This window comes from Nyctibius grandis, chromosome Z (genome assembly GCF_013368605.1).
Source record: "Nyctibius grandis isolate bNycGra1 chromosome Z, bNycGra1.pri, whole genome shotgun sequence".
Classification (NCBI taxonomy): Eukaryota; Metazoa; Chordata; class Aves; order Nyctibiiformes; family Nyctibiidae; genus Nyctibius; species Nyctibius grandis.
Genome location: NC_090695.1, coordinates 95,774,351 through 95,891,069, shown reverse-complemented (window position 1 = coordinate 95,891,069; position 116,719 = coordinate 95,774,351). Strand labels below are relative to the sequence as shown.

The 116,719-nt window shown below is 48.4% G+C and overlaps 3 protein-coding genes across 4 annotated transcripts; 1 reads left to right on the top strand and 2 right to left on the bottom strand.

The window, feature by feature from the left end:
• The first annotated feature begins 2,654 nt into the window (after window positions 1–2,654).
• On the top strand, window positions 2,655–28,441 carry RADIL (Rap associating with DIL domain). Its single transcript, XM_068422070.1, is given in 17 exon segments — window positions 2,655–2,683; window positions 6,626–6,730; window positions 9,808–10,366; window positions 15,652–15,734; window positions 15,736–15,957; window positions 16,968–17,633; window positions 17,797–17,834; window positions 18,931–19,091; window positions 19,696–19,808; window positions 20,692–20,929; window positions 21,493–21,665; window positions 21,956–22,106; window positions 22,453–22,643; window positions 23,489–23,882; window positions 24,161–24,300; window positions 25,091–25,230; window positions 25,864–28,441. Coding segments are annotated over 16 exon segments (3,411 nt in total). The 5' UTR covers window positions 2,655–2,683; window positions 6,626–6,694; the 3' UTR covers window positions 25,970–28,441.
• A 413-nt stretch (window positions 28,442–28,854) lies between these two features.
• On the bottom strand, window positions 28,855–38,578 carry AP5Z1 (adaptor related protein complex 5 subunit zeta 1). The gene is made up of 17 exons (XM_068422071.1): window positions 38,499–38,578; window positions 38,132–38,269; window positions 37,564–37,750; window positions 36,140–36,284; window positions 35,162–35,274; window positions 34,486–34,654; window positions 33,927–34,067; window positions 33,529–33,566; window positions 33,287–33,449; window positions 32,840–33,018; window positions 32,220–32,362; window positions 31,252–31,401; window positions 30,905–31,016; window positions 30,399–30,496; window positions 30,009–30,141; window positions 29,615–29,829; window positions 28,855–29,288 (listed from the first exon to the last, which is right to left on the bottom strand). The coding sequence occupies exons 1-17, from the start codon at window positions 38,537–38,539 to the stop codon at window positions 29,018–29,020; spliced, it is 2,436 nt and encodes an 811-aa protein (XP_068278172.1). The 5' UTR covers window positions 38,540–38,578; the 3' UTR covers window positions 28,855–29,017.
• Window positions 38,579–40,207: 1,629 nt separating this feature from the next.
• On the bottom strand, window positions 40,208–97,698 carry FOXK1 (forkhead box K1). 2 transcript variants are annotated; one of them, XM_068422634.1, is made up of 9 exons: window positions 97,313–97,698; window positions 71,004–71,201; window positions 60,382–60,538; window positions 58,948–59,094; window positions 57,008–57,201; window positions 55,700–55,866; window positions 54,552–54,833; window positions 52,094–52,321; window positions 40,208–49,796 (listed from the first exon to the last, which is right to left on the bottom strand). In XM_068422634.1, exons 1-9 carry the CDS (start codon window positions 97,696–97,698, stop codon window positions 49,576–49,578), a joined length of 1,980 nt encoding a protein of 659 aa, XP_068278735.1. In that variant the 3' UTR covers window positions 40,208–49,575. The 2 variants fall into 2 exon arrangements, with proteins under 2 accessions (XP_068278735.1, XP_068278736.1); XM_068422635.1 differs by having other exon boundaries at window positions 52,094–52,318.
• Window positions 97,699–116,719: the final 19,021 nt, after the last annotated feature.

Below are 116,719 nucleotides of genomic sequence, written 5' to 3'. Positions count from 1 at the left end.
TTTGGGGTGAGGAGTGGTCTTAGGGACAGGGGGTGAATGACCCGGTGTGAGCCTGGTCTCTGCTGCTGCCTCTCCCAGGCCCCCCGTTCCCAGCCCTTGCTCCATCACCTACTGCAGGCAGAGGGGAGAAGGACGAGCTGTGAGTAACCAGCAGTTGGTGGAGCAGGTTTGGGGTTGGAATAGCAGGATATGGGATCACAGAGTGGGAGCTGCCATTTTTTCTGTCTGACAAGTCATTACCTTTCTCCGTGCCTCAGTTTCCCCAGCTGTAAAATGGGGGTGAAGACACCGACCTACCTCACAGGGCTCACGTGAGGACCCCGTGAAGGACTTGTTTGTAAAGCACTGGTCATCCTCCACATGCTTCAATTTTCACCGTGGCTGGGGACTGGATTCCCAGAGCCACCGCGGGGCACAGTGACAAATGTGACTCAGCGTGCCTGAGTCTCCTCCCTCTTCGTCGCTAAATCCCACAGGGGAACCATGCTGGGGACAGACCATGCGCACAGCAGTCCCAGCTGCCGGGCAAACATCCCCTGGGCTGAGGATGCCCAGGGGCCACTGTTGCGTTTTGTCCATGGGCTTCATCCCAAGGGATTTATCTCGGAAGCTGTTTTGCCATTGGGGGCTTTTGGCCCTAAATCCATCCCAGGGGCTCTTGAAGCACAGGGAGGTGCCAGAAGGACCCTTCTGAGGCCACTTTGTCTCAGCCTCCTGCTGAAAACCCAGGGCAGGGCAGACGCCCGGGCAGGAAGCGGTGGCTGGGCTCCACTGGGGACGTTGCCACCCTGCCTTGACCCCAGATTTGCCAAGTGGGCTTCTCCGTATTTGAGACGTGCCCCTCTCCTCTTGCTTAAGTCCTTCCCTTGCAAAGCAGGGTGGGGGGCACGGAGCAGGTTATCGGATTGTCCTATTTTATACTAATTTTAAATGACTCGTAACATTTAGGATGGCTGTGGAGGAGGGTTTGAGGGATCTTTTTAGCATCTCGTGTTTTTCACTGTCCATTCTTGTTCAATCAGTATTTTATATTTAACACAGTGTTGGGTCAAATTAAAAACAAATGTAAGGAAGATAACGCAAGCAAATATTGTTTCCTGTGGAGTAGGATTGAAATAAAAACTCAAGATACCTCAACTCTTGCCTCCTTGTTAAATCAAAATGACTTTCCCTGCAGCATCTAGAAATAAACCCGTTTTCTATGTGACTTGCCTCCCATGGCATTGCTCCCCAGGAGGAAGGAGCCACTCAACCAGCTGCAGCGGGGCCCCGCTCATGGCGACGGAGCGCTGAGCACCGACTCACCTCGGTGCATGGATGGCATCGCCATTTGCTGGCTCAGCTTGCCGGGGGGGCCAGAGCTGCGTTGCCCTTCACACCAGCTGCACGGGGGCATTCAGGTCAAGGACGGGTTGAGCTCCAAGCTGCAGAGTTTCCTTAAAAAAAACAAACAAACAAACAATTGGTGAGTTTCCAGCCAGCGTCCCCGAGCTCAGCAGCGCTGGCCAAAGGGCTTGCCAGCATCTCACCAAGGTGGTCCCAGCGTAAAGCCCTGCATGCCCGGCTCTGGCCCTGCCCTTTCCCCTCCTGCAGTGGCTGAGTCTGCGTTTGACGTGTGTCGAGCCCCGGAGATGCTGCTGCAGGGTTTGAAGGATGCCAGGCCTAGGGAGGAGGAAGACCTGTGGCAGCCTGGGCAGAGGGTAAGCACTGCTTGCTGTGGGCCCCAGAGGGGGAACCCACCATCACCTGTCAGCTCCCACCAGCCTGTCCCACGGGCACTGGCTCCTCTTGGAGAGGGAGAACTTGCTGCCATGCAGGGAGCTGCCGGCCGGCACTGCCTGCCCCGGGCTCTGCACAGCCACTGGCTGCCCTCTCGCTCGCACCTCTCCGTCGTAGTTACGCCAGGGCTGGGTCCCCCACGGGGTGCGACGCTCAGCAGCCTTCCCACAGAACCGGGGAGGGTGCCCCGCTGCCAGGGGCAGCTGAACTCATCCCAAAACCTGACCCACAACTTCCACCTCGCCCATAATTTCTTTGCTGCTGGCGATCGGGCTGGACTGGGAGGCCTGTGGCTTCGCTTTGCTTTCGCGCTGCCGTTCCCAGGGGCTGGCTGGGTGGCAGCCCCCCGTCCCCACCCCAAGTGTACCCACGCGGCGTCGGACGGAGACACACGCGTTTACCCGAAAGGAGAACTTTTACCAGCGGGAGGCAGAGCCTCAGCGCCCACCTGGAGCAGTTGTGATCCGACTCTTCCCGATTTCAGCCGCCAGCCCGAGCGCAGCCACAGGAGCCTTGTTTGGAGCTTGTTTGATAAAACCTGTTCCGCCAACGCCAGCGCAGCCCTGCCCGACCCGCTCCCGGGGATCGTCACCCGGGCACCGCGCCCAGGCACCGGCGGGACACCCAGACACCCCCACGCCGTGGCCGCGTGTACCGCCCGGCCGGGCAGCTGCAGCCCTTCCGCGCCCGCGGAGCGTCGCGGGGTGCTCGGCGCTGCGAGCGGTGGCGGCGGGCGGCCGCGGGGGGGCGCCGCAGAGCCGCTCCGCTCCGCTCCGCCCCGGCGGCCGGACGCGCCGAGCAGCCCCGGCGGCTCCGGGCGCTGCAGCCGCCGGGGGCCCCGCACGGTGAGTACCGGGACGGGGGGCGCGCACGGCGGGGGCGGCGCGGACGGACCCGGCCCGAGGTACCCCCGCACTTTGTTTTTTTTTTTAGGGAGGGGGTGGTGGGACAGATCCCCCCTGGAGCATCCCCGGGACACCCCCGCCACCCTGACCGCCCCCCGCACCCGGCAGCCTCTCCCCGGGATGGGGCCAGCAGGTCCGTCCCCGCCCCGCCTGCTCGGACGGGAACGTTTGTTTCTCGTCCCCTTGGAGGCAGGAGGAGAGCGGCGGCGAGGGCTGAGGCTTGTCCGGTTGCCGTTGGATACCCAACCTGCCCGGGTGCAACCGATCGGCACCGGGCGGCAGGGAGGGCTGGGGAGACGCAGCACCTTGGGATCCTTGTCCCATTGCCGGACACCTGGGGAACCTTCTCCCCCTCGCACGCCCCTTGGGATCCTTCTCCCCCTTGCACATCCCCTGGGATCCTTCTCCCCCTTGCACATCCCCTGGGATCCCACTGCTGTTCCACACACGCCGTTTCACCTGCATTCAGCTGCTTGTGACCGTCGTGGCATCCCAGGCCTTGGCGGGGAGGTGCTGGGATGGTCTGTATCCACAGGAGGCTGGAGCAGTTTCATGCTGAGTTGTAACTTTTGCAGAGAAAACTCAGGGGAGTTTGCTACTTGCTTGAGAAGTGCTTATTTTCAGCGCTCTCCAGGATCAGTTAATTATCGCTGGAAAAAAAAATTATTGCTAAGATGTTATAATTAGGCAGCCTACCGGGACTGTGCTGCTCAGAAGGCAGCAGAAAGCAAACGCTCTTTGTGAAATGTTTCTTGCGTGTGTGTGTGAATAGGGCTGCCTGGGCAGAGGGCTGGCATTTGTACTTGCACGTTACTGGAGAGCTGATGCACGTTGGCGGCTCAAAAGACCCTGCAAAATAATGAAAAAAAAAATGGAAGAAAAGAAAACTTGCTAAAAGGACTCCTGTTGTCCTTGCAGAATTGGGTCCCAAATCATTAGAATCTGTTTGTGGAGCTGTAGCTGCCTTTAAAAAAAAAAAAACTGTGCAGGACTGGAACTGCCTTTATATTGCCTGAATGGTCCATGGGCCGTGGGGTCTGGGGCACTACTGCAGTGCCTGCTGCTAATAATAACATGGGTAAGGAGTTTACCCACTCTCATCCGACTAAAGACAGCACCGAGGCTGGCATCAACATTATCAGCCTCTGATCCAGCCCTAGATTAGACGGATAAAGCTCACGTAAGAAAAGGCCGGGCTCTGAAGCAGAGACTTGACTCAGAACAGAGGGGTTTGGGCTCTGCCCTGGCAGCTGCGGCCGTAGGGACGGGATCTGCAGAGGGGCAGGGTTTGGAGCCGAGGAGCGCACGTCAAAGCCGCCGTGTCCAGGGTGTTCTCATTTCCTTTGCTCTCTGAGTTATAATTTGTTCCACATTGCAGTGCCGGGGCGGCCTCTCCCTCCACTTGCAGCATCCAGGCTGCACTCGGTGCCATTAGACCAACGCTGTAACTTGAGTGGTTTCCATCCAAAAAAAAAAAAAAAGAAAAGAAAAAGGGAAATTTTTCAAATAGAGATCTGGGAAAATTGCTTTTCTGGTTGCCATCCTGGGCTGGTTATAGCTGAAATCTCACCGCCCATCCGTGCAGAGCTGCGTCTGCGCCAGGACAAGCCCCAGGGAAATTCCAGAAGATTAAAAACTGGTTTAATAGTGTTGCTGCTCTTCCCAAAAGGGAGTAAGATGACCTGGTAGCTACAGGTTGATTGGCTTGATAGCATCCCCCCAGGGAGAAGAGGGAGAAACCTGGCTCAGGCTTTAATTGATTAAAGGCTTCAGCACTAGGAATAAATTCCTGCCGTCCGACGTGGCTATATGGAAAATAACTCCTGGCAAGTAGAAATGATTTCAGTCTCCGACACGAGAGGTGACTCGCTGGCTCTAAGACATTTCTGCGAAGCATTTGAGTTATGTGAGGTGATATTCTCGTAAAAATCCGCGCTCTCCAGTATTAAAAAAGTCAGTCCAGTCCTGTATTTAGGGCTGACATTATACGGTGTCAAGCAAGCTGGTATTAAATAAACCTGATCCATTTCAGAGGCAGTTATCAGAGGAGATGATCGCTGCTGGGCACTGCTAGCTGGGAGCGTGCCCTCGGTGTTACAGTGCTTTTATCGCGAATCTGGAAGGAGATAGAAATGATTTCTGGAAAAACCTGAGTCTGACCCAGAGCAGCAGTGTTAAGAGTTTGTACAAATCCGGATGGTAAACTGGGTAAGCGAGAGGCATCCTAACCAGAGCGAAGTGGAAAATGGAAACCTTTTTGCACCCAAAAATAATAACTGGAGTTGTACGTGTTTTCCCGTCCCTAATCTGGGTGATAAATTGAGCACGCACCGTTTTCGGCAGGAGATGCTCGCAGATGCTGGGAGAGGCAGCGCGGGGGCTCGCCGGCTCCCTCCTCCAGCAGGAGCTGCCCGGGGGGTGGCTGTGTGTCCGTCCCGATTTCTGTGCTAGAGAACTGAACATTTTCAGGGTGACAGGAAATTTTGCCCTGGAAAAAAAAAATAGCAGTTATTTGCATTTTTGGTCAGGGAGCTAGCAGAACCGACTTTGGGCTTATGACAGCCAAAGCCCGTCTCTCCATCTCAGCAGAGGAGATGTGGGGACCGAGGGGAAGGGACCGAGGGGCTGCAGAAAATGTCTTACAGCAAGAGATGAGATGGCCATCTAGTTAGTCTGCTCATAAATCAAATCAAAGAGGAAGGAGGGGGGCTTGATTAAAGCATCTAAATACTCTTGCAGAGGAGCAAATACATGGTAGCCAAAAGCTCATTAATTGAGCAGAGAAAAGCATGACAAGAATCAGTGCCTGACAGCTGAAGGCAGACACACTGGAAATAAGGCATAAATATTTAACCGGCGGGAGCGATTAATCATCAGAAGAGCTGGCGAGCAGCAGAGGTGGGTTCAGCATCTCTCTGCCTTCCACATCACGACCCGTCACCTTGTGGAAAGTTTCTCCCTTAGCCCCAGCGCTGGGCCAGCAAGAGGGGCTGGATTGAACCTGCACCGAGGCCCTGATGAGGTGATTTAACTAGATGGCACATTTGTCTTTAATCATGGCAGAGCCATGGAAAAGAGTATTTCTTGTGCCCTGCCGGCTCCTTCTGAGAAACACCCGTGAAATTACCACAGGCACTTTGCAGGTGCTGCTTTTCTCTTTCTTTTTCGGTTACCAGGGGTTGTGCTCTCACAGATCTGTGGTGGGAAGGCGAGGGGACAGTGCTTGGTGGTTGTCCTCGATGTCCAGCAAAGTAGACTGAAATTCAGGAAAAACAAATCTTGGTGAGCATCCCAGTGCTGTGGCCGCTGAGGGAAGGAGCTGGTCCAGGACTCATTATCCACTCATGGGCGAGAGGGTCCCCAGCCTGGCATCCCCAGGGACATGTGTGCTTGGGAGAAGGAGATAAGGGTCATGGGGTTGTTGCAGGTCCCATCTCCCACCGTTCACCTTTCCTTTCCAAGCATTTCTTTTCCTATAGCTGTTCTCTCCGTGTCTCTTTGCGATGGGGTGGATGCTGTTGGTGGACATCAGTGTGGCTGGGTTTGCTCTGTCTCCCCTTCCAAGGCTGCCGTGTTCCTGCTGCGATGGAGCCTGAGCTTGGGGCCGGGCTGGTCTTCCCCATCTACGGGCTGTGGCTGAATGAACACGTTCAAACACGCCATCACCGGCCACGTGTCCCCTGTGGGTGATGTGTCCCCTCCATCCCAGGGGTCAGCAGTCCTCACCTGCAGCAAGCGCTTGGACTATTTGATTTGAGGCAGGGGGAATATAGTGAGATGCTGAGCTACAGGGGATCCGTACGTGGCTCGGCAGCCTGCATGCAAACGCGATGCACATCGGGAGCGGAGTCACAGTGTCTCTGAGCCCTCCAAAGCCACCGTGCCGTGAGCAGCCAATGTCTGTGAGCAGCCCAGGACCACTCCTCCTCTTCCTCTTGCAGAGGCAAGACAGACACCTGCCTGGGACGATGCACAACGGGGAGGAAGGCCCCTTTTGAAGAAGGGGATGAATGGAAGGAGAAGAGGCACGTGAGAAGGATGGTGAGGTAAGGGGAGGCTTTTCCTGTACGCTGGGTGGGGGCAGTGGGAAGGAGCTTCTCACCCGCGGTGGGAGCACGAACCTCAGGGCCTGCAGGAAAGTCCCCAGTGGTTGCAGAGTTGGTTGTGGTGATGGAAGAACATGTGGTGTCCATGTGAATAGCAAAAGCATTTGTCATAGCTCTGCAGAGTAAATACAGACCGTGCTGGCGGGGGTGAATCGCTGGTTTTGGTGTGGCCAGGCGTGGTGTGTGAAGAGGTGGAGGGTCCCCGGTACAGATCCCTCTGGGAGGCAGTCACGGGCTTTTGGCTAATTCCTGTAGAGTTGCTAGCAGAGAAGATGTCACTGAATGCTGACGAAAAGGACTCTGGAAAGTCTGGGTCATGTCTCCATGGCTGCAGGTGTGTGTCCTCCAATGGCACAGCCAGGGAACCGGAGTGCCTGTGGCAAGGAGGGGGCTCACCCAGGCTGGGGAGGTCCAGGGAAGATGTGCCCAAACAGTTGACGCCCTTGTTGGCTTGTCCCTGGATAGCTGGGTCCAGCTGGAGCGTATCCGCTCTCTCAGAGAGACCAGACGGCATCATCCCTGCTTGAGTATATGGATGTGGGCTCTTCCCATCACCTTGTTATCATCTTATTGCTTCCATTCGAGTCCTCGAGGGGATTAAGACTGTGTGTTATGCTGTCTTTGGGATAACGCTGTGATTTCTCAGGTGGCCCGGGCTGGTGTGCGGTGAAATCGCACCAGTGTGGCTCCAGGTGTTGAACAACAAGGTGACCAGGCTGGAAGCTTCTCTCAATCCAGGCTTTGTATTTTTCCCCTCCTGCGAAACCCCTTTGCCCCTGCAGTCTGTAGAAGCTGCATTTGATGGAAAGAGCAGGAAAACAGCAGAGCTATAAATAACGTATTCAAAACCAGGCAGGGACCTGCGAGAAGCAAGGATGGTGTCTCCATCTGTGATGTGGGCTTGGAGGAATGATTTTACCAGCAGCAGATGTTAAAAGGTTTCCCTTTTTGCTGGAGGTAGTTCAGGGTGGAGGAGATTAAATCCAGGAACTGAAAACAGTGATTTGATGACAAAGTTTTGTCTTTTGCATCCTTGATGGCAAGGTCTCCTGGAGACACTGGGGTGGTTTTTCTTCTGGCCAACGTTAATGAGGGCTGGCGGGGCTGTGCTCACAGCCTGGGGAAGCTGTTCTTGAACCCGCCTGTCTGCCAGTGCCCTGACCTGCTCCCCAGGTCGGGTCTGCTCCTGGGAGATGTTACACAGCAGACACCAAGGGATGTCCCCAGCAGCAGCTCCGGGCTCAGCTGGAGGAGGAGCAGCAGCATGGGGGGGAGCTGTAGCTTTAACCCCATCCCTGCCTCAGTTTCCCCAGTTGCCAGGTGGGAGCAGGAACAGCCTTCCCCAAACCCAGCGAGCTGTGGTGAAGCTGCTGGGGCCAATGTGTGGCTTGGCTGGCAAAGGTACAAAACAGAAGGTGCTAAGCCCTGCTTTTCCAGGCTGATGGCTAAGCCCAGCTTCAGTGAGCCAGGCAGCAGCAATGTGCCAGGGCCGGGGCGGCTGCCCTCCCTGCCCTGCAGCACCCAGACAGCCGCCGTGTCCTCGCTTTTGGAGCCAGTGAGTTGGCGAGAAGGACAAACCCCAGCATTTTCACAGTCCTGGTGGGACTGGGGGGAAAAGGGGAGACTTGGGGTGCAGCAGGATCACACAGCTCCCAGGCACATCCTGCAGCCTCAGCGCTGGCTGGTGCCTTGGTTTCCCCATCTGCAGCATTCAGTGGGACGGGGAGACGTACACCCTGCAGAGATCCTCTGTACACAGCAGGAAGCTTTTTCTGGGTTAGAAGGTGACCTCTTCCATTAGCAGCAGGGACGCTTTTTCTTCCCGAATTAGGTGGTGGTTTGGAGGCTTTCCAGGGCCGACATCATTCTGCCTGATAGCGCTGGGTTTGCTGCGAGGCCGGTGGCGAGATCCTGCCCGAGCGAGATGGGGCTGCTGATGCAAAAGCTGCTGGCACCCCGCGCTCCCCTGGCCACGCGCAGCGGGATCGTGCCGAGCGCTGCACCAAAGCGCTCCGAGAGCTGCGGGTGGGACGTTCTGGGGGTCCCCTGTGTACGCACCGAGTCCCTGCCCACGCCTGTTCCCTGCACGCTATGAACCTGGAGGTGAGGGAAATCCTCATCCTGTCCGAATTAGAAACGCTCCGATCCCCTTCGCAGACCTTCCCCGCCAGCGGTTCAGGGTGCAGCTGGTGCCGTTACCAGCACAGTGCCAGCGCCGGCTGTTTGTGCATCCAGGATGTGATTTCAAAGCCAGCCCCAGATGTCGGCAGTGACATTGGGCAAGACCCGCTGTCGTGGTTTCCAGCCCGCTCCTGGGGACTGAGGCGCGCCGGGAGCTGTCGCCCGGCCGTGGCCAGGTCTCCTCCGGTCGCTGCCTGCCCCGAGCAGCCCTGCCCTGGCTAACGACAAGGGCAGCGTTGTCAGCGATGCCACCGTGTGCTTTAGCATCCTTTGCAAACTAGCAACAGCCAAGAGATTTGCTGGAGTCAGGACGTTTTTAGAAGGGCTAATTAAAGACCATTTTCACCCTGTGCCTCTCAGTGAGCAAAAGCGTTTAGCAGTGACCTCAGAGTAGTTGAATTTGCACTTGAGCTTTCTGTTTCACCGCTAAAAAAATGGGATTGCTCCATAAACTCATTAGTGAAAGTAACTCCTGCTGCCTTGGCTCCTGACCAGGATGGGCCCCACCAAGTCCCGCTGAGCTCTGCTGCGTTTTGCTCAGGCAAGAGGGACCTCTTAACACACATGATGGAGAAATTTGGGATCACTCCAGGCTCTGTTTTCAGGAGCAAATCCATCCTGGGGTAGCCATGCTGATGCCAAGGAGCCCGGCTGGGCTTGGCCACTGGTGTTTTGGGTTGCACAAGGGAAATGGCCCTCCTTTGCTGCTGTCCCTTTGCACCTTGGAGGTGACAGTGGCTCCTCTGTGGCCACCAGCTGGTTCCTTCTTGCTCTTCCCTGCTGCACATCTGGCCTCCAAACTGCTGATCTTTCCCTTTTTCCTCTTCCCTGCCCAGCTGCGCCCCATGACCACCTCACGCACGATGTTTTATGGGTCCTCCTCCACCATGGCTCCACCATCCAAGAACCGGCTGAAGCGCCAGAGCCGGATTTTCTCACAAGTCTTGTACCGGACACTGAGCTACAAGGACCGGAGCTCCACTTCTGCTTCCCCGGCAGCCGGTGAAGATGACCCGGCTGAGCTCTCCACCCAGCTCTCAGCTCCTGGTGTCCTGAAGATCTTCGGGGGCAACATCTGCGCAGGCACCAACTACAAGAGCGTGCTGGCGACGGGCAGCTCGGGCGCACGGGAGCTGGTGAAGGAAGCCCTGGAGCGCTACGGGCTGAGCCAGCTCAGCGCCGGGCAGTACGCCCTGTGCGATGTCATCGGGAGGTTCGAGGGCCCCGAGAAGCAGTGGCAGACGGAGGGGCTGAGGGTCCTGGGTGACCACGAGAAGCCGCTGCTCATCCAGGACCTCTGGAAGCCCAGGGAGGGCTTCTCACGGCGGCTGGAGCTGCGCAAGAGAGTGGAGGTGGAGGAGCTGGCGGCCAAGGACGTGGACACCACCACTGCAGGTCAGAGCTGGGTGTAGGGCAGGGAGAGGGTCCGGGGAGCTGCGACCCCCCCCAAGCTGCCTGCAGGAGATGCACCCCACAGCAGCAGGTTTTGCACGTGCTTTGGGCACGGGGGGGTGGTGCAAGTGGGAGGGGAGCCACGTTTGAGCTGCAGGGCTCCTGGGTAGAGCTGGTGCTCAGTGCTCTCCTGCATGAGTTTGGTACCTGCAACCTCAAATATTTACCCCAGCCAGTCTAGGGGCTCATCCCAAATCCCCACTTGTGGCTGGGCAGCAGCAGGCAGGACCATCAGTGTTGCCCACTCTTCCCATCACCGTGAACCAGCACCATGGCCTCAGCGCAGCTTCGTGCACTCCCCTGCACGCCCATCTCCCCATGGGCATCCCCCAGGCCAGACGCCCCAGGCAAATCTGCAGGAACAATTAAGTAAAATGAAAAGCTAATGAAGATAGAGCAAGGCAGGGCAGGAAAGCCACCCCGGAGATGCCTGATCAAGCCCAGGGCTGGCAGGAGGAGATAAGCGCATCTTTAGGAACCAGCAGGTTAATAAGTGACCCCAACGCAGAGTAATGAAGTTTTCCTCCTCCCACCCTCAGATAAAAGCCCCAGGAGGATAAGGGCAGAAAGGTTTAAAATCATATTTTTAATTGCGTGATGCCCTTGGCGGGTCTGACCTGCTGACAGCGGGGTCTGGATCAGGCTCCGAGGCGTAGGCAGGGGGTTTTGCTGGGATGGGCACCGAGCGGTTCCTCACACCTGGAGGAAAGGGTTGTGATTGTCAGAAATAACAATGATGCAGGATTACTCGAGAGCCAAGGTTCCCCCACCTGCAGTGGGACAAATGGCCTGTCCTGTCCCACGCCAGCGGGGACGGGGCTCCTTTCCCACCCGCTTTAACGAGGGCTGGAAGGAGCCCAGGGACACAGCATGAAGGAAACCAGCTGTGGGCATTTTGGGGGGGGAGCAGATGCTGCTGGGGTCCCACCAGCTGCAATTCACGATTTTGCCTGGATGCCCCAAAATCTGAGCATGGAGTTTGCAGCTTTGGGGGTTGCTTGTGTTGTGGGCAGGTCCCCATCAGCGCGGGGAGCCAAGGACGGGCTCACCTCCTGCCTTGAATTGGGAAGGATGGAGCAGCTGTGGAAAACGGCCCCCAGCCCTTGTATTAACGCTGTGCAGGGTGGTCCATTGGCCCCAGATGGTGAGACAGGGCTCGCTCCGTCCCTCGCTGTGTCCAGTCCTGGTGTCTGCTCAGGGAGGGGATGCTCCAGGATCGGTCCCAGCTCGATGCAAATGGAGACAATGGGGCTCAGGCCAGGGAGGGAGTTGCAGAGATGGATGATCTGCTCTTCTCTTCCACCATTTCTCCAGCAGGGATCAGAGAGCTGTTAAGCACTTTGGTGACTAAAAACAGCATCTTTTGAAGAGAGGAAAGGGCAAGAGCCAAGCGCGACGGTTATAGCACACGGCAGGGAGAGCCACGTGGCAGCTCCCTGCCTGAGCCCAAGGTCACATCAGCTCTCGGCCTCAAATACTCCCCCTCAGATGCAGGACACAGCATTCCCACCCGTGACCTGGATCCTGGGTGGGCTGGCAGGCGTGGGGAGGGTAAGGCTCCCACCCAGGCTGGGGGAGCAGCAGGCTCCGGGCTGCCCAGCACGGGAGCAGGCAGCACCGAGCTGGCCTGGGCTCAGCACCCTTCAGTGATTTCTGATGGAGAAGCAGCTCCTGACGGGATCACGTGCCCTGGATCTGGAAATAAGCCCGTTATGCTTTCAGTGTAGATATAACTTCATTTGTTTCAGCACTTCTGGGTGGGGTGGTGGAAATTCTCCTTTTTTTAACCTTCGGGCATTTTCCATGGCTGACCAAGCTCTTCCGAGACACAAAACCTACACCCACGTTTGTTTAGGCTGTCTGCTCTGCAGACTGCACAGCCCTTCTTTGCCTTACCTGTTAAAATTTCACTCCTGCAGCCCTTTCTTTTGGTGGCACGAGGGGCTCTGTCACCAGTCTTACCCCGTGGCACTGCCTGAAGGGATGCTGTGGGGCTGGGACCACACTTTCCCACCCCATCCGCAAGCTGCTGGGGATGGATGGGAGTGATGCAGCATGTCTGGGGGAGGCATCTGCTTCCCCCCAATCCAGCACCCCCAAAAGACATAAAACTCTTGGTGTGATGGGGACTGACTGCAAGTGCCCTCCACTGGGGTCACCCTTGTCACCAGCCTCAAGCTGGCAGAGGTCCCCTTGCTGAGCACCAGCTGCCTGCCCAGGGTCACTGGTGTGGAAAATGCAGCATCTGGGCAAAAATAAAGGGACTTGAGGCTTGCAGCTCCCTAGAAAAAAAAACATAGGGATGGTACAAAGCAGGATACCCAGGGAAATACCTGCAGGGCCCTTCCCCACGCAGGGCATCGCTGGAGCAGCAGGGCTGGGACTGCTGGTGTTACACAGGCTGGTGCATCGCTGCCTGGCGAAAAGCTCCACACCCATCTGTGACCTGTTAGCAAATGGCTTAGGAATTTTATCTGCTCTGTTACCCATTATCCTAATTAGTTTATCAGCTGCTTGCCACTGGAGAGGAAGGCGCTTGCTCCTCACGCCACTAATTAGCAGCACAGGTGGAGCATCTCTGTAGTAAACGAGGCTGATGCCCTCCTTCGCTGCTGCCCCCTGCCCTGCTCCTTTTGGGGAGCAACGAGGCAGCTGTTAGGGACCATCTGGGGAAAACACCCACAAACTGGAGGGCACTGGGGGGGAGATGCAGCACTTGGCATCTTTATGGCATTCATCTCCCAAACCAGCCCCGCTTTGCACCGTGTCCAAAGTTTGCCGAGGTTTTCCTGGGAGGCAGAATTGTGTGCACACCTTGAGAGACTGAGTTCTATTAAACTGTTCTATTAAAAGATGCTCTGGCCGGTACCTTTGAGGATCTGGCTTTGATACACCTTAGCGCGACTGCATCCAGGGAGGACTCCCTGCAGGGTCTGCGCAGCAGTTACATTAGGAAGGACTCGCCTGACATTAGCCCCTCACGGGTAAATTCAAAGCATTTCTTCTTTCCCGGGGCCTGCGGAGTTATTTATCCGCTGATTTATTTCTCAACCAGGAGAAGGGAACCTCTTTCCTAGGCTGAAAAAGAGGCAGAGCCAAGATCCCAGGCACCACAGCCGGCAGGTTCCCCCGGGACGGAGAATGGGTTCAGAGGAAGCAGCTCAGTGGGGGCTGGCGGGGGGGTACGTGGTGCCCCTGCCCAGGGTGCCCAGCTCTCCCTAAGGGCTGGGGTGCCATCCTGCCCCGTTCCCATCCCCATCGCCATGTGGCTTCAGCAGCTGCCAGCTCTGCCCCGGGCACGCTACGTCCGGGATGTTCACGCAGCGTTTTGGGTGGGATAACATGCACATGCTTGGGAGGAGAAAACAGCACCAGAGGACTGGAAAAAAAGAACCAGTTTTATGGAGGGACTTTGTTATGCTCAGGAAAAGAGCTGTGTTTATCTTTCCAGCGCAGCTCCGGGGTTAGCGGGGAGCCCGTGATGGCGACTCTATCGGCAGTAAAAAAGCAGCTTTTTCCTACGCAAAATAAATACAGAAGCTTCCTCTCCCCTAGATAAGGGACCGGTGATGGCGTTCTCTCCGGGTGGTGGGACCCCAGTCCCGGCAGCCCCCGCTCTCTCCCGGTGCAATGAGCTCCAGCAATAGCAGCTCCCCAGGATCCAGCCCCTCTCCTCCTCCACTCCCGCAGGCCGGGCTGGGACCTGCATCGCCCCAGCCGCCTTTCATCCCTTTGGCCCGTTTCCATGCCATGGGTTGGGGACGGGGCTCCTGGGGGGAGCCAAGGCCTCCTGCAAACACATTTGGGGTGGCCATCCCCAGTGGCACGCCTTGGGCTGTGCTCCCGCCTGGGCAGGCTTGTTGCACCCCCCCAGATTTCACATCTGCGGGATGCAGGCGTCCCATGCTGTGCCGCTGGCCGTGATGGGGACGCGAGCGGGGCCGATTGCCTTTTAAAGAAGGATGCGGGGCACTGGACCGCTTGGGGTGGCTTGGCCATGCCTTGCCCTAATCCCAAGGCATGTAAACAGCAGGGGCTATTTTCTCCTTCTCCCCCCGCCCTCCCCATCCCCATCTCTTTCATTTTCCCAGCAAAGGAGTGCTCGATTTAAAACAAACAAACAAATGTATTTCAGAACCGGCAGCCCATTCCTCACCAAATAAGGCAGATGACATTTATTTTTTTTTTTGGGTCTGAGCTTGTGAGTGTCCCTTTAAGCAGCCCTGGGCACTAGGCTCTCTGCTCTGCCGTCCCCAAATCCCGCCGGCTGTCCCCAAATCTCGCCAGCTGAAACCTGCTTGCTGGTCGGCCGAGCCGTGGACGGGGCTCTGACTCCGTGCTGCACTGATGCCACTGCAGTGCTGCTCCCACAAGCAAATCCTTTAGGGTTTTTTTTTTCCCCCCTCTCTCTTCGTCCTCCCTGAAAGCCAGTGACCTGCTCCCAGGAGGCTGCCCACCTAAGGTACGAGCATCGCCCATCGGACCCACAACCTCTTATTTCTCCTGCAGACTCGAGCCACGCTTGCAGCACAGAGGGGCCTGTGGGGGACCCCCGGGGCTGGGGATACCACGCGAGGGGCTGCTTTTGCAGCTTGGCCAGGCCTGTTCCTTCGCTCCAGCTCCCATTTGTCTTGCGGGCAGCTCTGCCTAAATTGATGCTTGGGGAGAAGTTAATTAGAGCTTGCTCCTGCGGCAGGCGGGCTCCACTGCAGCGCAGCTCCCATGCCTGGCTGATGCTTGCGGGGGGACGGGGGGACTCCCCGCAGCTCCCACTTGCTGCTGGCCACTGAATGCTGAAGGCCCGAAAGCAGCATCCAGGCTCTTTTTTTTTTTGTTCCAAGATTGAGCTAAATTTCTTTTTAGCACAGATTTCCTCCCCCCCCCAGCCCTGGCAGCGCGGCCGGGCTGCAGGGGGGTTGCTGCGGACGCTGAGCCCAGCCCAGCTGCCCCCCGGTCGGTGGGGTTTGGGGGCTGGGGAGGGTTGGGGCACCACGATGGCACTGGAGCACAAAACTCCTCGCGTTGGTGTCCTGGCGTCACCCTTCGGGGAGGGCAGGGGACCAGGGGACATCAGCCCAGGGAGGCTGCGTGGTCCGGGGGGGGGCTTTCAGCTGCCCCATCCCCGCTCCGGTGCTGCAGCATCCCCCAGGCGGGGGGTGCCGCGGCTGCGGGGTCCCGGGGAGCCGGCGGGGGCTGACCGCTGCTCTCCCCCCGCTCCATCCCCGCAGGCATCAACGCCCAAGCGCGGAAGCTGCAGCGGCACCGGGCGCGGGGGGCTCGGCGGGCGCCGGCGGGGGCTGAGCGGCGCGGCCCCCCCCCCGGCCCTGCGGCGCAGCCTCAGCGAGACCAGCCTGGGCAGCGCGGCTCGGCGGGCCGGGAACGGGAACGGGGCCGGGAACGGGGAGCGGCTCCAGCGGCACCGCTGCCCCCCGCCCGGGAGCCCGGCGGCGGCGCGGAGCGGCGGCAGCAGCATGCGGTACTCCCTGTACCAGTCCCCGCACCTCCTGCTCCTGCAGGGCTACAGCCAGCAGCATGTAAGCACCGCGCCGCCCCCCCGCTCACCCCCGGCACCCCCCGGCACCCCCCCGCTTTCCTCCCACTCCCCCAAAACCCGGGGGAGGGGGGGCTGCTTGCATGGCCGGAGCTGCTGGGGTTGGGGGGGGGTGGCGCGGAAGAGCATCCTTTAGAAAACGGGACTTCGCAGCCTTGTCCCCAAGCCCTGTCCCCAAGCAGAGGGGCCGCAGAGCTCGGACCCCCGACCCCCGGGCAAACCCCCGACCCCCCGGAGCAGCATCCCTGCCCTGGCACAAGGGAGCCCCGGGTCTGCGGGCGATGGCTGAGCTGCCCCGGCCCTGTCTGGCTGCTTCATTAGCACGAAACATAATGAGAGGTACCAAAGAGACAGTGCGTGTGGGAGCCCCTGCTCCCCAGTGCTGGAGGCACTTGGAGAACTGGAAAGGACTGGGATGGCTCTTGTAGTTAATGGCTACTTTGTCCCCGTTGAGTATCTGGCTGTTCCCAAGCTTTCTGGCAGGGTGACACTGGCACTGCAGCCCTCACCCGTCTGCAGCCATCCCGTTAGTACAGCTGGGGAAACTGAGGCACGGGGTGGTTCCGTGAGCCGCCTCTGGGTGTGCGGGCAGGCTGGGGGAGAAGGCAGGACAAGGGGCGGCTGCTCTGACCAGTGTCCCACTGTCCTCACCCCGGCAGGTGAATGGAGGCATCACTGCAGTCTGGGGGGAAAAGGTGGGAAGGAAAAGCAACTGTGGGAAAGGAGGGGTCAGAGGTGGAGGGAGGGCTCCTTCTGCCCAGAGCAGCCCCATTTACTGCATGCCCAAAGTTATTGTGCCCATTTATTCATGTGCCCAAAGCAGGGATCACTGCTGTCCTGCTCGGCAGCGAGGAAAATAGAGAAACGTGGCTCTGCCGTAGGCGGGTGGGTGGCTGGGGGACAGCAGGAGGCTGCAGCACCCACTGGACTGCAGGGAGGAGGGTGCCTTCTCCTCCCTCTCCCCGGTTCATACCGTGTCTCCCTGCTTGGCAGGACAGCTTGGTTTACCTGCTGAACCGCGAGCAGCACACGGTGGGCCAGAGGACGCAGGCGAGCAAGCCCAGCATCAGCCTGTCGGCCCCCGACATCCTGCCCCTGCACTGCACCATCAGGAAGCTCCGACCTTCCCGGCATCGCTGGGAGGAGAAGCTGGTGCTGGAGCCCATCGCCGGTGCCGGCATCTCCGTCAACTTCGCCGAGGTGGCCCGGACGGTCGTGCTGCGGCACGGGGACCTCCTCTCCCTTGGTCTCTACTACCTGCTCCTCTACAAGGACCCCATGAAGGCGCAGCCGCTGCCGATGCAGACCCTGTTGAGGCTGCGAGCCCTGCACCCGGCTGTCCCCGAGGGTCCCCCCGTCTGCAGGGCGTGCGGCAGCCTGCTCAAGGAGCGGGATCCTGCCACCAAAAAGCGGGGCCCCTCGCCCGCCAGTGGCCCCGGGGCACCCCGCAGAAAGCTGCTGCTGGAGTTCGAGCCGGCTGCTGAGGACGTGCTCCTGCGGCGCATCATGACCCTGATCGAGCCCGGGGGGGACGACCACAAGCTGACACCCGCCTTCCTGCTCTGCCTCTGCATCCAGCACTCGGCCACCAGCTTCGAGCCGGGTGACTTCGGGCAGCTGCTGCTCAAAGCGGCCAAAATGATCCAGAGAACAGTGTGGGTCAGTCGGTGGTGGGATGGGGGTGGTGGTGGGGTAGGGGTGTTGCTGGACCCCCCCTGGGTGCTTCCCCAGCCCCCAGCAGCAGCGGGTGCTGGTCGGGTGATGCTCGTGCCACCCTGTCCCACTGGTTTTCATTTTGCTTTCCCCTTCTCTCCCTGCCCAGGAGCGGACGCGGGAGCTGGCTGAGAAGCAGTCCCAGCAGTAAGTGCGACCTGCTGCCCCTCCTTGTTTTGCCCTGAAAGGGGGAGAATTCAACTCGGTTCTTCCTCCATGGGGGAGGAGTCCATGGCTGGCTAAAGCCACCCTCCCAGCCTGCTGACACGGATGCAAGCTGAGTTTTCCTGCTCAATCCCACACATTCGGCTCTCTGGTCATTTCACCACAGCGCTTGCAAGGCCCCTACTTAGGAATGTGTGGGGCTGGAAAAGCAGGTGACCTCGGGGGGGGGAATAGGACCTGCAGCAGCTCTGAGGTCTTCTCCAATCCAAGACCTGGCCAAGGCTTTGCATATGTGCCTTCAGCATCCCTGAGGGATGTAGCGGGGATGGCCCTGCCGTGGGGTCTGACCCTGTTTATGCTGAAGACCCCCCTGCAGAGCAGGGATGGGGCTGGCGTTGCATGTATGCATCCAGGGATGGTGGCACATGGTGTCCCAGGGTGGGGAGCACCACTCTGGGGCCGTCACAGCGGTGCGGGGGGCTGGCTCCCGGCGCGGTGCGGGGCTGGCTTCCCAGCTGTTTCCAAAATCCAGGCTCCAAAGCAGCATCTGGAGAAACTGTTGGTGCTTGCTGTGAGCTCTCCTTTAGGGCAAGCTCTGTGGATGCTTCCCAGGCCTTTCCTATAGCAGGAAAAAGCAGTTCAGCAGTTGAGAAGCTTCCCAGATGCTTTTTATTTATTTTGTTTTATTTTTGAACAGCCCAGTGCGGGCGGGCTGGGCTTAACCATCCAGAGCTGGCAGGAGCAGCACATACTTCTCTGGGAGAGCTGCTCTTCAGCCACGAGTACTTACTGCAGTTCAGCTGTATTAGGGGGTGTCTGCCCCCCCAAAAGTGGCACCCCACAAAGGCCAGGTGGCCCTTGGCCAGCCCAGTCCCCGCAGGGTCCCCTTTGCCATCCCACAGAGGAGGAACCACCAGATTTTTTGCTTGTAAATGGTCTTTCTAAAGGGGTGCTGGGCTTGGGGGTGAGGGGATGCAAAAGCTGTCCTGGCATTGCCCCAGGCTGGCTGTTTGCTCCCCAAAAGCTTGAGTGGGGATGCCAAGGAGCAGGAGCTGTAACACCTGCTGTGTTTCCCCAGCCAGGACCCCGCCACCCTGTCCTGCTTCACCATCACGGACCTTCTCCCGGACCTGCAGCACATCCTCTTCTGGATGGCCAACGCCATCGAGGTCCTCTACTTCATCCAGCAGAAATCACCCACCTACATCCAGAGCATGGAGGAGGAGCTGGATGTCAGAGGTAGGGCTGGACACGGTGCCCTGGGACATCTCCGCGGTGCAGGCTGGGGTGATCTGTGCAGGAGGAGCAGCCTCACGTTATGCCGTGGAGCTGCTCGGCTTTGGGGCCAGGTTGTGTTGCGTTCGCAGCCAAGCCCCCCCCCTTTGCAGCACGGCAGCTTCCAGGGAGCCTCGGGGGTGGCTTTCTGCCCCGGGGATGCTGCAGGAGCACCTGGGTTTGCAGGCAGCCCTGCAGGACGGCTTGCTGGTGAGCCTGTGTTAATGCCAGCCAAAAAAAAAAAGATAGAAAAAAAAGGAAAAAGGGATTAAATCAGCTTCAGAAACCTCCTGGTCTATGCAGCTAGTTAAAATGCTTGCAGAGCAGACGGGCTGTTGGCAGGAGGGGTGCAGCCCTGGGCTGCCCGCGGGGCAGAGGCCGCTGCGGGACGTGGCAGGCGGGTGCTCCCTGCAGTGAGAGGAGCCTCTTTGCCCCTGTCAGGGGATGCCATGGTGGTGGTGCCAGCACAGGAGCCCCGATAACCCCCACCCAGGGATTTGGGGAGCAGGGGATGTGGCCCGCCCTGCTGCTGCGGGTTTGCTCCCCCATCCTCCTCTCCCCTCTCCAGGCTCCAAGGAGTCTCTGTTCTCCTCAACCATCACAGCCAGCGAGGAGGCGATGACGGTGCTGGAGGAGGTGATCATGTACACCTTCCAGCAGTGCGTCTACTACGTCTCCAAGGTACGTGCTCCCCGGGAGGGCGGCAGCGTCCCGCAGGGCCAGCGCGAGCATCTCGGGCTGCGCAGGAGGGGTGTTTTTTTTTTTTTTAAGCTCTTACTTTGGCAGTCACGTCACGCCGAGGTGTTTTCCTTTGGGCTGAAGTGCCCCGAGTTTTGGTCACAGCCCAGATGAAGTATTGAATGACTGTGGCGTGTTTCCCTGCCCGCAGCGCAGCGGCTCAGGGGAGGCGTTTGGGGAGAGCTGCTTGGCTCTGGCTAGCGCGGCATAATGGTGTGATTGAGGGTGTGATGGAAAGGGGCCCCCGGACCGTCACCGTTGGCCCTCGAGAGCCGGGCGGCATCGGGAGCGGGGAACAGAGCGGGCAGTGTGAGGCAGGAGAAAGGCTGCTGTGTGCGGGACAGCCCTGCCCGGCCGCCGGCGTCTGCGGAGCAGCACCCTCTGCCCCGGCACCCCCAGCCCCAGCACCCCCCGCCCCGGCACCCCCCGCCCCAGCAGAGGAGGGTGCTAGGTGCTGCTCTCCCATCTAAGCAATAGGGAGAGGTCATCCCCCTCGGTCCCGGTTTTTCGTTCACTCTCGTGCCCGGCTGCGGCCGCTGCCCTGGTTCAGACCAGTTTGCAGATTCCTTTAGCTGAGCTGTCCCCCGCTGTCACCTCCAACTGTTAAAAGTGAAAGATACGTTAAAGATACGTTCATTTTTTATTTTTTTTTTTAAACACTTGCACACCGCTGGAGCGCATCGAGGCAGGGGATACCAGGCTCAGCCCCGGCTGGAGCAGCGCCAGCGGGGTTTGCTCAGGGGGTCGGAAGGGTTTGGCTCATGCAAAAAAAAAGCGTAAAGAGAACCCAAACCAGTGTGCTGTGAACTGGCCGCTGTCTCTGCAGTGTCTGTACGTGTCGCTCCCTGCCCTGCTGGAGTGCAACCCCTTCCAGAGCGAGTGCCGGGAGGGCTGGCGGGCGTCCCCGCCGCTGCCCGAGGAGCTCCGCAGGGTCGTGCTCATCTACCAGGCGGCCCTGGACCTGCTGCGCCGCTACGAAGTGCACCCGGAGATCACCTCCCAGATGTTCGCCTACCTCTTCTTCTTCTCCAACACGCTGCTCTTCAACCAGCTCCTGGACAAGGGTCAGTCCTCCTTGAACACCCAGCCCAGACTGGGTCACCCGTAGGGGATCGGCCCTTTGGGAGACCCTCCAGTCCGTCCCAGTTCCACCTCGGGGGGTACAGGGGGGAGGCGGCTTCCAGCAGCTTGAGGGGGCTGGAGATGGGCAGGTCTCAGCACTGTTATGGGGAGGCCAAGCAGAGACCCAGCTGCTGTCTCCAGGGTCCCCATTCCCAGGAGGCGTTTAGCCCCACAAGAGCCCCATCCTCACCCCCCGCAAGACCGGTGCCCTTTTGAGCCTGAGCAGAGGAGACTGGGAGCAGTTTGGAGGGGCAGCTCATTAATAAACTACTGCAGCCTGCCTTGTAACTGAGGTGCTCATTAGCCCTCGTTAACATTAGCCCCATTGCCTCCTGTTAGTGCCAGGCAAGGTCCAGCCACCACCAGGAGTTACAGCTATAGGGTGCTGGGGACATTAACCTGCACTTATTTTGCTGTCCTGGGGCAGCTCTACCCCTGGGGCAGGGGCTGGGGGGGCCTGGGGGCTGTTCCCCGACGTGTGCTGATGAATGCTCGGCCTCCACAGGCTCCTCTCTCGGCTGCTTCCACTGGTCGCAGGGGGTGAAGCTGCGGGCCAGCGTGCGCCTGCTCCTGGACTGGCTGCGCGGCGCCGGCTTCGAGCAGCTCGCCCAGCAGTTCTTCGCCAAACTCGCCAGCGTGGCCAACCTGCTGGCCATGCCCGGCTCCCAGCTGGTCCAGGTGAGGGGTGCCTGGCCGGGGGCTTGCGGCGTCGTGTTGGGCATGGGCAGGACAGACCTCGCTCAGCGTGTGGGGAGTCCCTGCAGGGACGTGTCCCTTCTTCTGCAACCTGTCACCAGCTGCCCCTTCCCGGGGTGGTGGGTCCGTGTGCGGGCGGTACCGAGGAGGGGATGCTCAGGCTCCCTCCATCATGCCTGGCCTCTCCCTCCCACCTCCCCCGCGAGCCCCTGCTCCTCGCAGAACATGGCTCCTCACCTCTGCCCTTCGCCCCGCGCTGTCTCCTCGCCCAGATGACCTGGCCGTCCCTGCGAGCCGAGTTCCCGGCGCTGAGCCCCGCGCAGCTCCACCGGGTGCTGAGCCAGTGCCAGGTGGTGATGGATGTGGGCTGCATCGCAGCGTGGCAGCCCAGCGAGGAGGAGAGCCCGGCCGCCTGCCAGCCCGGTGAGCCCCTGCCTTCGCGCTCAGCGCTGCTCCGGTCACCCCCAGGCTCCCTCCGAGGTTTCTATGTACAAACCAAACAGGCAATTCCCTTCCCTGCCCTGGGGCTCCTGTAGTCACTGCAGCGATCAGGAATAACCACGGCCCCGCGATTCGGATATTGCAAAGGATGCAAAGTGCACTCAGGAGGGCTGGGGGCTCATTCTGTGGTCCCAAGTGAGGGATGCTGCTGCCTCGCAGCTCACCACGTCCCCAATCCCGGCTGGGTGACCGCACGTGGCCGAGAGCCGGGAGGCAGGAGCGGGATGCAGCCCGGGCCAGCGCTAGCCTCCCTCCCTCTGCCTTTCAGAGGAGATGCTGGAGTCCTTCGACAACCACCCGCCCATCATCCTGCCCAGCGGGGGCTTCAAAGTGGACCTGGAGGTGGAGACGTTGGATGACAACATCTACCGGCACCTCCTTTACATCCGCCACTTCCTCTGGAGCCTGCAGAGCAAGAGCACCCACAGCAGCAGGGGGCCAGGCTCAGCATCCCCGGAGGTACTCACAGAGGGGCTGTTCCTCTCCTGGGTGGGCAGGAGGGTCTTGGGTCCTTCTGGAGACCCCTCCGAGCCCAGCGCCAAGGGCTCGCTGCCCTGGCCTGCAGCCCGGTGCTGCGGCTGTGCCCTCGCTGGAGCTGCAGGAGGGATTAGTGTCGCTAATCCCCCAGGCTGGGGGGTGCGGGAAGGTGAGCTGGAAGGACAGGCTGGTCCCAGCAATCTCGTTAGTGGGGAGGAGGGAGGAAGCGGGGACGTCCGCAGGCAGTGCTCCCCTTCTCCCCGCATGCTCCCCCGTCCTCCCTGTCCCCACGTAGCCAGGCAGGCTGGCACAGAAGCACTAATTAGCTAATGCCTATAAAGCCCAAGGAGGGCGAGACGTGCTGCGGGTGCAAAGCTTGGCTGCCGTTCGTCTCCAGCTCCCTGGGGAGGACGTCCCTCCAGCAGGTCCCCTTCTCCTCTCCCACCCTGGCCCCATCGACTGCAGCACCCACAGGCACTGCTCCCTCCCTCCTCCTGTCACCCTGGGGCCACCTCACCCAGCTCTGGGGCCACAGGAGGAGCCGTGCTCCCCCCATGTCCCCCTCCAACAAGATCCCCCATCAGGGACATGACCAGGAGTCCCCTCCTGGCTGGCTGTGAGCATTCCCAGCACAGCCCTGGCCATGACACTGGGTGGGGGAGCCGTGCTGGGAAGCCAGGACAAGCCCTGGCGGCGTCTGAATCTCCAAGGCTTTGGCTGGAGCCGGCAGCTGTCCCGCCTGCAAAGCAGACAGGGTGCTGGGGCGCAGGTAGGGTGTGAAAAGCACAGTCAGGGGGGTCCCACAGAGCATTTTTCTTCTTCTTAAGAAAGAGGCATGCATGACGCCAGATGTCCTGGAGGTGAGCGAGAGCCTGGCTGCTGCCCTGGGGAGCACTTTCACCCAGGAGGACTATGGCTCCCTGGGAGGCTGCGCCGAGCCGGAGGGGACCCCCCCGCTCTGCCTGGCCACCAACGGCTGCCCCTGCGAGCACCCCGCCGGCGAGACGCAGCTCCAGGAGAAGCTCCAGCAGCTGCAGCTGGGCGGGGGTCCAGCACCCAGGGCTGGCACAGCACCCACAGACCCCTCCTGCCTGCTGACACCACCCACCACCCCCCTGAACTTCGACTCCGGGAGCCCAGAGTCCCCACAAGGCACCAGCAAGGGGCTGCAGGAGCCCCGGAGGAACGGGATGAACGGCACCAAAGGCAGCACCCCCGAAGGTACGGAAAGCTTTGGGGGTGCAGGGTTGGGGCACAAGGGTGTTTGCTGCCATTCTCCAGCGCAGCCTTCCCGGGTTCCTGCGGGGACTTGTCAGTGCTTGGAGAAGGCAGGTGAGAGGGAATGAAGCATCTCATCCAGCTCCTGCCCTGGCAGAGAACCAGCCCCGGGGCTACCCGAGGTTGGCTTCGGTGGGATTTTGGGGTGCAGCTTCCTGTGGGGGGTTGTAAGGCTGGGTTTGGGTGATGCCAGAGCGGTAAGCCAGTCTCTCCACTGCCAGGATGCTCACCGACCCCCTACGACTACCCCACGCCGGAGTCCTCCAGCCGCAGCTCTGCCACTGATGACTTCTGCTATGTCTTCGTGGTGGAGCTGGAGAGAGGACCCATAGGGCTGGGGATGGGGCTGATCGACGGCTTGGTGAGTTCACACCGACTGCGGGACAGGGCTGATGCCCCTCCAAATAGCTGGAGTGGGACATGTGGGACATGTTTTATACCCCAAGAAAAGCCAACAAAGAAACTAGTGGCCTTGCATGGGAGCTGGGCTGCTTTTACTGGGGAAAAAGAGGCAGAGTGATCTCTTGGGAGGAGCAGATCTCTGCTCCTGGGTTGCTGTGCTGTGAAGTCCATCACAGCTGTCCCACAGCTGGAGGCAGCAAACAGGCTCAGTGCTGTTGTGGAAGGAAAAATGACTCAGGCAAGGCCTCTCCCCCACCCCTCGGTGGGTGGCAGGGGAAGCGGAGGGAGCAGGGAGGCTCGCAGGGTGCCAGAGCAGCTCCGCCTGCAATCTGGCTTAGTGGATCATCTCACTAAGTGGCCTTTCACATTAGTCAGTAGGAAACAGGGCATCACCGCGCCCTTGGGACAGCTGTGAGCAAAGAGCTCCAAGACTGCCACAGGTTAACGATGCTTTACTCTTAATTAAATTCAAGAAGAAATGATTGCCCCCACCCCTCCTTTCTGTGTATAAATTGATATATAAAAGTGAAGGTTTGCCTTTCCTTCCTGGTGCTGTCAGCAACACTGTCCCCAGCACCCAGCCACCACGTTCCCCAGTGCCTCCAGGGTCCTGCCTGGCATCGGGCACCCCCTCAGCTGTGAGCTGCGGGGGAGAGTCCCCTGCCTGGGGAGCTCAGCCCTTTGGGACCGCAAACCTTCTGTGTCCCCTCCGCCCTGACTGGTCACTCACCGCCTTTCCCTGATGACAGCACACTCCTCTCTGCTCCCCGGGGATCTACATCCGCACGCTGATCGAGGACAGCCCCGCGGCCGCCGACGGCAGGCTCTCCATCGGGGACCGCATCCTGGCTGTCAACGGCACCAGTCTCATCGGGGCAGACTACCAAAGGTGAGTCGCACCTCGCCGGGGGCCTGGTCCGGTATCAGCACTGGGGGAGTTACTGCCCCCGTCCAGATTTTCAGCTGTTTTGCAGCAAAGAGCTGCACAGGGTCTGCGAGTGCCTGGTGCTACGGTCCTGGCCGACAACGCAGAGGGCAAGCTGCAGAGAGAGGAGCGACCTGCCCAGGACGCTGGAAAGGGGGAAGGCAGCTGAGTGGAGGGGTTTGGAAGAGGCATCAGGGAGCAAAAGCTGGAGAGCGTATCCAGGAAACAAAGGAGAGCTTCAGAGGTGGATCGCAGCCGTGCAGAGCTGCTCCAGCCCATCCCACCCCAGGCTTCCTCTCAAAGGCAGCGGGATGGGGCAGCTCACACCCTGCCTGTCCGAAGCACAGCCCAGGTGCCCACGGGGCAGAGCAGCTCGGGGCTGGTTTGCCCTTGTCCTGGCAGCACTTGCGTGGAGGCCAGGCTCTCCGTAAGGCTACAGGCAGAAGAGAGACAGACCCTGCTTGTAACACTGAGCAGGCGCAGAGCAGAGGGTGCAGGTGGTTTGCAAGTGTGGGGGGTGTTTTGCAAATTCCCGTGACCTGGCAGGCTCCTGGGGGAGCCAGAACTCACCTCTCTCCCTGTCGCCGCTCTCTGCAGCGCGGTGGACCTCATCCGCTCCGGAGGGAAGAAGCTGCGGTTTCTGGTTGCCAAGTCGGACGTGGAAATAGCCAAAAAAATCAGTTCCAGCCTCTCTTCCTCCTAGTCCTTGTGGTACGAGGGTCCTTCTGCAGCAGCTTGTGGGTGCAGCTCGGGGTAAGGCTGCCCTCGGGGAGCCTGGAGTGCAAGAGGGAGGACCAGGACTCCACAACGGCCCTCGATTTGCTTTTTGACGCCTTGCCCCTGCGCCACAGTGGATGAAAGGACGTGCAAGGGTGGTGCACGCTTCTCCTGCTGCCCTGGCTGGGAGCATCATTCCTGAGCCATTGCCCAGCCTCACCTTATACCCTGTGCCGTCCTTCTCAGGAGCTTTCCTGTTTCTTGGTCCCCTCTGGCAGGGGGCAGGAAGGGGATGCTCCCCCCATGGGGACTGTAGGCAGGCTCCTGCGCTCCTCTAGGCTGGCAGCCCGGCGTGATCTTTCATGCTGGCAGGCAGAAGGCTTGAAACACCTTTGGGACTTAAAGATTGGCATGTGGGGCAGGCCTGGGCTTTGCTGTGGCAGTGGCCACCTGAGGTGCTGGCACGTCAGGCTGGAAAAGGGTTCCCCAGCCCTGAGGGTGGTGAAGGCAGCACAAGCACCCAGGAGCACGATTCCAAGCAGGATGCATTGCTAGGAGTTAAATTCCCCGGTGCCATACCCTAAGTGAGGTGCCTTTTCTGCTGCTGGGCTACAATCACGCTGCCCCCAGCCCTGCTTCGGGATGGGAAGCAGCTACAGCAAAGGGCTGACATGACCAGCAGCTCCCTGCGAGTCCTGAGGGGAGCCCCTTGAAGAAAAGGACTCTCCCACCCTTGCTCATGCAGCAGATTTATTGCCCGGCTCTGGCACCACAGCCCTGGCAGAAGACCCGCAGGGCTGCCCCAGCGACACGGGGCATTCACAACAGAGAATTTCCCCACGCAGGAGCTGTTGCCCTCTCCCAGGGGCTACAGCCGGGTTAGAGCTTCTGTGCCTGCCCCTGCTCCCTGCGAGCTGGGAGTGGCGGGTTTGTGCCACCTGGGACCTGAGCGAGCCGTGCAGTGTGCGGTGTGGCTGACACTAGCCCAGGCAGACAAACGACATCTTGGCACCATGTCCTGGTCCTCTCCCTCCAGCTTTGCATGGTCATTTTAAGGCTGCCCTGTTTCCTGCTCAGAATCACAGAACCAATCAGGTTGGAAGAGACCTCTGGGATCATCGAGTCCAACTATTGCCCTGGCAGATGCTCAGCTCAGAGCATCTCAGAAGAGTGTGCTTCTGACATGCTGATGGGTGATGACGGGCAGCAAGGGCTCCTTTTGGAAGGTCACACTTCAGTGTCCCCCAAACAGCTCTGCTATCTGCTGCCAACAGCCAGGGTGTCAGCAGAGCTGAGATGGCAGCTGGCTGGCCCCCTGCACACCCAGCCTCCTGCCACGTCCTCTCTGTGCTTTTAGCAACGTTAATGGGATAAATCTGACCTGATTTCCACTTATAGACAGATACCGAGACCTACTTTAGCCAAACCCTATTGACACAGCCTGCTACAAAGCCCTACATCACGCCCTGCTCTCAAACCAGCATGGTCTGGGCTCTGGCAGCACCTCAGATATTCACAGGGCATCTCAAAACAACAGTGCTCTGAGGACTGTGATGCTAAGAAAGGGATGCTTGACAGGGTTGGCCTTAATTAAACCTCAGCTACTTCACTGCTGTAGTTTTGGTTTCTATGCTTAGTCTTGCACTTCGCAGGAGAGAGATGTCAAAATAATCCACACAGGGGAAACACTCCACTACTGATTTCAACGCAGCCTGGCCTGCCTTTCCTAGGGCAAGATGGACAAAGCACCTTCACTGAGACACTAGTGCCTTGCTTCTCTGCTAGGCCACGCTCACGCCAACTGGCCTGGGGTGCTGCCTCACCAGGGACTGGGAACGATGCATCCCTCCTGCCACCGGCTCAGCTGTACCAGGCAGGCGAGCAAAGGCTTCGGGCCCCACAGGGCTCCTGGTGATTCACTTGACTTTGAGTGAAGTCGCTATGTTGGCCCGTCATCCTCCACGGAGCTCAGCAGGTTTGTAGGGCAGGAAATGGGCTGCCTAGAGCCCCTGGGCAAACTGCATGCACTCCTTATTCCCCTCTGCCTGCGAGCCAGGGCTCGGGGGAGGCTTGGTTTGCACTAGGCAGTATTGGGGCTGCAGCCTGGCAATTTCCAGCGGTATCAACGCAACCCTCTGCTCCCCGCTGAGCCTGACTCTCCAGACACCCCGGAGGTGGGAACCAGCCCCAGAGCTGTCTGTTGCTCACGGCGCAGTCAGGTATTGAAACAGACTGTAAATAAACCCTGCTATTTACTAGTGTGCATGAGGGCTTGCTCCTCCTGGGAGGAGCAGTGGGATGTATTTACTTCCCCTGTTAATACTGTACAGCTCGAATGTGTATAAACCTCTCATGCAGGTACAGAGAACACAGCATGGTGCCTGTTTGACACGGGGCTGATGTATGTTAAGAAATGCTCTTGGTGTCAACAATAAACTGGATCAATAAACCTCTCTAAGCTCCCATCTGGTAGCTGTCTCTTGGATCTTGACATGTTCACTCTGATGGTAAGACAGAGGAGCAGGGAGGGCTCGCAGCAGACTTAATGGAGTCACTTCTGCTTTCTAAACTCGCACCGGCCTTTGCTTGGCTGATCTGCTGCAGGCAGAGAGGCAGTAAAAGCAGCATATGCGTAGCCAGGGTGTAGTGAGGGCAACAGGGAGGGAGAAACAAGTCAGAGGAGGGGAGGGAAGAAGAAGTACATTTCCAAAGGGGCATGGTGTGCTGGTAGGGTATTAATGCATGCGCTCACCCTCCTGTCACATTCACACACATCCACTGGGATTTTCAATCCATCCTGGCCAGGGAGAGATAAGACAAGCTTAGGAGGTAGAAAAGCAACAGGCGCTAGGAGACAGAAACACAAACAGCCTCAGAGCAGAAAAGCAGCCTCAGCTCTACTTATTCCTGTTTTCCGTTTCATTCACAATCATTTGTTCCTCATTTTCAGTCCAGAGCAGGGCCTCAGCCTTGAGCGTCAGCAGTGTCCCATGAGTTACAACACAGGTTGGAGACTCTCAGAAACCTCATGCCCTCACCCTGGCATGAAACCAGGAGCCGGCTCTAGGAGACGGGTGACAATCCTCAGGGCAAAAGGGAGGGTGTCATTCACCTCCCTCTGAAACCGCGTACTGGCCACATCTACAGGCGGCGTGAACACAAACTGAGCCACGCTCGGCATCTTCAGCAGGTTCATGAGCTCAGTTGCCCGGATAAGGATCTCCTCAAGGTCCTCCTCGCAGTAAACAGAGGTGACAGCAGGGTTCTGCACAAATGTCCTCATCTTGGACAGGAACATGGACACTCTGCAGGAGAGAAGGGCACGGACATCAGCTGGCAGGACCTTTGCACCCAGCAAGGTCAATACTTCAGCCTGTGTACTCCAAAAGACTCTGTTGCAGGTGAACACCAGATGCTAGCCACCCCCTCCTCCTGATGCACAGTGTTAGTCAGCAGACGAATCCCACTTCCCCAAACCATGCTCCTCCACAGCTTGCTTCCTCTGTCCTGTTTCAGTTTTGGATTCCAGCAGTTGCCAAGCTTGATTATTTAACACTAGCCAATATCTGTGTTTGGACCCACCAGATCTGCATGTTTCAGCCCTTTGTGCTTCCCTGCCATCCCTCCTCACCTGGGGATCAAGTCCTGGCTGCGAGCTGCCAGCTTGGTCAAGGTGGCCATCAGGACACTGATGGCGCGGGGTGCGTAGCTGGGGGTGCTGGCCAGTGGTCGGAGCTGGGTGATCTCAAATAGCACGGCCTCCAGAGTCTCAAAGAACCGGTTGATCTGCTCCACAGTGCAGCGCTTGTCGTAGGACACAGACATGTACTCTCCAATAGCCCAGACCTGAAGTGAAGGCAGATGTGCTCAGGGCAAGCAGAAGGAAACGGGATTGAATAATTTTTAGGGAATGGCAAATCAGATTAGCTAATGCTAGGACAGAGGAGAGAAGGAAAGGGAGGGTGACCAACAAATTGCACTGCAGTTGGAACAACCTGTGGCAGAAGCAGGCAGGCCTCGCTTACCACGTGGGTGAAGATGGCTTCCTTGTTCTGGATGTTGCTGACTGTTCCTGAGAACTCCAGAATCTCCGTGGACAGTTCCACGATAAGTGCAGGGTGCAGTTTGCAGAGCATCACCAGCTGCGAGCTCAGCACCCTGGAGGAGAGAGATGGGCAGAGCTCAGACCATGGGCAAGGTGGTCATCACCAAACCAAGGAGGTGCTGGCACAGTGGCTGTACCCTCAGGGTGTTTCCAGCAGGGCTGAAGGTGCAGTTCCCATTTTGCACCCTCCAAAGATGCGTCACAGCAAGGAATGGGCCACAACTGAAAAGGCTCCTGGGCTGCTCTGGGATGCCAGGCTGCAGCCAGTGGAAAGGCTGGGAGCTTGGCTGGGCCTCCTGTTCCATCTCACCTGTACACGTCATCTTTAAATGCTGGGATCTCGTATAGCTGGTCACTCCTCTGCAGCAGCAGCACCACCAGCTGGTTTATCAGTGGTCCGTCTGCAAACTGAGAAACAGCCCTTGCTTCAGCACCACCAGTGACTTCCAGCAGCCAAAACCCAAACTAACCAGCCAGATAAGACAGCTGGCACAGAAACAGCCTGATCTAGCAGGAGGGGAGCAGTGCACAAAGCAGGTATCAGACACCCATTCTGCTCTCACCCACCTGCTTTACAGCTGGCTGAGAGAACAGTGTGAAGCCTGACACTGCACCATGGAGCTTTTCTGTTTCTCCAGACGAAGTAGCCAGCTCACCACTGGTTCATGCCAGTATTAGACCATCCCACCGCCCCCTCATGCACCCCTCTGTTGAAGCTGCAGTGTCTTAACACTTTTGCTTCTACGACTGCTCTTCACATCACAAGAGACCCCCGTGGCACGCCTGGGAGCCAAACTCCCCCCCAAGAGAGCCTACCTCTGCTACCACCCTGAAAAAGAGCTCCAGTAAGACAGGGACAGTCTCCGCACACTGCACGACCCTTGGACTGCTGGCCAGGGATCCCAGCAGCTGCCGGAGTGGAATCAGCCTGTGGGCAACAGCAAAGTTACTGTTCAAAGCTTGTTCCCAGCTACTCCCCTGGCTGCCCTTCCCTATCCCCCCACAAGGCCTTTGAGTGCTTGGCAAAGCTAACACGGGGAAGATCAAATCCACCTCACCCCAGTTGAGAGCAGCTATGCCTTTCCCAGCAATCCCAGTGCTGCCTCCCAGAGCTGGATGGCTGAACCAAACCCTTGTGGCAGTCTCCTGCAGCAGCCTCCTACCTCTCTGGGGCATCCTCGGGAGTAGACTTGGTGCGGAGAAGATACTGGAACATGTTCTTGTAGAGTGGATGGTGAAAGGCTTCCAAACAGGTGGCCGGCTTCACAGCTGGGTCGCAGGCAGACCTCTCAGAGGTAGGAAGAGCAGCTGACCTAGCAGGAAGCACACACAGAACATGCTGCGTTATGAGAATGGGCCAGGGCATAGCTGGAATCCTGAACAATGGAATGACTCCCTTTCCACTGAAACGGGGACAGCAAGTTGGTCTAATCCAGGCCCTCTGGAAGCCAGAGAACAAGGGTGACAGAAATTATGAGCTCAGACCTCCCCGGGCTCAGGCAATAGTTTCAGAATTGCTTCTGTATCACTCCTGGGAAAGGGGAAAATGGTGCTCTGTATCCCTCAGTCACCGAAGCCCACCAACATCTTGCCTCTAGGATGACTCCCTTTTCTAAGCACTCCAGAAAGAGCTGCTAATGTCAGCGAAGACAAGGAAGAGCAGAGGTACACCAGTGGGATCCCACTCCTATCGCATCTTCCTGGAGACTCACAGTTCCTAATGACCTCAGGAAGGAACCTCTGTATGCCTCCAGGAGAACAAAGCCAGAAAAGAGGGGTAAGAGCAGGGAGGGAAGACCAGGAAGCCCGCACCTCCGTGTTGAGGTGGTGGCTCGTGGCAACAGTTTGGAGCTGGATATGGAGAGGGGAATGACAACAGCTCCCTGAGCCCCAAAGACAGTCCAGTACTGAAGTGTAAGAGCCGATCAACTTCTCTTCCCATGCACAGCACATTACTGGAAAAAACGGGCTGACACCTGCGCAGCTTTGTGTTAACCTGACTGTAGCAGATGCCTCTCGCTCTATGACAGCAGCAGCCAGAGGGCAGCTGAGGCTCAGAGAAGCGTGTACTAGGCTATGGTCAATGTCAAGACTCTGATTAGCAAGCAAGAGGAAGGGAAGGCAGTGTTACCTCAGCTGGATGTCCAGAGCTGCAGTTAAACACGGCAGGTCGAGCAGCAAATGGAAGATCTCAACGGCTGTGCCTGCATCCAGGAGAAATGGAAGAAGGTCCACGAACTCGGAGATAAGGGGTGGGCTGTTCCACGCCAGGAACTGCAAGGAACAAGCACAAACTGCTGCACTCCCCAACACTCAAGACGATTCTCACACTGTGACCAAAAGGGACGGGGAAGGGAAAGTCACTCCTGAAAAGCGAAATCAGAGAAGTCTGAGGGTTTGGTCAAAACCTAGGTGGCTGCTGGAAGCTCAACACAGGCATCTGGCAGCTGTTTCAGTGGCTGACAAGCTGCAACTTACTAAAGTTTTCCAGAAACAAAGTGCTGTCCCCTAATTGTGTTCACTGCGCTTCCCAACCCACTGGCAGCAATACTAACGCAGACTCTCCTCTACCACCCAGAACCCTCTTCCCTCTTCAAACACACTTGCTTTTATAACAGTCCTTCTTGCCCATGCTCTCCCTAGCACCGCCATGGAGGGCTCTGAGGTGCACTGAAAGGCAAACAGAAGGTTCTGAGGCACAGAAAGGAACGTGCAGCAGGCTCTCTCCTGTGCCGCTCCAGCAAGCTGTACCTTGAAGAGATTTGGGAAGCTCTGCCTGAATATGCCAGAGGTCTCAGTGAAGAGTTGGCTGTTGTCTTTGCAGAACTGGACAAACTCGAAGGCCAGTGATGGGTTGTGGAAGAGCTGAGCCGGAATATCAGTGAGCAAGTGTTTGTAGATTGCATCAGAGTCCACAGCTGCTGTTTTGCCTGGGAGAACACAGCACATAGCTGAGCACAGCCCACCCAGCAGCCCTGCCAACAAGGGTTCCAGGGACTAAGTTAAATTTGGATTACATTTTTCTAAAGAGCATAGGACAGCGCAGGTCCTGGGTCTCCTGGAGTGGGGTCACCCATCCCAGAGTACAGCCAAGGCTGAATTACCAACTCTGGTAGCCAGCAAAGTGCCAGGACAAAAGGCTGTGCTGAGAGTATGCAAGACTAGATTGTGGAGAGGGGGTGAGAGCTTATGACTTACTGTGGTTCAGGAAGAACTGGGCAATGGGCAGCAGTGCCCTGGCATAAGTGGCATCTCCACTGATTCTGCCATGCAGGATTTTCAGGAAGGAGACTGCGCGGTACACGTAGGAGCAGTCCTGTTTGCAGATGATGTCCATGATTGTCACCGCCTCAATGAGACACTACAGGAGAGCAGAGAGTCAGATCAGAGTGGGGGAAGCCACAACTCCCAGAGCTTCAGCCCCACCTCTGTGTACTTACAGCTTTCTGCAGGTCTCCATCATCTTTCTTCAGGGGTCCTGCCAGAGCAAGGAGTCTAAGTTAAACTTTGAGTCCAACCAGGAACATTAGGCTGTCAGTTTGAGCACTAACCCAGATTTCAGGACAGATAGGAACACATACTGATCCTGATTCCAGGCTAATGAGAACCAAGTTCCACCCCTGCCCTGTAAATCAAGGGCCATTGCCTACAAATCTCTCCCAACACCCCAGCTCAGGACTGGTCAATGACTTGCACCAGCAGCTGCAACCAGTCCTATGCCAAGAGCCTGACTGTGGACTCTAGGGAGTGAGATCCCAGCCCAAAGAGGCACTGCACCAGAAACATTTTCAAGAACACTACCAAGAGGGCTCCAAGGAGGGCTCATGGCAAGACTCACGCCGGTTGCTCTGCTCAATAAGCCGCTGGCAGTACTCGAAGGCTTTCTCCCGCAGACGGTCCTTTGGGGGAAGCAGGCGACTAGATGTGGATGTAGTTGAGACCATGGACATAACAGACCTGTCCATTCCTGATTTGTCATCTACAGAATAAAGGTTACCACGTATCAGCTCATGTCATGGGCACTGGAACCCACACAGCTGCAACAACAGCAAGGGAGCTGTCTGTCCCCAGGTGCACTGCGAAGAACAGGAGGCTGGGGAAGAAGGGAGTGTTACAAGAACACTAAGGAGATGCTGTCTCCCTCCACCCAGACCTTTTTTTCTCAGGGACCCACAGGGTTTTGTCTGAAACCAGGGGACCCACTGAATGAACAATTCCTCATGGAAGGGTCAGTAAGGAGGTTTTGTGATATTCCTTGCCCCTAGTATAAGAGCTCTGAACTCTTGCCCATATTCCTGCCACTTGCTGGGTTGCTGGTGCAGCCACCTAATCATCTCAGAGCACACACCCCTCTTGGGGGTGCAACCCACACTGGCCTGCAGCCCTTCAGTTCATACCTGCCTTAGGGATCTTCAACCCCTTGCCCCCGTAGCACAGCAGCCAGTTTCGCAGCATGGAGAAGGCTTGCACGTTGAGCCACTGATCCTGTGTGTAGGACTGACCCACTGAGAGCACTGTGAAGAAGTCTGTGGCAATGGCACCATCCACCTCTGTGACAGGACCAGGCTGTGAGAAAAGATGCAGCAGGTCAGATCCCCAGGGAGAGGCTGAGAAGGCAAGGAAAAACCCCACTGAGGCCATGCAGACAAGCAACCCTTGTTTATATGTTCTTCGGGGCCTGCAGGGAGGCAGTTATCCAGAGACAGAAAAGCCAGCTGTGCTGGATTCTTTTCCCCAGCTGAAATATCCCAAACATTTCCCTTCCCTCTCACACAAGCCTCATTTGAAATCAGCTTTTACTCTGAGGTACATGGTCACCAAAAGACTCTCCCCTCAGAACTACTTCATGGATCAAAGCTCTGGCTCTACAGCAGAACTTCCAAGTCTTGGAGCTATAAATCCCCCTACTTTGATTTCCTGTATGTCTTGACCACTTACCCCACAAAAAGTGACAAAGAAAAGCAGCTCTTCTAGGTTACCATTTCCCAAAAGAAGCTGATTCTGGGAACCCAAAACAGCAGGTACCTGACTAGCAAATGCCCCGTGAGATGACCACAGCAACTCAGCACTCACCTGCCTGGTCCTGGGATTGGAGAAGAAGCCTCCAGAGGGCTGAGCAACTCCTTGCTGAATACTCGCGTACCTCAGCCAGTCAGCCATCTTTTTACTGACTACATTGGTCTGCTCTGAGGGAAGCACAAAGGAAACCACAAGGTCATTGCTAGACCAGGCAGAGAAGCAGCCTCTGCAACACAGCCCTATTACCCCTCAGTTGCTGCGGTTTTCCTCCAGTCTAGATCATTGTCTCTCTGATCCAGCAGTCAGGAAAGAAATGGGTACTCCAAGGTGGATGCCCTGTCCTCCTCATACAACTTCAGAGCCCACGATTGCTCACACTTGTCCCTTTTCTCACTTCTAGCCCCTGGGTCAGTCCCATTATTGTTTTCTGTTTCCTCAGACAAGAAGTCAGGGAGTGAGTGCTAGAATCAAGGACTTCTGGTACCAGATCAGTCCAGAGGTACTTGTTCCTTTGTCTCCATCCACAGCTGCTATTAGGAGGAAGGTGCAAACCCACCATTTTAAGGCTGGAATGCTCTCTGAAGGTTTCCTCACCAGGACACAACACTCACTGCTACCCATACAATCCTGCCTCTCTTATGAAGAGCACCCCTGGCTGGCTTTGCTGCTCTCTTGAACAGAGACACAGGCATGCCTCTGTTCCTGTCTCACTTTGCTTGGTGCTCTTCAGGACAGCTACTTTTTCACACTCCTACTGCATCTAGTGACCTTAGCGAAGGTATGTGTTACTGTGACACAAATCCATACAGAACAGACTCTGGCCCCCAGAAGGGGCCAAAGCAGCTAAAGGCCCAGTGCCATTTTTGAGTGGTGGACCATATCTCACCCAAGAAGTTCACCTTCCCTGTGGTAGAGATGTCACTTTTAACAGCAGTTTCTAAGTCCTACTCCCAGCCAAAGCCCTTAGAGAGTCTTTTGATCACTATACAGATCACAGCCAGATGATAATCTCAGGCCTTCCTATACGTTTACCTTCAGTTAGAGATTCTGGTGAAAGACTGATGACATTTGAGAGCACAGGAAGAAGGTACCAAGCACTCTGACCCTCAGGCAGCCTTCTTTCAAGGATTTTTACAACACGTTGCCCCACAGCAGACACTTCAGCCTTCTTGTTTCCCTTAAAAATAAAGCAGAGGTAAAGCTAGGCAGATAATCTTCTACTGGCACTAGAGACCAACACCACACAAACTCTTCCATCAGGCACCAATACCAATGTCAAACATAAAAAGAACTCACAGGACAGGCTATTTTACCACATTTACCACAGAGATCTTCTGCAGTGTGAATTCACAGATCCCAGGAGGGGAGAGTACTTTGATGGAGCAACAGGTTTGTGGACAACCATCACCTGAAGTGGAAATTAACAACCACAACAGATGTCTTCAAATTAAACACTATGATCAATCACTTCTAGAGCAGAGAATACTAGAACTAACCATGTGGTCAGGTTTGAGAAGTGATACTGAAATGGCTAAAATATAACAAGTTTTAGTAACATCAAAAATTGATTAAAATCTCTTCATAGTTTTAATTGGAATCTAACGAAAATTAACGCACAGGGTATGTTTTTGCATTGTAGAACTGCAAGACAATCTCAAGGCTGCATATGGGAGCGAGGTGCTTTGCAAGGCAGCACATAAGTACCACGTTACTGTTTTCTGTTTCTACGTTTTCATTTCCTCCAGATAAGACTCAGAGGAGGAATCAGAAATGTAGGAGGCACTTTTAAGCACACGGTGAAACTCAGAATGAGAAGTTTCAGAAGGGTTCAGAAAAATATTTTATCTTTAATAGGCACAATAACAGTAAAAGGAGAAGCAGAAAGAAAAAAAAAACGTTTCCAGCGTATTCCCCAGAGGGCAGTCAGTGCAGGCAGCACTCAAAACAGGAAGGTCCTCATGTTTGCTTCTCCATGGAGAATCTAGATCTTTGAAGCACCATCCACATTTATAGCCCTACACGTTTATAGGTTCTATGTACATTTTTTTTACATTTGAACATGAAAGCCAGTACCATAAAAAGCAGTAGTAGTAAGTTCACTTGCAAACCTTTTGCTCTACAGGTTCAAGCAGCTCTGACTTGAAGTCTATTATAGTAGCTAGCACTAAAATGTTCCTTTCTGATCCCAGTTAGTTACAAGCCTATCTGAGGCCCTCAATCTGTACATAGCTCAATTTTAAACAGTCTTTGTTATCAAATACTAAACACAAAAAAGTTACCATTTTTCCTACACAAAGCAGAGTAATTAGGTTCCTCAAATGAACATGGAAACGCTTCTGTTTTTCCCTAGATACTTTCAATTGATTTTCTCTCTCCTTGAGCTCAGCAAAAAGGAAACAATGAGAAAGCAAATCCATATCGACAAGGGAAGATTTCTGACTTAACAGGTCATTTACCTGAGCCAAAAGGACGGAGGATACCAGGCTCAAGAGCTTTGTATCTTGAATCTCATCACAGGAGAGGATCAGATCATTGCAAGGTGACATCTCTCTCAGGATGGCAGCACATAACACCTGAATCTGCTCAGGGCACTTGGGCGAACACAGCACTGTCTGCAGCAGTTCTACAAACTTGCCATCTAGCCTGCAAGAGTCACAGTAAAGCATCACTGCAAGGCAAGAAAAGATTCAGAGATTTATATCCTGCATATTCTTGGTCTTGGGATGATCTCCCTTGACAGTGACCCTGTATACCATCTCATCATCCCCACTTCTGAATTTTGTTCCTTAGTGCAGCTTGAAATAGCGCCCAGTGACACAAACGCCTGTTACCCTCACTGCAAGAGGAGGCAGGCACCTTCTGCTTAGCAATGGGGAAAAAAAAGGCAGAGACAGGCTTTACATTTATATCGAACTCAGTGTTTCCAAAACAGGACGTTTTTTTAAAGCACTAAGCCCCCCTCCCCCAGTCAAGAGAGTCCCGCTTTGCTTCTTGCGAACATCAGGGAGACACAAGGCCACTCACTTGCGGGGGTACTTGGTGGCGGCGAGGGTGAGGTGCAGCCTCTGGAGACAGTCCACGGCCTCGGGGCCCGGCTCCGGGCCCTGCAGGAGGGCGGCCACACGGGAGACGAATCTCCGCAGCTCCTCCTCCTCGATCTCCCTGGTGGCGGCAGCGGCCGTCGGGACCCAGGCGGCGGCCCCTCCGCTCGGGGCCTGTTCCCGGCCCTCCTCGGAAGCCCAGGGCTGGAGCGGTGCACCCCCCACCTCCCCACCCCAGGGAGGCAGCGTCGGGGCCCGGCGACTCCGACAGGCCCGGTACCTCCGGCAGGCCCCCGGCCGGCCCCGAGGGAGCCCTGCCGCCCTCTCCCGGTACCCCAGCCCCCCGGTACCTCGCCTGCTTGAGCAAACTCTCGGCCGCCGCCGTGAACATGCCGGACGCTCCGCCTCGGTACGCGGCCAAAGCGCCCCCCCCTGAGGCGGGCGGTGAGGCCGGGCCGGCTCCGGGGGGACACGGCGGCTGCTGCACGAAGGTTCCGCCTGCCGGGGTAGTTCCGGTGAGGCTGGGGCATGGCTGGTCCCAGCCCTGGGGAAACTGTGCCAGGTCCTGCCCGCAGAGGGCTGTGCACAGCACCTGGGGAAGGGGTAACGGCGAAATCTTCTCTTGCCTGTTCATTGAGTATCTTGAGATGATAGCGCTGTTGCTCAGAAGCCCGAGGTGAAGCTTGGCTCCAAGGCCATCCCATGGGGCACAAAGGAGAGCCCCACTCGGGACTCAGATCTGCAGGAGACATCCCTGCATGGCAGAGACAGGGCAGAGGTTGGGTTTTTAAGAGCATGACAGTAGAAGATGCCATTAGCCTTTCCTGTGACCTGCTCAAAAACCCTGCCTTCCACAAAAGGCAAGAGGTGTTAAAAAGAGCTGCTCAGGAGGTGGTCTTCAGAGCTGCCAAAAGGTTAAAAAGGCATTAACATTTCCCCTTCTGAAACGTCTCTCCTCCTGACTGCTAATAAGCCCGAAGCTCTTACTGCCACGCTGTGCATCACCCTGCGGGGAGATGATGTCAGAGGAGGCAGCTTGGCGCTTTGCCCTTTGGTACTTCTCTGCCCTGGGCCTCCCCTGGCACCAAAGTTCATTAACAGTGTGCCTTGGCAATTAGCCAGCAGAGCATCAGCTCCCTTTTGCCCTCCAAAGCCGCAGCAGCATCCGTCATGCCAGCTCCGAGCAGTCACAGCCATCGCAGGCAGCAGGCTGAGGCGCAGAGGGGAGGCAGCACAAGAATTCAGATTTTTCCCCGCACACCTTCTGCTCTGGCTGCATCAGAAAACACGCCTGAGGCACACGGGGAGCCAAAGATACAATTTTAAAAGATGCCAAAAAAAAAAAAAAGGCTCTGGCTGAATATCTGTGCTCCACTGTACAAATTTTTTTTTTAAACAGTAGTTAGTCAAATACAGCTACTTTATGTCAACTGAGGTCTTAAAAGATATTCCTATTAAATTTTGGAGCTCAGAATAACTTTTAGTCAAAATAAATGCAGAACTTAAACTGGACCTCCATTAGGAGGACAAGGGAGGAACAACCTAACTATAAGGTAGGTGGATAAATAAATATTTTCTGTTGTCATGTGCTTAAATGAAACAATTATTATAAGTCACAGGGAAATACACTGAAATAGTATCTCTTTCAAAATAATAATGTTTTACTTTGTAACAAAATGAAAGCTAGAGCTGGTGGAAGAGTTTATAATCCCCAGGGGAAGCATTACCTGTCTCAAACACACACGTACATATGTTCACTCTGCTGCGAGTTAACAGCTTCCCAAATAACTGACAAGGGATCAAGAGGAAGATAGCTGTGAACTCTAGAACAGTGCAAGGTGTCCAGACATATACTTCCCTGCTACAGCATTTAATGAAAACAATAAAAGGACAAAAAAAAAATACTAAACCACTCTGTCCCCTCATATTGTGAGAAGGAGCAGACTATACAACGCAAACTGCTGCAGGAATCTTAACCCTCCTCTACGATACTACCCTGGAAGGATGCAAGTCTGTCACTCAAAAGCAGCAAGCAATTTCAGGGCATTTTCTCTTTCATATATAATTTTATTTCTGGTTATAGAAACAAATGCTAAGAGGAGAAGCAACATTCCCCAACCACATACATCAAATTAAGGTAACAGAACAGTTAAAATAAATGAAAAAAAAAGTAGAAATTTAAAACTTTGTTATAGCTTTAAAATATTAACGTTCTTGATACATTAGAAATCACATTCAGATCTCAAATTACTTAAAAAAAAGTATGGCTCCATATTAAAAAACAAAACAACAAAAGCACTGTATCCCATCTGATGTGGAAATGCAGGTCCTGCTCCTCGGATGCTCGTATTTGCCATCTCCTCTGGTGAGCAGCAGCCTCCTCAGCACGACCAGGACACTCTCGCACCCCTCACGGGAGCCACGGTCTGCCTGTGCAGTTAAGCAGAGGAGCAGTGCTGCAAACGTGGCCAGATAATGATGATGAACTTCACATCCACTGCCCCAGGTGGAGCTTTCACCCTTGGGATACACACCTGCTTTTTAAAATAGCACTGATCATGAAAACAAGTCACAAAAAATACTTTTGATATCAGCTGTAAAAAAACCCACGAAAACCAAAACATCTGGCTGGAGGTGTCTTGTACAAGCAACACCAGGAACTGAAATGCAAGCATGGCTTTAGTTCCCCCATCCATCCCCACCTTGAAATTAAGTGCCAAACCTAGGTGAAAGGGGTAAGGCTCCCCCAGATCTCTGTAGCAAAACACTTCTGTCAAGCCACTGAAGTTATACCAGGTCCTCATCTCACTGCAGCCTCCCCCAAGGTCTCAGTGGGAATGCATATATGCAGAACAGGGGGAGATTCAGATTTTTCTGATTTTTTTTTTCCTAAAGCAAACATTCAGAGTTGGATCTGAATTTCGTCTTTACCATCCATTGCTCACATACATCTTTTGATTTATCCCTAAACAGCTTTTAACAGTCCTTTGGATAGCTACAGAATCCTAAACGCTCCTTTTTGGCTACGCAGAGGTTGGCTGGCAGGCTGGACACAGCCAGCCTCATCACGGTACAAACAGCATGTCCAGACCCCAAGACAATATACAGACTCATAGAACTTTTGTATTTTAAAGCCATTCTGTTTTCTGTATCAGTATATATGAATGATATTTTTCATATTCACTGTTTTCTTTTCCATTAAAACAAAAAGATCTTACAAACAACAATGCTCTGGTTCCCTCCCTCCACTTCAAGCCTATTGGGGGGAGAAAAAAAGATCAAGCGAGTTTAGGTTTGCAGCAATTAATCTGCTACAGAGCCAACTTGCCTACTTAACAGCCTGTCCACCCCCAAAGAGTGGCATATAAATCAGCAGAACATTAGGATGTTCTGCACCAGACTTTTAGCAGCAAGGCAGTGAAACAGAAGGAAATCTCACTTTTTCTGCTCCATTTAAATCTCATTTTTCTTCAGCAAACAGACATTTCTCCTCAACGTTGCCCTTAGCTTTAAAGAAGGCTCTGTTTCAGACTGCTTTAAGTGAAACAGAGGTGGGGTAGAAGCAGGACTGAAAGGTCTAGATCATGGCAAAGGTGCCAGGGTCTGGGATACTTGATGTGTCAGCACACACAAAGCAGTAACCAAATACTAGGGGAAGTCTGGTTTTCACAAGGGCTGTTTTCTGCTGAGGAGGAAAGCTGTTTCCTTTCACTGCTCCTGTTCTAGTTACTCTTCTTACCACCAGCCCTGTCCTCCCTTAAGTATCAAAGCCCGACCACCAGACAGTAGGCAGAAACCACAGCAAAGCATTCACCCAGGTCCTTACAGAGAAAGGAATTTCTACTTCTGGAAGAGCAATTAGGACTAGGAAGCCAAGTATCACCTGCATTTAAAATTAATTATCAAAAGGCCCAAGTGGGTCAAAATACACACTTCTGTGAACTTAGTGATCCTGGTGGAGTTAAACCACGACTGAAATTTGGCCAGTTAGGTAAAATTTACTCCCTGTGAATGGGAACACTAGAAAAACATTTATGTATTTGTTTTGAAGGGGATATACACACCTCACACCCCAGGAAGAGACAGAAGCATCATAAAAGGAGAATAATTTCACCACAGAGGAAAAGAAACTATCTCTTAGTGCCCTGGTGCCACCTTAGCCACCTGACAGACAGGAATCCCTCAACCTTACAGCATCCTCATGGACCCTCCATTAATTTCCTGTTAGAAATGAGGTCCCATTACTTACAAAGCAGAATCTGTAAAGAACTCCCTGATACCACATCTAGAGATAATTTGAGGCGAGACAGGATTCCAGCTTTCATTAGTGCCATTTGGGGGGTTTTCTTGCCAGAAAAGCAGCATGGACAGGGGTTGCTTAGAGCTTGACAAAGCTAGAAGCAGGGCTTCTACACAGGAAGATGCAAGTACCGAGTCATCTCTTCTGCTCTGCGAGAGGAATGAAAGCAATCATTGAAGTTTGCTTCTACTGGCTGCCCACATTTGTTACAAAAACAGGTGCATCATTCTTTTAGAATCAGTGCCTGGTGCGGGAATTTACCAACATACTGTATAAAAGTCTGTGTAAAGTACCATTTAAGAGAAAGAAATAGTCATGGACCATTTATATATCTATATTTACACACACACACACACACTCACACACACATTAATAAATATAAAATTTATGTTTACACAGATCTAATTTAATATTATCTGAAAAAAAATATTTAAAGGGTTTCCTCCTTAGCTGCCACCCATGAATTGTCAACGGTTTCTTCTACCTCGAGTACAACTACCCTCAAGCTCTGAAACTTAAAGTGACACATAAGGAGAGGACCAGCCATACATTCTGAAGGGTTTTAATTCAGTGTTGGTAAATTGAAAAGGTATCAAAAGAATTTTCTGAACATATAAATACAAAGGTTAAAATTGATTAAAAATTTGGAATTTAAACATAGTGCTCCAAGAAAACCCAAGTATTTTTCAAAATATCTTGCTCAGTCCAAAGTAAAATGCTCACTGCTGTATTACTGCCCCGTGAAAGACAACCTAACAGAGAAAGCCCACCATCACAACTAGGCATTTTCCACTATTATATATGCATATATCCACATGCGTGTGCACACACATGCACGCTGCCCTGCAAATAACCCACCTAGCAGACAGAGAGATGCTGATCTAACTAATCACACCCAAGCAGCTGACGGGCAGCCTCAGAGAGGTGCTCCAGCACAAAGTCACAGTTATGTTTTGATCAGGTCCAGATTAAAATGCAAGAAAGCATCACTTCCCCCTCCCATCAGTTCCAGCAATCCAGATGACCTTGTAGTGTAACTGTTTTCTGCAGCACAGCTGGCTCCATTGTAAGCTACACTTTACAACAGTAGTGTACGCTATAGTAGTAGCAGCTTTGGCATAATTTTTCACTCAGAAGGAAACAAATAGTTACATGACTGAACAATCTGTTGTATAACTGCAACCTAACAGACAGATTCTCGCCAGATGCAGACCTTCAAGCAATGGCATTAAATTAGAAGCTGGATTAAAGGACTTTGGAGTCGACAAAAACAACTACAAATACAGGGGGAAAACTGATGGGGAGCAGAAACAGGAGCTGCCCGAGAGACGGGCTGGCAAGGGAAGACAGATCATTTGCTGCAGGATGACATTTGCAAACTCAAAAGCTCAGTGTGCAGCAAGGGCAAAATTATGAAGTTAGTCATGTTCCTTCAGAGGCTCATTCTTAATGCCCTCGTCCAATTTAACTAGCAGCAGGAGTAAAAAACCTGGAAGATTTTGCATCAGGGTAGAAACTCAAGGCAAGTTCCACATTGGATTGAAACTATCACTGGATAAGTTAATGCACAGATATTTTTAAGAGTGATCAGGATCCTTCAGTGCTGCCTCCTGTTCAAAAAGCTCCAAGATCCTTCCTTGTAAGAGAGGGACAAGATGGTTGCATATGTATGAATGCAGTCCAGAGTATTTCCAGTTCACTTTGCGACTCTTGTTTCTTACACTTACACTTGTCTTGCAGCAAGAGACAAAAGGGTACTGGGCTGTACTTGCAAAAGTACAGCCAGCAGGCCAAGGAAAGGGATTCTTCTTCCACTCCATCCAACATTTGTCAGATCGTATCTGCTATACTGTGCCTGGGTTTTGGGCTCCCCAGTACAAGACAGACAGGGACCTTCTGCAGCAATTCCATCTGATGCCCTGGGGGCTTGAGCAGGTGATGTACAAGAAGAGATGGAGACAGCCAGGTTGGTTCAGCCTTAAGAAAAGGAAGCAAACAGGGAAAATCTTACTGGTGTCTTCACCTACCTGTTTGGAAGATGCAGGGAAGGCAGAGCTAGGCTCTTCTCAGAGGTGTGATGTGATAGGACAAGAGGCAACGAACACATGCAGCTACATTGGAAATTCTTCTTAGATAGCTAAGTTTTCACCTCATGGGTGGTCAGAGTGGAACAGGAACCAGAGTCATGGAACCTCTATCTCTGAAGACATTCAAACCTCAGTTGGAAAAGGTCACAGCAATGCGATCTAGTTTGACCTGCTCTCAGCAGAGACCTCCAAAGGTTTCTTCCAACCCAAGTTATTCTATATTTCTACACAACAACTGGTGAATGGCAGAGACAACAAATAGAGATTTGATCTTCCCTAATACTGCAGTTTTATGTGATCTATCTTTATCACAGCGATAAACTACAAATTATAAGTCGTAGTTTAAACCTCAGAAAGATGGAACAACCAACCAGCTGGAATTTAATCCTTAGATGCAATAAGCTTAAAGAAAGAGCTTTTAATCCTCTATGGAAAGGTACAGAACTATTGCTAGATTAAATCCCTGTCATCCAAGATCCCAAACCTAGGTATAGCAGGGAAATGCTTATCCTTTCACCCTACATTTTGACATTCATTTACACGCTAGCACACATCAGTGATACCAAATATCTCACTGGGAAACCCCCTTTCTAACACAGATGAAAAGCTCTAACACCAATTTAACACCTCCAGTGGTCAGCGAAAAGCGTTCAATATCACACTGTACGAAAGCTCAGGTCAGATGCTCTCACTTGCTTAGAGATAGGTCCCTAGCCTTCCGTGCTTTATTTTTTTTTTTTTTCTCCTGCTGGCATTTCCCTACTGAAAAGGGGAAAAAATGTAGAAGTTCTCTCTGAATGACAGTTCAAGTCAGTACACAAGACAGATGTCTAAAACATGCAAAACCACGTTTAGACCCCCAAAACCTGAAGCCAGACCATGACGTTGATTGCAGCAGCACTGTAAAGGCTTCAGCTGTTATTTAACTATTTATTTCCTCTAACAGAGCTTTAACATGTCTCTGAAAACACACTCCTCAACAAGCTGTGCCCAGTAGTAACGTGTCTAAAACACAGCATGAAAATTAAATGCAGGGTGACCAAACTGACCTTTCTCAACTTGCTCTGGAGCTCCATGTATCCCGCAGGTATTTTCACCCTTGGGTCCTTGGGCAGAGCTTAATGCAAGGTGCTGTTCCTGCTAGTGGATAAAAATGACTGGATATGCTACAGGGGACAGCGTTAATGGTATGGGGGAGGGAGGAATATGGGAAGAAAAAGGAGCTGAAAAGAATATATGAGCTAATCATGAACTTCAATTCTGCGCTCAGCACTGTGTTATCACTAAATCAGATTAAACTGATCTCACTAAAAAGCTTCCTGTATCACAAGAGCCAAGGTCAAGACAAAGCAGTAACTAAGGAATTCCAGTGGAATAAAACCAAGAACAACTGCATTCGGCTTTTACAAACCGAGGTAACAAAAGTTGCTATGAACTGACTGCAATCAAAGTAAAATTAGTCTTTGTCATTGCCTAAGATGAAAAGAAAAAAAATCAATAGGGAATGGTGCAAAGTGAATTCACACATTAAGAACTTGGTTTTAAAGTTTTCCCAGGTCTAAGTTGTAGCAGGTTAAATATTCAACATGCCTTGACCTTTGTTATATATACAGCAGAAGATGCAGTGAAGCCTCCTACTCTCCCCCTCAAACCTCCCTCAGTTAATATAATTAATTGAGGACATGAGATGCGACTTTTCAGACAATAAAAACAAGTTAGAGGATCAATTTAAAATAATCCAGGTACTGCATACACCCATTAAGGTAACAGTTGCTTTCTAGTTGAAGGCTTAATTCTACCATCACATTAATTTTCATTCCTCTGCAGTGCTCAAAACTGAAAGCCTGGGGAATCAGGACTGGTATGTAAAAAGAGTGGTGCTGTCTTCCAGACCCAGCAGGGTGTGGAAAGAATTAATCTGGAGGCCTGAAACAAGATGTCCCCATCTCATGTGTTCCAGATGAGGATCACATTTTTCCACAGCTCTCAACAGGATTTAGTAAGAACTGTTACCTTACCTAGTATCAGGCAATGATATAGGCAATGTATAGGCAAACCTAGAAAACAGAAATTTTCAAGTGGCATGGCTGCTTCCTACAGTAGCAGGGGGGTGCAGCAGACTGATAAAGCACAAACCCTGACAGGATGAACTGACAAGTTCCAGACACCTCAAGCAGAATGGGTGAACAGATCAAAGATACTTGCTTATCCTCAACTCACAATTTAACCAGCAGGCATTGTGAGCCACAAAAGGAAGAGTAAGAAGTGTTATTCTAAATCCTGAGGAGGCAGATCTACACACACAACCTGAGGACGGACTTTCAAGAGGTATCTATAAAGCAGCAGCTGGTGTATGAAAACACTGTCATTGAGCTGATGTATTTCTATGGTGGTGGACTAGTTTACAAGAAGTTTAGAGCCTAATTATTTAGACTTTGCAAGAGAAAAGCAGCCGTAAAGAAAAATCCACAAAACTTTGGCAGCTTCACATCCTGAACTGTATTCTGTTGGTTGCTCATCTGGCGCTGACTCACCCAACATACTGAAAACCTAAAGACTTCTCTGCTTCAGGAAAGCTCCTTAGCCTCAGGGCTGATTCAGAGGCGTGCCTGTATCTAAACCAGCAGTCACCCGAAAGTAATGATTAATCACAGATAAACTATGCTGCACTCTCACTTGTGCGGTCTTCCTTGAAGTCCATTTTATTGAATCCTAGCTTCGAAAAGGCTACAGAAAACAGAGCTAATCCCTGTGCTTTTCCGCTATGCTGCGCCTCGCTTTCCGAGCAGGAAAAGTGACAGCTGGAGGCCGGCCTGCTTCAATTACTTCGTGGTCTGTAACAATCCTCCTTCACAAAATCCTTTCAAAGTACTAAAATCCAATCTAATAACTTGTCACTAAAGGCACACACCTAAACTACGAAAGCCTAGCTGTAGATAAATGAACTGTCCTTGTCCTGAACACTTTGTGTGCCTCTAGCTGCAGAATGTAACTGCAAATCACGAGACCAAGAAATTCTTTCCTTCTTTCAGAAAACAATTCGCTTAAGAACAAAACATGGCTGGGTTTTATTCAAGTGGTGGGACTTGGCTATTGAATAGAATTTGGCAAAGAGAAAGGAAACCTAGAAGGGAACAAGTGATGCCAGCTGTTACCTTGTGGATTTCCTCCCCCTCCCCAAATTCCAGCAGACACTGAATGGTTGTGCCTCACCCCCTAACCCCCACAGACACACTGACAGTATCATTTACTGCACATTGGGGAAATCTTTTTGCCACATGTTTATGCAGTGGGCTTGCCTCTCTGCTCTGTGATAGCAGTGTCAGCCTGTACAGGACGGCAACCCAACAATAAACCAGTCCAGACAGGGGGATAACCTACCAAAGGCATATCCCATCCCTCTTAAGTCATTATCAAAGCCATAAGCCAAGTTTTCTAAATTAAAAGATCTCTGCTGTGCTGCCAGAAGACATGTTAGCCAAGGGGATCGCAAACAGGTGTAAACCAAAGGGGTTAGCTGGAGGCTACGCAGGGGTTGATTTCTTTGCCAGTCACGAGGTGTCACACACACCCACTGCTCCACATGGCTGAAGTGACTCAAATCTGCTTCACTCGTAAGACGTACTTGTACTATGTGAAGAGCCTGGAATATGCTTTGAATAAAAGCCTCCTCCTACTGGCCAACCCAAATGGTCCTCAAGGGAGGAGAGATGCGAGAGGGAGCCAGGCAATGAAAGGCAATCTCCAAATTCCTTTTGGAAAACCTGCTTAAGACCTCCAGTGACTTTTGTTACATGGAAAATAAAAGGCCTGTTTTGCCTTGGTCTCTGTACCCTTACAGAATTTGTATTAAACACTGTATGAACTCTGCTGCCTCTCACCCCAGCTCTCAACTTCCCTCTCAAGAATAACACGCGAGCTTTGCCATTAGCCATGGCAGAGGGTCAGCGACAGACTCTTACCCAGCCCTGGCCTCCTGACTATCATCCATCTAGTTGACGACCACACTACCAACAGGACAAGGCAGACTGCTTTAGTGCAGAAGACCAACCAACACTTCCTCAAGTTCACAGAGACAGTGGCAATGTCTCACCTACAGTGCTATTTTGAACAAACCTGGTGCTCCAGCACAGGATGTGATCAAACGCACACAGAACCTTTTGGAGACACCTTCCCCATGTGATCATCAGTCATCAAGATACTTTGGCTGTTGTCCAGAGCAAGTGATGAATAATTATAAGAAATCGTTGAAGGTACAAACCCCTTTGTTTTTAATATCGTTACAGGAACCAAATTAATACAGTTCCTCTGTCATCTTATTCTCCCTCAGAGGGAATGGAGAGAAATTGCATCTGGAAATCCAGGTGGTTGAGCCCTGTAACTCTTCCTCCTGAACCTCCATATAAATAAACTTTCGTTCATATTCAGAATTTTTCTGTTTTAAAAAACAAAACCATTTGCCTTTGTTTTATGCTTGGTACCATGTTTCTTTAATGCTGTTGTTGTGAGACACTGCACCCATCTTTGAGCATTTGATTGCCTTAGGTGGCCTTTTTAAAATGGTCCTATGGTTCAAAGCTCTGAGAAGCACAGTATTAAGGCATACAAAATGAGGATTTTTCTTTCCAGGGAGCAGACTGTATTTGTGTTACATTCCTTTAGATGCTGAACTGCAAATCCTATCCCCTTGGAGCCAAAAGAGGAAAGACAGTTAAAAATATCCCAGCAGTCATACAATCAGTTGTCTGTGTTTTTTTGAAACTTTTTTAAAAAAAAAAAAAAAAAAGAAAAAATATCCCATAGGTAAAGACAGAACAGAGTTCCAGATATGGGTTCTTGGGAGGGCTTTTCCATTCTTTTTGGCACCTTGTGATTCTAACAGCTGTTGACCTCCCATTTAAAAATCTGACTTTTAAAAGAGCTCTTTATCCACTATGTTTCGAGCTGTTACAGTTGTGGTTTGTTTTCTCTGAAAGCTGCTTTAGGGCTCCTGACATCCCATGCCCACCCCGCATCACTCCAGCTTCTCCCACCGGTTCTTCATTCACTGGTGGTCTGTCCTTGTGGCATTGTAGATGTGATGACTCCAGTTTGGGCTGGGACTGCTCCACTGGGCTCTTCTATCCGGGGTCTTTTGACTTCGGGTTCACTGGAAGAGGCTGCTGCCGTCTCTTCGGTCCCTGTCTCACACACCCGGCTGACTACAACAGGAGTGGACGAGCTGGCCTGGGCTGCAAGAAGCTGCAATGGATTTGTAAGAGCTGGGAAGCAGGACGAGAGAGAGAGAAAGAGAATTAATGTGAAGAAGTAGCACAAGTGTTTGCTATGCCAGAAAACAAGAAAACAAAACACCACAGTCAAATGTGAGAGCGGGCACATATTCAAGTGTTGTTTTCAAGTCCATTTTGTAAGGCTGGAACAAAGCTGAGATTGTGGGGGGAGATGGAGAGACAAGGCTAGCAAGTTCACCAAGCTGGTAATAACCTCTTTCATGGGAAGACTTCCTAATTCCTATCCATTGTCAAACAATGCATTGCCAGCTAAGCATTCATCTCCAGAAGGGGAGGATCAATCCCCTCTTAACATTACAGCACACCTCCTCTTTGAGAGGTAGTTCTCTGGCAACCTACAGTCAGGACTTCTTGGAAGCTACAACATCTGTGTGCTTTGCCTTCTATTCAGAGGGCCCTCTTTAGCTCTGCTTGCACAGTAAGAACAGCCAGTTTGCTGGGAAACTAGATTACAAGCCAAATATTGAGTGTACTGACATCTCACTTGTAAAAGGGGCAGGAAAAAGCTTACCCCAGACAATCAAATGCATTCCCATCAGCACTGGGATCAGAACGTCGGAATTTCTGGCTCCCAATCTTGTATTCCAGTACTGACAAAAGCTCTCACCCTCCCATTAATAAAAGTGGTGAGAAAAAAAGATGATTTAAGTAGCAACCCTCCATAAAAATGTCTACAATTCCTAGTTCCAGACAGAGAATGTGCTTGCACACTGGCTTTGGCACAGAACACTGCTTGGAAAACAGAACACATGCAGTTTTTGGACTCTGCATCAATCAGAGAGGCAGCCAAAGGGGACTCAGGAGACAGCACATCCTCTGCCCTCCAGACTGATTTGCAAAGGATGAAATGACAGAACATTAGTGGTGTGTTCACTGCTAAGTGCATCAAAAAAGGAGCCCTAGGATAAATAAACAAAGCAAACACAACAAAGGCTCTCAAAGCTCAGCAACTTCTACCAAGGCATGGGAAGGGGTCTGTAGAGTATCAAGAGGATGAAGGAAAAAAATAGGGCAAGGATTAAGGCAGTCACCAATTACAGTTCAGTGACCTGGAGAACCTAAACCATGCAGTTGAAGAGAAGTTAACTTTACACAGACAAGAGTCAAGAGACTCGGGCTCCGTTTTGTCAACCAGAAAATTCACTACCGCTTATGAAAAAAAACTCAGATGCAACTGGAATACTTTCCAGTTTGATGAGAGAGCTAGAAAAGTTTTGGTGAGATTAGAACATCTTAACATAAAAATGTTAAAAATCTGTCTGATTCTCCATTAGACAAACACTACTGCTGGGGAGCAGCAACCCAACCCATCTGATCTATTTAGTATCTTAATAACCTAGTTGCATAAAAACCTTATTGCTATCATTTTTTCATTGCTCCAATAAGATTCTTGCAATTCAATTGCAAGCCGAGTGATACTGCGAACGGACACGGCAGAAAATTCTGTAGAAACATTCCTACTTCACTTCATGAAAGCCATCAAAATCCCACCAGTGCCCTTCATTTCAAACTCCCCGTAAGCACCAGCCTGGGACGGCAGAGGTGCATAGCATCTCACTGAAAAGGGCTGTAAGAAACCTGGATATTACCATACTGTCATCATCCTTAACTGGACAAAACCTGAGGTGCCGAGCAAGCAATAAGAGGAGGCTGCCAAGACATAGCTAGTATGGGATTTTAAAAATCAGGCTTGACAAATGACTAAACACATCCTGTATATAAAAATATCCTACATTCATTCACCTGATGAAATAGATCATATTTCTTTCAGGCTCTAAGACCTTAAGATGGGAAAGTATGTTATTTTCTTAATACTCTATGGAATCATATTTCACAAGATCTAAAGAGCACCATGGAAATTTTATTATTTGGCATGCTGAAAGCAAAGGCTGTTTGTCAGAGGAAAACAAATGAAAACAGGCTCTATGCAAGAATAACACTTTCAACAAGTAACCCTCAAAAGGTAGAGACTATAAGCAGTAATAAATGCATAGGCAAGGACAAAGGAAAGACACTGGACTTCTCCAAAGCAATGGTAGATAGCAAAGCTTTTCTACTAGGGAAAGGGAGCAAACAGAGGTGGACAGAAGGATATTTACCACTAACATTTACAGCCACAGAAGCTGAAGAATTGGAATGCCTTTGGAATCAGACACATGGAATAACTTGATATATAACTAAGAAGAGAAAACCCTTATAGCTTTAAAACATAACTGCTAAGCTCAGAGAGCAATCAAAAACCAGAAAGCAACGGAAACAGAGCCTACCATAAGCACTGCCAGTGATGCTGTTGGTGGGGATGGCATGTTTCCCGTTCTGAGTGACTGCCCGCACGGGGAGCTGATGCTGTCCAATGGTCACTGGAGCTGCCTGCTGAAGGATCGTGACTGTCTGTCCTGGAACACCCTGAGCCATCTGACTGGCAACTGTCTGAATAACACGGCTGGCTGTAGGAATCGTGGCAAATGCGATCGTTGGCTTTTCATCCACGCCTGCTTAAGAGTAGAACATACAACAATCACTTACCACCCTGGCTTAGGAGCACGCTTTATTCTCATTAACATTTTAGCAGTGATACATACCCCAGCCTTGCAAATGTGAAAATACCTCAGCACCACAAAGTCTCTTGCCTTTGACATGTCCTACAATGTTTACAGAGTGGGAACAGAAAGCCTTGCTTCTCACGCTGAGGCAGCTTAGTCACAAAAGTAACATATTTGGGCTCCAAGAAGCTGAGAGTATTCCTAGATGGCTAATACTGTGAGAAGTACCTAGAACTCTTTATGCAGGATCAGGCTCTACACACACACACTTTCTGCAGGCTGATTCATACAGTGTAGTCAGCTCTGAGAAGGTAATTGTTCACTCACCCTGCTCATTAGGAGAAGAACATTGCAATCACAGACATAACAATAGGGAAGATTAGTCCCTCTGAAATACTTCTCTTGAAGCATATCAGAAGGTCAGGGATGAGTATTTGAAAACACTAAAATATTCTCTACTGCACATATACACTATCATTATTAAGAACATTTTTCTTACAGCATAAGCCACTCAGCCAAAAAAGAAAAAAAGAAAATCAAGATTATAAACTTGACCTTTTGTCCTAAAAAGGCATCATCTCCCTTACTGGCACATTACAGCTGTGATATGGACAGCAGTCACTGCAAATCTCATAGCCTACTTTGTAATTAGAGGCAATTGGCCTGACTGTCGATACCACACAGCAGGAGAAGGCATTAAGATCTTAAACAATGCCTGGAGCCAAAAGTCTGCAACAGTTTGCTGTCAGGCCTGCATGTAAGTTGATTTACAAGGAGGTCTTCCCACAACTGCAAGCTTTTGCCAGCTATGGAAGTATGGGAAGAAACCAGGAGGGAGGAAAAAAAAAATAAAAAAAAAAAGAAGGCCTGAGTTCTGGATAGAGATAACTGTTTGAGAGCACTCAACCACTTATCTCACTTCCCAGGAGAAGTAAGGGGTCAGTTCAGCAGGTATATAACAGATACAGGACATCCTCCTGCTGCACATGCAGAAGAGAGCCACTCTTCTCTTCCAGAGGCTCTGTGGGTCTCAAAGCAGAGAGGGCAGGCAGAAAGCACAAACTCATTAGTCCTGCAGGAAGAGAAGACTTCTCCCATTTTAACATTAGAAGACATAAGCATTGAGCTGAGACCTGCAGGCAGGCTGATGGGAATCAGGGAGATTAGGAAAGAAAATGGAGCAACCAGGAAAAACAAAGGGAAGGTAGGGACTAGAAAAGGATACGAGTGGGAATAAGAGAGGGACAAGTAGGGCAAGAACAAGCGACAGCAAGAACTAGTGAATGAAAGAAGGGAGCAGGTGACAGATAAGGAGCTGCAACTGTTAGCACTTCAGGAACACGTACGGGATCCAGACAGGAATTTCTAGAGAATGCAAGTGAAACCCAAGCAGGATAAGCACTGCTGAACTAAAAATGTCAGTGGTCCTCCTGTTGCTGTAGGAAAAGGTCTTTGTCATTTTTTTCTTTCCCTTAGAGAAGAACCATTGCCCCACTGCCCACATAAAAGCAATCAGAGTAGCTAGTCTTGCTGTTGGTACAACACACATCTATCTTGCAGCACTAAGCCCTTCTGAAATTGCAAGCAGACAAGGCGTTGTCTAGATCACAGCAAGAGAACATTTAACTCACTAAATCCCCCAAGGCTGGAATTTCCAGCTTAGGAAAAGAGAGGCCTTTGTTGTAACTGGTTTTTGAAGATTGCTTTAATGGGGTACTGCCTGTACTTCCAGAGCACATACTTTCCTCTAGGAATCCAAGCCTGCAGAAAAGAAGGGCTCAATCATTTATTTACAAGGCCATCCTGAAGCAGAGAGTTTCAGCTTTTCCCAGGTTATCTCTTTTGGCTAGAAAAAGCACACATTGCCATAGCACATCCAGCTGACCAATACACAGGCATAATATTGATATTAGGGATAATACAAATACTGAAAGCACTTCATGTTTTTTCAGCCTCCAAAGTCTGTTATATTTGTTCCCCACAGGAGACAAGCGAGCACAGTTGTCCTGCTCACTGGTGGAGACATCAAATGCATGAGATCTAACTTGGTTTTAGTTTCACCTGGAGAAACATCTTTTATCAAGGGCTAAGCATCCAGTCAGCAAAACAGTTTGTTCACCCACCCCTGCCCCAAGCCTGCTCAAGACTTATTAGTGGAGTAGCAAGGGAGGTGAAAAGCTACCTCGGTGGTCACCAGCTAAGTCCAACACTGCTCCTGCAGCTTCATGAGCTCCTCCTGCTGTGCCCTGATTTGTGAGGATGTATCCATTTGCAGAGTTTGCAGAGGAGGTCACAACTCGGACCATTGTAACAGTGGGAGCTTGTTGAACTACGTGAATTGCATGACATGAAGGCTGTTGAGAAGTCACTATTGATGCTGGCATGTATGCAACTGGTTTTGCCACCAGAGTAGATGGTCGGGGAGGAACAGCCATAATCACTGGCTGGGCACTGACTGGAGATCCTAAACAGGAGAGAGAAGCATACATTAATAGGAGAGGCAAAAAGGCCTCAATTCATTTCACCTATGAACTTCTCATCTGCAATAATCAGTCCTTCAGCACTGGCAGGAGTGGGGGTAGGGAACAAAAAATACGGCTTCAAAAATACCACCTTCAATCTTCTCTTTCCTAACTTACAAAAACCTTACTCGCCACCTGAGTACATTTCTGTGAACAAAAACCACAATAAGCACAAAAAAAAGAAAAAGCAGCTTTACTTAATGAGCTTTGCCTCCCAACTTCACCAGGAACACCCTATACATCAGGCCAGTTACAGCACAGCTGACAAGCAGATACTTACCAGGACTTTACAAATTACCAAGGCCCTGGCCACAGCACCACAGAGCTCTGCGTAGCCAAGCTGATCTTATCCAGAAGGCTGGTAAATTAGCAAGTGAGCTATGCACTAGCACAGCTACTCTGCTGTCAGTTCTTTAGAGCCACCTAGTTCAAGGTTAGATCACGTGTTTCTACACATTCCTTTATCTCCTGCCCCCTCATCCAAAGACTAGTAAGAAAAATGGGCTGGTAAATTAGTGTGAGTGACCTATGCACTACCATGGCTACTCTGCTGTCAGTTCTTTACAGCCACCTTGTTCAAGGTTAGAGGAATGTGTAGAAACACATGAGCTATCTCCTGCCCCCTCATCCAAAGACTAGTAAGAAAAATAGTCTGAAGTTACATATGCATCATCAGTCTCTAACAACGAAGCGGAAAGAGAGACCTAGATCCTCCCGTACCACACAGGTGGAAGCATTCCTGCAGTGCCCTCAGCATGGCACTTGATGCAACTGAACAGTCACCCTCTGTGAAACAAGAGCTACTCACCAGGTGCACTCTGTGAATACCGATACTCTGGAACTGAGGCTAACTTTGACCCAAAGTCGTGATCATGTGGAATGGGTGAGCCCTCCCGTGACAGGCACTCTGGAGTCTGTAGGCCACTAGAGTGAGGGGACAGCAGGCCAGGGTGAGTAGGGGAAGCAGGAGCACTCCTGAAACACCAGAACGTAGTGTTGGAAAGTGTAGATGCATTTTGACCACAAGACATCTGCAGAGACCAAGAGCCATCTCCAGTGCAGGATTCCCTAGCAGGACAGCCTTTCTTCCACACTACCCACTATAGTGTTGCTGGGAAGAGTTGAAAAGTACACAGTAACCTCACAAATGCTCTAGCACCAAATACTGTCATATTATTCCTTGCTGAATGGACCCTTCAGAGTATGCTTAACATTTCATTTTAAGACCCACTGCTGACAGAGAAGCTGGCAGCGTCCAACGTTCAGATCAGTTTTATAATTTCAGGCCATTTTCAAAGGATCTTTGTCAGTGTTTGAGAGGAAGAAGAAAGAGGCAATGTAGATGCAAGTGTCTGGCCCTGCATATGCTTACAGAGCAGCTGCTCCCCCTTCTCCCTCCCCAACCACTTGGTTCCCACCTCTGGTCCCACACAGTCACCAAACACATGAGGAATCACAACATTTCTTTAATGACAAGATGGAGAAGCTGAACAGCTGAAAACTTCTGTGATTCAATGATTCTCCTCCTGTTTTCTCCCATTTTAAGAGGCAAAAAGGAAGCAAGGTGTGGGAAGAATGCTACATGAAACTGCTCCAGCTAGTGTTAAACTGCAAGTCTTATCCCCATATCTACAGGGCTCAGAGAAAGCTGTACTGCATGCAGCTCCTCTTTTGCAGCCACTACACAGAACACACCCCCACACTGCTTCACTGCTGACAACCATGATCAATGTGATCTTCCCTATAGGAGAGTGTTTTAAATACCACAAAAGTTATTCCCACTGTGATCTAATCCACATCTAAACACAGCTTTCCTGAAATGAGACTGGCATCTGAAAACGTTTACTGCAGTAACAACTGCTTTGAATTTCTTTGAAATGATGCCAAAACAGATCTGTTATTTGATGCATTTTTGTAGTTTGCTTCTGGATTTTTTTTTTTTTTTTTGGTAAATACTTAAGTAGTCAGAACAATTTTCAGATTATGCCTCAGGACTATCTAACTATATTACCTCTCAACCTATAAACAGAACTAAAGTTTGCTTACTGTACTTTAGAGACAGTTTTTGTTTTTCTTTGCAGTAAGTGTGGCAGAGATTAGAAGAAGTTGAAGTTACCTGGAGGACAGAGGCCCAAAAGGTGTTCGGAAGCAGGACACTCCTCTTTGCCTTCGTTTTCTAAATGCTTGCTCTACTAGTTTGGCTTCAGAGGCAGGGTCAATTCGCCAAAAGGAGCCCTTTCCAGGCTCCTCCTGGGAGCGTGGGACTTTAATAAAGTAACGGTTCAGGGAGAGGTTGTGCCGAATGGAATTCTGCAGGAAGCAGAGGAATGAGATGATTATTTTGCCATGAGGAAGCGTATAACAAAGACAAATGGGTTTCACCACACAGCTTGGAAAAATAAAATCCACACTGCCAGAATCAGTGGTGAAGACAGAAACAAGTCACTCAACTCACAGTTCCAAAGTCACAGGATAACTGCAAGAGAAAACCTGGGGAAACATGTCAGAGTTTCTACTAACCATGCTGAAAGATGGGTTTGCTTGGTACTACACCATCATTTAAATACATCTGGAGCCAGGCAGTGCAGTGACTTTTCTGGGGAAAGCGATGAAAGCAGAGCTTTTGCTGAGATGGGGAAATCACTGTAAACCACATCAGAACTCTCTCAAAAGACAGGTTTCATTCTAGGCAAGCGGAAAAAAATTGCCTGAGCCTGTGCTAGCTGCTTACCTGCCAAACGATCAGTGAGGTGCCCAAACATGCCCTGAAGGACACTGCATCACATGGTAATCATAATGCAAAAGCCAGCCAACGTGCCCTCAGAGAGCTCTCACCAAGAATAATTCATTATTTGTGGCACTAGTCTAGCACTGTACAGCTCTCTATTTATCCTTTCCATTGCAAAAGCCCACCTCTGCCTGGGTGTAACACTGTCTTCTGGGCCAGAGGAAAGGCTCAGTAAGCCCAAGTGTGCACAAGCTCATTCCTCTTCTGCTTTCAAAACAAGAGCTTTTGTAGCAGCTTTAGACAAGCACTTCACAAGTGAAGCCTTACAATGCCACTAGTATGGGAGGGGAAAAGACAACTTCACCCTCCACTGAAATGCAGCTCTCTTTGAAGCAGGATGCAGCAACTGGTTCGCAAAGCACAACTCTGCCGAGCAGGTTAAGGCAGGAAGTGAATTCCACAATTAATTACAACTGCAGGGAAAAGCCAGGGAGGCAAAAAAGTATTTATTCCAACTATACTCAAAGCGCACCAAGCAGTACTGCTCCTGCCAGCTGAATACAATGAAATCAGCAGCTGCAAGAATCTTTCCAGCTGCATTAGTGTATTATATTCAAATGACAACACCCATTTCAGAGGTGCAATGCCAAGAAAAAATCTGAAAGCAGGTGGAGCTGAGGTTTCTGGAACTTTGAAGGCAGCCCTCAAGTGAACATTTAAGCTTGATTTAGCATGTGTTAACTACATCCAAACTCTCCTATGAAGCCGGTCAGATTTCCTTTAATACCACAAGGAAGGCACAGACTTGAAGTTCCCCAAGTTCCCATTCTGATATTCAACACTTGCAAACTGTGACTTAGGCAATGTACTTGATACACTGGGAAAACAAAACATCTGTGATGATTTAAGGTATTATTATGATTAATTAAAGACCTCAGGTTTAGGCTGGACATCTGCTGCTTGGACAGATCATGCCAAACAAAGACAAGGTGAAGGATTAAGCAAGATTCAGGCAAGTATCTGGGTAGAGGATTGACTGATAGCAAGGATGTGGAAGAATAAAAAACAAACAAAAACGAAAGACAAGACTACATCATTAAAAGGGTTTCAGAAACCGAAGAGCCCAATAGTAACACACTACACTGCCCTAGAAAGTATTTCAAAAAAACCTAATCACCCACAAACAAACTAGTTAGCTTACGTTAAACAAATTCACTCTGGGAATAGTCAAAGCAGCTCTATTCCCAGTGCCTCAAATCTTTAATGTATTTCAAAGCAGATAAGCCCTGTCAAAGTAGTTTAAAAGCTTGTCAGCGTCAAGAACTCACCTGCCAGCCTTTGTCAGCAGTCCTGTAATAGGGATAATGCTTGGTAATGTGGGCATAGATCCCACTTAGTGTTAATTGCCTGTCCTGTGCTGAAGATATAGCCTGCACAATTAGCTGAGCATAAGAATAGGGTGGCTTGGACTCATCCTAAGGAAAAAAACAAACAAATTTAGTCACTAAAAAAGAATTCCTACACTAGAGCATACCAACAACCCAGACTAAAAAAAAAAAGCACATTGCGCTGTAGTTTTCACAGATGCTAAGAGAGCATCAGGGGCAACTAAGAGCAGCATCACCCTCTTCCCTTTCACTCCTGTTTTATACTGACACCTCCCAATTTAGCACAAGCATTTGTGTGCAAATGGGACTATAGGACTGAGCCAGATTAAAGTATCTCCTTCCCTCTCCCCACAAACACACACAAAAAAAGCTAACTTTAATCTGATTCCATTCCCCACTGAATTTACCACATGTGCTTACACCAGCACAAGGAACAGGATCAGGACAAGCAATTGGAAGCAAAGAATTAGAGGATATAGGGTATGTCCACTACGTTCAGTGTTCATGAAACTAAAGCCTTCAAATCTGCCCAGCTACAACTAAACTTTGTTAGAAAGGTTTCATGCAAGTATGCTATCAGCTCTCCCCGCAGCAACAAGACCAATATGAAACTTGATCCTGTTCCTTCCCCTATCCAGCAGGATTTGTTTCATTCTAGGAACTTTAATTTGTTTGCCAGATCTCATATTCCCAGCTCTTCATATTACTCCACCAAGAACAGCCCTTCTTGTCTCAAGGGAGAATTCAATCTACAAAAAAAAGCCATCTAGTATTGTGCTCCTCCACCCAATCCCAAATCAGGTGGTTTTGGATCTAGACCTTTAACTTTGATCTGAAGATCAGCTCACCAAAATTAAATTTTATCATTATAGCTAAGTTATTTTTTAATCTAAATTCCACTTGCTACTCTCCTCATTTAACGCTGGCTTGACAGACCTTCATATTTGTTTTAAAGCCAGACTACAGATTTCTCATGGCAGGGATCTGGTTTCTTCCCCTGCTTCCCCCTTCTCCAATTGTGTTTTGCAAAACACTGTTAATTAAAAGGAGAAAACAAGACTCTGAATTTTAATGCACCTCTTCTTTATGGGTTCTTGACTTATCAAACAAGCAAAAAAATTCTTCTTGCTTAACCCTTTTAGTGAATGACTTGAACACATTTTGGGCAGCCAAGCAAGCAGATTCATCATTTACCACTAATAAGACGCTGGTTTGAAGTCATGGTTTCAAAACCCTGGAGGATACTGTATACAGTGCCCTTATGGCCAGGGTATTCTTAGACCCCTTTTAACTATATCCAGCACTGGCAATAAACTGCCAGGTCTTAATAACCCTCCTGATGAGCACTGCTGGGTAAGTAATGTTTCTCTGAACCTTTGGGCTGTCCCCGCCAGATGCATCTGCCTGCTGTTCCGATGCTGCTTTTGCAGCATACTCTGCTGCCAGCTGCAGATCCGAGGTAATGTTGTGAACAAAACGATATCCTGAGGATCCAGCACCACGTGGACTGGCCGGGCAAGAGTTGGGAACACTGGAGAGGCAAAAGGAAATAAAGTTGTTTGTTACTTCATTTATTAGCAAGAGACATAGTTCTTATTCTCTGAGCTACAGTAAAGCTCCCAAGTCACTGAGAAGCAGATACACACTGGACTTATTTTTATCCCTGCAGCTTATCCAAAGCACAGACAGACTGAGGGAAAAAAAAAAATAAAATTGGAATTTCTACAAAATCCTGACACCCCCCACCCCCTTTCTGCATTCACAAGACAGTCTCAAAGCATTAAACACCTACTCTGTGTTTAGAGAAGCACTTAAAACAATGGGGGACTTAAAAGAACGTAAGTATTCATCCCTGATACAGTGTAACTAAATAAATAGCTTGCTATTATAACTTGTGAATGAACAACGCACCACTCTCCTTATAACACAGGTAATATTTAATCAATCCTTTTAACAGATATGAGTTATGTTCTTTTACAGTATCATAGTTAAAGCACCCAGTGCAGGCATCTGCCATGAGGGTCCCTGTCTTACACAACACAGGAACTTCAGAAGATCATACCCTGATCAGTGCCACCCAGTTAGAGACAGGGATTTCCTTGATTCACCAGCACACAAACACAGCTAACAAAAGGGAGCTGCAGTCACTAGCACACAACACAGAAGGCAGCTCACTCATCAGCTCTGGCTAGCATGGGTAAAAGACACAGGTAGAGTCGCAGGGCCACCACGAGATGGCATTACAGGAACAATTACTGAGCAGAAAAGCCATGCTGAAGCCAATAAAAAGCTACAAACAAATAAAAGGTCACTATAATTTGCAGCACCACTCAGGCACACAGAAGTGAGTGCTACAAGATGAGAACTCATCAGAAAGGCTTGTGTAGGGATCACACATCCTTCATTTGTGAGATTAGAAGGACGGGGGAGAGGGATGAGTCTGGGAATCAAGTTCCCTTTTTCTCTCTCCTCTGTTCTGCGCTGCCCAGGATTGAGGGGTGCAATGCCAGAGCAGCATGAGGCATAGCCAGATCCCAGGATTACATATGTCTTCTATGTAAGAGCAGAGAAATAGTGGACAAGAAAGCAAAACAATACACAGAAGATTTACATAGCCAAACAAGCAGTTCAAATGGTGTGACAAGATGCAAATTGAAGCCCACAGCTGGGAACCAGAATTCAGTAAAACTGGCATAAACTATTCCCTTACCAGTCAAATGCCCAACAGCAATGCTAACCCTGAGACAAATAAATGCAGTAACTGACACTCATCACAGCACTGTGCTAAATGCTGCACGAGAAAACACAGAGCACAGTCCCTTCCTCAAAAAGGTGACTGCCTAAATAGCTTCCCCCACATGCACGTACGCATGCAGATGGAGAGGAAACAGTGAGACAACCCTTGTTTGCTCAACGGGCAATACCTTCGGTACATAAGCAATGCAACAGCGTAAGGAATGACTGTTTCCTACCGCAGTCCAGCCTGTAAACTGAGAAGTGCTGCTTCTCCTCCTGGCGCCTTTGCAAATGGCTGCAGTGCTGAGCTCAGCACAACCGAGACTGGTGTCTTTCAGAAGTGAATTATAGGATGGGGGGGGCCAGGGAAGAGGGAAAAGGCAACAAAAATATCCAGCCACAACAAACCCTTGCAATTGGAAACTCAAGCTCACCCATCTCCCATACACTAGCCATGCAAAGTGTTGCACAGTGCTTGGTAACCCACCCAGCACCCACCGATAGTCCTTGGCGTTAACAGGTGATGCCATTCAGAAGCACAGCAGGAGGTGAAGCTTTCAGGTGGTTCAAGGTACATAACATTGATGAGCCCATAGGTATAAATCTCCCTTTGCCAGAGATAAAGGCATTTCTTGCCTGGTCTTTCAAAAAGCAGAGACCTGTTTGTGCAGGCAAATGAATCAAAGTTCGCTGTTCCACGCTTTGAGCCCGTTTTGGAAGTGGATGATGCTAAACCACAGAAGACTCTTGATGTCTTAGTATTCACATGGGGAGCTGGTGTGAATTTAATTATTCCTCTGTCATTTTTCAATAGCTTCTCCACATACACACTTCTTATGTGCAGATAATTACAAATGAAAGCCATTTTCATACATGAAACAATGACAAACCAAAAACAGAGCAATTCTTTTTGTGTTTGGCACCTGAGCGATTATTGTAACACACGGACTAGGAATGGAACAGGATGAAACAGAGTTTTCTGATTTTGTTGTTCGTCTGCAGAAATACGTGAACAGCAAACCACAGAGAGACCAGCCAAAGCTGAGGTCAAGGATATGGAAAAGAGAGAAGTTCTCCAATAAATCCATGCACTGCAGAGAGGCATATTTCTTTGTGATTTTTTTAAAATAAAACTAGTACGGCTTCAAAACTGTCCCATGCAGTTCAGACACAAGAACTGATTTGATTCAAGATCAGCAGAGCAAGTAGCCCAGTTTTTGCTGTTCCAATTTTAGCTTCTGAGGCTGATAATGACTTTTAAGTACGATTTCTTGCTTAAAAAAAAAAAAGGTAGAAACCCTTACCCTGAAGGGCTGTGATTTTCTTGAGTGCTGACAAAGCCCCTCCAACCTAAGTGTTGTTAACTTTTAGAAAAGCCAATCTCTCCCAGTAGATAGTCACTGAAGAACCTCATAGTCCCCTAAAGAAGCAGCTGTCCCATGGCACAGCCACAGCAGTAGCCAAAGGTTTGAAGAGGTATTATTCTTTTACCAGCATGGAGCACTTCTGTCCAGGTAGACCTGACTCCTTTCAGCCTCGATCAATGATGAAATCAAGAGACAGGGGTACAGAACAAACAACATGAGCTTTTAGCCGCTTCATGCAAGGAGACAGGGTAACACATGCTGCTAAGTGTTCAAGCTCTCAGTCAATCATCAGAGAGCTCTTCAGAGGAAAGGGAGAAAGAGCTGACTACTGGAAAAAAAACAAGGAGGCACAACCTGTTCCCCCTCCCAACATGGGACAGAAGGAGTGAAAAAACAGTTTTACTAAAAATACCCCTCTGAGGGTTAAGTTAAAATTAAACATCAGTGCAGTCAAAAGAAAACAAGCAAACACAATGCAGTGACATCAGTTTCCTGGAGTTCCTGGAATTCTCCTCGCCACCCAGAGCCGGGGCTGGCCGGGGATGCTTGCATGCACTCACACCCCCTTTAAAAACATCACAGAACAAAAAGACTTTTCCCTACAAACACCTGTTTGTGCTATAAAACAAAAATCAAGTGTGCAGACAGTGACTACAATTTGTTGGATATTAATATTGCATCAATACTTGGCGATAACTTGATCCATTTTGATACTATAACCTTTTACTGAGAAAAGCACAGCTAGGCTTGCAATTTCACCCAGCTCTCAGACGTCCTAACTTACTGCTGTGATCCACACTTACTGTCCATGCAGGCAATCTCAGCTTACAAGCAATCCAAGCTAATTTAGGTTAAACTTGTCTGTTACGGAAGAGAGCATTTTGGAGAGGAAGCAAACATTTTATGCCATTAAAAGACACAGAGCACACAAGCAAACCAGCTGCAGTTACCCACAAACTTAATCCTGTGGCACCATGGTTAATGCCTCAAGTCCCAGAGATCTTTGATATCCACCCAGGATTCACCATCTCGACTTGAAACACTGACTGCAGAAAGCCATTGAGCTGCAGTTCCCCAAATACCATGCTGAGACTCAGCTTCAGAATCAGACTACAACCACGTGCTGAATCACATCGGTCCTTTGCAGCACGTTTTCCATTTAATACTTAACCCTTCTTTGGCTGGAAGGCCAGAAAGATAAGGGCAGAACGCAGTGCCTGCATTACAGTCACTCATGTAATGGGCTGAATGCCTTTTAAACACAGGGCTTAACTTCTGGCTATTGAAAATGTAACAGATCTTGTAGCATCATGATTCACTTTCAACTCCTGCCAACAAGAATCTAGCCTCTAAGTTCACAGGACTTTCTAGCAAGAATTAAAGTCTTCAAACACCAGCTATTGGAGAATATGTACAATTTACTGGAATGTCCAAAATCAGTTTGCTTTAACTAAAGAATCAGAGTGCAAAAATAGGATGTACCACTGTGTGCATGGGGTGTCCACATCCAGGACACTGTCTTGATTGTCTCTTCTCATTTCAAAAAACAGAAAGATATAGCAGATGCAGAGAAGGTACTGACAGGGATAACTAGGATGATCAGAGATATGGAACAGATTCCATGCAGGAAACATAGTTTAAGAGAGAAGCTAAGGTGCAAGATGACAGAGCCTATAAAAACAAAGCCAAGAGGTGTTCAGCTCCTGGCCTCTTCCAATAGAGATGATGAACACAAAATGAAATGAAGCAGCATGTCCAAAACAAGAAAAAGTGCTTCTCTGTTTGTAGTTACACTGTGAAATATCATGCTGTAAGACAGGGCTGATGCTAAAGGTCTATTTGAATGTAAAAGGCCACTACACAAATTCTTGGGGAAAGGAGGAAGACAGGGAATTCATCTGGGGCTTTATTAGACAGATGGTCAGGAAGTCCCTGCTCTGAGGCAGACCCTGATCCAAGAAAACAGTGGAGGCAGATGGCATGTAAATTAGTATTACTGTATATTTTCTGTGTTCTTATATTATCCCAAAGATACTCATCTGAGGCAGAATACTGGGCTATAGGGATCTGTTGCCTGAGCACATATAGAGATTCTTATGTAAAAATCTCCAGACTCTCTGAATACTAGCCACATTCTACAGACGGGGGATGGGGGGGAATAAAAATGAGGCAACAAGTGGTTAAATGATATATTTATGGTCATATTACAAGTCTATGAACAAGCTGGGAACAGAAACACTCCTGAACACCAGTTTCCCCAGAAGGAGAGGCAGTATGTGAATGCAGGAAAGTTGCCCTATTACTTAACTTCTTTCTTTTCTGCAAGAAAGGTATCTGTACGGATCAAGCTATAGAGGCTTAATTTAAGCCAGGTATATGGATAAAGCACCTATCCTCTCTATGACAAAGAGGAAAGATTACCTGGGATCCCACATAATATTGTTCACCTGAACTGGAATCTGCATTGCTAAAGAGGCAAAACCCCCATCTCTTCAACTTTGTGGTTCAGGATATGGTATGCACATGGGCAGTGCCTTTGAAAAATGCCTAAGTGCACATTTGTGAAGCAGGTACAAGAGACATAGCGGTGATGAGTTACAACCTTGGCAGCACTGCCAACATACAGATTCCTGGCTGAATAGGCAATTTTTTCTAAGCCCCTATTGAGTACCAAGGAAGAATCCCTGTTTCTTAATATCTTCCCCAGTCTCCTCCTCAAATGCAAGTTGGAGGTGTGTTGCCCTGCACACAAGGACTATAGTCAGAGAAATGACACAAACCTCAGACTACACCTATTCCATTTCATGAGCCAGCAAAAAGGGGCACCAAAAGAAACAGGAACACTTTTTACATGCAAAAAGCAAGAATCAGGTCAAAGTCCATCACTTCGGCTTGCGAAACGAGCCTTTCCACGATACACCAATCAGCAATAATGGATGAGAATCCTCTGCTGCTCTCTCCTTCCCCGGCCTAGCCCCAAAATCGCAACTCAAAGAAAGGCAAGTCCTTGCACGTTGCGTGTTTCAGACAGGTTTCAGAAACAGTCACAAGTGGTGAGACTGCCAAACGAAGCTGGATTTTGATGTGAAAGGAGAAATCTGAGAGCTACTCTGCCTGCTTAACGCTGAAGAAAAACAAAGCTGTCGAACAAGCCACAGCGAGAGAAAGTTAACTATCTGCAGAAGTCAAAATTCTTATTACTTGTCTGTGCTCCAGTGGTTCCTCTCTTCAAAAGGAAGTGAGTTCACTCTGACCATAGATTCAGTGAATATTTTATACTGAGCAGGGGAAGAGGAAGTGCCTGTGTAGCTGGTGACATCTGCAGCCTTTCCCCCAGCACATGGCTTGGCACATCTCCTCTAGCACATGGTCCAGTATCTGAAATAAACACGCGTAGGAACTCCCAAGGCTGGTATAGATTGTTGCTTTTCTATATGATGTATATGCATCCCACTAGTTGGTTTGTGGTTTGGAGACAAGGGTGATTAAAAATAATCACCAGTCTGTCCAACTGTGGGAGTTACCTGAGCTGTATATTCTGCCTGAATGCAGGAAGTAATGGATAGCCAAGACAATGCAAAAGAGCCTGCAAAAAAACCTGCCTTGGAGCCCTTCCCTGGCTTTTCAGTTACGTGGCCATTAGTGCTATAGGGAGAAGGAAAGCCTGAATGAAACTGAGCCGGCAGTATTTATGCATCCTGTTCCAGTGAGTGAATGCATCCACTGAAGTCAGAGTTCATTCAGCTCCTCGCTACATACCTTTAGAGGAAATGTGCAAGTTCAGATTAAATCCCAAGTGTTCTGAACAGTGTTGTACAGCTGTCCTAGAGCCTATTAAAAAGCACTCCCTTTTTCCAAGCCAAGTCTGAATCAAAGCACAGCCAGCATTTGTATGTCTACTGTAACATGGCTCACACTCTTCTGTCACGCTTTATGGAATAAAAGCTCAATACATAATTTATCTACTACACACTCTTGGAAAGTAGTAATTACACTACACATGCATAAAAATCAGACAATGAATTTAAATGACCTGTTAAAGGCCACAAAACAAGTTGGTGGCTAAGCCAAGATAACTGCAGTTCCTGGAGTGCAGGCCTCTGAGTAATCCACTATCAGAGCATGCAACATGTTACTGAACTAATTTTGTCTACTAAAAATAAGGAAAAAGGGAAATAAGGTTTAAAAAAAATATAGCTTCTGAAACCATGGCAATTCAGCTTACACCTTCTGGTTTACTAATCAAGCTTATAAAACAAAAGATGAAGAAGGACAGCAGCTGATCTTTCATTATTCATACCATTAATTTCATTGTAAACTAGGTATGGACCCTTCTAGCAACAGCCAAACATAGGCAGGCTCATTAAGTACTAACAATTCTAAAACACAAATCTGGGTCCACACACAAATATGTACCAGTTTAGCTATCAGCACAGAACCTCCCCAGACACTTTTCAAGCAGTGGTTCTCACAGGGTCTAAGGGCTCTTCCTCCTACATGTCAAAGAATTTTATTTTTTTACTGATAAAGACTGTATGTGATCCAATTATCCATGCCCTTCCAGTGAAAAAACAAACAAGACAAAGTGTTCAAGCCCACAGTCATTCTGGTGCAGAGATAAGCCAGAAGTAGCAGCTGTAAAATATGAATAATGATGCTGACCTCCACAGCACAGCATTTAGTATTTCTTTCTTGTAGCTTTTTAAAAATACATATCAGTGAGAACATAACTGCTTGTTCAAATAGCGAAGCATGTACAGAGAAATAATTTTATTTTCACAAATACTAAAAAATACCCAACCCTGAGGGGCAGTGCTGGAGAGAGATGCTATTTGGAAAACAAGTTAAGTTGCTACTACAGGGTCGTTAACACCAACTGGAAGATAACAAAAGCTAAACTAAACACTGTAAATCTGAACTCCAACTCAGCATGACTTTGAGACCAGGAATAGGCTCCTACATCACACCTTGTGTGGATCTGTTTATAATCCAAGCACAAGCCACTCTGGGGACTAGATTACAACACATATATGGAGTCACATTCATCTAGATATCATAGACTTAGAGCAAAATCAGGCAAAGTTAACTGTTTGCAGCATAAGTGAGGAAATTCATGTCACCAGTGTGTCACCCACAGAGGATCCTCCAAATGTAAGCTGCAGAACCTTAAAGCCACGTACCAAAAGGCTGTCCCTTAACTCCTGAAATTGTGAATCAGTTCCATCTCCCAACGGGCAGATCTGAATTTAACCAAACTACACATGGTTTTCACACAGCTTTTCAATGCCTTGAATCTACTGAGGAGAGATTTGGTTCTGCTCTGCCCTTTCTTACGTTATGTAAAATGGACAGGCTGCTTCTACCAATTTCTTACAACCACAGTGGCCTTTTCCTTTTTGTAACATACAAGTCTGACTTTTTTTAAAAGGAATTTTGAACTCAAAGCAGGAAGAAATAAGCCATGGCTATGTGTAAGCCTCGCAGCATGCTGCCAACCAACATTTTCCCTTAAAGCTGTACAACAGCATTCAAAACATATCTACAAACAGCCCCTCCTGGAGATAAAACACCTAGCTAAGAAAACAGTGGACACATTTCTCCCTAGGAGTGAGCAGGAATCTTGCCTTGCAAAGCTGCTGAGGGTGGCAGGTTTGCTTTTGTTTAACTAAAACTCATTCCCTCTCTAGGCAGTGCAGTTCGCAGAGGGAAAATAAATAGGCTGGGAAAAAAACAAACCCAGAAGCTTGCAGGGTGGGAAACCTGCAGGGAAGCAAGCTGCAATGTAAACAGGGAGGCAGAGCAGGGCTGGGGGTCAGGAGGGCAGGGCTGGATCTGGTGGTGGGAGCGCAGGTACAGCCCCCGCCCCGCAGCGGGGTGGAGGCAGGAAAAGGGGGCCAGGAGCCACTTTCCAAAAAGGAAATTTCATCCTGCCCAGGATTTCCAAACTGCAATAATTTTCCATGGGCCAATCAGGGAGGAGCAAGGCAAACGCACCAAATTAGGAAAGTAAATACTGGAAGGGGGAGAGGGAGGAGGAGGAGGAGGAGGAGGAGAGCCCAGCTCATGCAACCACCTCCCAAAGCCAGCGATGGGACAGGGGTGTGGGTCCCACGCTGAGCCCCTGCCAGCCCTCCCAGACCTGCCCTCGGGAAGGGAGAGAGGACATTGTGCCAGCCTCACCCACCACTGTGGGGCCACCAAGATAGCAGAGAGCTGCCCTGAAAGCCAGATGGCCAGAATAGCTACGTGCTCCCCAAAGAGCATTCCCTTTCTTGGGCAGAAACACCCAAATCGCTTCCCAAAGCGTGGCCCACAGGGTACGAGAGCTGCAAGACCCTGCCAGGGGAGAGGGGAAGGTTGAGGGGGCTGAGCAGGGATGTTTACAAACGTGTCACCCCTCCTCTGTAAGAGGAACTCGGAAACGAAAGGGGTTTGGCAAGTGAAACCTCAGATGTCTTTTGAGGTTTTCTGAAGACTTGGCTGGATTAGCTTCTGCTCAAGACAAACGGATGCAATCATTAATCATCAGTAAACACTCCGTTAGGGGCTGAGCACAATTCAACACTACTATTTCCACTTTCTTCTTATGCAAAAGAAACATTCTCAGGGAGTCAAATATCAGTTGCAGGCATATGCCAGAGTCAAAAGATACAGCCTCTGTTAGTAACACAAACCACACTGTGCTGCTTTGCGCAAGATGACTGAATGGAAACTAACTACCATATGTTGGCAAAGAAACCATCCCCCTCCCCTCCCAGCAACAAGCTTCATCTAAAAAGAGAAGGTTAAATATAAACTAAAAGCAGTGCCTGAACAGAGGACTAAAACCACAGCTACCTCCAGCCCCCTCTTTCTAGAATATCTGCACTGCACATCTGTGCAGCTCTGCAAGACCAGGGGGAAAAACCCAAACAAGCAAGCGCCTCCAGATCTATGCAAAACCAGACTGGCTTCATTGTGACACTGAAGTCGTTCTCAGCCACATGAATTTGAATACTACTCACTGAATTAGTGCTAACTGTCAGAAGATGTTTGTGTATTATACCTTTTTCAAACACACAGACAAGAAAACAAACCGAAGGCTATTACTATTACCAGGTACACTCTTGCTATTCTGAGGCCTGCACTTGTAAAAACCCTAATATACCATCCTATACCATGAGTCTACTTTATAAAATTTATTATACTTCAAGTAACAGCTTTAATGTTAAAAGAGATTACTGCAACTCCATAACATCAACTCTGCTGAGAAAGAAGGAAAGAAAATATTCCAGACAGTAACTTGATGTTCAGGTTATTTCTATTGCACATTCATGAATCGGATAACTTACAAAACAGGATACTTGCACAGATGTTCATTCAGATTGCTACAGCCCCTCAGTACATGGTCAGCATCCTACCCCCATTTCCTTCTGTTCCCAGGAAACCACGTGCCAATGGCCACCCTTGTCCCTAACTTCAGATAACACCGGCACCACCCAGCAACAACAGAATATTATTGAGATAAAAATAAAACAGACAGTCCTAACATAGAAAATATTTGCCTGCTTTCTTTTCTCCATACATTTAGGTAGCTCTTGATACATACTTCTAATTCCACTGCCAAAGATAGACTAGTAACTATACAGTGTGAAACTGAAACTCAAGTTCCCCCCCCGGCCCCAACCCTTTGAGCTCTTAAACAAAACTCTTGTGCCCTACCTCTAGCCACCATAACAGTTTTTAACAGTCTTCCATAATTACAAACAGCAGATATTTAATAAGTTGCCTTTTTTTTTTAAATAATGGGGTATTTCATGCACCAGGTATACCAGACAAACAACACAGGGCTGACAGACTGGTGTCTGAGAACACCTTTTCCAGAGAGCACACTTTGGAGAGTTAACATCTTACCTGATAGTGCCTGTGGGGGACGGGAGGGGACTGACCACACTCCGGAGATCCGGCTCCGGGATGTGGATCTTCAGAGGCGATATTTGAGGATAAAGTGGCCGAAGGGGAGGTGATGAGGCTTCCTCTTTTGCTGCTTCTTTATGGTATAAAGATGTGAACTGGATCTTTATAACCGTGCTAGGGAATCGGAAAGTACATCTATAAAGGAAAGAAAGAGAAAAGTCAGTTTCACACATGATACTAAACATATTTAAGTGGTTTTGTATGCAATTGGTGAATCATTAATTCATTCACAGCATAAACGTCCAGCATTCTCTATAGCATCTTTCTGCCCAGAGTCCTGGGCAGAACTACTGATCATTCACAAATCTCTGTATATGTATCACAGCATATCATGTACCATCTAGTGATGAGACGCAAGCTGAAGGTTTGGGTAAGCTAAGTGATTTCCCCATAGCCTTATATAAAATCAATGACTAAGCAAGATGCAGAACTACAATGACATACTCTTGAGTTCCTGCTATATCAAGGACTATGATTTACCTTTTATTAGCTCTTTGCAAATAACTCAGGAAGGTACAAGTTACTAGAAAGTATCAGGCCACCAGCAACATGGAACAAAAGAGCCCTGAAGTCCAGACAGAGGAACAAACAGCCTCCAGGTAAGACCAGACAGCACTGTTTAAGGACTGGCCTCTACATATTGTATAACTAATACCCATTTATACCTCTGCACTTGATGCTGAAGGATCATCTAGCAGGTTTCACATTAAACTACATTCATTTAGAAGTGACTCCCTTTAGATAGCATGGGCTATAGCTAACAGGGTCAGAACAGGGCCCCTGCAAGCCTATAGGGTCTCATTTCTTCTCCAAATAACACTTCTTTCCAATTGTTATTTAGGGAAAGAAAAATAATCACACATCTACAAATGTAGCCTTCAGGAGATGCTGGGAAATTCTAAAGGAAATAAGCACTGACATTTTCCATATTTGAACATAAAGCTTTCTAATTTATAGTGTCTACAATAGGCACGGGGCTGTAGAGCGAGTGTTCTGCAATTCTTCTTATTGCACTTTAATTAGACAATAATGTGCAATCAATACAAGCTTTCCAGGGATCATTTCACTGATACTAAGGTTAAAAAGCAGGAAATGAAAACCAGGTTTCACTGTGGGAAAGGCCAGCAGAGCACTGTAATTGTACTGGCTTCCAGCATCTTGCCTTTAGAAGGAAATGAAGGGACTGGCACAGTGTTGTTCCAGCACTGTAAATGCTGAATTGCCTGGACTGTAAATTGCCTGGATGCGACCCTGTGCAACATGCTCTGGGTGAACCCGCTTTGGCAGGGGGTTGGACTAGATGATCTCCAGAGGTCCCTTCCAACCCTTAACCATTCTGGCATTCTGTGGTGCAGGCTGAACATAATTCTTTTAACCAGTGCATTACTGAAGCCTGCCAGGTAACAGAACAAGGTGGCAGGCAAGTAAATCTGTGTTTGTGACTACCTTATCTTAATGCTGCTATCAGCAGAAATGCAGAGAAACATCCCACTGCGGCTCTAAAAACATACTCTCTTGCTCTTGGTTCTTCCACACAAGCTAGTTCTGCTGTAAGGTAATGTTCAGAAGCCTGCCGTGAAAAGTGCAACATTATCATTCAGGGATGGGAAGCTCATTCCCATCTCCCACCTCATCTCTCAAATGAGCTGGCTCAGCATCCAGCAGCTTGGACTCACAATGGCTCTGCTACATACAGCAGGAGTTTGCATTGCATTTAATTCACTTCAGAGGTCCTGCCACCTGCACTCATTAACACATTAAGTAAGAACATCATTGCTGGCAATGCAGCCTAATCGTGTTTATCTAACCCTTCTAAACATGGTTCCCTGCAGACTCGATACAAACACACAATTCAAACCAGCACAGCGTCCGTGCCAGCAGCAGGCACACAGCTTACTGAGACGAACCTGAAACAAGGCTGCTGAACCACGACTCTGGATTGTAAGCTTTTGTACTGCTACATGGATTTGCTTATAGAAAATGCAAATTTATGTATTCTCTGCTATGAGCATCACATGGACTCAGGCTCAATATCAGTACAAACAAAGCTTCATCATTTCTCAACTCCCCACCGGGGAAAAGCTGAGCTTTCTTTCAGAGAGCAATTGAATTCTCTGCTATAACGCCAGGTGCCCAGCATTTCTCAACATCTGAGTCAAGAACAAATCAATCCTTGTCTAACAGTGTTCAGTGCAATCCCAGCCTGCTGCTGATCTCAACAGGTCTGACTGCACAGAGCCCTAAGGCAGTTTTACAACACTGTTGAGGCCAGAAGATCCCCACTGTGGCTTCATACCAGTAAGTAGCTCTATCCCACTGCCACTTAAGTCTTCCTTTTCAGAAGGACCCAGTAATGCAAGATTCACATCTCCTACACATTACTGCTTCCAGGTGATGGTGCAACTATCTCCTCAACAATACTATACTTACTGATGCTGTAAAAATGTTAGATAAGGAGTTGATACCTGCACCCAAAACACTGAGGCAGTCCCATCACTCTGCACATCCAGGCAATCTTAACAAAAGCTAGCTGTTACTTCTCCAAAATCATGAGTCAACCTGAAATATGAAGTCTGAACTAACCCAGTAAACATGTGCTGAAAAGGGCCGTCTAACATTGCTTTTCCTTGAGAGCCTCCCCAAAGCTACCCGATCCAGCCACGTGACTTACCCACAATCTCGAACTGGAACGAGGGAAGAGAATCAGAGAGGTTGGGCTGGACTGACTGCACAAGCAAACAATTTGTTGGCTGCTATGATTTCATTTTTAGAAAGGCAGGCTTCCCAATCCACTGAAGCAGAACCCAGGACATACAACTAGCTTTCACACATTATGCTAGCTAGCACATACATGGCCATTTTGTGAGGAACCAGTCCTAGAAAAAACAGAGTGGATATATGCAAGGATGCTCACAGCTTTAGAAGGCTTCTGCAGCCTGGTCTGGGCTGTCTTCCAGTATTGACACCACCTGCAAAGCCAAGGTGGGGGTACTTTATCCGGAAAGTCTATATGCTTTTAACTGCTGTAAAAACCTGGGACCCCAGAAATGGAAATAAAATGCAAAGTACAGTGTAAATTCCTGACGAGCTCCTCCCCTCCCTCAGGGGTGAGAAGGTGCCTGGGATTAATGTTATTGTTCCAGTCCCAATCACAACCACCCCAGTAATGCAAACAATGACAACAGCACAGACCGAGACACTGCTTCAAATCAGCAAACACGCACTAATGCTGGGGAACTGTGTCAATGAGAAATCAGAAAAGCATCAGAAAATCATCTTGTCACAGGAAGTTCACTTTTCATTACAATGAACTTGAATGCAGCTTTAACGAGCTTTTCTAATTGTTCTCTTAATTAATCTCTTTCCGACCAAAAGAGGATAAACTCAAATTATATCAGGTAGTCCTGTTTAGGAGCGAGGCACATTAGCACAGGATTTAAGCCTGTGAGAATTATACTTCTACAGGAGATAAGCAGGACAAGACAGACAGCCAAGCAGAACTGAGCATGCATTCCTTAAGATTACTGCATATATTTCAAGTTACTTAAACTGAGTTATGCTATTTGATCCATATTGCATGAATCCTATCAGAGATGCATAGCAATTACTACTACTGCTTAACGTTTCCATCATGAGAAAAAGATCAATCTGAAAGCACAGATTAGACTCAACATAAAGAGCATAATGAAGTTAACTGGTATTTCCAAGGGTGCCCAAGAGGCAACTCTTTTAAGCACCTCTGAAATTTCCAGCTGATTAGAGGGGTAAATTAATGGTCCGCAAAATCTCTTGGTCTTGGTACAGGCAGGAATCAACCTGCTTGAGTTCCAGAACTGCTGAGTTTTACTCAATAACCTGCCACAGACAAGTACATCCTGCAATCCCTGGCCATATAAACCGTATCTATCGTACTCAGAGTTACAGTATGTTGCATACATCAATTCCTTGTGGGAAAGGATTCCCGTTTCTCTAGGATGCCTTGCAAGACAGTTGGAACAGAAAGCTTTTTTTTTTAGTTTGTGTTAAAACTAAAAACGCACAAACACACACACCTCAGCCTCCATAAACTGCATAGAAACAATTCTTGCCTTACTAGATTACAGCCAGGAAGAAGTCAAAGAAAACGGATTGCTGGGTCCCTGCTGCATGCTTGAGCTCAGACTCCATAGCACTTGCTCAATGCATGCTAAATATACCTTGGAGACCAAGGGGAAGAGAAGGAGTGCACATGCCACACATGGTTACAGTGATATAAAAGATGTTGCTAGAATTTTGTTTTAAACAAGACAGATTTTCCAAAAGTTTCCTAGACGAGCTCCTCACACTGACAACACAGCACCCATACTATTAGGCATCCTTCATGTGGTGAACCAGTGACAGTGACCACAAGCATTTCATCTACCTAAGGTCTGAAAATAAAGTGCTAGGAAACACTAGACTGTACATAAACAGTCACCCCTAAAGCAGACTTCAGGAAAAATGGTTAGGTAAAAATCCAACAAAATGACTCCATACCCTGCATGACTTTATAAAAAGCACACATATTCTCCCCCTCCTCAAAGCACCTTTTACTCACAGATGTGAAGAAAACAGATGCATTTGCCAAAACATAGTACCAGGTTCAAGAGAAGCTATTACAGTCACTGATTTCTTTGTTAGAACACCCTGAGTGCTGTTCAACACCAAATGACTTCTGCTAAGATCTGCTGCATAAAAGTAAGAAAGGGCTATTTAAAGGTTTTAAAAGGAGACAGGAAACTGTGCTGGATTTATGTTTTTACATTTACACTGTGGAAAAGCACAATGACAAAAACAGAGAAGACAAATCATGAAAAAGCCAAGGTGAAACATAGATATAAAATATATAAATACACAAATGTGTATCTAAAACCTGGAGTGATATTTACATATATTATGTAGTATATATAAAAACATAATATATAATAACATTGTTATATTACATATAAACATCATTCCAGTTCATTACGCAAAAGGGAATAACCAGAAAAGTAAGCTGGAAGACTGTTACATGTGTTATCAGCAAGTTGGTACCATCTTTGTCTACTTTATCTTGCCATAATTTATGAAATCCTGTTATTCCTGAATGTTGCAGGTATAAATGCACCAGTAGCATCCGTGTTACAAACAGTGCTGAGATGCAGGTCAAGCGAGAAACATTGTAGGAAGTGCTTTGTTAAAAATAACCCTTCTCACAAGTTGAATCAGAACAGAAACACAGACCTGAGGTTTCATTCAAAAAACACAGTTAAGTGTGACTGTCTCCCTTTGCTGCAACCGCCACTTTTTCTTTTTAGACTTGCAGATACTGTTACCTCACCACTGATTCTCTGTATCTAAATTTTTCCCTCTGCCACATGACTTTGACTGTCCCTCTGCCACTCTGACTTTGTACCAGCACTAGTGTGGCCAGCAGGACCAGGGCAGGGATTGTCCCCCTGTTCTCGGCACTGGTGAGGCTGCACCTCCAATACTGTGTTCAGTTTTGGGCCCCTCATGACAAGACAGACCTTGAGGTGCTGGAATGAGTCCAGAGAAGGGCAATGAACCTGGTGAAGGGTCTGGAGCACAAGTCTGATGAGGAGCAGCTGAAAGAACTGGGGGTGTTTACTCCGGAGAAAAGGAGGCTGAGGGGAGACCTTCTCGCTCTTTACAACAGTCTGAAAGGAGGGTGTAGGGAGGTGAGGGTCGGTCTCTTCTCCCAAGTAGCAAGTGATAGGACAAGAGGAAACAGCCTCAAGTTGTGCCAGGGGAGGTTTAGACTGGAGATCAGGAAAAAAATTCTTCACCGAAAGGGTTATCAAGCACTGGAACAGGCTGCCCAGGGCAGTGGTGAAGTCACCATCCCTGGAGGTATTTAAAAGATGAGTAGATGTGGTGCTGAGGGACATGGGTTAGTGGTGGGCTTGGCAGTGTTGGCTTTATGGCTGAACTCAATGATCTTAAAGGTCTGCATCTATGAAAATCAAGTTCCCATTAAGTCATAAATCCCCTCCCTATTCCCATAATACTTTGAAGCAGTCTGAAAGGAGGTGCCTTGCACAACATAAAAGACTCACTGGGAAAGTTTAGGCACCAGTGCACCCAATATCAAACTAAATTTGGTTAGAAAAAGATAAGAGTTTGCTTCACTTAACTAAACATATATCTAAGCCCTGAAGGTCTGCCCACAGAGAGATAAGCAAAGAGAGACAAGAACAACTACCTCATATTCACATTTCTTCAAAAACACGGCTGTGATAACTGCTGTGACCGTTGCAAAACAGCTAAGCTGGGAACATTTATGGACCAAGATTTGTTGCTTTGTGATGCTGCACTCTGCCCAGGGAGAGCCACGCTCTTCAAAACTGCAGCTTTTCTACAGCAAGCCTCCCTGCATTACCCAGCCCAAAACAAAACGCTTCAACTGCAAAGTTTTTAGAAGGGTTTCCCTCCATTCCAATAACTACAATAACCAAATCAATTTTCTCCGTCTTCACAAAAATAAACTAGACCCTTGCTCCTCAAGGGGAACAATCACGAGATGTGCTCAAAATGATTATTTTGCTGGAACTACAGCTGTCTGAAGTAGCAAGGTAGGCAAAAACATGAGTAACAAAACCACATTTCAATCACAAATGAATTAAAATGAATATTAGTTTGAATGAATGTCATGAAACTGGACAAGCTCTGAAAGCCGTCTGAGCTGTCACAGGAGATTAGCTACTATTCACCCCTCCTTTATAATAAAATAATAATAATAAAATTATCCAGCATTTCCTGTTCCACTTCCTACCCCATGATTTTTTTTTTTCCATAAACAACACTTTGTAAGCAATACCAGTAAGAAACCAGTTATATGATCCACTTGGCTAGTGCTATCTGCATTCCAAATGAAAAAGTTAACTGTACTGAGACTACAGAAAGAGTTCGGGAGGAATGAAGGCAAATACATTTTATTCTCTAAAGTCTAAATACACATTACAAAACAAGCATGTACCTATCACCATGGCAATTTAAGAGTCATTACAATTCTTTTCTTTACACATCTCTTTAGGCTAGGGGACACAGGCAGCATAATTGCCAGGTTTTTAAAAGTAATGAGTTTTCAGCATTTGCTGTTTCCTTTTCAATTGCTCTACTGATCTGACCAGATTTAACACAGAAATCCTATTGAAGGCCTACCCATAAAGTCCTTTATCAAACACACATCAGAGAAATATCTGTAATGTGATAGTAAAATAATTTCTTGCATTCACGAAGAGATAAGCAAAGGGTCTGCAGGTAAGTGGTGAAGACCAGAATCCACATTTGTTCTTCCTGTAATGAATCAACTCAATCTGAAGACAAGCAAGACAAGCACACTGCCAGACAGCAGCAGAACAAGGAAATACACTGCAGAGCTCCCTGCAAAAACACCTCTGGTATTACCCGCTATTGTTTAATTAGAGGAAAAGCTATAAAAGTCACCGTTAGTGTTTTTAACATAACTGAAGGAAAACTAGATTTAGAAAGTACTGACATTATCTGCAAATAAAGGAGTATGGTGATCTTCATCACTGCTGAAAAGACACAGCAACGCATTGAAATGTTTGGTCATAATTACCTGGTAAGTCACAACATGAGTTTAGATCAGGAGGACTGGTTTCTAACCTCACAGTTACCCTGAGCTCACAAATCACTTGCCTCGCATGCTTTGTAATAAAACCACCTTATTTAATATATACTGTCACGTTTAACATTGCAGATATACAAAGAAGTACATGTATCAGCTGAGACTGAACTAAAATTGGCTGTATGCATATGTGAGTGAGCTCAGGTTTGAAATAATTAGCTGCATACAAGAGAGAGTGGTCTTCTACTTCATGAATTTTAATTTTCTTCTGTTGAGAACTTTTTCCAGAAAAAGTATCAGCAACTATTTCCATTGCCCTGTTATGCCAGATGAGCAAGCAGCTCAACTTCAGTGTACTGGGGTCCCTCGCACTAACCACTTCTTAGGTATTGTACCTGTACCAGAGTTAATGTGAACCTGGTTTTAGCAAAAGCAAACTCACACTGAAGTAACTGAGAATTCCTCATACCTGATCCAGTGGAATTAGTATCAACTAGCCTCTAATTCCAGATTACTGGAAATATTTTCTGTCCTTCCCCCGAAATGCATCCGACTTAGTGGAAATCCTCCTCTTTCCATGGTCACCCTGGACTCACTGGGATGAGTAAATGGACAACTGGGTAAAATTCTGCAGCTCATGTGGATGGCCCACTGCTTTCCTCTGCCTTAAAAATAATCTTCTCCCCAAAGACATATCAATTATGCCACTCAATCTCATGCAGATTTATTTTACCACAATCTAAATCTGTTTCTCTGCTGTAAGAGGCATTTCCTTTATCCCCCACCACCATTCTTTCCTCTCAGCCATTTCCTCTCAATGTCACCCTCGTGCCAACAGTACCATCCAAGCCACTGCGCAGCGAGTCAAACCAGGTAGCTGAAATAATAATTCCTCTCTCTTTTTTTTTTTTTGTTGGGAGGGTCAGGCAGATCAGATCCCTTATCTTGCCTTCCACATGGCAACACAAGCACCAACACAGAGGATGTGGAGGGGACAAGTATCAAGGGGAGGAAGGAAAGGAGCAGCTATCAGCAAAAATGTTGCAGATTTATAACAGATTATAAAAAAAAAAAAAGAGCACATAACCACAGACTCAGATTTAAGCATCACATGATCCAAACACTGCCTTCTCCTTTCAGAAAACGAAATGCTATTCATTCATTTTGAGAGAAACTCTGGCCTTTATCAGGTAAATCACATCAGCCACCACGCTGATACTCTAAGGCTGGAAATTTTCAAAAGTTCCTGAAACAGAAAAGTCACGATTTTTTTTTGATTCAGCTCAATTATCTCAAACCCAAAGTCACTCAGTTGTATGCAAGAGGACCAAACAAAGACCAAAAATGTTTTGTGCATTCCAACAAGTGCTTCCTGCAGCCCTGTACCCATGGCAATTCTCCCATAGCAACCAGCAGGTCACATCTGCAGGAGCAGGAGTGGGTTTGTGGTCATCTCAGATGGGATAACAGGCTCTGCATGCTGCAAAATAAGTGTTTTTTAGTACCTTCATGCTTCCAGAGTTTATTGACTAATTGCCCTTGAGAAAAGCAAGGGCAGTAAGATGGCTGAAGGACAATGCTTCAGAAAAAACTAAAATTGCCATTTCTCTTTGTCACAGACAAGACCTTTTCCTTATGCTCCTCGCTGCTGTTTAGCTGGAACCGTACGCACGGTAAAGGATTTTTTCCCTTAATGAGAAGGCACCACAGGTTACACTGGGATTTGCCTAACGCTGCATATTACCATGTTTAAAATGAGGTTTCCAACACAGCCAGACAAGATTTCAGATGGGCAAAGAGCATGTGTAGGCAAGCGTATCTATTTAAAACAAATATCACCAGCAGCATCAGGCAAAACCACAACTTCTGAATAGCTACGTCTCTTAAAAGCACCAAGTGCATCAGCTATAATGAATGTTTCTATTGAGCTCAGTTGCACAGGGCTTCCCTTTATGCCATTTCATCAAGGTTCAAACAAATCGAGAAACACTTCCACACACAGGCAGATTTTCAAATAGGTATTTTAGCAAACTCCTTTGAAGACAGCGATGTTCACAGGAAAGCTGGGCAAACTCTGGGGTTCCTCTCCCAGCCAGCACCATGCACACACAGACATACATAAAAATTGTTTTTTTTTCTTCAGTCCCTCCAGTCTCCACAGCCATCCCACCTCTCAGGGCTGACGAACAGCAAGGTCTCGGCCACTGCACATCCCAGGAAACAGCAGCGAGTGAAACTCAGCCAAGCAGGTGGTGGAAGGGAGAAGAGTGTAAACACCCTTAGGGTGATCAGGAAGGCTAAAAAGGAAAAGAGATACCAGAAGCTCAACCCAAAGAACATCAAAATGCTGGGTTGGTTCATATATATCTTCTTTAAAAGCGCACAGAAGAATATGAGCACTTTTTTTGAGGCTCCAACAACTAGATGTTAAAAGCAAAACCTTCGTGAGAGTTTGCACTATGACACCACGCCGTGAAACTTCAACAATTATTTTACTCTGCACATCTTCCCTACAATTTATCTAGCAAATCTTTTAATTGCTGTCACAGAGCAAACTGATATAATCGAGCAACACCACTGACAGAAACAGTTAATTTTTCATTCAAGTGAGAACATTCGAGGCTGTTTCACACTGGAGAACTAGTAGTGAAGAATCAAGAGCTCTACTTTTATTTTTACATCCCTTACATCTCTTTAATAATGTTCTGCTTTTACTCTTCGAAAATTATTTGAGACATTAAGCACAGCTTCACTTTCAGATTCTCCCCTTTGAGGAGCAGAGCACAGTGCAGGAAGATAAAAAAAAACCCACATAAGATATTGTAGTTGCCATTTTTTTCCAGTGTAATGAAATACTACAACAAGGTCAGAGAATAAATTCACAGAGTATCAAAACAGCATCTCATAGAAGAACAGAAAAGAATATCACCAAACTGCTGAGAAGGGTGTTTCAATCAGCTAATGGAGAGACAGCAGGAATGGTAGGAGGTTCCCTCCGCAGTCACCACCCTGCCTGGGAAATTCACATTATGGACAGGTCTTTTCCAGATCCTACTATCCCCAGCTTCACAGGATGGATCTTATAGTAATCCTGCTCAGTCCAATGCCAAAAAAACCCCAAACCTATCAGACTGCAAAGGGCCAGGAATGTGCAGTTTCAAAAGTGACCTTTCTGAAACTTTTCAAGCAGAAACCACTGTAAGCCAGCTAGTAGCATCTTTTCCTTCATTTTACTGCCTGCAAAAATGCTGAAGGATATTCTTGAAATACCATCATTACCTCCACTTATTTACAAACTCAGTGGAACACCGGTCAACCCACACCTGACTAGAGATTAATTCACTTATCTATTTAAAACATAGAAATCCCAACTGTAAACACTTATGTGAAAATTAATCCAGAAAAATCCTGACAATTATTTCCAGACTGATTATAAATATGTAAGACGATCTCAGAAACCAAGCCTCAGTATAATCAAAAGAATATCATTAACAGGCTTTTATAACAAATACCATTAAGGCAGAGCTTTGGTACTTCGATCAGGGACTCTGTTAAAGCCAACCACAAAGATCACCTTTTAAAAATGTAGGCCAAGACAACACGGTAGTTACTTGGTGTCCATCTACCAGGCACAGAGAAACAAAGAGGTGGTGCTATAATCAGTACCTCACTTAAGTTTCACGTTTCAAAACATTGGAGTCAGCTTCAAAATATGCCATTCACTCCAAACCAGGAGTGCTGGGCACAGGCCTTGCTATCAGAAGACAAATTCCTCTTCCCCTCCTGAACGCTCCTATTCCTTGAAAAACAAGCAAGCTGCAGTTCAGCAGCACGGCGGGCAGATTACATGGAGTACAGCCAGCCTGAAGCATCGCAAGTCGTCTGCCAACATGCTAAATGTTGGCCTAGAAGGTCTTACCTACACCCACAAAAATCAGATGTCATTTTACATCAATATAAATTAATCTGCAGCATCAACAGTGACATCTGTCTTAATCAATATTGGCTGGGGGTTTTCTTTGTCTTTTTTTTTTTTTATTATTAAAGTCTCCCAAAGGCAAATTCTGGCCCCACTTCTACCACACTGTTACAGAAGCTGCTCTGTTCCCCTGTGTAGTCCTTACTACAAACAACTTTATGTCTCTGAGCAAACTGTTAAGATATAGTGAACTTTTTTCCATGTGTCACATGGTAATCCAACAGCATTCTGCCAGTCAATTAAAGTCTCTCTCATTTATTATGCTTCTCAGTATAGTGACAGTGGAGGAAAAACTGCAGTTGCATTCCCAGGGATGCCAGTAGCCAGCTACCTGCAGAGAACATTTAGTAAGCTGTCTTTAAAGTCTAAAATTAACCATAAAGCTGCTGTTTATTTTGAAGTTTGGGAATAGGGAGGTGTTTTAAGTGTCAGAATGAGTGGCCTGACACCAAAAATTGATCTGAAAGTTTGCCACTAAGAAGTGGGCTGGCACAAAGAGCAGATGAGGCTTTAATTTAAATGAGGTTGGCTGCCAGCACCAGAAAGTTTTGCTATCAGCACTGCAGATGCTTGATATCATCTGTAACACACAGCAAGCCCATTATGTTATTTTGTTGTGTGTGTGGTTGTATACATAAAAATAACGATAGTTAAGAGACTCTATAAAACCCACAACAGCCTGTGTACCACTGCTGCTCTAATCAGGCATTCTAGCCTGTAGAGGTCTAGATCCTATCTTAACCATTTCTTCACCAGCCAAGAAATATTTGATCTTCAGAGAAAATGTAAATTATGTGCAACATTTGTGGGGCGTGTGTGTATCTCACTTTTATCAACAAGTCTTATAACTGTAAAAATCCCTTTCCATGTTACGCTGATCAATCTGCTAATTTTTTTTCTTGTATATTGCATTACATTTTTTTCTAAAGCCTGAAAACTATCAATATCTGTGATTTTAAAACAAGCAAAAATCAATGTGCTACATACAGACTCATTTAACATCTCTGGTTTGCATGTAGCTAGGAGGGGCCAGGAACAAATCGTTTTACCTTCAAAAAAGATAAGGCGTTTTTTAAATGAACTTACCCACTTTCTAACTCTGGTATTTCTGTATTTTCATTTGAATTTGTTTTCCTAAATAGTGCTCACCTTCCAATCTTCCATTTTGAACCTCCTTGCCTTCCATATAACACCACTGTCTTTTAAGGGGTACGTGTCTTTTTTCAAAAGGATCCCTCCTTACAACTCCTGTAGGTCGTAACCCTCTCAGCATGTTTTTAAAGCCTGATCTCTCTCCTCAGAGGTGTGCAAGCCTCTCCCATTGAGAGAAACAGTGGTCCCTGCTCAAGAGCCATGCGATGTTTTCAGAACCTCAAGCTCCAGAGGAAGGAGTGCATCACCTATGTACACCCCCTTGCTTGAGCTTTTACTGTATCATTCAAAGGAAAAAAAGACTGTGCTGACAGGTATCAGTGCCTCGCCACCATGCTTTCGAACAGCAGCCTGGCACACCACAGCTGTTGCACAGACACATGTACAACTTTAATCACATCACTACCAGCTGGAAGTAGACAGAGATGACCAGCCAGCCACTCCCTCCTCCCAGCCTCCTTTATGTCAATAAATCTTAACCTGGCTGTTTGAGTAATGTTTAATCATAAACAGTTTTGAACATGCTCCAGAATATAAACAAATGCGAGTAGGAGAAAAACTGAGTCCAGTGCTGAGAATCACTTCCCACTTGCTGCTGAACCAGGTAACAGAGAGCAAAGAAACAAGGAACTGCTAAGCAACAGAATACAAGCACCTGGTGTTCATTTAAAACAACCACCATGCAACAACATTACGTATCCACAACAGCAACCACAGAAGGATTTCAAGGACTAAATGCATTAACGTTCTTGGTTCTCTTAAAAACAAAGAAAAAAAGAAAAATTAAATTGCTTAGAACACTCACTTAGATGCAGGGAAATAAACTACCCTCATTGATCTCATCCCACTGCCATTTACAACGCAGTCATCTTGATTCCCTTCTATGCTGCTAATCAAGCTAAAATTAACTCCTCTCCTCCTGCTCACTGCACATGCCAGCGCCACGAAAATCAGCACTAAGGCACGATCAATTGTCTCTCTCCACAAGTGCAGCCCACCTTGCTTACGTGGTAAATGTATATTTAGGACCTAGAGGGCCTCTCATGGGATTTTAACCGCATTCATAATGGGGCTGGATAGCGGTTTAGACTGGGCAATAGAGTAAGCAGCTCTTACAAACCTAGTTCAAATACTTCTGAACATCTTCTAGCCATTGTTGGCCTTTACTGACCTCTGTAAAATGGGCTGCATGAAAGTGGGGATTTCAGTCCTGTTAAGCCAGTGTCCATCTTAGACGAATCAACATCATACTTGTCACTCGTGCTTTGATAGAGCGCAAAGATGTGTCTTAAACCAGTATTTCCACAAAGCCCTGGAGGACTCTTCATTGGCATGGCACTTAGTTAAGTTTGGGGCATATTCGGAGGACACAGAAATTCATTTTATATGGTTGCCACTCTGACAACATTGGCAAAAAAAAAAATACACACCATATCCTAGTGTTCAGTTTTAAAGCAGCTCCATTTTAGATCCCAATGTTATGTTTCAAAGGAAAACAAGCCAAATCAAAACAAAATCCCAACCCTACCAGACAACACCCATTAAACAAAGCTAAAGTACAGATCAAACTTGCAGAACTATGGAGTGGAACAGAAGCTTAAAAGAAAAAAAGCACACTGTGGAGATAAATATTCAAGTGTGCGCTTGACAGCAGCCGAAGTTTTATGCTATTAAAAAAATACAATACACACCACGGTGACAAACAAGATTATTCCACCCACCCCCACACTAACTTGCTGTCCCACTAAGTTAATTCAAGTGCATAACGAAAGGCAACTTGTATGAAACAAAGTAGGATGATACTTATTTCTATTATCTGCTGTAACCACCCCTGTCCTACACCTACGTTTCATGAGACAGCAGTAAACTCTCCACTGTAAGACTGGAAAGGTAGACACTGCATACAGTCTTGGATCAGGAGTAAATTTTGCTCAGCCCTTGCCAAGGGCTCAGAGGTACAATGTCCTGTAGGGCTTTTCACATCCCACTTTCCCCAGTCCTAGGTGAGCACTGCCAAACCACAGCTCCTAGCCCCAGCGATGACACATAGCCCCTGGCTGCTTCAAGGCCCCTGGGCCATCGGTATTCTGGCAGCACTGGGCAGTGAGAAGTCAGTCTGATGTTCAGTTTGTCTTCCAGAGATGTCACAGCAATAGCAAATACTAGCTCTGTAACACACATTTGCCCACAGAGTTTCTGTGCCAGAAAAGGCTGCCTAGCCCCCATTCATGACGTGCTGAGTTTTTCCCCCACTCCAAGACAAACCTTAAGATAAGAGCCTAAGTCTGGCTTCCATTCTACCACAGCAGAGACCACAAGAAGTGACTCAGCAGAGCATGGCCACCACCAGCATCTCTCATTCCTTCCCTGCTTCTGTGAAATTCAAAAGCCCTTCTGAGAGGCTTTCCAAGCCTCTGTTGCTCACATAGATCTTAGTTAAAACAAAAAAGGTCAATATCAACTATCTTCCTTCTTTGCTCATCTTGGCAGGAACACTCCACTAAGTATGTTTCTCCTCAATCATAAACCACAATTAACACCTACCTCAGTGCCAAAAAAAGCCCCACCTGCACCTACGCTCTGGGGAACTTCCCTATAACAGCTTCTACAGAGAGTTCTGTTTTCAATAAGAAATTAAGCAGTACTCAGAGAATTAAATATGTAGTGACAGCATGGAACTAACTGCAGTGCCACGGTTGGCCTCTACAAGTAGCACTGGTTATTCATTTCCATACCTAACTCAATACCAAGCATTTAAAAAACTTTGCTCAGCTGCTGGGGAATTTCCAGCTTGCCACAGATCCTGCCCCTTTCACCACAGAAATCTGGCCATGGCTGCCACAGGCACCGTGCAACTTCAATTCTACCACTATTTTCATCCTACCTTCCATCTTCTTGGGAAGACTCTTCCTTTATTACTACAAGTATCCAGATCCTTGGGAAATTTTTATACCCTGGAAAAGGAGAAACTAACGACTTGAAAAGATCAGTTCATAAAATCTCCTAATAACCATCAGAGAAACGCACTTGTTTCAGCATTTTTGTTGAATACGCTAGAGCAGTTTAATTCTTCTGTAAGTCTCATTTGCAAAGCCATCAATTTTCTTCTAACGGGCCAGTCATCATTGTAGGGTTTGCTTTCAAGGAGCCAGCCCATCTCCTTGAAAGGTCTCACAAGCCATCTAGAAGACTTTCCCTTCCAAGTCTAAGGAACTACCTATAAACACATTAGCAAAGGCTGTGCAAAACAAAATAACCTCTGTAAGGCTCAGGAAAAGATCTTAATTCCCACACACATATGCCAGAAAAAGCTTGCATGTGGGATGTTACTAACCTTTGAATTCAATCAGACTCTCCAAGAGGGCTCTAACACGCAGCGCATGACTATGATGTATTTTCCTTTGAGGCTGGTTCAGTTCATTTAGAAAGTGCTTTGAAATACCTAATGTACTATTTATGTACATTATAAAAAACGATTCATATGGAGTCAGACTTTGCAAAATGTTCACTCGAGTCAGTTCCACTCCCTCTGAAGACATTTCACAATCCATTCAATACCCAGCAGAGGAAGCCAGGATTACTGTTTTAAAAGCAGCACTGAGGGTAATTTAAGTGTTTTAAAAGCTGACATCTCCTAGACTCGGAGCCAAATAAGTGTTTGGGGCAACACAGAGCATCTCTCACACACATCTACAAACCGATGTCCACCTCCAGCCTCCAAAATACTGACACTGAAAATAAAAGTTAGAAGAGAATCCCAAGGACAACTTGGTAGGATAAACCCTTCCTACTATAAAGAAGAAATGAAAAGTCATTTTACTGTGATTCAATTCTAAGGAGAAGATGCACTGGACTGGCTTGGGGAAGACCACTAAGCAGGACATGGCTAAGATGGCAAACAATGTAAAACAATTGCAAGATTATTCTGGTATTTTAAATCCTGCCAGCATATATGACTGTGCTGAGGGGTTTCTTCCTTGAAAGGAGTTTAACCAGCTAAAGTGACAATGACCTTGCAAATAACCTAAGTTGCTGCCACAGTGGTTTAATTATTTTTAAATCAGGAAATTTTAAGAGAGTTAACTTGTCATATTACTGCCATATTCTAATGCTCCCCTTCCTTTGCTCAATGTAGTATACAGAATTAGGGAAACATTTTACTTTAATAGATGTACCTTACCTGGAAGCTTCATACAAACTTCATAGTTTGCAATATCAGCTTTTTGAGGAACAGGATTCTAGCTCTTTTCTGCCATAGGGTTTTTTTTAATAAGAATTCTCGTACTTGCAATGCTTTCTGGTGAAGCACAAAGCAGAATGAAAGTGAGAAGAAACTGTGAACCACTTGTAGAAGAGAACACACCCACTTGTCAGCAAGAGACCTCAGATTTGGAATCACTGTCCATCGAGGCAATTTTGTTTCCCAAGTTCATCCTGTGGCCCTGTTGCAGTGAAGCACTGATCTGGGACACTCAATTGTAAACAGATCATGTGCAAGTCTAAACTACTTGATTGCGCCTATTTCTAACAGCTGGTTTGCATATGCCTTGTTTACACAAAACACAGAAATGTTAGCAACACTTATCGAACCACTACACATTAGCAATTTTCTCCTAAGAATTCCTATGCCTGAAGAACACTTCAGTGCTTGCCTTAATATTCCACAAAGACATTAGCACCAAAGCATGTGCCAGCCTTTGACTTCCTTTGCAGGTCTTCCCAGTGCTAAAACAGTTTCATTATGGCTTGTCTCGGTAGACTGTGTCTGAGGGAGACACGGTAGCAGAAAAGAGAGAGTAATTATACAGCTGAATGGACAAGACAGAAAGAGGCAAAGCCACCCAATTGCCAGGCTTGTTGACAGTCAACACCCCTTTACGCATGATGGGCAGGCAGCCAATCCAAGGTACACCACATTATGCAAGCCATGGAACAATTAAAGAAAAAGATCAATAAATAAATAGCAGTTGGCACATCTCCCACACCAAGAGTCTACCCTTACTAGTTTGGGCTACACCTCAAATGGAATATGAAAAGTAAAACCATTTTTGGTCTACCCATCTGGTGGAAACAAAATTTGCTTTCTGTGTCTAGTCCTTTTCTCCTCCCACACAATCAGGACTGAGTGCTTAAGAGTCCATAGTTCTTATGCCCTCGGGAAAGGAAAGGCCTTAAGTTGCTCAAGAACAATTCCTTTAGCAAGTGCACAAACTGGCTCTGCAGGGAGTCCAGTCCTGCTTAGTCAAAATGTTGGTGGCTTCCGTATGTGGCCTTAAGGGAGATAGAAGATTAGAACAGTTTGTGTGGGAAGACTTCCCAAGGCTCTCTTTAAAGTGGCACAAAGCAGAAAAAAGGGGTACAGCTATGATGGTATATTCCAGAGAGAAGGGGAGGGATGTCCTCTTCCATACTGCTTAGACCACTTCTGCAAGGTTTTTTTGTCTCCTCACTTCTGTTCTAAAAGATGGAGTGGATTGTACTTGTACATGAAAACAGCCTCTTATGCTAGAAGATTTTTGAAACAGGGTAACAAGTGGCAACAATGTGCTTGAAGTTTTCTTCCGCTTATCCTCCTACCCTAATCACACAGTATATATCAACAGAACCAAAGACTGTCCATCTTTGCTCCATCAGTTAAGGCAGAGCTCCCAACTAATTTCTACATTATTTCTCTCAAACTGTCAAGATGTCCTCAAACAACATGAAAATTATATATCTTGTGCATTTAAAGGAGGAAGAAAAACCACCAAAGTGAATGGCACATACACAACAACTGACAACCCAAGAAACTGATCTCACTTTTAAATTACTAAAAATAGATTGGGTAGGGAGGGAGACTGCTATCAATCAAATCTCATTTAGAGTTGCTGAATATTCAAAGAACAGGCTTCTAATAGAGTGCTCTCTCAAGACTGCTTGAAATTTTTATGATAAAAAATGCACGAGGCCATGAAAAAAGGAGCAGTAGGATAATGAAGAGCAAAATACACAAGACAGAAGAGGATACAGAGTATTAATTAGGCCATTAAGATCCTTAAATGTTTTACTGTCCAATAAAATATGTATTTCATAAAAATTAAGTGCCATGCAGAAGGAATGCACACATGAATTTTATTGAGCTGTTCTGGAAACACTGAAGATGTGAATTACTAGCAAAAACCATTTGTGGACAAGAGCGAATACACATTAGTAAAATTATATCTGCACTATGAAAACAAAGAATACACTATTGGGTAGAAATTTTCAGTCACATTTACCCAAGTGAGAGATTCATCTACTCTATAAGCACCTCAATCTGCTTTTATAAGGAGTCTGCAGTCAACTGAAACAGGGAGACTTACAAATACTTGAAAAAACTGTTCAGTGATTAATACTGAATTATTGACTGAAGTGAATGCATTAAGACCAGACCATAATTTGTACTCACAATTAGTCGATCAACCAAGTCTGGAAGTACATTAAGATGACTTTTCATAGCCCACATTCAGGAGGCAAAAAAATGCTTCAACTTTTTCACCTTACAGATTTGTCAAAAAAAAAAATCACTGCAAAATGCCACCCAGACCTCTGGCTCCCCATGTTTCCTCGTGTCGATCCTGCAGTCTGTTACATCATGGCCCACCAGCCACTTCTGATGCATAAGCCAACATCTAAAAGCTACCTAAGTTTACCAGTCAGAAAGCACCACACAAGCTCAGTGGACTTCTGAAGCATTTACTGCCTGTCCTCGACATATGCAATTGTAAGACAAAGACCTTAAGCACCCAATACAATATGGACTAAGCTCTACAGCATATTTAGCTTTCATACTTTTCTTTCTTCAAAGTAGGAATCCTGAAGTGGATATCCTAGCCGTGAGTCTGCAACCTCAGGAAACCCTCAGGAGACTCCCAGAGGCATGGGGACTGAACCAAAGACACATCAAACAAAGCCAGTGTTAGGTATGGCTACATGTGAGAAAGGCTTCTCTGTTCCAGACTGCTATTAAGAAAAAGGAGAGGAAAGAATCTGTACAGAAAGCAAATGAGATAATTCCTCTCCCTTTTCATTAACATTGCCAGCTCAAAATCACATGATTTTTCTTTTTTAAACCACATTTCCATTTGGATTGGGAAGGGAAAGCTGGCTCATCCCCATCTAACCAGCGGAAAGGTGAAGCTCGGTCTGTTAGGCATTTCTGATTATGGTGCCCCTTGGCTCTGACTACAGAACACCCAGACGCTGCCGGCTCAGACACTTATTAGAGCTAAAAGGAGCTCAAAGTAAATTAGCACATGTCAGAAGAACTGATATGGAGCTTAGTGCTAGTAGAGATCCACCCTGAATAAGAAAGCCAGCAGAGGTAACTGTCAAATCTCCAACGGTGGTTTAACAAGCACCTTACCAGTCTGTATCCCTTTCGCTACCCCCCAGTATGGGAGTGCAGCCCCCCAAAGCACACAGCTGAACTTGCCAAGCTCCACACTCTGCAATTGCTGCAAAAACTTCTGTCAATAGCAGACACTAATTACTACGCATGGGCCAGTAATAAGACTTCATTTGCATGGCATAAGTAGCAAATTCAAGTAGTTTCCTGTTCTTTACCAACATCCTGTTGCCACATCTACTCCTCCAGGAAACTGCAACACCAAGCAAGAGAATTTGGCATCCCACAGAACAGCTTTGACGCCAAATGGCTATTGGAGCACAGTTACTAGGAGCTTGCTTACAAAGAAAACAATCACATTAATGTTGTCATTTATGCTTTCAGTTATTCGGTGCAAGACTGCGTGTCCCATTGTCTGGAGGGGGACAAGAAAGGCAAAAAAGCATTATTTTGATTTGTTACCAGAAGTCAAAACAGACACTCTGCATTGAGGATGCTCACACAGCTGGCACCAAAATAACTAAGATATGAATTACTACACATTTCATCATTTTTATTCTTATTTTTGTAAAAGCAGACTCTCACACCCATTCATCCCTTAGATTTATGTAAGAACACAACAGTACCAACTGGAAGAATCCCACAGCCAGCTAAGCGTATGTGTCATGATTGAGACGTTTAAGCCTTTATAACTGAGACTTTGCACAAGAATGTACAAGTGTGGCATGTTCTGGTTAATCTTTTCATAATCAACACATCAGCTAAACTGAATCAAGCTTGGTTTAAAAGAATACATAAGAGAACATACACGGAGTTTTGCATAGCATTAGTTTATATTCACCACCTGACTTACAGCACTGCTATTTTTGAATCAACAAATCGAGCAGTAGTTTCGCATAATGAGAGAAACTTTCCTTAAACATTTTAATATAACTCATGACAAATTGAGCTGCTTAGCCAAAAATCATTACTTGACATAAATTCCGTAATTAAAATCAAGTAATCCTTTATCACCATCTCGCTGTGCAACAAAAAAAAACCATTCTCAAAGACAGTCTTTGAAATCAAATAAGAGCATGAAAAATATAAGACAAAGCACTAAGACAGCAAATCTTTAAAGAGTTCCTAGCAAGAGTAAAACCACCATCCACAAGTTGTAGCAAAGCAAACTATGCATTGCAAACAAAGAACAAAAAAAATTGCTACAAATGCAGATGATGCAACATTTAAGAAGTAAAACTACATGAAGAGTTATCAGAGTCAACATACATATGCAGCATTTCAGAAACAACTAGTTCTGTAGTCGTGGTTATGTGGTCAAAGCATTTCCTTAGTATGTGTACGTACGGCTTGCAGTTCCCTCCTAGATGTAAGGATACCCGCGCTCATACACACCATGATGGCATCATTCTAACCACAAGAATAGAGGCCAAGTGGTTAGTGAGGTCACCAAAACACTGCGATACGTTGTGTATATCTCCGTTTTTCTAGATTATGTCAGGTTTTTTTTTTTAACTTTAATTAGTGCCTCGAGTTACTGGCTAACAGACTGCACAATCCCCCTTAGAAAGCAAAATGAAAAGACTTGGATTTAGCTCTCAATTTTCTGCTTGGTTACTAAACTCCAACTGCAGAGACACCTCCACTACCCAAACGCTGAAGTGAACTTCTGTACTCACAATACAGAAAGATGAATGCATGCATAAAATTTTCATGGGATCAGCACCTATATGCTCAGAGTATTGGACTATTTTTGCCAAGTTTATTAAGCATGTAGGAAAACCCCATTATAAATAAAGCAGCATGCTCTTAATAAAACTTCACCTGCACAGTAACTTTTCAATTTATAAGGGGGCTTATATACATATTTTTTTTTATTTTAACCTCATGTTTAAATTTAATTTCATACATTCATATATTTACTTCCCTTGTATTTTACGCTCAAACTAAAAAACTCCCCCATTTATTTCTTCCATTTCCTAAATACTAAAAGAACTACAGGTTTAAAAACTTATTTTTATGCTTAGAAATCTCGTACTGAAAGTATCCATTTACACCAAAAAACACAAACTTCAGGCTCCATTAATAGCGCTACTGCAAAAATACAAAACAGTCACAGAAGCAATAAGCAAATATCCCACAAAATATTCACAGACAAGCCTCAAGTGCTATTATCAGGCTACGCTCAATCAACATTTGCAGTTTTTAGTCAATAGGACTTTTGTACTTAGGAGCATTTGAAAACCTGACCCATAGCTGCTTAAAATTCAGGTTAGCAAGCTTAACTTTCAACTGTTTCAGTTCCTTTGGTTCTGAGAGGGAGTGGGGGAAGAACAAATGCTTATTTTAGTTACTGGAAGTCTCTAACTTGTTATTGTCACCTCTTTTAAAAATTGAGTCAATTTTGAAGATAAAGTTATTAATTCAGCATTAACCTGATCCAGTAAACACCTGATTACATGGTAAATTTGAAAAAATTACTGTCTTCAGCAGGAAAAAGTACCCCAGCTAATGGTTCCTGCTGTACCTTATGTTTTCGCTTGTATCACTAGTTTTAAAAACCTAGTGCATATCCTGCTGAGAGTCTTGAGTTTCTCTTTTTTAATGGAAAAATACCCTGATATTTATCCACACATTTCCAGCTTCCACTAGCACAGTTAAAAAAAAAGTTTCTAGCAATCCTTAAGTTAATTTAAAGCACTTATTTTTGATGTAAATACTTCCATAAGTTCATCTTGATTTTTACACATATAATACATATAATGCCTGCTGTAGTGTGGCACTCATGTTAATTAAATAGATTAAGGGGTCTTCAGCTGTACTGTGGGCCCTCCACTCCTCCACCCACTTTGATCCTAACTGTCATTAACCTCTAGGAAATGCCCTCCTTGTTGGTCATTATTGTTTAATTATACTTCATAGTTATGTCATCACATCTGTGAAATATAATCTTCCATAACAACACAGCTGTGAAATAAGATACTCCCACCCAGCAGCGAAATTCTGCTTACAGTAGATTATACACACACACGATGTCGACGGAGGAAGTGAGACAAAACTTTTCAAAGGCCCTTGATCTTGAATGGGTCTGTCGTGTCAGGAGGTATGTACAGTCTTCAAGAAAGGTCTCAAACTCTTCCTCTTTCTGCCCTTCTCCACCCCTCCTGAGAAAATCTTCCATAAGTTTTAGGAATAGTTACTTCTAAACTTAGATGAGAGCTTACAACAGAGAAGTTTTATATGGAAAAAGTGAAGTGAGAAGAACCCTCAGAAATAGAATCTGAGTCCAGGATTTATTTTTTTTTAAACAGATAGTATGAATTATATATGAAATACACCTTTTTTCCTGGAACCTTCTGCGTCTGTTCATGATCTCATTATACAGAAGCATCTCCTTTGCTTGTAATGTAACAGCAGCAGTGACTGCATTGGTCCAGAAGAAATAGGACTTGGCATATTTCTGCTGCTATCCTTTACAGGTGTGTGTGTTGGGCAAACCGAGGGCAACTATTTAAACAACTGGTTCTCAGAAGATTACTAGCAAGAGCTGCCCACATCACAAGGACCTCTCATCTAAATCACTGAGCGGAACAGCCATTAATTCCTGAAATTTACCAGAAGCTGTACATTCTGCTGATACATGGAGTAGGTGTGGCTGTATCAAACAGGACAGTAATGTTATCATAAAATAATTCAGAAAAAAAATACAGTTTGTACAGTAAAGTCTGTGTACTAAGACTTATCTTCACTTTGTCCTGTTTTTGATGATATTAATTGGTTAGCAGAAAGCATACAGGCTTCTCTACAGAAAAGAAATGGCACCAACCAGCACTTTGTTTTGTTTACTGGGGGGAAATGTGTGTATGTATGCGTGCACACGTGTATGGGGGTGACTGGGAGGGAACTGTTTTTTCAAAAGCAGAGATGAAAGTGGACACAACAGCTTTAAGCCTCAATCAAGACTGTATACCAAGCTTCAACAGGATTTTTTTTTTTCCCCCCGGTCTGGGTTACAAATCCTTGACTGGACAGCAGAAGGCAAGGAGTTGTTTACCTGTTCAAAGCAAGGGGGCAAATTCCTTCAGATTGATGCAAAACATTTTCCTACTCTAGAAGTCAGAAAGGGAGGAGCACCATGTTTATTTATGTAGCTCAAACAGCGGCCAAGCAAAGAGGATGCCTTATTGTGCAGAGTTCATAACTGTACATTAAACTCCTCCCTTTAAAGTGATGAAGAAGGAAAATTGCCATTCCCACTCCAGGAGTCACGAGCGAATGGAAGGGGAGAGAAATAAGCAACCAAGTCGCTGCTTGAGAGAGTTTTCTAGCACAATGCTTATGATTAACCAACTGAAGAAACAGAATGACAGGGAGGAAAGAACTCGCACAGAGAAATCCAGAGCCAGAGGGATTGACAACACAAATGCCCTGGGCTTCGGGTGGTCTTGTTTTACAAAGCAAGATTAATTAAACAGACACTAAAGGACACATCTCTTAGAAAATGAAACACGTTAGAAACCAAAATGCCTCGGAGAGTGAGCAGCTAGGGAGTTATAACTAAATTACTAAGTACAAAATGAAGCAGCCTGCAGAGGAAATGAGTAATTAAAAAACCCTCCCCTGAGCAACAGGCTGAGGAGAGAGGGATAACTCCAGGACCCTGGTGCTGGAGGTAAACAGTACCAAAGCCAAAAACTGCCAGATGAAACCAGATGTTTTATACAAACAACAAAAAGCCTAGTGGAACACCATAAAAACCCAATCGCATGCCTTTACAGGGTGTTTTCACTCAGAGATGGCATCAGACAGTCTGTCTGGTACAACCTGAAGAGATGCATGCATGAATTACATCACCCACCACTACCACGCTGCTGCCCCCGGGGTGAAGCACTGCAGTCGTCGGACAGTGCTCAGCAACCATAAACAATGCTTTCAGAGGAAGAAATAGATTAATGTCAACCTCATTCTTCTTTCTACAAGAGACTTTATCTAAAACACAACACAGACAACCACTTCCCTGCTAGCACAGAAACCCCTTCTGCAGCCCTCTTTCCTTCCTCAACGAAGTGGACACCTTGGGTGCCTGCTCTCCAGGGGTCCTGGTGATCAACACCATCCCTGGCCTGGCCTGACTCTCTCTCTTTTCTGTTGCCCCAGAGAGACACCAGGAACAACACCCAACTTGCCAACCCTAAAATAAGCACTTTGCCAAAGTGATTTTTCCAACTTTTTTCCACTAAATCTTTTCCAGGGAAGTTAAGTCCTGGGTATAGCAAGTTTTAGCCCACTGACAAAAGTCCTTCTTCTTTCATTTATCTTTTGGATACCTTTTACGGGCCACCAGTTGAACATGAGCCTGTTGGCAGGCAGCCATGGAGGACGATGACCATGGGCGACAACCTGCTGGAGGAGCACCCTGGGGCGAGAGGCTCACGCTTCTTCCCCAGACATGGTTCCCTCAGTGGGAGCAGCCCTAGCCCTAACATCATCCCCTTCCTCAGTCATGGGCAGCGGCAAGGACAGGAAGGTGAGGACATCCCTTGATGCTGTGGTGGATCCACTGCCTGGTCACCATGCAGACATCCCTCACCGCCACCTCGGGCCCTACAGTGGGTGAGGGTCACTCTGTCATTGCACAGAATGTCCCTCACCCACCCACCGTGACCAACTTCAAGTGAGTGGCCCTTCACCATCCCCTCAGACCCTCTGTGGCCTGGGGAGGGCCTCAAGGCCACGGTCTTTAGAGGCAGTCCCTCACTGTCCCCTCAGGTGGTCTGGGGTATCCCTCACTGTCCCCTTCATCAGAGGTGGCCCCTCACCATCACCTCAGGCCCTTCTCTCGGCAGACCCACGTCCCCTCCATGGGGCGGAGGCCCCTCACTGTCTCCTCGGTGGGGCCGAGGGACCCCTTACCGTCCCCTTCCTCCTCGGAGGCCACTCTCCACCCAGACCCACGTCCCCTCCCCGGGGCGGAGGGGTCCCTCTCCGTCCCCTCAGGCCCTTCCCCGGGTCCCTCCCCGCAGGCCGTGGACCCTCCCTCTCCCTCCGGAGCAGGCCCAGCCCCGCAGGCCCCCACCGCCTCCCTGCGGGGCCACCGCCCCCGCGCCCCCGGCCCGGCCAGCGTCGGCGGCACTCACTGCGGCGGGAGCTGTAGGGCCGGGCCGCCGCGGCGCTGGAAGGCGCCGTCCACGAAGACGCCGTTCTTGCCGAGGCAGCGCAGGTAGAAGTGCGGCTCCTGGAAGCTGAGCTGCAGGTGCCGCCGGGAGATGAAGCTGGAGTGCCCCATGTTGACGTCCACCGAGCCCTGCGAGGAGTTGCGGCCTATGGTGACGGCCGGCTGCCGCATGAGGAACTCGAACTCGCGGCCCTGCAGCCGCGCCAGCACCGGGCCGGCGGAGGCGGCGGCGGGCGGCGCGGCCGGGGGCGGCGGCCCGGGAGGGGGCGCCGCGGCGGGGCTGCAGGGCGCCGAGCGCAGCGCCAGCAGAGCCCGCGCCCCGCTGCTGTCCTCCCCGACTTCGGCCATGTTCCCAAGCAGGGAGCGAGCCAGCGTGCCGGCCTCCGGGGCGGAGCCGGCGGGGCGGGGGTGGGCGGAGGAGCGGGGCGGGGCGGGAGCCGAGCCCGCCGCCGCCGCTTTCCCCAGCCTCCGCGGCAGCAGCGCCGGGCCCGGCCGCCCCGCCGCGATTTATGGCGGGGGGCGGGGGCTGGCAGCGCCGGGCTCGGCGGGGGCGCGGCGCCGCCTGCAGGCCCGGGCGGGTCGGCTGCGCTGCGCGCCGGGCCCCGGCCCTCGGGCAGGTGCTGAGGGAGCGACCTCCTCCGAGAAGGGGCGTCCCGCCGCCTCGCCCCTGCGCCTGGCAGGAAAACCGCTTTCTGCCGGGTCCGTGTGTTGAATCGCCCCAGAAACCACCCGCCGCGGGCTGGAGAGGTGCCCCCTCCCCAAAACCGCCCCCGCGCGGGGCTCTCTGTGGGGCAGGGGCACATCCACCCCACAGCCCGGCCCCAGGGCATCGCCGGGCTCTCTGTGGGGCAGGGGCACATCCACCCCACAGCCCGGCCCCAGGGCATCGCCCGCCTCTCGGTGCAGGGCTGAGGTGTTTTCAAACCGACTTAGACCGGGTGAGGCGGCATTTCCATTCCTTTTCGTGTCCTTACGCCAAAGCCCCACCGCAGTGTCAGGCGGGGATTTAATCGCGACACGATTTTAATATCCCTGGACTGTTTTCAAAGGCTGAAGGGGGAGATTCGTCCCAGGTACACAAAGGTGTGAGTTTAAAACACCTTAATACACTTTTATAGAGTTTTTATATAAATATGTACATATAACACATATATACATATATATATAAAATATGTATATACATATACGTGCATATATATGCATATATATGTAAGTGTATATATACACATGCATATATATGTGTATATATATGCATATATATAAGTATATATATACACTCCTACATATATACTCATACAGCATTTTTGTACTCATATAGCTTTATACTCATATAGTTTTTTGTTATAAGGGAGTGTGTGTAGGTTGTTTAGCTTATATTACATTATTTCTTACTTCAAATTGCTTTTCATTTTTTTTATATGAGTTATATGAATGATAAAGGTCATGCTCTTTGCAACAACAGGATGTATTTGGATGATGTATACTTTGTACTGGTTAGATTATCCAGATTAAACAGGTAAAACTTTTCTGTGTTAGGCGAGCTGGTGATACTTTGCAGAATCCTGAATTGTTAAATAACCAGAAAATACAATGAATTTGAGAATCTTGGGAGAGGGAGGAGCCGTAATAATTGCTTATTGCTTCGGCTCATGTGGGGAATGTGGCAGCTCGTAGCAAGGTTGCTCAACAGTTTAGAGGAGATGGGGGAAAAAAAAAAATCCCATAACTGGTCAAAAGTGCAGAGCAACTTTCAGCCGTGAAGACTGTAATTAAATGAGCTGGAATTGGTCCAGGACCGCAAGGTTAACATCCCTGTTCCTGGAACATCTTCCCTGAGATGTTTAATGACTGCTGAGCAGTCGGGACCTGAGTTAGACATCTCACTCGAGACATCATCTTTGTTAAGAGTGCTCTTTGCCACTACAGTTCAATACCAACCCAGAGGAAGAAAGAAAAGTACAGTCTAAAAAAACACCGATACCACTTCCTACACAGCAGTGTCTGCTCTCCAGCGAGACTAACCCGAGCCGAGCACAGCTAAAGGTTGCAGTGCCCAGGGCACGAGAGGGAGGAAAGGCATCCCTGGAGGGGGCATGGGGAGGAGGGAGGTGGACACAAGAAGTGGCCACCCCCCAAGGCCTGAAATTAAATTACAGATGAAGTAGTGGTCTCAGGTGGTGAGGAACAAATAAGCAGGGTCATGGCACACAGCAGCGGCATAACCTGGGCTTCGTTGGGGAGCTCCTCTCCTGCCCCAAATCACTCAGCATCAGCAAACACTTGTGGCCAGAAAGTGAAATGTGGCCATTTGGTAGGTGAGAGCCGGAGTCACACGCTGCCTGTGGGAGAGCTAGCTCAAGCCTTGTGCCCCCTGACACGAGAGTGCTGTTAAGTGTGCCTAAAAAGGGACCCAAGCTGGTAGGCAAGCATGTGGGAGCAGGCGAGGTGAGACCTCCTACCAGAGCACCGTTTGACCTGTCAAAAAAAAAAAGCGAAAGCAGCACCGGAGAGATTTTAGTTCATGTCTAAGGCTTTTCTAAAACCCAAAATCGTGTCATTTGACCAGAAGGGCCCCGAAAGGATCAGAAGAAGAGTGAGGCTGTTACCAGACATTGTCAGTAAATGTTTCCATGGCTGCATGGGAAAACGTGTTGCAGGCTGGCAAGGCAGGAGCCAACCCCGCATGGGCAGGAGCAGGGTGGTGGTTCTAAATACAGGTGTTGCAGGCAGCCCTGTGGACCCACGTGGCTGTCTGATGTGGGGCCAAGAGGCGTGTCGCTGCCAGGGCTGGGTCCCATTGCCTCTCCCACACTGGATACAGGCTACAGATTTCTGCAGCTCCAGTCAGGGAATAACCCCAGGGCTGGCACGTGAGACTGTCTGCAAAGATCCTCGTGCTGCTCAGAGGCTTCCCGAGTGCCCGGGGCAGAGCCGGCACAGCCTCGCTGCTCCAGGGCTGCGGAGGTGCGGATGCTGATGGGCACATCCATACATGTCATGGTCACTCTGCAGCAACCAGGACGCTTCTGCCACACCAATTGGTGAGATTATTTACCTAACAAGTCTTTTTCTAACAAGTCTTTTTCTTTCTGCCTGGAAATTTCTTCTGAGTGGAATTTGCTGCTTAAGCCAGCACGGCTGCCGAGATAAATCCCAGCTTCATGCAAAATGTGATCAAGCAGTGTACAGAAACAGGATTCCTCTGAGCTGCTTGGTGGGTTGTGCTTAGCATCGTGTCTCACCAGCCTGTCCGCCTGCGGCATCCATTCCCTAAGCTCCTTGCACTGTAAGGAACAGAGCGCTCTGCTCGGCTCTAATCCACCCCCCAACAGCGTCAAACCGAGGGCCCTTCAGACAAGGAAACGCTTTGCGCTCCTCCAGTCAGCTAATCCTGCTTAAAGTCAAGCCGGCTGCCCCAGTGTAAATGCCTGATGTAAATGCACTCAAAATTGTTTGAATTAAATTAATCTTATCCCATATGGCTGGATTGACTTTAAAGTGGTTCAATTTCCTCAGCAGGGTTTTACACGGATGTGTCTGCAGGTGTGGCCAAACTTCCTGACTCTACAAGTTGCCTACCAAAATATTCAGATGGATGGGAGCTGCCAGCCAGGTGCCGGGAGCTGCAGGGAGCTGAGGGGGGGAGCAGCCCTGGCGGGAGCTGGGGCTGGAGTGGGGGGACACATCGTCCTTGTGCCAGCCCTGCGGTGTGCCCAGGCACTGGTGCAATGCTCAGATGCGGGAATGGCACCTTGGCTATCCCCAGCCATCCGAACTGGCCAGCTATGGGCTCTCTCCAGCCAGGACCATGCTCAGGCACTGGTATGGTGTGACTCAGACCCCGTACAGGCATGACTGCCTGTGCACAAGCAGAAATAATCCCTCCTGGCACTTCGTAGAGACACCTGGAGCCATTTCGAGGTGCTGCCCTGCTCCACCACGCCTGTGCGATAGGAGAAATTAAACATTCAAACAAAGCAGCTGGGAAGGGGAGAGCGAGAGCAGAAAGTAGCTGGGATGGAGTCGGTGTTACTCAGAGCACGGTGCAAAACCTGACTGTCCTTTGTCAAATATTTGTTTGGCAGTGTGTCATCGCTGACTGTCTCAACACAGCGATATACAGCAGGGATCTCTTTTGCGCTATCAGTTGTGGGCAAATGAATGTAATGGGTTGTTATGGTCACCCAGATACCACCGCACTGGGCAAACACAAATCTTGCAAAAACAGTGATAAAAAGGTACATTTCTGCATTTATCTGCTGACTGGCATCTGCTTAAAAACACTTAGTTTCTCTAAGTGAAATGCTGCATATCTATAGCACTTCACACGGCTGTTGCTCACTGTTCTGATGCACGAGACTGAATACATATTTATCAACCCTCAATTCAGCAAAGAAGCTGCCTGGCTTCGACACCGTAGGAAATCTGTTGTACCCCCAGACCAAAGCGTAATTGAAAAGCAGCTTTGACAGAACAGAACGATGTGAGCTGCACGCTGGGCGTGAGCCGCTTGATGTGTTTACCCAGCAGCTAGACAACACACTGATGCTCACAATGAAAGCTAGCCTGATGCGTGCAGCCCTGACCCGGGGAAGGAGGAGAAGGAGAGTGAAGGAAAGCCATTACTCTAAGGAAAAGAGACTCTGCTGTCTCTGTGCTAGCCCAGTCCAGCGTTTCTTCTGAGCGCAGTGCCAATCCGATGGGGTCAAGGGCGACAGGGCTTCCACTGAGGTAAAGCGTGCATTATTAGCAAGTGAGCAGAGACTTCAGGACCTGCATCACACAAACACATAGATAAAATACAAAAGAAGAGGGCAGTGTTCCCTCAAATTCCTGCCCAGCTCCCCGCAACCCTTTCCCATTTCCCTTCCCTCAGCCGTCAAGTAGGTTTTAAACACTGTTGTGGCTTTTGTCCAAACTGATTTGAAGCGATGTTAACTGATGTGCAATGTAAGTGATGTACAATGTGCCCCATCTGTGGAGCTGCTTTCCCCGACACACCTGCACTTGGGAGCAGCCTCACTTCTTTCTCCAGCTGGGTGGGTTTTAATTCTGCTTTCTGTCTCAGGGAAATCACAACGCTGTGATACATGAACAAAAAAGGGTTTGCACTTATATGCGTCTGGTAGGATTTTCTTCTTAACCAAGTGGCTGCAAGAAGTGAAGTAAAATTCATTGTATTGAAACATATTCAAGTGCATGATAGTATCTGTCACACACACGCTTGTGGTGTCTAACCCAGCTTCCTATGGGCTTTCTACCTGTTTTCTCAACTGTGTTGCATGATCTGTGCTTTTAACCCCGATCCTTACGCCTCTCCAGTGACGTCCCTCGGCCCTGACCTGGGGCAGCCCGTATAAATCTGCCTGCCTGCAGAGGCTGCATCCATGGCACGGATCTCTGACCAGGAGGGCGCCTGTGGTGCTCACAGTGGCATCGAGGATGTGACCTGCTGCTGAGGGTCTGGGGAGTCCAGCGGAGCCCAAATGCCATCTGGGACATCCCTAAATACCCCCCCTCAATCAGAACAGCTTTACAAATCTTTCACAGCAGCTCTGAGCTAGGTTTTTAATCCAGATAGCCTGGTAAGAAAGGGTTTGCTTGTGGAGGAGGTGACACATTGATAGAGGAATTCTTTCTTTCCCCACACAGCTTTTAATCAGCAGAAGGTTGAAGGAAAAAACACCAGTGAGTCAGAAGCGTGGTGGGAGCACTCACGGTCCCGAAAGCTCACAAAAGATGCAAACCCACCATTTTTTCCTAGTGCCAACAGGCTGCTATGCTGAAGGGAGCTGTATCGGAGACAGAAAAAGGCATAAAGACAGTGGGACCTAGCACAAGATGGGCATCGCTTACACCCTGCTCGATCAGGGCTGCCTCCTGCAAGGTGCTGTGTGCTTTGTGCTGGGTGCTGAGCAGCAGCCTCGGTGCCTGGAGAGATGGGGCTAAATGAGATGCTGCATCTGTTAGCTCCCTCCCAAGAGCAGCACAGCCTGGAAAGATTGTTCTTTCTCTAGTAATGAATTTTTTCTTTTTTAAATCATCTGTGATCCTGTTTACTGTAAACTCCACTATGCTGGAAATGTTTCTATCACAGTTTATTTAGGTTTCACAGAGATTTTTTTCAAATCACACTTATCAGGAATATATTTTCACAGCAAGTTCTCTGAAATACAATAAAGACCTAGGAACATCTGATGCCCAGACTCTGCCATTCCCTAAGATATTATATGATCTGCTCATTCCCCATGCAGAAATGCTGTCGCTTTTCTAGAATCCATGCCAGAGACTGTCTGATGTATGATAGCCCATTTTGGAAAGCCTTGAACAAGACCATTTGTTGTTGAGATAATTTTACAAAAGCAATACCATTTCATGGGTTGCAGTTAAAATAATTCGTAAAATTTACAGTCGTGTGTGGGCTTCCAGATTTAACCCACTCAGCTAACTTTCTTTCAATTTGGCTTGAAACTTAGACCTCGGTGAAATACATAACACAAGCCAGGTCTGAATTATTTGCTTTAGTCATTTTTGAATGATCTCATTTTCTCACTTTCCATCCATGCGAATAGAGGAAAAAAAAACCCCACATACTTTTCAGCAGCTAAAACCAACTGAACCAGTAAGTATAAAATCTGATATCAAACACGAAGCATTTTAGCCCAAAAGGAATATGGTTTTGGACTTTTATGAGCAACTGTAGCATATACTGCCTGTCTCTGCTGGAAACAAGCTCCATGCATTGTCTGGAGGGTTCGAAGCAGCTGGTTTTAAATATTTTGCTTTACAACCTGCCTGAGAAGTTAGAGGATCCTGTAAAGCTACAGAATTTGCCCTGCATTATTACAAAACATTTAAACAAAAACCACAGGACCTGCACATTTGCTGTCCCAAACCTTATATCATGATTCACACCGATGATGATCTATCATGATATACAGCCAGCGTAACGTGCTGCCAAAACCACAGTGCTCACACCTGATCCTGACTGACTTCCTCTATTTTCACAGGCAGAAACCACACAGGGAAGGTCAGGGCAATCTGGAATCAGATCCAGAACCCACGGCAGGTTATGTGTGTAAACGGCCTCCTTGCTGTGTCACCACTATGTCGTGAACATCCGACCCTGCAGCCCGGACCCCACGTTATCCTGGATGTCGTGGATGGCTGTGTTCAAGTGGTTCTTCAACAAATTCCCCCTCCAGAAATGAACAAACTCCTTTTCTCTTTTAACCAGCTATCACCTATCAACCTGCTGGATACCAAAAGCTTTCCTTCTGAATGGGAAAAAAAGCCCCACTGGGCGAAGCCATGCCAGGAAAAAGGGAAAAAGAAAAGGTCTGGATTCAGCCTTTCTCGCCCTGCTCAGGTCTCCTGGCTCAGAGCATCCCAGGGCTACACATACACACTGGACACCCTCCGGGCTGGGTTAGACCTAGAGGACGGATGTGGTGGCTGGTCTTCATGTGACTTTGTTTTTTCTCAAATAAGGGACAAGAGACTGAGGGTGGAGGTGAAGAGTACAGTGCCCCGACACGGGTCCAACGCAGGTGCCCAGGGACCCACATGGGAACAGCCCTGGGCTTCAGCTGCTGCGTAGCATCCCAGAAGAGGAAATGTGAAGTTTCTGTGACCTGTTCTTGGGTTTGGCTGTCTACACGTTATCCTTGAAGTAGGGACTAGCAGAGGCACTTCTAAACCATATTTGCTTTCAATGGGTCCTGAGCATCCTTTGGGATCACTGGAGCATCTCAGCAGGGAGCAGATGCTGCGGGAGGGACTGTCCTGCAGACACCTCTAAAGCACTGAGGACACCTAACCTTTGATTATATTTCCAGCCCTAATGCTGGTTCCCAGTAAAATCCTGGATTAAGTGTGAACCTCTCTCCTTTTCCCATTCTGCGCTCCGCTTTCCAGTTGATTGTGTTGGTTAGATACGCTAATGTGATAAGAGCATTTGCTGTAAGTGCTGGAAAACCCTGGATTTACAATCATCATGCATCACTTTAAGGGTACACTGTCAACTTTAGAAAAACATCTGCTATAAACAGTTTTACTTACTTACATTACTAATAATACCTTACAGTATTAAAAGTGAAAGGATTTTTAAAATCCAATTTACTTGTCCTTCAGCTTGGCCAGTGAAAAAAATCAATGAAATGGGTCTCACTTTTGTTTAGAGTAATTTTCACTTACCAGTTCCCTCATGCCAACGTGATGCTTTCCAGGCAGGAGGGGACGTGTTTACCTGCTTAGAGAAAAACCTGTGCACCCGGGAAACTGAAAAAAATAAAAACCCTCCAAAAACAGGGAGAGAGAAATAGGAAGGCATGAAAACATGTCTATTGATTTTTTTTATAAATATATGTTTTACAGAAATGAAACAGTTGCTGAATCTAACTGAAAGTCATTCTTCATCAACAAAATAATAATCATGTAAGAGTTTAATGGTTGAATCGAATTCCATTTATGTTAGGAAGAGATTGCTATTATGGAGTAATCTTTGATGAAATTAAGGGTGATATTTTTCTTTTTAAAGGTAGGATTGAAAAACACCAACCATTAAAAGTAACTTATAGAAAGTTTGGATCTTGGACAAAGTTTGCATTAGCCAAACTAAAAGATAAAAATACGAACTCTGTAGCCTTCAGGAACATTGACTGTAAGCCCAAGGTCTTGTTTATGCCTGGGTTATACGTTTGTTTGGGGCTAGAGAGGGAGAAACCAAGGGAATGTGATTTGGAAGAGATTTATGCATTTTGGTACCTTTATTTTCCGTGTGGCTCAGAGTGGAAAGTGATTTGGTGGATGTCACCTCCCACCAGCCTCCTTCCACCTGCTAGCCGGTCCACCAGCAGACCTGTCCCCATCCCGTCCCCACTCAGCATCTGAACTTTGCCGGCGTGCAGAGATGCGAACCAGCCACCCAGGTGGGACTCTGCAGCCAGCAGTGCCACGGCCCAGCGGGATGATTTACCACGGGTGTCACGTCCAGGTAGTGCCAGTTTGGTGCATCACCTCGCCAAGAGCAGATCTGGGGTCTGCTGCCACAGGACCTGGGAGCACACAACCCTGAACCTGCTGATTTTGGGGACGTCGTCATTTCTTTCCATTAGATGTTTGCTGGGAAACCTGGCCGCTGGCAGCCAGCTCTTTTCAGAGGTGCCTGTTTGGACCCTCAGCACATTCACAGATACACAGTTGTGTTGCTACAGCTCGCTGATGGCACGGAGACCACCCCTGATGGCATGCTGGCTCATGGGGTACAATGCAAGACCTTATTGCTAAGTGCCTGTCGTGATAATTCCATATTTTATTTTTTCCCCCTGTATCCTGGCGGTAATAAATTGGAGTGATGCTATCTCAGGCTGCCTCTGTGCTTGTCCCGGAGCTTCTAGCTAAAATTCAGCATTAGCAAAATGCGCCTCTGGAATAAGGCCTCATAAAATATTGTTAGGATTGCTAGGCAACCCGGCAGCACGTTGGGAGCTGAAAGGAGCCTAAGTGGGCGTAGCGAGCCTGTGTTGGAGTCTCGGATGAAAAAAAAGAGAGGGTATTCTTTGTGTCTCCATGCTAGCAACACTTTGCTTTAGATCTTCTTTTGGAAAGAGGCTGAGATACACTGCTTCCACATGCACAAAGGTACATATCTGTGTAATCGTTGGTGCAGTGGCCTCTAACCTCGAATTAATCAGCTGGATGAGAAATGCATCTATCCAGGGCTTTTCAATAGCAATAAAAGTAAAATGAAGTTTTTATGGTCATGAAAATACCCATATTCCAGCTTCTTGCATCTTCCAAGGGCTCCTTTTGCGAGAAAGAGGGGCCATGCTCAATAATAACTTGTTTTATGTGGCCACCAAGGCGTTGCCTCAACCCCTTCTGCCCGCTGCAACGGTACTTAATGCAAACTGACTCTGGAACGAAGGGAAACAAATAAAAACACGTACAATTTATTGGCAGGGTCTAACACGAGTAATCAGCTATTTGCAGATACACGCACAAGAATAAAAAGAAAATTGAACTGGGCTTGCAAGAACAAGGGGAGGAATTCCTGTAGGTGTAACCAGGGGAGGTTTACTGCTCATTTCAGTAGCTAACATGCTAAAGTGAGTTTCTGGTTTACCCCTTCCTGCCTCCAGCTCAAGGGCAGGAGATGCTGCCCTTTCACAAGGGCACACGAGTCTACATCTTGTCCCTCCAGGAACATCTTGGCTTGCCCCAAGGGCTTTAGCCAAGCAGGCTCCAGCCCTTCCCTGGGCAAGCCTCCTGCTCTGCTTCCACCCCGAGCCAAGCCTCCAGCAGGCAGCCCCATGCCATACGCTTTTCTTAGTGGAAAAACCTGAAAAAATACCGATGCTTTGGCAGCAAACGCAGCACCCACGTCCTGAAGCTGCCCTTGAGACTCCGGCTTTTGCTCTGGCCATGCAGCATTGCTAAAGGCAAATCCCAGGGGCAGGTCCCACGGGAGGTGGATGTGCCTCCATTGAGAAAAGCCGTCTGTGCCAGAGGCTGGCCCTCAAGCCAAGCTGAGGGTGCGATTTGTTTTCCAGTGCTTGATTTAGCGTATAATTTTCTGTTAAAACAGCTAGTGGCCAAGCTGACTAATGCACCCTTCTACACACAGCCTGTCCAGCTCCTCTGCACAGAAGGCTGCTCTCACCATATACTTCCCAGAAATCACAAATATCAATCTCCAGTGCTCTTGTGCGGTTTAAATCCCTTATTCAGATACTGTCTTCATTTAGCCCACACCCAGGACTAAACAATAGGAGTTTTTCCTCTCACCCAATGTCCCTTCCCCAAATGAGGAAGGGAATTGAGAAAAGGAGGGAGACCTGTAGTTTGAAGTTGAACAGATTTAATGAAATGAAGAAATCAACATAAATGACAACACAAAACAGACAAAACTATACTTATCCACAGATCACTGGCAAGTTGCTCCAGGAATCACAATCAGTGGAAACATGAGAGAGGAGAGTCAAGGAGAGCAGCAAAACCCCACACCTCTTTCCAGCAAACCCTCTCTTTTATAGTGAGCTTGATGTCAATGCTATAGAATACACCTGTGGGCCAGCCAGGGTCAGCTGCCCTGGATTTAACTCCTAAGGACCTTGATCACCATGGCTGGCCACAAACTGAAACCAAATCCCAATGAAACCAGGACAGATACCAGCAAAGCCCACCCACTTTCCTCCCGTACTGACACAGGGCTTTGTTGGCTCCGTGTTCACACTGGGAGGAGTTACTCGTGCAAGACATTTCATCAGCGCAAATGAAGGTCACTGCAAATTAATGGTGAGAGCAGGAGCTGGTGAGTTCGGCCCATCCTTTGTCAATGAAAGCATTTCTCAAGCCTCCAGCGCTCCTAGATATTCCCATGTGATACAAAAAACATTTGTAATAAGCTAGATATGCATTTCCCAAGACCATTAATGAATATTACCATGAGGCTGCTGTTGGGATCACGTATCCCGCACCACCTTTCTGTTGGAAGCTGCTCTTGAGCTTGATCTTGAAAAACAGAGAACTGATGGGAACAAACATCAGATTTCTGCAGTATTACAAGGTTTTGTAGATAACTACGTATGGTATTACGTAATCATTATTTCTAGCTAGATTCAGGTCAGGAAAGCTGCCTGAGATGAATTTATCCATTCTTGTCAGTGAACTGGCTGTGCTATTTTTCTGCTCCGTTGGCATCACAGGTCTCAGGATACATATTTCAATACCAAATGGCCCAGGCCAAAGCACTTGACACTGCTGTGCCGTTCCTCTGCCCCTCCTGCCAAAGGATGCTGGTGGGCCATGAGGAGCACAGGGAGTTTCTCCTGATGATTTAGGGCTCCCCAGTTCCTGCGACCTCCATCTCCTTCCCCAATTTCACAGGTCAGTTTGAGAGGCACATGAAATTGGGCCAAATCTGGGCTTTCTCGTAGTTTTCTCAGCAAAGCTTTCTCTTCAGATTGTGCCAGAGATGAGCTGGTCCTCAGCATTATTTTAGCAGTTATTTTAATAAAAAATGTGGCAGCTGGAAGTGTAAGAGGGATGGGAGCCAGGCACCTTAAGAAATTATAATTACAGACTTGGAGCAGTGCAAAGAGTTAACAAAGGGACATTTAATCCAATTCTCAGCTTCTATTTTAGGATTCTTTTAAATTTCCAAATCAAAAAAAAAGGAAGAGGGGAGGGGGGAAAAAAAAATCTCTATCACAGTGCAATTTCTTAAGCTTGTTCACAGCCCAAAGGTGAATTTCTGTGCGTGTGAAGAGTTTGAAGAAAATCCATTCAGCTGTTTCAGAGGTTTCAGAGCGTGAAAGCAACATCTGGTTTAAAAATCAAAAATAAAAGACATTCCCTTTGCTCATCAGAGTCAAAATGGGTTTTGGTTTCACGCCTCTGATTCAGTATATCTTGAGGTGTCCCCTGGAGAATGCTGGCCACTTCTGTATTGATTTGGAGGGGATGAAATTGTGTTGCAAACCCCAAAAATTTAGGGATGCCCAGACAGGAGGGCAGGTGGGACTCACACCCCAAGCTCCTCCACTCCTGTCCAGTCCAACACAACACGGACCATGGTCCCTGAATTGCCAATTTAATTCATTGCACTAAGGTTTCTCACAGCCTGCTGCCTCAGTTGGGTTTTTTTTTGGCTTGTGGTTTGATTTTTGCAGGGCTGTTTGCTGTACGCAGCACTGCGCTATAGATGGCAGTGCAGGATGGAAATTGCAGATCCCTTCGCTCTTTAATAACAGCCCTGGGCTGCGATGGCTCCTGCCCTGATGGAGGGGGCCAACCTCAGATCACTACTTTCTGCAGATCCACCTGCAAATCCCACTCAAATTTTTGCCATAAATGTGGCTCCCAGAATTTACAGTGGGCAAAAGTGACAAGGAAACTCTCTGCAAATTAACTGTTGCTTCGAAGTAAACACACAAATGCTCAAAATCCACTGGCAAATTTGACCATGGTGTAACACAGAAATATTTTGCATTTCAAAGGGAGCAGGCGGTTGATTTCTCTGTACGTTTCTCAGTGCAAAATCACGTCTGTGAAAAGACACTGCTCGTGCTGGAGTTCTGCTGCTCTAAATGAAAGTGTGCACTTTCTCAGTGTCCCATCAGTATTTATAAGGACACTAAAATCTACCCAAATGTAACCGTTTGCAGCAATTTTTGCCCATTTTGTTTCCCCTTTATACAGTTTTCTGGAGTTCTGGGACTAAAAGTAAGAAAAGAAGCAGAATCCAACTGCGATAGGAGATGCAATTCTGGCAGGAATAGGGATGCTATGGAAGAGATCATGATGGGAAGTGAAGAATATCATAAACAATTACAGCAAGATGTGTTTGAAAAATCCCTCCAGGTACCTAGCTGCATCTGTCGATGCTTAAACACCTTCAGAAATCTGGCCACCAGCCCACTGCTCAAGATGTTAAAAAAAAAAAAATCTGAGAAGAGTAGAAGTCATAAGAAAGACAAATTTCTTTTGTCATTGGCAGGATGAAATGAAAACCCCAACTTTTTTAATGATCGGGGTGGAGAAAACTGCAAACAATAAATGCCATGACAGTTGTCCTTCTTTTCCTTTGGAAAATGGAGCTGGATCGGGATTAGGTACCTGCAGACTTCTTTGTTTCACCTTCAGTGAACGGTCTGACAAAGAGCCCCCCCCTCCACCTGCGCTGTCCTGGGGCTGGATGGATGAACAGACGTTGTCCTCTCTGACAAGGAGACATGCAGCACTTTTCTCTTACAGGATTTTAATGTGATCTTACACATCAAGAGGATTCAAATGACAAGAATGAATGGCAGTAGCCAACCTCATGGCTTGATATTCTGATGAAATGATGCCCTGGCGCATTCATCACACTGTTCTGCTGTCAAGAGAACTCCCAACTCTGGAAGATGAGTGTGTTTTTCTTCTACAGTGTTAAAAAAAAAGCAGAGGGGGGGAAAAAAGCATCTGTCCTCCAGCCTGAATACTACACAAATGTAACTTTGAGACAAGACACAGCCAGATACACAGGATCTATGGTTCAGCTCCAAACAGGGAGGGCACAACTGCGCCCGGCTCCATCTGAAGGCACGTGCGTGGGGTGAAGCCCACACCGCATGCAAGCACAGACCTGGCACTTTGCAGCACACAGCAGGAGAGACAAGCCAAAAGATGGAAGGAAGATTCATTTTTTGCCAGCAGCGTATGTATACTTCTTGTGCCAATCCCTGTACATTCACCTTGGAGAAGCAGATGTGGACGTGAGTGAGAGGGCACGAGGAGTAAGCCTGAGCGTGCACGGAAGCACCACGGTGAGGATATATGCTAGGCACAGGGCTGGGGAGATGCGGGGATGCAGATGCTGATGTTGCCCAGGCAACACTCACTTTTGCAAGGTGCCCCTTTGTCTCTACTGATTTTTAAGCATGGTGTCTTGCTCCAAAATGCAGATTCTCCAGCCGTAAATAAAACTTATTATATCCTAATGCTCCCTCCCCGCTTGTTTTCAGAGCCTGTTACCAGCACCACTGCTTGTGTCTGGGGACTGCAGGAAATGGAGAGCAGCTCCATGGCTGTGGTTTGCACAGGGTGGGAGAGGAGGTCTCTGGAGAGAAGCACAGGTAAGACGGGGTGCCTGGGGTAGGACACCCTGAGCTACATTGCCCACCCTGCTGAGCAAATGCACCGGCTGAGAGCGGGATTTAGGGTAAGGATGAGCCTTTACAAAAAGCCTTGAGTTTATCCTGCATAAAGTCCTTATCCCAACGTCCAGACCCGCTGGTATAGTTGCTCACTGTGTTGCTGCTATTGCTGGGCACTAACTGCAAGGCTTCATACCGAGAGCGTAAGGTTTAGCGCTGCACTTTCCACAGGCTATGTTTGCGTGCAATAACCAGTGTTTGCTCCTCCAGGCTGCTTTGAAACTTCAGGGCTGATGTCTCCCAGGAAGCACTGGGGACAGTCAGTGTTTTCCCACCGTGTCTGATTTCCCAGGACGTAGCACCATAGTTCACACTAATTATGAGACGCTGATCCTATTATTATAGAGCAAAATTACCAAGTGCTGGAAAGAGCACAACAAAAACCAGCGAAGTGGTAAGCTTGAAATGAGGCAGAAGTAATATCTGCTGTGTACAGGAGGCCCAGATTTGCTAATTGGACATTGCTGAGGTCAGTAAGGTGGAATGAGGAAAGGAAGACATTGTGAGTGGGGTCAAATTTCCCTTCCTGATGAAGGGGTAGGCAGGGAATATACGGGATAAATTGTCTCTCTGCACCTCCCAGCCAGAGAATGGGATTTAAACAGAGCAAGAGAGGAATTGCAGCAAGTGAGAAACCCCTTCCCCGAGCATGGAGGTGGCACAGGAAGAAGTGTGGCAACTGGAGAGATGTGTGAGATGTGTCTGCATTTGAAGGTGTGGGGAAGGAGGAATGCAGAGCAAAGGCACGAGCTGTGCTGCCTTGTGTAAAGCCCTGAAATGTCCCCTTCGCCCCAGCCCAGGCAGCTGCCACGGTCCCCATGAGTCCAACAGCCTCTGCAGGCAACGTGACCTGCCCTGAGCGTGGGGCAGAACAGGCAGCAGCCAACTCGTTTGCATTGTTACGTAGCATTTGGTCGCCCTATTTTGCCGCCTTCCCTTTGATGCAACGAGCCTGTGGGGAATAAAGCTCAGTGGGAGATTGCTTACGTGGTTTCTAACCCATTAGTTTCTTTTATTGGCTGTTGCCTCAATAAAGAAAAAGAAAAAAAAAAAAGAAGAAAATCAAGGAAAAGGAGTTCAAGGTGTGAAGAATTCATATGGCAGGAAAATATATAAAATGTTATTGGCTCTGTCCCCCTTGGCTCCAACCTTAATCGTCTCACCATGCTGTGCATTTATCCTTCTATTATTACACATAATGACAGGGAAATTTTAGCTAGTCCTATGCAAAAAGCCAGCCTGCTCCTCTCCCCTCCCAACGAGAACCATCCTGGCTTGAGCTCACGTCGCTTGGCATCTGATTTCAGCCTAGCAGGGTGTTTCAATACCAATAAACATCTTGTTTTCATGTGAAGAGCTGTTTCAGCTACATTCTTTCCCATCTTTTGTGAGCATCCAAGGTTCCGTGTAAAACTTTTTATTGATCACATAAATAGCAGCTCTGCTTCCCTACAGGTCCCGACTTCACAAAGCGTTTTGATATCTGGAGAATGAAAGGTTCAATAGAAAACTAATTCCCTCAGCTTCCCGGGACTGTGAACCCAGGGCTGCTGGTTTCTCCTGTCCTTGGTAGAGTGTGGTCCAGGGAAGAGAGCAGGGGAGCAAGGAGATGAATTTTTGTCTTGTCCCAGGTGTGTTTAAGGTGGTTTGTACATGGGCACGCAGCTAGTCTGCAACAAGGGCAGAAGTGAAGCCACCGTGCAAAGAGCTGAAAGGCAGTCATTAAAGATTTAATTAGGCTGAAAGCTTCCTGAAATACTAAGGAGAGACCTAAACCACACGGCTTTGAGCAGGAAGCCTCCCAGGCTGGAGAGAATGGGTGGCTTTGCTGCTTATGGACACTGGTATTGGTGTGGTGGGCAGACATTTGTACTGCCACGGTGCTAAGAAATTATCTGGGGATGGGATGCCCTGGCCCCACCGGTGAGGAGCAGCTCCCTTCGTCCCTAGAGAAGCTGCCCTGAGCCACCACATCTCATGAGAACGACCAAGACCTCTCCCTGCAGCTGCATTCCTCCACTGAGAAATGCACTGTTGACACATGACAAAGGGCCACCATAAAATCCGTGGCCTGAAACCCAGACAAGATCCTTCGTGTCTGTGTCCTGCCTGTCAGACCCGTTGCACCGTCACCTTTTGTGCAAATGAGTGAGAGCAAACACAAAACCTCTTCAGCTGCAGCCAGGCAGAGCTTGCAGGGAAGAAGATTAATGGGAGCTACTGGGGAGCCTCATCAGTCCTTGTTCAGGAATCAGAAATCCCAATCGAAACCTGCTGTGACTCATAGCTGTGTGCTGGCACAAATTCCACCTTGTTTGGATAATGAAGGGCAGGTCCTGTTCTGAGCTGCATTATAAAACCTTTGTGACTCTGTGTTTATCACAGCAGGCTAAAAGGGCACTATGAACTTTGTTGACCTTGCTGCTTGCAGATGGCAGTGCGTGCCAGCCTTGGAGCTGATGGGGCTGTGGCGGTGGCTTTTGGAAGAGACATGATGGCAGAGGCAATGCCTGAACCCTTCTGCAGCTGGAGGGTACCAGCCCACCAGCCTGGTGCTGAGCCACCAACAGATGCCCCAAATCAGCACAGACCCTGGGGAAAATACAGCTGCCTTCCTCTGTCCGAAGGTCCAGCTGGTGGTGGCAGCAATGGAGGGCACAAGTGGAGCAATGGTGAATTCTCCATAAGATGGATGGGAGAAAGCATCCTTCGCAGGTATAAAGTCTCCCCTCATCTCAAATGCTACACTCTCAATTAACAAGAGGGATTTGAATAGCAGCAATTACTTGAGACCCACATGTCTTGGGAGAAGGGAAGCTTTGAGGTATCTCTGTTCAGCTCTTGAGGCCAGAGAACGGACCTGTCTCTATCTCTTGAGGTCCTACCAGGTCCTCTGTGGGGACCTGCTATTAAACTGTCCTTGTCCATGGAGGAAAATGTACGGAAGCAATCACAGGCTGGAGTTTGGTGGCCAAGCCAAAACCCAACACCTGTTTCACCTCAAGTACCTGATCCTGAGTACTCGGACAACCGCTTTTTAAAGCCTTGCCTACAGGAGGTGACGATGGTGTGTTACAGGTATTCTTGTTTTGTTTTGCATTAGTAATTTTTGAGATTTTCAATAGTTTTTCTCACAGGGAAAATCCACTCATGAAAGTAAAGGTGAAGCCTGTTGCCACACTAATGTTTTCCCTTCTCTGCTTCTCATGCAACTTTATTTGCAGGATGGTGATAATGAGAACTCCACTGCTATTGATTTTTTTAAAAACATATATAACTTTGAAACAGTGTAGATATTGCATGGACTTAGGAACAAGATAAGAAGAGGTAATCACATTCGCAGCCTCTCCAGCCCTTTAATTAATCTGGGCAGCAAACTCTAGCTGTAGTCCTAGAACAGACTGACTGCCTCTCCTGAATATTCTCATTTTCTATAGAAATGTATAGATACTTGAGGTAAATCTGACACAATATTGTTATCACGGACCGAAGAATTGACATGGCCCTGCTTCTTTGAGACTGACTGCTGCACAGCTCTGTGGAATGGGCTGGAAAATGGAGACATATGGGCTTAACTTCTGCTAAAATAGCGAATGGTCTCCCTTTCTCAGTACAACCTTAAGATGGAGCAAAACAGTTAAGCTGTAAGAACGTATCACAGAGGGAGAGTAATAGATATTAGAAAATGAGAGGGTTATGGTCCAGCTTCCAAGTGACCTGATTTAGCACTGAATCTTTTATTTGGAAGAGCTAGTCCCTGCGCTTTGGTCCTGGGGTTTGCACAAGACACTGGGTCCCCAAATCCCCCCATTGTCTCCTGCGGATGGTGCAGGGAGGACGAGGGTGTCAAGCCACTCCGGTGCCCCGAGCTGTGGACTGCAGACCCCACTTCTGCCTTCCTCCTCACCCTTAGCCCCGGTGAAATCGATGGGATTAAATGAGCGCAAATGAGACGGGAGCTGGCTCCTTCGCTGCTGTGGTAAGCCAGCGTGCAAGCTGGCCTCGATGCATCTATCTAAAGCTCTGTATTGAATCTCAGCTGACAGCTCCAATAATGATAATAGATATGGCCCAAGCCGCTTCGTATTTTCTTTGGAGGAGGCCAGGTTCCTCCTCCCCGCTCGCAGACAGGCTAACCCTGCTGCCAGCTCCCGTCTCTCAGGCGTTTTGAGGGTTCGATAAGCAAACCGCGCTCCTCACGCTGCCAAAGCCCAAAGGGGTGGCAAAGGATGACCTGGCTACCCCGCACAGTTAACCCAAGCCCTTACCTGGGTTTTTCTAGGAATCCCTCTGGGTTCAGAGCCTTGCTAGCACCCAGGGGCATCCCAGGCTTCACCTTTAATTTCATCTGAAACTTTCCTGGCTTAGCGTGACAAAAGAAATGGTACCACTGGGATGCCATAAATGCATCCCACAAACCTCTTCTCCAGGAGGAGGCTGCTGCTGCAGATCCAGCCAGCTCCCAGCCCGTGGAGCCACGGACAAAAGTGCCAAGGACACAGTGTGGACATGGCTATGTCTGAATGCGCAAAGCCAGGCTAAGCTAACCCAGAGCTCAGTAACATAAAGTCAACATAAAGTCAAGCCACGTCAACATGAACGGCCTTAAGACAGAAAAAAAACCCAAAACATGCAGGGAAGTTAAAGTAGCTGGACTTCATTACGGCATT

Bases quoted from the DNA above. Each gene is read 5' to 3' on its own strand.
- AP5Z1 (XM_068422071.1), bottom strand. From the start codon at position 38,539: ATGTTCACGGCGGCGGCCGAGAGTTTGCTCAAGCAGGCGAG. The intron at 38,270-38,498 runs GTACCGGGGGGC...TGCCGCCACCAG, and splicing joins AGTTTGCTCAAGCAGGCGAG to GGAGATCGAGGAGGAGGAGC. The intron at 36,285-37,563 runs GTAAATGACCTG...TTTATTTTTAAG, and splicing joins CCTCCGTCCTTTTGGCTCAG to GGAAACAAGAAGGCTGAAGT.
- FOXK1 (XM_068422634.1), bottom strand. From the start codon at position 97,698: ATGGCCGAAGTCGGGGAGGACAGCAGCGGGGCGCGGGCTCTGCTGGCG. The intron at 71,202-97,312 runs GTGAGTGCCGCC...TTTCCTTTATAG, and splicing joins GCCCTACAGCTCCCGCCGCA to ATGTACTTTCCGATTCCCTA. The intron at 60,539-71,003 runs GTAAGATGTTAA...TTGCCTCTCCAG, and splicing joins TCCCCCACAGGCACTATCAG to TGTTCCCAACTCTTGCCCGG.